Source organism: Sarcophilus harrisii, chromosome 2 (genome assembly GCF_902635505.1).
Source record: "Sarcophilus harrisii chromosome 2, mSarHar1.11, whole genome shotgun sequence".
Lineage (NCBI taxonomy): Eukaryota > Metazoa > Chordata > Mammalia > Dasyuromorphia > Dasyuridae > Sarcophilus > Sarcophilus harrisii.
This window is the reverse complement of record NC_045427.1, coordinates 214380109-214524287: the sequence shown is the minus strand read 5'-3', so window position 1 is coordinate 214524287 and position 144179 is coordinate 214380109. Positions and strand designations below refer to the sequence as shown.

The window sequence follows — 144179 nt, the reverse complement described above, 5'->3', positions numbered from 1 at the left end:
AAGACAAAATTGAAACACCTTGATTATCATATGACATTGAACTGTGTTTTCTTTTTTGCATTGATGATTGGGATGCTGTGACCCTGGCTAGACATCCTCATCTCCCTGCAAGGACTCTACATAATCACTCCCATGAAAGTTCTCAAGGTTTCTCAGAATAGCTTCCTTGATTTAAATGTCCCCTATGGAATGAAGGATCCAAGGGTAGGTTTGAAGGGCATAGAAAGGACAATACCATAGACTAGCCACCCAGAGGAGTTTAAAGACAATGCAAGGAGAAAGTCCTTCGCTTTTTCACTTCAAATAGGACCCACCCCCACAATTCTTGTATCAAAGGCAAGAAGATTCCAAACAAGTCAAATGCAGGCATTCCTCCACAGTTTTAGCTACCACTTAAGAAATAAATCCTGCTGTTGCTCCCAAACCCCAAAGGAATTATTCCTGGTGTTGGCTTAAACTGTTTTTTCTCTTACCCATTGTCTTACCTATGTTCCTCAAAATTCAGTGAATATTTATCAGTCACTCAAAGAGTATATGACAGTATAGTAGCCCTGTTGTGGAAGTGAAGAACATGAGACATGGTTATGAGGTATAGAATTTGTAGTTTTGTTAAGTAAAGAACACAACTATGATAATTATATAAATTCAAAGTCTTATAATATATTTTCACACAACTTCTCTAAGAAAGTTGGGAGGGGTGGGGCAGGAGCAGCGTCTAGCTAGACAGGGGGAAAGGGAAGAGAGCAATGGTAGAAAGGCAGGAGGAGCATGGGGTGGGGGAAAGGAGAGTAGATCCTAAAGCTAGCTCAGGTTGGGGTCAGCAAGGAACCCTGGTGAGCTCTAGGTGGCTTGGGATAGATATGGGGGCTGTTAATCATATTTGGATGTGATTAGATGGCACAGATTTTCCCATCTGTCTCTTTTCTACCATTCTATCCCATGCATCTGAATCTCTTATTTGCAGGTCCACTGCCCCTCTTGCTAAGTTCTATTGTAATATTGAAGAAATTGAGCAAGACAGAGATTAGAGACCAATTCAACAGTTTAATTCAACATCTCTCTATTTTCCTCCAGACTCCTGTGGATCCCTGCTATTTCATAGTGTCTACTAAACCATGAGTATCATCAGTTATTTTGGAAACCCTAACCCTAGACACAGGAAGACTGAATGAATAAATACATTAGTGAAAATATATATATATATATATATATATATATATATATACACAAGTACATTATATATAAATACATATATATGTGTATGTATGTGTATCATGTGCTTTGCTCATTATGTGATTTTCTTTGTAAGTGGGAGGTTGGGAGAAGTGAAGTCCTAATCCTCACTCTGATCTCTTTTCTGATTTCTCCATTCATTGGCCATTTCTCCTACTCACTATGACCTAACTCTGTTAAAGACTAAAGTAAGCACTATTATCCATCTTACTCTTTCCTATATTCCCTAAAGTTCCTTATTTTGCAGCCATAAGGGTTCTTTTTGGGAAAAAGAGGAGGCAATATCTTGATAAGTTTTTAATGGGAGATAAAGCAGACAGTAAAATGGGGGGGGGGGAGGGGAAACAGTTCATTCCAGAAGGATATCTATTAATTTCCCAACCCCTGGTCTGCACCTATTACCATATCCTACTTAAATGAACTTCATCCATGACCTTTTTCTTTACATTAACATTAAAAAACTCAATACCTCTACCAGACCAGCAGCGCCAGCTCCAGAGAGCTAGCATCCTCAACACTGCCCTGGACTATAATAGGCAGCAGCCAGATTAGCACAGTTTCTTTTAATTGCTGATGTCCTACTGCTGCTTTTATCATAAAGCAAATATTTAAGATCTACTTTCTGAGGCTTGAGTAAGGCTCTCTTTTGTCCATCATGTTTGCCCACACACTTCAGCACAAACTAAGATGTGGTAATACCACAGACTGGCAAGGTGAATATATAAGCTACATAGAACATGACTTTTCACCACATGTGTGGATGAGTGTCCCAGGGCACTCTGCCCCTTTAGGTGGCTAACTTGAGTTATGGTTAGTGATCAGACTAAATTAAATATTGGTTTTTTTATTTCCAACTTGGTTTTGATTCATCCAATATACTCTTGCCATCACCATGGAAACAGGTCATAAGAACCATTTCTGGTAATATCCATAAAATATGAGGTTCTGGAATTTCTTATTTTAGTTTAATGTTCTCAAAACACATTGCAACCATTCCCTCTTTATTACTACACGAGTAATGTGGAACAGACAGGAATAAATGAATAAGAAAACACAAAGGACAAAACATTAATAACATAAAAATATAAGTATTTAATATTTAAAAGAAATAGAACATTATTAATTTTTCAATGCCCATCAAAAATTAAGATGAAAATATGTGTTAATAGGAAAGTGAGTCATAAAAATTTACAAGCCACAGTAGACCTCTATTACACAATTACAAACACAAAAAGCTTCTAATTAAAAAAAAAAAATCATAATTGTTGAACTTGTAAGCCAATGTCCATTAGCTTAGAGGAAAAAAAAAAGATTTTAGGTTACATTATCTTTATTTCCAAGAAAGGCCCTGAGAATTGCAAAAGAAAACAATTCAATTCTTTTACTAATAAGCATGGCATATGCTATTTGAATGACTATAAATTGTGACTTAGGATGGCCACATATTATTGGTATGAACCAGTGAAATTTTAGTCTATTTTAGAAAACTGAAACCAATATGTAGCTTTCTTGAGTTACATGACAAAGCCAATCTGTGTCCTACCTAAGAATGGAACTTTAACACTAGAGTTCGACTCTAGATTATATTATCTCTCTCACTAAAGCTCATTTGTAACAGAACTTTTCACAACCTTTCAGAGATGATCAAGAAAACATAGCACTCTCTGTATCTCTGCTCATTTAGTTCTCAGTTTGTCTAATTCCACTGAACATTAATGGAAATTCTAGGTCCTAACACACACACACACACACACACACACACACACACACACACACACTTAACTATTTCTTGTAGTTTTTATTCCTGAAATAAAAGAAATAAAGTGCATCACTCATTCAAAACATACAACATAGGTGGGAAGCCAGGAAGAACAGATCAGGGAAATATATATCAGGTATTTTCAACCTGCTTCTTAGTAGCAAAAGATGCTTCTAATTTCAAAAAGGTATGTTCTTACTAGTAAAGCTAGAACAGAATGAAACAGGAGAGCTCAAAGTGAAAGAAAGGATAGAGAAATGTTTGAAAGGTACAATAATTTTTTTTAACTTATAAATGTGAGATGCCAGAGATTGATTCATAGCATATGCAAAGTCATGGCAATATTCATGTATCCAGTCACTTGGCAATGGCAGAAGTGCCCCTAACTTATCTTTGTCAAGAGAAAACTTAATTATTACTGATTGACATTAAATCTCAAAATAACCATGGTATATTTAATCTCTCCCTATCCCCCCTCTGCTGGACACCTTTACATCTGCAAGATATCCTGCTATTGTAATTCTTTCCTCCTGAAAGAATTCCTAAGAATGCTCTTGACTATGGAGATCCAAGTAAGTCCAGGAGGAAAAGAAGATTAAAAAAAAAAAAAAAAATCCAGACCATAGGTGCCAAATTCAAATAGAAATGGGAACCACTAAACATTACATAACAATTCCTGTAGGTCACATGTTGACTTTATTTTTTTAATTTTTAAAATTTTAATAGCATTTTATTTACAGTTTATATGCATGGGTAACTTTACAGCATTGACAATTGCCAAACCTCTTGTTCCAATTTTTCCCCTCCTTCCCCCCACCCTCTCTCCCAGATGGCAGGATGACCAGTAGATGTTAAATATATTAAAATATAAATTAGATACACAATAAGTATACATGACCAAACCGTTATTTTGCTGTACAAAAAGAATCAGACTCTGAAATATTGTACAATTAACCTGTGAAGGAAATCAAAAATGCAGGTGGGCATAAATATAGGGATTGGTAATTCAATGTAATGGTTCTTAGTCATCTCCCAGAGTTCTTTTGCTGGGTGTAGCTGGTTCAGTTCATTACTGCTCCACTGGAAATGATTTGGTTCATCTCATTGCTGAGAATGGCACATACTGACTTTAAAACTACATATTCACATTATATTTTATTGTATTCTTATTTTTGTTAAATATTTTCCAGTTATACTTTAATCTGGTTCATCCCTCACCACGGAGATTCCCAGCCATGTGTTTGACACCTCATCCAAAGAGTAGGAAAGAAAATTTTCTGTGATATTAAAAGTCAATTCCTTTGTTATGCCTATAAAATATATTTTTGGGTTTGTTTCTATCATTTTGAATCATCTTGCTGCACACACCTGCAAAGGCAAACAGGAACTACCTTTTTTCATATCTGAAAAATTGAAAGAACTCTAATATAAATCATCTAATCCTCCCCGCCCAAAGCAGTTGGTTGTTCAGTTGTTTTTTAGTTGTTCTTTGTGACCACATTTGGGATTTTCTTGGCAGAAATACTAGAGTGGTTTGACATTTTTTTCTCTGGCTCATTTTACAAATAAGGAAACTTTGGCAAGTGGGGTTAAGTGACACGCCCAGGGTCACACAGTTAATAAGTGTCTCATGCTAGCTTTGAATGCAGTTAAATATCTCAGCAAGTAGTCCTTCAGGATCTCCAGCAATGCTTTTCATGATGGGGAGCTCCCTCCCCATACCCAGCAACCAATTATATTTTAAAAATTCAATTTGTTAGAAATCTCTTCTGCAAATTGAGCTAAAATCTAACCCAATTCTATTCCACCCCATTAATCCTAGCTTTATTCACTGAAGTTATTCAGAATATATATATAATAGAATCCTAAACCTGCTTCTACCCAAAAGCCTTTTAAATATGTGATGCTAGATTTCAGGTTCTTAAATCTCTTTTACAGACTAATTAGCCCCAATATGGACACTGTATGTTTTTGGTAAATATTAAAGGGATAAGCAACAGTTTCTGACCTTTTAAACCTATCTATATTCCTTTGGATGCCTCCATATTTGTAACTATCCCTAAACTGCGAACCAGAGGACACAGGACTGTCATCTTTATTTCACTTAAACTGTTTAGTATGAGACTAAAAGTCTGTGATTGAATTTATTAACTACAAGATCACAACATAGCATGTTTTTTTTTAAATCAAGACATTATATATTTAGCCCCCATCTTTTCCACCTCCAGAAATAAGATGGATCTCTTCTGTAGCCACTACCTTTTTTTTAATTAATGAGTTCAATAAATAAAATTATTGAGAGGGAGGAGAAAGAGAAGAGGGAAGGAGAAAGACAGAGGGTAGGAGGGAGAAGGAATATAAAGGGATGGAGGGAGAGAGAAGAAGGGAAACAAAGAGAAAAACAGAGACAAAGAGAACAGAGAGAGACAGAGGGACAGAGAGAGAGGAACAGAAAAAGTGGCCGGGAGAGATAGAAAAAGAGACAGAGAAAGAGAGAGAGAGAGAACGAGAGAGAGAGAGAGAGAGAGAGAGAGAGCACTGTTAGAAGTAGAAAGCAAAAATGGAATTGTTCCCCCCTCTCCCCACCTCATGAATATTGAATATTACATTTGATCTAGGGGATCACCTAGCTCTATTGCTCTTTTAAATTAATTTTATTACTTTTGTTTAGCTCTCTGAAATATTCACTTGGTAGATTAATTGCCATAGCACTAAATCTGTAAATTAATATGCATTTTTTTGTTCAGTTGTTTTCAATCATGTTTTTGTAATCCCATTTGGGATTTTCTTGGAAAGAGATGGGAGTGATTTGCCATTTCTTCTCCAACTTATTTTACTGATGAGGAAATTGAGGCAAACAAGATTTGCCCAGGGTCACAAAGCTAGTAAGTGTCTGAGTTTGAATTTGAACTCCTGTTGCTAACTCCTGGCATGGGACTCTTATTTATTTACTTTGCCAGCTAACTGCCCTAAATTAATATGCCATGTCTCCCTTCAAGTGGTGGTAAGCCATTCTTTGTCAGGCAGTTCACAGTTCAAAAAGAGCCTCTAAATTGGTCATATGTCCCCACTAAGTCACTTCTTATGTTGTGCCATAGGCTCCTTGGGGTCGCCCTACCTCAGCTGCTCTGCCTTATTTCCCTCCCAGCCGATGTCCGCAGGCCCCTTTCTTTGTAAAGCGAGGCGTGGACATGGGCTGTCAGCGTAAATATTGGCTGACTTTCCTTCTGCGATAGGCAGTGCCTGAGTCAATGCTACAATCTCCGCTTTCTGGGCAGAAGATCCAGGGGGGAGAGAAGAAGACCACAGGGTAGAGAGAGAGGGATAGTCCACCACTGCTGCCCGGAAACACGGGTGTCCCCCACAACAACACTGCTCCTGTCTGTAAAAAGAATCAGGCCAGGGTTTTTCAGCGGGATGTCAGAAAGGTCAGGCCTTGCTGACTGAGACTCCCCAAGGAGCTGAAAGCAGTCCTGTACGGGGGCCGGGTCAGAATGAGGATCTGGGAGCAAGGTGGCAGGGTTCAGAGCGGACAATTTGGAGAAAGTGAGGCGGGGATGGTGGAGAAGCAGGGCCTGAGAGTGGGTAATGCGAGCATTAGAGTGCCACCTATCAGGGGCAGACCTGAGCAGAGCCTCAACCGAGTGAGGGGCAGAGCAGCTGAGGTAGGATGACCCCAAGGAGACTATGGCCCAGTCCAGCGAGCATCCCACCAGAAATGGGAGAAGTCCCAAAGGTTCACCTTTGTTCCAAGGCAGGTAGCAGTTTTCAATTCAGCCACTATCTCCTAGTCCAAAGAATAGATCCACCCCCCTCCAAAGGCCCTGTGGGACCTTTGACCCCCCCAACTAGTTCCTCCTCGAATACCAACCCTGGCTGATCCTGTTGGACCAGTGCCATCCCTGGCACCACAAGACCTTCCTGACCTATTAGTTCCAGCTGACAGCCTCCCTAGATCCTTTGGTCCTCACTCCATACTTAAATTACTTCCGATAGTGCCCTCTTATTTGAACCCCACAAACCCCCAGCTGGGCCGTGATTGTTGGCTCTGTTTTAACTTTGAACCCCCTTATTTTGTGGCAGACCCAGTTCCTGGGACCTCTTCTCAGTCTACCTGTTCCTGGGAGCAGCCTAAAATCACCCTGGGAAGTATTCAACGTATAGGGACTCGTCTGGTGACTGCTTCCACAAGTCTTTCTGACCCTCCCTTCCACTTCCTTGATCAATCTCTCAGCATCCTCAACTGATGTTGCATTTGGCGCCAGGCCCCTGAAGGTGCATGGTTTGCCGTAGGGATGGACTGACCAGGATTGCCCACTCTGGTGCCCTCCTCAGAAGGCCAGATTCGTTCTGTGCCCCGGTAGCAGCGTTTCCCAGCCTGTCCGTTCTTCCAGGAGGGGACGGGCGGAGCCACTTCCGGCCCCATCTCTCCCCTTGGAGATTACCAGACAAAAACGGCGCTGCCGTTCCTTGCCCGCACGGCAGGGCTCGGGCTGGCAGCGCCGCAGCGCTTCTGACCGGTAATTCTGGGTACGCTGAGTTAAGCGTGCAAATGACCACGGACGTGACTCAGACCGAGTCGTCCATCTCCAAGCTGCAAAGCCAGGTTGCTCCCTGGCGGAGATGGTGCTCCGAAACCCAGGGGGACTTGACCTACTACTGCTGCCACGGGGACGCCTGTGTGCCGTTTTTATGCTAATAACTCTGGGGTCATCGGAGTTCCTAAGAATCTTGAGTCTAGACGCCTGGAGCAGAGTCAAAGAAAGAACGGGTACCAGTCTGTTTAATTCCTCCCCGTGGCTAACCAGCCTTATTACACCCCTTATAGGACCCTTGCTCCTCCTTCCCCGCGCCCTTACTGTAGGCCCTAGCATCGTCTCTGAGCTTGTTCGCCTCATCCGTTGTGTGAGTGTGTGTAAAGATCTTTGCGAACCTTAAAGTATTAAATGACTGATTTTTTTTTTTAACCTAAAATGGCTTCTTCAAATGTGAACTACTTTTAACCAATGAAAGTGCAAACCCAGGAAAAAAACTGTCACTTTTAATTACGTTGGCTCAGTCAGACCACAGACAATGAATATACGTGCAATTATGGGCCTTTCTGTAAAAGCAATTGTTTTTCTTTAAAAAACGTTTTGTTATTGCATTTGTTTTTTTTTTTTTTTTGCATTTATGTTCTTAAGTCTCGCGAGAGTGACCTGTACATACAAGCGTTTTCAGATCACTTTCTCCTTCCGCCACCGCCTGATTTTTACGGAGTTAGCGCAAGGAGGGAAAGGGACTTTACAAGCATCCTCTCTCCCCCGAAAACAAGAAGAAGGCGGCCTTCGTTGTGCCGGTGTGGGGGAGTGAGACGATGACGCGAGAGCTGGGGGCGGAGAAACTCGCCTCGCGCAGAGCCACGAGGAATCGCGGAGGGGAAGAGCGGGCAGTGAACGCCAGACGAGCAGAAGCCCGGATCTCCGCCAGGGGGCGTACCCATTCTGGCCCAGCTACGCCCCCTAACTCGTACTGATGTCAATAAAGTCTATTCTACTGCCTCAGGCTCTAATTTGTCAGCTGGCGCGGAAGTTCACGGACTGCCCACTGGCGGACCTAGATTATGCATCTCTATTGGTTATTTTGGCCTTCAAACAAGAACTAACGCTGCCCCCTCTTCCTCCTCCGCCTCCTGCCTGCTTTTTCTGTCACATTTATTGGTCGTCAGGCGTAGGCTCCGCCCTAATTCCCGCCCCCCAACTAGTGTACACTTTATTCTGAACCGAGTAAGGGAAAAGGCCGGAAGTGATGTATCCGCTGCGCGAAGTTTGAATTTTAAGCCCTGGACAGCGGTTAAGGGGCGCCTGCCTAGAGGCAGCCGGTGGCTGCGGGTGCGAAGGATTGAGTCCGCTTCCTGCTCTCCAGCTTTCCCCGGCTCTGCCCCCTCCTCCGATCTCCTCTCCTTCCCCGGGCTGGCCCGCGCCTTCCGGACCGCAAGCCAGTCGGTCAGAGCGGCCTCCCTCAGCGCGAGGCGCCCGGAGAAGGGAGGGGAGGAAGGAAGGAAAAAGGGAGCTTCGATGCCTGCGCGCTGCCCCCACCTGCCAGGACCATGAGACCGGACCGTCGCAAATCCACCCCTCGGAAGCGCCTCTCGACCTCGTCTCAGCCGCGCGCCTCCACCTCCACGGCCGCCCCCGCAGGTAAGCGGGAGGGCGCGCGACTCCAGCCCGCTCCCCGCCCGCGTTGGCTTTCCCCTGATGATCCTTGTTTGTCGTAGGCCCTTCTCGCCGCCGCCGCTTTCCCGGTAGAAGGGGCCATCGAGTGCTCAGGGAGATCCGAAAGCTACAGAAAAGCACAAACCTGCTGATCAGGAAGGCACCCTTTGGCCGACTAGTGAGCATCAGGGAGAGCCCCGTCCTAACCCTGCGGTTCCTGTTCGTGAGCTTGCCCAGGATTTTTAACTCTCTCTGAGATTCGGGGACGTCCTCCCACCCCGGCACCTCCTCCGGCGGTGCCTTCCGCCTCTCTCACCACCCCCGCTAGCGTTTAACGTGATTGATGCTTTGCTCCAGATAACGCCTAACACACGCTTTTTCTGTCCGATCGCTGCTGTTCCGTCTCCTGGTTGGGATTGAAGCCATCCCCAAGAGTGAAGTCCAGAAAGGGGGGCGGGGCGGGGAGAAGAGTCTCTTTCCTGTGTTTTAGCCTTGATCTTTTCCTCTTTGTTTTTTTGCCGTCTTCAAACGACAGGTTAGAGAAATATGCCTCCGATACACTCGAGGAGTGGACTTTTACTGGCAAGCTCAGGCCTTACTGGCCCTACAGGAGGTGAGAAGAGGGTCAGGGGAGGTTCTGTTTCATTTTAAGAGGGGTGGTTGGTTGTTGGGGGAAAGGGATGTCATAAAATAGTATCAGCTTCCCAAATAACTGATTGGAATAGGGACTGTCACAAAGAAGCATGAATGAAGCATGAGGCAGAATGCCTTCACAAAGTGAATACAAAAAAATAAATGAGGGCTTGAGGGGACCTCAAAGATCTAGATCCTGCCACTGTAATGCAATAACAAGTGTTAGTAGGTTCCATCTCTTACATAGCATTGAGTCCCTCTCCAAGATTGAGGTTCAGGAATGAAAAATTGTATTGCATCAGCACCACTTACCCCATTCATTCTTTTTGAATTTTTTATTATATATTTTGAATATAATGGGACTTACTTTGGCAAGGTCAGCTGCCTCTGAATTTGATATGCGAAGAATAGTAAATGGTAAGAAAAATTTCCCCAGTTTTTCTAGACAACTTCAATTCTTCTATTTCTTTCCCTGTACCCAGGCAGCAGAAGCATTTATAACTCATTTATTTGAAGATGCCTACCTCCTCTCCATACATGCCCGGAGAGTAACCCTGTATCCCAAAGATATTCAACTGGCCAGAAGGATCCGAGGTTTACAGGAAGGACTAGGCTAAATATTTGAGTACCAATGGACTCTTAAACCCAGGAATTAAAAATATGATTCTTTTCTATTTGTTCGACCACTTGAGTTCCCAATCTGGACTTGTTACTACTCATCTTCAACACCTTGTCATCGTACCCTTCTCTTGGGCACAGATCTCCGGAGAATCTTGAATTGTTCCTTTATACAAAATATAAATAAACTTTTTTAAATTAAAAATTGGCCAGAATCGCCCTCTCTTTGGTGGGGAGAAGAGGTGTGTGTGTGTAGGAGGAGATGAGTGCCGGGAGTATCTAGCAAAATGTCCTCTGGAGTATGTTACCAGGTTCCTTAATGCAGAGTTCATTAAAAATAGATAGGAATTAGATCTGTGATTTTATTGGTATAGGTGAGGAAACCCCCTCTTCTGAAGCAGTGATACCTCATAGCTTTAAGAGTCAGGTGGTGACTTGTCTGGTATCACAAAGATCATATGTGATGATTAGAAATAAAACTTGAACCCAACTTTTCCAGGTTTTGCAGCTGGCTCTCTGCACTATAATACTCTGCTTATCAAATTCACCCCAGGTGTGGAAATGGGAATAGGAACAATGGGAAGAAATAGAGAAGTGACCTTCAAGGTAGTACAGAATTTTTCTCACATTCTATTTTATTTTTCTCTCTCACAAGTGGCAATACCTGCCTGTTTGACCATAGGCCATCTCCCGCCTTGGGTAATAATTGGTAGGGTAGGGTAGGACTTAACTTTTCTGAAGGTACTTTGACTATAAGTTGCTGTGCTGTTCTTCTTTTGTATAATATAATGGTTCTCTGGGAGCAGGTTTCTTGGGGAGGTTTTCTGGAGGCAGCCTTAGTTTCATTTCAAAGTAATCATCACTTCAAATTCAGCCAGCTGATAAAATGAAATCCAAAAATTTATTTTCTGCTTCCAAGTCTTGTCTCTTTCCTTGGGCCCAATTAGCTTTCTTAGAGGCCCATCTCCCTCCTTGGTTCCAAGAGCTCTTGCAGCTTGTCCTTTGTCGCCTCCAGCTCCCTCTGAATCTTGGTTCTGAATCTTCACAACTGTCGCCTCCATCACTCCTGGCTCTCAATCTCCCAGAGTGCTCTTTGCCCCTGAGAGCTTCTTGCTTATATGCTGTACACCGAGTACACCACAATCATTATATTACTGGGAAATCATTATTTGTTGTAGGATTAAATCAGTGCTAAACTAAATTTAACCATTGTCTCCTCAATTCCACTTAGTACTTTGTTTCAAGTTCTGGCCCATAACATCTTGTAGGATCAGATCAATCATACTGAACCATGCTAAACTAGATAATTATTGGCTCTATCAATTCTAATGACTTAACACTTTGTAAGGATTCCAACAAGTTGCATCCTCCACTGCTTCAATACCCAGTAGTGGAGACATATATGTCTTCCCTCTCATAAATGTAATGCCAGTGCCTGACAGTTGGCTTATTGTTCAAGATTAACAAGGCTAAGTGAAGTGGCTAATGAAAAGTAGAGACATCTGTAAGCTTTAAAACTCCAAGAGACATGGTGGTATAGTTGTCATTTGAAATCAGGAAAGTCAGGGTTCAAATCCTACCCCTGACATGACAACAGAGTGAATCTGTATTAGTAATTAATTTCTCAGTACCCTAAGCAAATCTTATAAGACACGTTACAGAGTGCAGAGGAAGTCTATTCAGAATTTTTTTTTTGCACCAATGAAATCAAGATTATGATGCCCTCAAAAGCCTCAAATACAAATGGAAATTGTCATGTTTGAGCTGATCTTCATCTTAATGAATAATGTTTAGCATATTTGTCTTTGAGTTAAAATTTTCCCAGTGTGCCCAATTATTTTAAAGATGTATGTGTATATTTACAATCTTAAAATAATTAAGAATGAGTACAACCTGCCAACATGGACTAAAGATCCTAAATTCAACTAAATGTAAAAGAAATCTGTCCATGAGAAGAGAATCACAAAGTTTTCCCCTAATGCAGAGAGATCTGAATCAAAGATACTTTGGTCTTTAAAACAAAATGAAAAAAGATTAAGTCTTAAGCAGCCAATAAAATTGATAAAATGTCACTCAACAAGCATTGGCTAAGCACCTACTATATACCAGGTACAATAATGAGTAATTAAATGAAAAATATTAAAAGGGTGAATACTGGGTATTTAGAAAAAAATCTATATTGATGATAAACATAATGAAACATGCCTGTTTCTTCAGCTAAGAGGTGTTATATATATCATTAGATTTTTTTACTAGTTATTTTTAATTTTTTATTACAAAGAAAAGTTCAGTTCTAAGAAGTAGGAAGGGCATGGGATATATTTAAAAGTGCAAATTAAAAACAAAAGGCATCAATATTCATAATCACTTTAATCTGTTATCTAGAACATGAAATACATATTAGAACAAAGAATCATGGACACTTGAATATTTTGCCTGTAAAATACATTCCAAAAATAACCACATGAACAGTTGTATTTATAGCAACTCCTTTTGTAGTGGCAAAGGACTAGAAACTTGCAGGGCATCCATCAATTAGGGAATGACTAAAAGAATTACGGCAGTTGAATGTAATCGAATATTATTAGACCTAAGATACAAAAGGGAAAGTTTCAGAAAAATCTAGATGACCTGAGAACTTATACTGAGCAGAACCAGGAAAACAGTTTATATAATAACACTAAAAATGAATAACTTTAAAAGATTTTAGAACTTTGACCAATGAAGGAACATGATACTCATCTTTTGAGACCTATCATAAGATAGAAAATGAGAATAAATTAATATAGTTAATGTAGAAATGTATTTTTTTTTAATTTTTAGAAGTGCCATGTGTTCTTGTTTGTTTTTCCCCCGTTTATACATTTTTTAAAATATATGTTCATGAAACATGTTGGAAGAGAAAAATCAGAGCGAAAAGGAAAAACACAAAAAAAGAAAAAAAAGTGAACATAGCATGTGTTGATTTACATTCAGTCTCATAGTTCTCTCTGGATGCAGATGGCATTTTCTATCCAAAGTTTATTGGGATTACCTTGGATCACTGAACCATAGAGAAGAGTAAAGTCTTTCATAGTTGATCATCGAACTATCTTGCTGTTACTGTGTACAATGTATTACTGGTTCTACTTGTTTTGTTCAGTATCAGTTCATGTAAATCTTTGCAAACCTTTCCAAAATCAGCTTTTTCATAATTTTTTTATAGAACAATAATATTGCATTACCTTTGTATACCATAACTTATTCCATCATTCCCCAGTTGATGGGTATTTTACTCATTTTTCAATTGTTTGCCACCACTAAAAGAGCACTACTGGATCAAAGGGTATGCACAGTTTTATAGCCTTTTAAGCATACAAAATTGTTCTATACAATGGTTGGATCATTTCACAATCCCATCAACAATGCATTAGCATCCTACTTTTGCCTGTCTCTCCAGCATTTATCATTATCTTTTCCTGTCATTTTAGCAAACCTGAGAGGTGTGAGGTGATAATCTTAGAGTTTTAATTTGCATTTCTCTAGTGATTTAAAGCATTTTTCATATATTATAAATGGCTTTAATTTCATCATCTGAAAATTTTTCCTTCATATCCTTTGAACATTTATCAATGGGGGAATGACTTGTATTCTTATAAATATATAAATTCTTTATATATTTTAGAAATGAGGCCTTTATCAGAAATACTAGCTGTAAAAAATTCCCAGCTTTCTACTTCCCTTTTAATTTTGTTTGTGCAGAAACTTTTAAATTTGATATAATTAAAGTTGTCTATTTTATGTTTCATGATGTTCTCTAGTTCTTTGGTCATAAAGTCCTTTCTTCTCCAAAGATCTGATAGGTAGACTATCTGTTGCTCTCCTAATTTGCTTATAGTGTCACTCTTTAAACCCAAATCATGTACCCATTTTTACCTTATTTTGGCATAGGATGTGAGTTGTAGGTCTATGCCAAGTATCTGACATATCATTTTCTAGTTTTCTCAGCAATTTTTGTGAAATAGTAAGTTCTTATTCCAGAAGCTGGAGTTTTGGAGTTTATCCAATACTAGATTACTATAGTCATTGATTATTGTGTCATGTGTATCTAACCTTTTCCACTGATCCACCATTTTATTTCTTAGCCAATATCAAATGGTTTTGATGATTGCTGCTTTATAATATAGTTTTAGGTCTGGTACTGCTAGATCACCATCCTTTGTATTTTTTAAAATTAATTTCTTTGATATTCTTGCCCTTTTGTTCTTCCAGATGAATTTTGTTATTTTTTCTAGCTCTTATTTTTTGGCAGTTTGATATGGCACTGAACAAGTAAACCAATTTTGTAGAATTGTCATTAGTTCAGCCTATTTATGAATATTTGGCATTTTTAAGAATGTATTTAAAACCTTGCCAATATCTATTTGTAATCAAGTTAGTTGTATTATTTTTCCACGGGGAAGGGAAGAAGAGAGGAGAAGGGTTAAAAAAAATTACTTTATAGTTGAAAATGTTTTTAAAAATAAAACTGTTCAAGGATATTTTAATGTTTAGATAAAGTAAGAGAGGGAAGAATCAAGACTAACTCAAAGGTTCTGAACCTAATAAATGGGAAGATAGTGATCTCCTAACAAACAGTAAAATTTTAAGGAGCAGGTTTAAGGAAGAAGATGTGATAATTTTTCTGTATTACTAAGATATCTAGTCACATAACTAGTTGGAACTTGCAAAATTTAGCTCCAAATAATCAATTGATTAGTGAAGAGAATTTCTAGCTCAGTTTTACTACCTTTATTCACTTAAGATGAGCATTTCAAGTAATCAAATATAGCTCCTGTGTTGATTAATCTGTATATTCCAGGTTGATCCCTGGACTATGCTGACTAATTTGTTATTTTATCTGTAGCTCTTTCCCTTCCATCTTCTACCCTTCATCCTTTACAAATATTCTTCTGTATCCCTCCTGCCTTGTCATTTAAACCTATGTAAGATTGCTGAAACAGCTTCTCAGGAACTATTGGTGGTTGTATGTCATAGATCTATGTTCAGCATACAATATAAACTGGTTACTAAAATGTTTCTGCATGTTGATAAATATGATTGGACAATTTTTATATCAAAGATCGAGTTCCATTTTGGGATATGAATAAATGCACGAAACTATGTATTAAACCTTTACCATGTGCCACAGACTGTTATGTGCTTAAGATATCAATACAAAATCAAAATGTTCCTTTAGGAGCCTATATTCCAATAGGGGAAGAACAATGCATAAGAGTAAATGGTGGCAAGGGAAGAAGTTTTTATCTGGAAAGTTAAAGAGAAGGTGATAGAGCCACAGGGCAGTTGATTAACTTGTTCTTTTCCAGCATTAAGAAGACTGAGAATAGCATGGCACCAGGAAAGCCAGAGAGACCCTGTTTTGTCTGGTCTGAATTGGCTATATAGAACTCTCAGCCAGAAGAGGAGTTGAAGTGCCAGGTGGGATATATCAAATGTAAGATTCCTTTAGGATGTCCAGGAGGAGATAGCCAACAGGCAACTGATAATGTGGAACTTGAGTTAAAGGGAGCCAACTTAGAGATTTGGTTATTATTGGAGTAGAGATGGTACTTGAACCTACAGAACTGAACTGGGTCATCAAGATGGGCAGTGTAGAGAAAGAAAGAAAGGGTCCAGGACTTTCCTGGGTTTGGGACAGCTGTGAAGGGACCATATTCCAGACATGGAAGGTAGAGGGGATCTAGAGGTAAGCAGAATGGTGATCTGGAGGCACAGCAGGCTGACCTAGATAAAAATCTTTCATGGCTTTTACTTTCTTGCTGCTCTTTAACCTCAGCATTCTGGTTTCTGACCCCATACTGAACTGAAACTGCTTTCAACCACACAGCAGTGATTCCACCTGCTCAAAATAATTCCATTTTCTCAGTCTTTATCCTCCTCAGCCTCTTTGCAGCTTTTGACATCACTGACCATGTCTTTCTCCTGAATTCTTTTTCCTTCTTTAGCTTCCTAACTAGGAGGGAGGAGAGCTACTATGGAGCAGTAGAAGATATAGCAGACAGTGGCATTGATGGGCGGTAGTGACAGGTGACACCTGGATGTCTGCAGGATTGCTGCAGAAGATAAGCATTGTGACAAAGCAGCCATGAAAGGTAGCACTGATGGAAGTCCTATGCAGGGTAATAATGGATGTCACAGAGACTCTGCAAGTCCCTGTGGGGAGGGAAGGGTCACTGGAGGGTATTATTTTTTAGTGGCTCAGATGCAAATCTCATTTTTTTCTATTAATTTTAAAAATAAAACCATTCTGTTTTGAACCTTTTGAGCCTGTGTGCTTGTAAGAAGTAATTGATTACCTTTGGATAGTGACAGATACTAAAATGACAGACCAGGGAAGTAAAAGAGCCCCAAAATATACCCATGCTCATAACATCACAAGTGAGCCTCTGACACGAGTTAATATAAAGAAAAACTACTTAACAATTCCAAAAGTGATAGTTTGTCTCAATATATAGGGAGTTCTCATCACTGGAAATTTTTAAGCAGAAGTCAGAATCACTAGGTTCAGGTATTGTAAAAGGAATTGCTGTTCAGATAGAGGTTATTCTATATCATATCTGAGACCTCTCCAACTCAAATTCTGCATCTGATTTCTCTTGCCTCATCCCTAGCTTTTCTCAATAGATTGTAAAGATAAATTCCAGTTTTCCTCCATGTAACAAAAAATAACCCCCTTCTCAAAAAAAGAGGATATGTTTTGAGGGAGGTAACTTGTAAATGTTAATATCTAGCCCTCCATCCTCATCCTTAGGCTCCAAATTGTTTATTGTTCCCTCCTTTTTCAAGAGGATCAATGGTTTCAGGAGGGTGATATCTTGACTTACAATTGAATTGGACTTAAAGAGGCAGGACTGTGCAGAATCATCAGCCTCATTCTCTCCACAGTTACCTAACTGACAACAAGACATAAGTAAAAACAACCAACTGTGACCCAGCTCTAGACAGCTACTTAAAGACTCAAGGCACTCTGAACATTGTCAGCCACCCAGAACCACCTAATTCAAGATCTATCAATGTCTAATTTTAACTAAGTCAGAAAGTCTATAATAGCTCAGAGCAAAAAGCATTTTTTTTTAACAGAACAGAGATAGTAACTTAAAAAAAAAAGATATTCCCCCAAACATCCAAGATTATGTTCTCTCAAAGTTTTCCAAAGAATTAGTGGAAGAATGCCCATATGGAGAGGAACACAAGAGGTCTGCGCAATTCACATCTATTGCTGCAAAACAAAAACCACAGATGTTTTCTAGTGACATCATCATGTCTGTGTTGTGTGGATGTGAACTGCTTTCTGTTAGCATCTGTTGATCTCTAAAGAGTGAGCCATTGGAGGCCAGCAGGAATGTAACTAGAAAGCCTCTCCTTCCAAGGGAGGCATAAAGTTCTTAGTATGAAGCTAACCGAGCAGCCAGCAGAAGCTGTACACGACTTCCATTAATCCCTCTCGAAGTCCGTGGTACCTGCTAACTACCTAACTTGGGGAAAGAGAATATCTTTTAACTCTTGTTATGTCCCCTCAAACCTTTGTGACAGGTATACCTAATAGAAGCCATCTGGTTGGTGTGCCAATAAACCTGGAGCAATAACAGAGCAAGGTGATGTCTGAGCACTGGAAACCGAACTTTACCCATGAGGAAACAGCCCCGAAGAGTTACCCACAAATAACAAATGATAGGACTGGCATTCAGAATCATATTGCTGAAGTCCAAATCCAGGACTAGTTACAAAGTACTTTCACCTCCTACTTCTTTCACAGGATTAAGATCAACCCAGGTAATGGGAAAAGAAATTCATAACAATTACAAAAGTGCACTACAAAAGTAAGGCGGTGGTGGGAGTTGTCTTCATTGTAGTACAGTAGTTGTCTGTGAAAATGCAAATAATTTACAGAGACAGCACCAACCCATCATTATGCATGTAAGAGAGACTAGTAAGACCAGACCTAGTCAGGATACATGTCTGAGCTGTGGCTAGCCGACGGTTTCCAGGGACTAAGCTTTATATCTTGATGGTAGTTTTCAGTGTATGAATTATAAGCAAAAGGCACCAGAAAAACAAGAAATCCAAAACAGCTGACAAACAAATGAAAATCTTCCCCACTTTGCTCCCTATCCTCCCCCAGTGAGCATACCTGCTAACAGTTACCTAAGCAGGGTATCATGTGCTGGACATCAAAAGGGAATAGCACTTTTCTTCATACAGTAGTAATTACCTCACCCAGTCTTTATTATATATTCTGGCTGTACAAAATCACTGATCTTTGTTTAGAATTCTTTCAGTGCCTATATTTATATCTATAAATTCATAGTTACCATACCTATATATAAAACAAACAGAATAAAACATTTAGGCTACAGAGTCAACAATAATGTACTCTTCCCCAGAAAGCAGGAGTAACTGTGTCAATAGAAACTTCCTGCCTCTGGAAGTGCTTTGTTTTGGACCGTGGTTGAATCTTCCCTGGAGAGCTTGGTATTGGTTATCAGTTCATGTCTTTGGTTTTACAAATTCAACTTCTAAACAAGCTCTGAATTACCCAAACGCATAGGGTGACTTAGGAGAAATGATATTGCCACAGCAGGAAAAAAAAAAGGGTTAAGGGGGGCTTAAGTGGATTGGATAAGGGGATGAGACTCTCCATGTCCAGCAACAGTGGAAAAAGAAGTTGGGGTTGTAGAACAGCCATTGTGGACCTGGGGGATTGGAGGGATTCTAAGTGGTAAAGTATATTGTCGCTAGGTGGCACTATTATGCCATGGCCTATATTCTACCATGACAGATGATATTAAGATAAAAACAAAAACGATACACTTTGCCAGTCAATGAATTCATCGGGTAACATAGCACCTACCAGGTACTCTTTTCCTTTGGATCTACAGTTCCCTCCCTTCTCTGTGGTTGGAAGGGTCACACTGCTAGAAGCTGCTTCCTGACCTTAATCTCCCTCGAACTCCTAAATGGACTGATAGAGGTGCAGGGGACACATTTTGCAAAGCTGCTTCCTTCCTTGAGTGCCTAGGCTGCCCTTTCAATTCCTCCAGGGCTACAATTACTAAAGGGATAAGACGTCATAAACATACCTTTACACTTTGTTTAATATATTAGCACTTCCAGACCCACATTGAGAAAAGATATCATTTCTAATAGTAACAGACCACCCTGGCCCCCAATACTTAAAGGTCAGAAAGGTTAGATTCTATCTCCTCCCAAGGTCCTCTAATATTTCTAAGGGGAATTGCTTTCTGCAAATGACTTCAGCCTCCATCTATGGTGTCCTTCACCCTTACCCCACTTTGTTGAGGGTGAGTCTGGGCACTCCAGTTTCATCTAGTACTAACAGATTAGCTGGTACCAAAAAAGTTTACTTCCAAAGGTATATTAACAATTATACAAACATATCCCCCCAACATGTGGGAGGTTCAATCCTGCTTTCCTCCTTCACCACCTCAGTTTCTAGAGAAAGGAAGGGCATTAGGTTCATAATTTAACTCATTCCCATAGAATCTAGTCCCAATCAAAAAGTTATCAAACTGTGCACACCCCTTGATCCAGCAGTGTTACTACTGGGCTTATATCCCAAAGAGATCATAAAGGAGGGAAAGGGACCCACATGTGCAAGAATGTTTGTGGCAGCCCTTTTTGTAATGGCTAAAAACTGGAAACTTAGTGGATACCTATCAATTGGAGAATGGCTGAATAAATTACTATATATGAATATTATGGAATATTATTGTTCTGTAAGAAATGACCAGCAAGATGATTTCAGAGAGGCCTGGAGAGACTTACATGAACTGATGCTAAGTGAATTGAACAGAACCAGGAGATCATTATACAAAGCAACAAGAATGTATGATGATCAATTCTTCAACAATGAGATGATTCAAACCAGTTCCCATAGTTTAGTGATGAAGAGAGCCACCTACACCCAGAGAGAGGACTGTGGGAACTGAGTGTGGACAACATAGTATTTTCATTCTTTTTGTTGTTTGTTGGTATTTTGTTTTCTTCCTCAGTTTTTTTTTCCTTCTTGATCCGATTTTTCTTGTGCAGCAAGATAACTATATAAATATATATACTTATATTGGATTTAACATATATTTTAACATATTTAACATGTATTACCTGCCATCTAGGGGAGGGGATGGGGGGAAAATTTGAAACAGAAGGTTTTACAAGGGTCAATATTGAAAAATTACCCATGCATATGTTTTTTTAAATAAAAAGCTTTAATTAAAAAAAAAAAGAAGAAGAAGAATCTAGTCCCAATTTCAAATCCAAAACCCCTCCTCTGGTTCAAACTCCAGGGACCCTGGCTTCTCAAAGCATGTCACCCTACCTGAATCCTGATTCAAAGATCTCCACAATTCAAACTCCTTGCCCCCTGAGGATCACCTGCACCTAAAACTGAGGACAAATAAACCAGAACAGAAACAAACCCCACCATATCCACTTCTCAGAACTGGGGTAAAGGAAAGGAAGCAGGAAGAAGCTGAGTTCTGCTCTCACCCATTCAGTACATTGTGTCCACATTGGGTAAAATGGATAGGAGTCATAGAAAAAGAGCCCAGCCTAAAAGTAAAGACACAGGCAACCAAAGGAGGGTGTCCCCGCTGTGTGGAAGGGGACACATCAGAACTAGGATTCCCTAAGAAACAATTATGAATTTTCTCTTTTTCCCTATCCTACCCCCAACATTCCATCATCTCCAGCATTCTACTCTCTGCTGAAGATACGGCTCCTCTCCATACCAAGAACGATTTTTATTGCTACCCTTGATCCTCAACCCCTTCTCTCTCCCCTAGAAACTGACCATAATTTGCCTAGTCACACAGCTTGTAATATCTTAGGCCAGATTTGAATTCAAGTTAAGGGGAAATCCAGGTTTTCTATCCACTCACCCACTATATAACTGCCCTTGACGACTCTACCACCTACAGACATTATCACCATCACCACCACCACTAGCATTTATATAGCACCATAAGGTTTGCAAAGCACTTTATAAATATTACTCCATCTTATTCTCACAAGAGTGGGAGATAGGTGCTACTGTTATCTCCATTTAACAGCTGAGAAAATTGAGAATTGGAGAATGGCTGAGGCAGAATTAAAACAAATCTGAATTTGTTCAAGAACAAATTTCTGAATCCAAGTTTAGTACTCTTATTTACTATTCCACCTAGCTGTCAATATTTCTTTAGCCTTTCAAGTCACCATCCTATATATTGCTTCAATTCCATAGCTAAATCCAACCCCCAGCCCAAAAGCCATCCACATTTGTTGCTTCCATTTCCTCTTCTCTCATTCCTCAACCCTTTGCAATCTTAGTTTCCAAAACCCACTATCTATATGGCATAGCTCTCTTCAAAGTTGTCACTATCCTTTCAACATTATTGCTATATTTTATTTTTATTTTACCATCATTTTCAAATATATTCCTTACCTTTCTCTACCTAAAATAATAATAATAATAATGATCCTTTGTAACAAAGAATAAAAAGTTTGGCAAAATTAACCAACACTTCAACTGAATGTTACAGTAAATGAAATGTTCCACATCAATAGCTCCTCTCCCCATCTTTTCCAAAGAAGGGAAGAAAGCAGTTTATTTTCTCATCTCTTACCAATTATCTCTTAATTGCCGACTGTAATGCTCTTTTTCAGTCATGGTGTTCCTGACCTCTGCAGTAAAATCGCTGATCACACCTTCTTTTTAAAAATCCTTTCCCTTAGCTTTTTTGTGACTCAGCTGTATCCTGGTTCTCTTCTTATCAGTCTGACCATACCCTTTCAATCTGCCTGAATGGATCTTTACCTGTCTTCCACCACTTCTGGGGGTTCTGGGTATTTAGGGGATTGGAGCAGCAAATGATAGTGGGAATGGGGTAAATCACACTGACTCCCTCTTGTGATTCAGTTCTGAAGCTAGCTCAGTTCTCTTTCAGTCCAATTATAGGGTCTTGTTCAATTTCTGTCCCATGAGAAAACTATTCAATTATAAGAATTGTGAGCAGATTTTGTTGCATTATTTGAACCTAAGCCTATGTGGGTGGGAAGCTAGACCACTTCTAGCAGAGACACTTAACTAAGGACCTAGGTTCTGCTGACCAGAAACCTAACCAAATCCAAAGATTGATGGAGTTTTCTCGCTGTTAAATGTCTCAAGCAACATGTCTTATCTGAAAATTAGCCCTATGCTGATCAATTATTTATGAATTCAGGGAACTGTGCCTGTTCATTCCCCACCTCTTACTTTGGGAAGTCCCTAATCTTTCTTTCAATTAGAAATCAGCTTACCTAATGTGGTATCCTGGTTAATTGTTTCCTTTTAATTAATTGATCTTATTTGATTAATTTTTTGTAATGTATAAAAATCTCTCCCCCTTTATTTGGGGCCTGGTACCAATGCTGAGGAAGATAACTGGTCCCAATTTGTTGAGCAATTGGCATGCGTTGCTTAATAAATCCATATGCTCAAAAATTCAAACCTTTGTTTCCTCAATCATTTTATCTTTCTCTACTCACAGTGTTCCTCAAAGTCCATCCTGGTTCCTTTTCCATTTTTTCACTAGGTCCCCATTATTTTGTAATCTCCTTGAGGGCAGGGAATATCTTTTGTCTCTTTTTTTTAATCTCCAGAACCTATTACAGTACCTTGCACATAGAAGGAGCTTAATTATATGTTTATTGAACTAGTGACTGACTGATCTCACTAATTTTCAGGAGCTCAATTATTATTTCTCTCTACGTGACTCCCCACATTTGAACATCCAGCCAAATCTCTCTCCAAAGTTCTAATACTAACTACATCACCAACTGCATATTAGATATGTCCTACCAGATATTCCATTCTCCATTTTAAATTCAATATGAATTTAAAAACTCATTATCTTCCCCCAAAACTGATTCTCCTCCAACATTTTTCTTTTCTTTTTGATGACACCGCCATTCTTTTGTTATACAAGTCTGCAACCTTTATGTTATTCCAATCTTTCCTCTCCCTCACCCTATATATCTAATCAATTCTAAGATTTGTTAAGTCTACCTTCACAAAAGATCTTACAGTCCCTTTTTTTTACTCACATGCCTAACATCTTAGTTGAGGTCTCACCTAATCTAGTGAATAACATCTTGGCTTCTAGTCTTTCCTCTCACTAATTCATCCTCCATACAACTACCAAAATAGTCTTTTAAAAACATTGTTCTAAGGCAGAAATATAAAAATTCTCAAAAAAAACCCCCAAAATCCATATCATAATGACTCCCCAAGAAATATCCCAACTTGTAATTGGTGATGGAGGTACTGGAAAAGCCACAAACTGCATTTGCAAAACTGTACTTGACTAGTGAATTTGAAAAGTAGATGGCATAACTATAGTATATAGAGTATATAGGAGTATATGGCACACGGGATAGAGTAGCAAGTCTGGAGCCAGGAAGACTCATCTTCAGTTCATTTCTGACTTCAGACACTTACTATGTGATGTGGACAAGTCACTTCAGCTTCCTTATTTGTCAAATGATCTGGAGAAGGAAATGCTAAATCACTTCAGTATCTTTGCCAAGAAAACTCCAGATGGGGTCATGAAGAGTCAAACACTATTAAAACAACTGAACAATATAGGCACCTTGGGTTTTGAGGCCCATCCCCTTGTGTTCTATGTTAGCAAAGGTTTATTAAATTCAAAATATGGGATACAGCTGACCAAGAGAAATTTGGCGATCTGAGAGGTGTGCCCAAATCCAGCACATCATTACAATATTTGATGCAACATTACAAGTTATTAAAAACACTGGAGGCAGAGCCAAGATGGTGGAGTAAAGATAGGAATTCACCAGAGCTTTCCTCCAAACAGCTCCAAATTCTTTTAATAATGACTCTATGCAAATTTTAGAGCAGCAGAACACACAAAAAGATGGAGCAGAGCATTTTCCATCCAAAGACAACTTGGAAGGTCAGCAGGAAAGCAAAGTGGAAGTGCAGGGTGCTGTCTTGGTGTAGGCCCATAACCTTGGTCCCAGCCCCAGCTCCAGCTGGGCCTAGGGACCTCTGAATCAGCAGCAGTACTGGTGGCTTCCAGACCTCTCAGCCCAAAGACACCAAAAATGGCTTGGAAGGTCAGCAGAAATTGTTTGTGGAACCAGCCATCAGCCCCATCACAGGGAACGCCAGAACAGCCCTGGCCCCAGTGTCATTAAAGGAACGGGCCTGTGGACTAGCTGTTTCTAGACCTTTCAGCCCACATCAAAGATGACTTGGAAGGTTGGCAGGAAAGGTTTATCAGTAAGATGAGAGGGCCTTAGGAAAGCAGGTCATGTCCCTAGAAGGAGCTCTGAAAACAGCTGCCAAAAATTCCTAAAGCTTAGAACAGTGCACCCCTTCTGGAAATAGCCCTACTTTAACAAAGAACTGAAAGCCGAGTAATAGGCTTGGAAAACGAGCAGGCAACAGAAAAAGATTCTGATCATAGAAAGTTAGTATGGTGCCTAGGAAGATCAAAATACACACTCGGAAGAAGATAGCAAAGTCAAAGTTCCTATACCCAGAGCCTCCAAGAAAAACAAGAATTGGTCTCAGGCCATGTTCGAGATCAAAAGGGATTTTGAAAGTCAAGTAATAAAAATAGAGGAAAAATTAAGAAGAGAACTAAGAACAGTACAAAAGGAAATACCAAAGCTAATGAGCAAAAGAATGCCTTTAAAAAACAAAATTGGCTGAATGGGAAAGGAGATACAAAAACTCATTGAGAAAAATAATTCCTTAAAAATTAGAATTGAGCAAATGGAAGCTAATAAATTTATTTTTTTTAGTATTTTTTTATTTATTATAATAACTTTTTATTGACAGAACTCCTGCCAGGGTAATTTTTTTTACAACATTATCCCTTGCACTCACTTCTGTTCCGATTTTTCCCTTCTCTCCCTCCACCCCCTTCCCTATATGGCAGGCAGTCCTATATATGAATAACTTTATTTTAAAAAAAAAATCAAAATACAATACAATAAAACTTTAAAAATGGGGGGTGGGGAGGGGGAAGCAGAAAACAATGTGAAACATCTCATTGGAAAACAAGTGACCTGGAAAATATATCCAGAAGAGATAATTTTAAAATTATTGGTCTACCTAAAAGTCATGATTAAGAAAATCCTGGAGATAATCTTTCAAAAATTATCACGAAAAGCTCTCCTGATATTTTACAACCAGAGGGTAAAATAGAAATTGAAAGAATCCACTAATCACCCCCTGAATGAGATCCCCAGACTCCCAGAAATCTTATAGCCAATACCAGAACTCCCAGGTCACGAAAAAAATAATGCAAGCATCCAGAAAGAAACAGTTCAAGTATAGTGAAACCATAGTCAGGATAACATGAGATATAGCAGCTTCTACATTAAAGAATTGAAAGACTTGGAATATGATATTCTGGAGAATAATGGAGCTAAGATTACAACCAGATACATCTGGTATAACAAACTGAATATAACCCTTTAGGAGAAAAGGTAGAAATTTAATGAAATAGAGAATTTTCAGGCATTTGTGATGAAAAGATCAGAGCTGAATAGAAAATGTGATTTTCAAATACAGGGCTGGAGAAGCATAAGGAAGTAATCAAGAAAATGATACCATAAGGGATTTAATAAGATTTATCTGTTTATATTCGTACATGGGAGGATGATACTTGTAACTTATTAGAACTTTCTCATTATTATGACAGGAGTATATATAGACAGAGAACAATAAATGTGAATCGAATATGAATGGATAATAACTTTAAAAAATGAAATTAAGGGTTGAGAGAGCAATGTCCTGGGAGAAAAGGAAAAGGAATGATATAAATTATCTGCCTTAAAAAGAGGCAAGAAAAAAACTTACAGGAGAGTGGAAGAAGGGAATGAAAGGGTGATTGAGTTAACCTTACTCTCATCAGAATTAAAGAAGAAATAACATACATACTCAATACAGATATAAAGATCTATCTTACCCCACAGGAAAGTGGAGGAGAATGGGATATGGGAAGGAGAGAGGGTGATAAAAGAGAAGGCATATTGTGGAAGAGAGTGGTCAGTAGCAAAATACTTTTGGGGAGAGACAAGGTGAAAAGAGAGAGATTAGAATAAATGGGTAGGAGGAATACAGTTAGCAATAGTAATTGTAAAAAGAATTTTGAAGCAAATTTCTCTGACCTCATTTCACAAACATAAGGGAAGTGACTCAAATTTATAAAAAAAAAAAAAAATAAATAAGAAGAAGAACCATACCCCAATTGATAAATGATCAAAAGGTATGAAGTATGCCCAAAGGGCTCTAAAATCATGCATATTCTTTGACCTAACAGTACCAGTACTAAACAAGAATCTCAAAAGATGTTATGGGCCAGAACTTGAAACAAGGTGCTAAGTCACTAGAAATGATAGACAATGCTTATGTACTCAGTTCACAACGTTAGGGTTCATACCTTTAAGAGAGTTTATATAAGGAAGAGCCCATTAAAGGATAAGCCCACTAGAGACTCTGGGAGATTCACAAGTCAGAAGCCCACAAGCCCACTAGAGACTCTGGGAGATTCGCAAGTCAGAAGCCCACAAGCCCACTAGAGACTCTGGGAGATTCGCAAGTCAGAAGCCCACAAGCCCACTCTCTGGAAGGAGGAATCAGATTCATTACATTTTCCACCTTTGTGATGGCTGGAGGCTTTGGATTCAGAGGGAGCTAGAGGCTGAAGCTGGAAGAGACAAAGGACTAGCAGCAAGAGCTCTCAGAACCAAGGAGAGAAATAGGCCTCTAAGAAAGCTAACTGGGCTATTTTGAAGGAAACAATAAAAGATCTGAATTTTTAACAGCTGGCTGCATTTGGGGTGATTATTACACGGAACTGAAACGAAGGCTGCCTCCAGAACTCCCCAAGAAACCTGCTCCCAGAAAACGATTATATTTTAGAGAAGAGAGCACTAGAAACGAGATTTAATTTTTTTAAAAAAAGGAAAAGGTCCTAAATGTATAAAAATATTTAAAATTGCTCTTTCTCAGGGCAAAATATTAGAAACTGAAGGGATGCCCATAAGTTGGAGAATGGTTGAATAAATTATGGTATGTGATTATGATGGAATAGTATTCTATGGGAAATTTTGAGCAGGATGCTCTAAGAAAAACATGAAAAAGTCCTTTAGGAACTCAAGTAAAGTAAAATGTGCTGTCTACAATGTAATAGCAATGTTCTGGTATGATCAGCTGTGAATAATTTTGCAATATAATGATCCGTGACTACTCTGAAGGATTTAGGATGAAAAATTCTATCCATACCCAGAAAAAAGAACTGATTGTGTCTGAATACACACTGAAACATTTGTATTTTCTCTCTTTCTCTGCCTTTGTCTCTGTCCATCTGTCTGTCTGTCTGTCTTTCTCACTCACTCTGTCTCTTTATTCTTTTTTCTTGAGGGTTTTTGTAGAGGGAATAATCTGTGTTTTCTTTCACAATATGACTTTTATGGAAATGTTTTGTATAATTTCACATGCACTTTCTTAATGGGGGCTGGAAGTAGGAATACAGGGAAAGAATCTAGACCTCAAAAGTTTTTTAAATATGTAAAAAAATGTTTTAAATGTAACTGGGGAAAAATAAAAAAATTTAAGAAGAATGTATCTTACTGGCATAGAAGTTTAGTATAAATATGTGAAAATAACCAAAAGCATTGTATAGCAATAAAATGAATATTAAGGAGAGAGAAATCAAGATGAAATCCATTATCTGCCATGGAAGAAGCATCTCCAGTACTGTGACATTTCAACCAAAAGTAACTCTAATGTTGAAAAGATTTTCCTCAGACTTGCTAGAAAATTTGTTGAAGACCTTAATTCAGAGTCGTTGTCATGTCTGTTCTTGCCCCCCCCCCCCAATAGTTGTCATGGATCTAGCCCTGGCAGTGCAGAATGAGAAGGACTTACAGATTGCTCAGACAACTGTGCTCCTGATGAAGGAAGGTGGTGGCCCATAATGGAATGCAGCCAGAGCCCAGAGCCAGAGATCTTCTTTCATAGGCAACTGTTCTGTGAAGTCAGTGACAGTAGGTTTACCACTTAATTAAATAAGTTGCACAACCTATCCTGAATCTTTGGGATTCTGAAAGAGTTAAATGGACTTCAGAATGAATGTGGCAATTTATAATATACATATGTACATCTACACATACATGTATACGTACACTTACGTGAATGTATACATACATGTGTTCATGTGTGTGCATGTGTGATGCATGTGTATATTTTGGGTGCCATGTATTACTATTTGGGACTATAATTCCATCCCTCTTGTGTTTCAAATACAAGTCTGCTGCAATTTCATCACAATATTCAGTGATGGATTTTGTTTCATACTATCATTCCCATTCCATTTTCATATACATCATAGTAAAATTGCTTTTCAAATATCTAAAAAAACAAAAAACTTTTCATATAGTTCTGACCATTTCACAAATTATATAAGAATTTTCAATGGTTCCCTGTTGTCTCTTTGATCAAATAAAAGCTCCTCAACTTGAGATTCCAAGCCTTTTCTATTAGTATATCTCTAACCTACCTTTTCAGTAATATTTCATATACTCTATATCTCCACAAAACTATTATTTTTCTCTTTACTAAGTTCTATAAAGTTATCAGTCTTCTATCACCCATGTTTTTGTATAGGTAATCTACCTAGAATTTATTTCTATTAGAATCTTTTTAAAATTTTACATTAAATTTTATTTTATTTTTAGATTCACATTTTTTCCCCTCTCAAATAGAGAAATCAAGATGTATGTTTGTGTGGGGGAACAACCCTTTTCTCTCATGTTATCCTCTTAAATCTTAAAACAGTTGCAAGGAAATCAAACTGAGGGACCATAATTCCCTGCAGCTCTCAGTTCTCAACTCACATGAGATGAATGAAAATCCTGAGAGACAGTTTCTGGGTAATTAATGATTGATTTATTAATTAGGCTAGATGGGAATTGTGGAGATTAAAATCATCTATCCCACTTTCAGTAAGAGCGATTGTCAGAGATCTGAGTCAATGGCACTTTATTAAAAGGTCCTTGTTCTTTCTAATGAAGTGGACGTCAGATCTTCCTCACAATCTGAGATGCCACTTCCTTCCAGGGCCCTATTTTTATAGGACTAGATGTCCAGTCATTCTAGAATGGCTTTAACCAAATATACTAATTCCATTAAAGAAGCAAAATAACATGTCAGCAAGGTCACAAGTTGGGTGAAATAAAAAAAATATCTCCACATAAAATAGATAGGCTTTTTCTTAATTTGGGCAAGAGGAAATGGTGCAATAGTCAAGTGGTCATGAGATGGTCATCTCATGTCCTATTGGACAAGTGATTGGTCCAAAAGTATAAAAATGTTTGACTTTCCATGTAGTTGTGATCTCTGCCATGCTGGGTTTGGTCACAATGATAAGGCAAAACAAGGGTAGAGGGCCTTTAGCTAATTTTCTATAGTTAAGTGAACTTAGAATCTGCAGCTTACAGCTCTGGGATCTTATATACAGAACTTTCATATAATTCTATCAAATTGATTAATACTGATTGGAATAGAGTAAAAATTGAAATAATATGAATTATTTCTCTCAGAATCAATAAATTGATGGTCAGTGGTTTGTCTTGATAAGCAAGAAGAAAAGGGAAAAGGGGGATAAATCCCTTCTGAAAGAGAACTTCCTTGACAAGGGAATATCAATCCAGAGTGGTGGACAATTAATGAGGCAGGCTAACAGTCTCCTGTTCTTCCTGCGGAGAAGGTGGCTTGATCATGAGACCCAGCAGCCTCCAGCAATCTGGTTAGGGGAAACCATTTCCATCTGGACCTCTTTAGGTAGAGAGCTGGATTGCTCTGAATTCTAATAAAAGGTATCAAGGACAAGGGGTTCTTCCCCCAAGCAAAGGCTCACCCAGACTGGATTCTGTTTATACTATAGATAGAAATTAGGTCTCCCAATTGGGTGAGGACTCCCATATGCCCTGTGGGTTAGAGGAAAATCTCATCACACAGCCATGACCTTTAGAGATTTACTGACCTTTTCTGGAGTTGGGTTTTAACGGAAATTAAAAGAAAAGAAATCACAGATTAAAACTTGGTTATTAATATAATAATTAATTATTCATCTATGAGAGAAGTACTACTTCAGATCATTTACCAATTGATTTACTTCTTTTCATGCAAAAGAATTCTTGTGGCCCTTTCAGCATCAAATTTGGTTTGAAAGAATAGCAACTTACAAGTTCCTGAAAAAAAGAAAAAAAAAAGCACTCTTTCTTCCTTCTATCAGTTCCCACCTTTTCCCTAAGACCTGTACATACAAGAACTCCATAATGAAAGGATCATACCTTAAGGACTACCTGTACCATAAGATTGAGGAATGCCCTCTCCCATACTATAGTAAAGTACTCTTGGTCTCTGGAGAGACCAAAAATCTTTCCCTAAAACCCTGCAGTTTAGAGCCACATATCTCACAATACTGTTAAAATTGAAGGTCTGGATTTGCACATTCACATCAAGGATGTCTTTACTACTTGCTGCTATATACATCTAACTCCAGAGTAATTCAGGATCTTGCCTGTTTCTCTACTACTGCCATGCCACTGTGGCCATTTTTGCTTTGTAATTCCTTGTATGGCCCAGGCACTCCTTGTCATTTTGCTTCTATGTCCATCCACTGTCATCTGTAGGTGCTTATGGCTCCCTGGAACAATCGTTCTTTTGTAGGGGTCATGTTGGACCGTAACTTTGGGCCCTAGGCCAGCCTATGAAAATTTGTAAAATCATTGATATAAGCATATTCAGACATGCTAAGGCCACAGGAGGGATTCTTCCCAAGTAATTATTCCTTGAATCCCAAAATCACATTGATGTCCTAACTATTTCTGTTTTCAGTAGATCCTGTGGCTAGACTACTTTCTAAAATGATACTGTTTCTAACAACCTCTGCATTTTTATAGTAATCATAACACTCCTAATATGGCTTAGAACCAGAATTATGGCTTTTAAACTTTCTTCCTCTTTACCCTAATAGCCAACTAGTTACCCTTGCTTCTTGGCCCTCCTGCTTTGGTGAAATAAAGTTTTGATTCAAAGAGAATCCTGTGTAAGTGTTCTCATTTTGACTCTGAACTAAATGCTCTCTGGAATCTTTAAAACTCATGGTCCTTATCCCCAAATCTAGGTATTACTCTGGAAACCTGAGAATTCTCCACAGGATCAGGTGGCTTATTCAACACAGTAGTCATACTGTTTTCTTTCCTAAATACTTTCCCTAGGACTAGACATGATTTTTTGATATATCAAATCTGAGGTGCTCGTGGTCATATACTCTAAAATGGAGATGTGGATCTAAAGTTTGGCAGGAAGGTCAGGGTTGAAGATAAAAATTTGAGAATCATCTGCATAAATGTGATGGTTAAAGCCATGAGAATTAATGAGATGACCAAGGCAAGGAACAGAGAAAAAGAAAAAAGAGAAGAGGAGCAGGGACAAAGCTTTGCAAAATTGTCATTTTAAGAGACCAAAAATAAAGAACTCGTGGAAGAATTAGAGAAGGAGGCATTAGAGATTCAAGAGAAAAAAAAAACTAGGACCATATCTTATCTCTGATGCTAAGAAAAGCCAGAATATTTAGTGTCAGCAATGTCCAGTGCTACAGGGAGGTCAAGGAAGAGTCATAAAAATGCAACTGGATTTATAAATCAGGTAGTCATTGGTGATATTTAGAAGATTTGTCTGTTTTCTTTAAATACAAGTAATAATTCTGAGAGAAGTTTCCTAATATTGTGGATAGAGATCTGACCTTAGAACCAGGAACACAAGGGTTCAAATCTTTGATGTATCTTTGATACAGGTTAACTGTGTAACTAAGCAAATCATTTCTTCTTGGTGCCTGGGGAAATTTTCTAAGGACTATAAATTACAGAGGTTTGAATATATACTAATAGAGAGCTCATGGCTTCTTATACCATTAAAATCACGAGCTACAGACCTACAACCTGGGAATAATAACTTTGCTGGAGAGCAATCTACAAACCTATGAATACCGAGTTAAGGACTTGAGAAAGCAAAGGTACAAACTGCAAAGATGGAGGCTAAAAGTTATCTGACCCCTAACTCTTCAGACATGTTAAAGAGAAGAACAGTGTCTGGCATATAGTAGGTACTTAATAAATGTTGATTGATGGACCTAAGGTAATGAAACTTTACCGACAATTCAGGCCAGAGTCATGGGAGTTGTAAAGCATTTTCTCATTTCAACTCAAATAGTAGGCCTTGGAAAGTGATTACTGAGGCAGAAGTGAAGCAATTCAAAAGGAAGCCTTGACCTAAAAATGCCTTTGGCACACGGATGGCTGGTTGTTTGGCTGGCTGGTGGAGTTCATTAAGGTATACAAATAGGGACTTTAAACTTGTTTTTTCAGGCAAATATATATTGAATGCTAAATAATAAATGACTTTTTATTCATAAAATAAAAGAAATTAAAGCCAAAATTTGTTTTTAAAATGAAAGGAAAAAAAAGTGAAAGATGCAATTTACAGAAGAACCAGAAGGTGGCAATACAACAGAGACCACGGCTCCGGATGACTGAAGAAGCTCACAAATGGTTTAGTAGAAAGCCAGTAGATCTTCATCTTCAGAACAGCAGAAGACAATACCAAACCAGATGGTTTCATGGCAGCTTCAGAGTTAGAAGAGCTAGCTAGCTTATCCTAAGTGTGCAGTCAATGCCTCAAACACTTACTAGCTATGTAACCTTGGACAGATCAACCACTTTTTGCCTTAGTTTCCTCAATTGTAAAATACTGTCTTCTTCCCAGGATGGCTGTGAAGATTAAATGAGATATTTGTAAAGTGTTTGGCACAGTGTCTAGCACATAAAGAGTTACTATTTAAATGCTATTTGCTTATAATTATTATTTTTCTTGCTATTCTAATTAAATATTCTTTTTACTTTGAATTAATGTTTTCTCTGGGTTGGTCTAGTCAAAGTCAGCCTTATGAGCTATATTTTCTATGGATGCTGACCCATATCTTGAAAGCTTTCATGTTTGAAGAGGTATGTGATACTCCTAGAAGGTCTGAGGACTCTTGGATTAAATGTCTCAGTCTCACATACAATACCCTCTAGATGCAGGGTCTGCTAGTCATCTCTTGCACTAAATAGATGTAAATATCAGTTTTAAATAATGGACCTAGACAGAAAACAAACAAGAAACTTAAAATGTGGAAACACAAGTTATTAAAAAGATACTGCTTGTGCCTACAAGCAGCTGCTGAACATGTTTTCTGCCCCCAGAAGCTACCTGTGCTTTTCCAGGATGCTCCTCAGCTTTAAAGAGTCAACTAAAGCTGGCAATGTTGATTCATTTTAATGAATTCTCCAGCTTGGTTCAGCATTGGGTCTGTGCCAAACTAAATTAGGGATTTCCCTGTGATGTGTTGTCCTTGTAGCATACCCAAAAGTGTGAGTACCCACCTTCTTAACATGCACTTTGTAACCACACTCTATATTACATTCTTGAGTACTGAGGCTTCATAATGCTGTTGCATGGTTGCAGGGAGTACTACAGGCACTCAATATCAGCTGGAGCTCATAAAAGACATAGAATAGACACCATCTCCTTAGAGTTGAATGACTCTGAGCAGATAACACAGAACTGTTACAGTTGTCCCAGTCACTGTTACTTGCTAGCTATGTAACCTTGGACAAATCAACCACTTTTTGCCTTAATTTCTTTGGTTGTAAAATGAAGAAAATAATAGTCTTCTTCCCAGGATGGTTGTGAAGAGTAAATGAGATATTTGTAAAGTGTTGTTTAGAGCTGGAAGGAAATTTAGAATTCACCTTGCCCAATCCTTCAATTTACTGGGGAGGAATCTTGGTAGAGTTGATAAGCAACTTGTTCAAGATCACATAGGGGATACTCCAGCAAGCATTTAAGTGTCTGGAATGGGCCAGGGACTATGCCCTAGGGATACAAAGAAAGGCAAAAATAAAGCAAAAACCCCTGAGTCTCTGCATTTTAATAAGGGACATAATATGTAAATAACTAAGTATACACAAAATATGTACATAGTTGTTGAATCTAGTCTGACTATGATTCCATTTGAGGTTTTCTTTGGCAGAGATGCTGGAGTGGTTTGCCATTTCCTTCTTCAGCTCATCTTATAGTTAAGGAAACTGAGGCAAATTGGTTAAATGACTTGCAGAGAGGGGGTCACACAGCTAGTAAGTGTCTGAGCTAGATTTGAACTCAAGAAACTGATGAGTTTTCTGATTCCAGGCCAGACACTCCTATCTGCTTTGCCAACTAGCTATTCATATAAATAATAGGTGACAGTAATGAAAAGGGGGAAGTTTGGGGTAGGAACTGGGAAAAGCTATTTGAGCTGAGTCTTGAAGTCAGGGAAATGAAGAAGCAGAGATGAGTAGCTAGGGCAAGTATAACGGTCAGGGCAAAGAGACAGTGTTCAAATAATTCCAAATTGAACAATGTAGCTTAATCCTAAAAAGTAGCAAAGCTGGGATTGGAACCCAATGTTCTCTGCCTTTAAAATCATTGCTTTTTCCACACTCTACTAAGGAAGCCCAAACCCAAGCAGATATTGACCCAGAAATGCAAAGCACAGGACGTCACGAAGTATCAAAGAGGTGGGGGTGGGAGGAGGAGGGAAAAGAGAGAAGGGAAGCGGGACCGTTTTGCTTAGCTTTGATTAGCCCTCTTTCCCCGCAGTCTCAGATGCAATACTGCTTTTCTTTGTATTTTTTTTTCTTTTTTTGCAATAGAGGGGAGGGGTCCCTCTAGTGACAGTCTCAGGGTTGAAGTAATGAATAGCATCTTTGCTTGGAAATATCCCCGGAGGCATTCTTCACGTAACTATTCTAGTGTTACAGCGTTGCCCTGAGGATCCACCTGGGGAGATTAGGTTTTTAAGGAGGGGAATGTCTTTTGCATCCCTTGCTGTACTTCCTGAGGTCCACTGGAAGGGAACGAACGGGACATATTCCTCAGAAATTTACTCATTTTTCTGGAGCCTAAAGCCATTTTCTTCCTTAAAGTGTTTAGATTTTGGAAGTGATAGAATAGGCTACTTGACTATGGAGAGTGGCCGCACAAGGATTTTAACATAAGAGATCCCAGAAAACGAATAAGCAACTTTGTCCCAAAGGTTTAGGTTCAAAATAGCAAAATAAACAACAACAAAAAAAGGAAACTCGAAGAGTACATTTATAATGACCTAGTGTGACCCAAAAGAAGACATGAGAACATTTGAAATCCCGCTTGCAGGAACTTTGGGTGTGGGACTTGCTCCCCACCCCCACCTCCCAACCCCGCGCTTCTTTGTTTTTGTTGTTTTAAATTCTTTGTTACAAAAAAATAACTCTCTGGACCAGGAAGGGATATGTTTAAAAAGGAAAGTGATGTGCAAGCAAAAAGCTACCACTTTTTGAATTTTTAGGAAGAAAAGCTCTGGATTCGGAGAATTGTGTTTTAATGCAAGAGAAGCCATTCAGTAATAACAGACATAGATAACAAATTTAAGATCGGCACCCTCAGTAATATATACTGTGAAATGTTAAGGAAAACTCCGAGGCTGGAGCGTGATTGAGCCGCGCCCCTGCCGCTCCCCCACAGCCAAGAATCGATTTTTTTTTCCTTTTCTGTCAGTTAAAGAAAAATAAACGCACACATGTTTAACACACCCAAGGCTTTATTTTGTGCTGTTAATTCCCCATTCTGGTGGACAGCAACCCAGGGGGCGCCATTTCCAAACTTAAACTGCCCAGAAAGCGTAGCCAAACTACTGTTTCTTGGCGATCAGAGGAGCGCGTCCGATGTCTACTTTGTGCGAACGGACAGATTGTATGTGCGCGCCACCTGATCTACTCAAATGCTGAAAACTGCCCTCCAGAAAGAGGAAAGGCCCTGGAAACGGGGGGAACTAGCCTGGAGGGAGCTCAGCCTCGCCAGGCTCTGGGACTGAGCGGCCAGGAGAGCCCCCACGCCCCGTGACCCCCGTTCGTTGGCGCTATTGTTTCGCCTCCCCCGGGGGCTCTCTGCGGACTCCGGAGCGGGAGCAGCGCTGGGAGGGTACGCCGTGGGCCTCCTTTGGGGCCCCCGCCCCTCTTCTCTTCCCGAAGTTCTCTCGGGAGATCCGCCTTCCCAGGGCTTTGTGAAGTGTCTTCGGTCACTATGGAAACCAAAAGGGAGCTAGGGAAGAGGGGCGTGGGCTGTGCCGTCGGTTCCTTCTGCGGCTCTCGCTTGTCTCCTTTCCCGGCTCTGTAGCCAGGCCTGACGGGAGTCGTAGTCCGCAGCCTGGCAGCTCGAGGACTATAAGATTGGAAGAGCCCCTAAAAGCCTTCTACTCTAGAGCGAGGATCCTCGTCGGCGGGGTACAGAGGGGGAGGGGGGCGGAGCCAAGCGCTTAGTGATTGGCTAAAGCTGATCCCTCTGTGCCCTCGTCCCCGCCCCCATTCGCGGCTCCCCGCTCGCATTACTCTTCCCCCCGCCCCAGCGGCTCCTCCCTCCCCCCGCCCCCGCCCCACTCGATTGCCCTCCCAGAGCTCTCGGTTAGTGTGCTGGGGTTACCGAGCGCAGCGCGCGGCCACGGCGGAGCCGGATCGCGGCGACAGCGGCAGCAGCAGCGGCAGCAGCAGCGGCAGCAGCCGCCTTTCCCGCTCAGAGCATCCGCGGCCCCAGCCCGGCCACGGCCCTGAAGGAGGTCACAGCTCCAGGAGGACGGAGGAGGACGCGGGAGTTTGCGGCGGCAGCAGCCAGGCAAAGTGGGTGATGGCATAGTGGGCAGTGGGCTTCTCCCCAAATGACAGCAGCGGCGTCATCTGCCCCCTTGTTACCTCGGCGAAGCCTTACAAAAGGGCGTGGGAGGGATGGGGAGGAAACAATCCCCGAACGCACCAGGAGGGAGGTAACTTCCCCCACCCCGATTCCTAAAGGGGGCAGAGGAGATAGGGTGGGAGTGGGCATTCCATCCCCCTCCCCCACTCCCAGCACTGCCGCCACCCTCTCTCACACGCACTAGAGGCGGGAGACCCGAGGTCAGAGGGCCTGGTCTGGGTGACCTCTGGTCTGGGTGACCTCTGGTCTGGGCTCCCGAGGAGAGGAGGGGGCTGGTGCAGGCGGAGACTGGCTGCAGCGGGAGCTGTGGTGGAGATGGGTTTCGGGGAGGGGGCTTGGCGTGGGAGGAAGAGGGGCAGTTTGTGTTGAGATATGCTGAGGGCGGGTTGCTGCAGGCAGAGGGGCTCAGGCCTGGGGCGGGGGGAATCGGGCCTGGAGATGCATGAATCCCACTTTGGTCCCTTCCAGCCTCTTGGAGGTCTCCGGTTGCACGCTCCCTCCACCCCCGCAGCCTCTGTGTCCCTCGGCCCGATTGTGGCCCCGAGACTCGGGATTTCAGCGGCGGACTGAGGGCTATTCTTTTCCAACCTAGTCCCCGCGCTGCGTCGGGGAGAGGGCGCGGCAGTACCGCATGCCTCCGCCACCTGCCCAGAGCCACAAAGAGACCGCTCGCCACCGCGAGCTCTAAGCTGCCTGGACGTATTATTCAGCTCCCCGAGGCTTTCGGGCAGTGTATTCTGGAAAGGGAGAACGCTCCACCTTGCAAGCTTTGGGGAGCGAGGTGGCGTGGATCCTTTGGGGCTGGGCTCTTGAAGAAGCTGAGGGTGGAAGGGCGGGGTGGGGGGAATAGAGGAGGGGGTTGTTGTTCAGAGAGACGGGAGCTTGGATTTCAGGAGAGAGAAGGGTGGAGGCAGGATACTGGGTGGGGTGGGTAGTGCTTTTGGTGTGTGGGGAAGAAAAAGATCTCTGAAAGTGGGAGTTCCGATGAACAGCATTTCATCTGTGTGGGTATGCGTAATCTGGGAAGAAGTCTGAGCAGGGCATGATTGTAGGTTGGTTGGGTGTAAGGGAGATAGATGCCGGGGACTAGAGAAAGGTAAGATTAAAATCTGAGCCAGATGGAGCATTGTTTCAAAGCTTAAGCCCGGGGGAGGGAGATCCCCACACATTTAGGGAAAACCCAACGGATCCCCAGTCCACCCACCTTTTCCTCGTGGAAGCTCGGAGGCTGTCACAACAGCAGACCTGCCTGAGAATGGCCTGAGATTGTTTTTGATTTTCCAATTTGTAAAATGGGGAAACAAGTACTGCAGTCTTTCAGATAATCAAGGGTAGGAGAGGGTACCCCCTTTTCCAAAGCCCATCTCACGCCCTGGGGGAAAAGGTTCTAATTCTTCCTTCTTGTTGAAATGAAAATTTTACTTAAGCTATCTGGTGAATATTTTGCTAGTGTCCTCCTGCCGGTGTCATCGAAAACAAGGTCTCCCATCGGACACATTGTTGAATCCTGTCTGGTGTGGTGAATTATGCGCTGCTCCAGCCTGCCTGAATTTACAGACCTCGGCTACTTGCGCTGTCCCCACCCCCGTAGTGCTTCTGTCTGTGGACAATCTATCTTGCTCTGTGGCGAGGTCGACATCAGGCGTTCTAGTCGTAGCCGCGTCTGTCTTCTTCGGGAGCCCCTTCTGTGCCAACCCCTAGTGCAAGAATGAAATATTCTTGCGGTGGCTTTCGCTCAAAAGACGGGGCTTTGTCTCCCGAGCGGTCTGGCACGACTGGTTACATGTGCATGTGTAAAAGGGAAGTCGTCATGGTCGGGGATGCTTCTGGTGAAATTTGGAGCTAAGCTGCTGTAAAAATCATGTCGGGGGGTAGAGCTGACTCTCATTTCTTAGTGGTATAACGGGGAAGAGGGATGGGCTCGGGTCGGTTGCCAAATGACCACACCCAGTCTGTCGGTTCCGATCTCACGTATTGTCTCCCGACCTAAATTAGGACATCGATGGCCAGGATCGGGGAAAAGATTTTTTTTTTTCCCCCGATGGAAGCATAAAATAATCAGGAATTTGGCAGAGTTCTCTATTCTTTCCTATTAGTTCGATCCATAGATATCGATGTTGTCAGAGCTGCAATTGAAATTCATGTCTCGGTTATAACTTGATACATAGAATCATGGAGATAAGGGCCTTAGAGAGACACTTTAGTCCAAGCTGCTCATTTTATTAATGAAGCAGCAGTTGAGGCCCAGAGAGTTACACAAGTAGCGAGTGACAAAGCTAGGTTTTGAACCCGTGTCTTTTGACTGTGAATCCCCCTGAACACCACATGTGCCTCATCTGACAACCAGTGTTTTTGCCTTGTTTGTTTAAGATGTTTAGCTAATTAATAACAAAGTTAGAGATGATGCTTATTTAAAATTAACAAACAAGCCTCCATTAAGCATCTATTATGTGCCAAGCACTGTGGAGGGATTGGCATTTTTAAAATTAAGTGAAAAGCAGTTTGGTTCCAAGATATCTTTAAGAGAATAACAGCTGAACCGGAGCTGTGATAGAGATAAATAATGTGATTTGATCATGCTCCAAAAGAAAACACTAATTAGTTTTAAGTTTGGCCTTCCATTAACTAATGAAATTTTCCTCTCCTCTCCCAAGCATTCACACGGAGTATGAATTTTCCTTTTAATTTTTAAAATACCGAATTTAACAAATAACAAATTTTCTCACATGAGATTTCCTCATACAGTAGAACAGAAATAAGATTGTGCATGAAGTGCAGGTTTCTGTTGTGCACAGCTACCTTTTGTTTAAAAAAAAAAAAGTGTATATTAAATACAACCTGTAGCTTTTAATGCTGTTTTATTTGGGCTGTTTTCTGTCCTTCCTTCTGTTCTCTTGTCTTCATTTTGAAAGATGATGTCTCACTGATCTTCTTTTGAGTACAAATTCCCTAAGATTCTGATATGTTTTACCATATTATAATTAAGAAACACCTATTTTTTTTTTTTACAGAAAATACTTAGTGGGTGTATTACCCCATAAAGCAGCAAGGAATTTTTTTGAGTTTGTGGATATGAATCATTTTTAAGTAATTAAAATATTCTATTTAACTTTTAATCTCCCAATTTCAGAATCCTGTTTTAGGACTCACTATGAATATTGTTAGCCATCTGATTTTTTTTTTAAAACCCAATAAAATTTGTAAGAAGGGGATGGCCAGAATAACATTTTAAATACATAGTAAACCATAGGGCAAAATTTGTGGGAAGATAATAGGAGAATCCAATAAAAGCAGCAAACCCAAACTCTTGACCATTGAAATTTCTTTATCTTATTATATAAATGGATAAGTTTTTCGGCTCTTACGTGGAGAATTGTTACAAAGAATTTGTGTTTTAGAATAGAATCATTTTTGTAATCTACATGACTTTGTAGGGATTTTTTTAACTGCTTTTAATTCTTCCACTATTTTGGTATACTTCACAAACATCTCCCTGATTCTCAAGTTTGATGCACCTTGAGAGGTGGTTGAAGGAATTAAATGAAAGATATTTAGTCTGGAGGAAAGGAGACCTGGGGGAGGGAGGAGAAAGAGAGGAGGAAACATGGGGAGGATATCATAACTGCCTGCAAGTATTTGAATAACTGTTATGTGGAACGACTTTGAATTGGTTTTCTTGACACCAGAGAGCTGAAGATAGGAGTCATAGGTAGAAATTTCAAAGAGCTATATTTAGGCTTATTATAAGGAGAAAAACTTCTTAATAATTATTGATGCCCAAAGTATAGTGAACAACCTTGGAAATTGGAGATCTTTAAGATCTGTTTTTTTGCCCATTTGCCAGATCATTTCTCATGATGAGATTATTGATTCTTCCCTCTGTGGTAGCAGTGTTAATGGTGGTAAGGTAGATGAAATCTACCAGCTTATCCAGACCACACTAGCATGTAGGCAGAGTATAGGGAGTAGCAATTGCCTCCCAGCCAGTCCCCATTATACATAAATGTAACTATTTTGGTCTGCTGCATCTCTATCCAAACTTGGATGTTCATGACCCAAAAAAATGAGGAATAAAGATAACAGAGCAGAGCAATTATGTTCCATTGGTGGTATTCTTAGCTTTTCCTGCACATGTACACACCTTGTCAGGGAGCAATGGGTAGAAGAATCCTTATGCCACCGATTGGCATAAGTCTTGGAAACAGCTACCTCACATTCTCCATTGCTGGATTCCAGTTTCTTAACTCTTGTTTAGATTTTTCTAAAAGGAAAGAGATTGAGTCTATATTCTATAAGTATTTATTAGGAAATCAAGAAAATAAATTCATGTTAATATTTATTGAATTAATTGGAAAAGCAGCATTCTACATTAGAAAGAACAATGGATTTAGAGTTGGAACCTCAAATTCTACTTCTGTTATTTAGTACCTTGTGAACTTGGGCAAATCTCTTCATTGGTTTGGTTATGTTTTCTTATCTATAAAATGGGGTGGGTTGGATTGGTGTCCAAGATCCTTTCTAGCTCTAAATCCATGATGTTATATGTATATTTGTATGGAAGAGGCAACAAGGTATTATGAGAGAGTGTTCAATGTGGCTGAGGAAAGACTTGGGCTTTGTGATTCTGAGCAAGAAATATAATCTTGATTCAGGCAATTCCCTTGAATTTAGTTTCTAAGTCATAAATGGGTTGCAATTTGTGTTGAGAGTTCTCACACCATGAAGTTGTATAATGATAAAATAACCGATGTATAGAATGGACTATCCAAATAAAACTATGTATGAAGTACAATGTTAGCTGCATCAGTGTTTAGGAACCAGTCCATATCGGTGCTCAAAAGCCTGATTTATTAAATTTTTAGTAGGAGCATCTCAGAAATTTGTCAATAATGCTACAAACCAGGATTTAATCTATTGTTTTGTCTAATAAAGTAATGGAGTAAGGTTGAAAATATGCCCACCCCAACAAATCATTAAACATTTACAAGCATTCTCTGGCTAGATTTCTTTCTTGCTGCTTGTGCATTCTATTAGAAATGGAATATCTGGAAAGTGCTTTATAAAAGCTAGCTGCTATTATTATTAATAAAGCTGTTCATGCTATGTTGAAAGTTCACTTAATATTTAAAAAGTATTTTGATCAGGTTACATTTGTGAGTTGGGCTTATGGTACCTCTAAGAGTCTTCAACTGGGATTCTTATGCAAACTCTGGATTTCAGTCTGCCAGGTTATGGGTTTCAAAACCATATCCACCTAGGCCCAGGAACAAAACAGTACAAATAGATAGGGGAACAGTTTAACTGGCTATTTTGGAGCTAAGTACTTCCAAGCCTTCCTGAGGCTGAGGTATACCACCTGGCTATACTTGCAAATGTGGTGGTGTGCTAGAGACCCATCCATTAGCCTTATTGGATGGAGTACTATAGCGTCTATAAAGAGGGGAGCCTCCAGAAGGGCGTTTATGTTTTTGTCTCTGGCATATAATAGGTGTGGACTCATTTGATTGGTGAGGAGCCTGGGTAGGGATCCTCCCCCTATTGAATTGCATATTTAAATGTTGAGTGTGATGAACTAATATTAAGAATGAGTTACGTTTTTGGACTTGGTCAATAAGGGGATTTGTTTGGCCTGAACAGTACTTATCTATTAAAAAGGTGGGTTTGGGGATTTTTTGAGGGAATTTTGGTCTTTAGTTTTTTTGGAGGGTGTGAGTGGGAAGAGGAGGAACAGGAGATGTGGGGAGAGAAAAAAAAATTCTTGATAACTGAAAAAAAAAACTTTTAATATTTGAGAGAAGTAAAAAAAAAAATTAATCTTTATCAACCCAGGAGTAGCAGGATGTATGTGATAAGCGTTCTGATTTGCAAATCTATTTGTTTTATAACTTGGTATATTAGTAAGTTGAGATAAAGAGGAGAGAATGTAAGTAGGGGCTTGGTGTGAAGTTTTAGCAAAAATTCATAGATTCTGAGAACTGCAAACTCAAGAGATTTCAGAAGTCTGTCTTCCAGCCTAGCCTTTGCTTGTGCAAAAACACCTCTCATAAAACATCTTGGTAGACAAAGATCCTAGAGAACTCCAAAAAAAGAGACTTGCCACCAGTCTCCCAAGGCAAAGAGCTAGTACCTGATAGTTAAACGTGGTTATATAGGGCCCTCCCGACCTGGAATTCTGAGGCCTCGGACTGTTTAGATGCATGTATCTGATCGGGGGAATGGGCTAAAAAAGGAAACAAAGGAAAATCAAAATTTGGAAACAAAAGAAATTAAAAAGAGACTGTCATCATAAATAATTGCTGAAAATGTTTTCTTGGCTCCAGAAGGTACCTTTTCCTTCCCAGAAGCCCTTCCACAAAAACCTTAAAGAGCCAACTAAAACTGGCACAGTTGGTTTGGCTTAGGGCATTTTTCAGGTGAGTTCATGCTATGCTTGTTTAGGGATTTCCCCCAAGTCTATTGCACCTGTAGCAAACCCACGAGTGTGCATACGCAACTTTTAACACACACTTAAAATTACATTCCATCCACAATTCCTGAGTACCTCATGAGGCAGACCTATTACCTAACAGCTACAATGGTTAAGAAAATGCTCATGTAGTTGTGGAACTATGTAAAGAATAATTGTACTCGTTTAACATAGATTAGATTACTTGCTGTCTAGGGGAGGGGGAGAGGGGAAGGGAGGGAGAAAAAAATTTTTGGAACACAAGGTTTTGCAAAGCTGAATGTTGAAAACTATGCATGTGTTTTGAAAATTAAAAGCTTTAACAAAAAAAAGAAATTGCTTATGATTGTTTCTTGGTAATTTCCTTATAGGGCTTCTGACCCTCCAAAGCCAAGGAAAATAAGCTTAATATGCATGATATTAAAATGCATTGATGCATATTTGCTATCATGAAGAATATAGATTCACTTTGGAATTTGCTTTCAACTTGCCTCCTGGGTATTATTTTGGTGCTATTCAAGCACACTGGGGGCGGGGCTTATTTCCTCCCTTTGGGCATCTATCCATGTTTTATTCCCCCCAGGAAATTCTGGGTTCATCATATCTCACAGTGGATTTTTATTCAAGACAGGTTTTGCATCCTCTTTCTTGTTGCTTGCTTTTTGATGATTTCTCTTATGAGCACATCAACCAGATTTGGAAAGGAAAAAGACAATAAAATTAAATATTACCGGCCATTTTGCTATGTCATACTCTTTGACAAATAGTTTTAGTGTCAAAGGTTAAACTTATCATTCCAGAATAAATTTTGGGAATGTGTCACCCTTATTGTCTTGATTTAGGAAGCATTGTTCCTGGAGGAAAGAACACTGTCTCTGAAAACAAAAGCTGCAAGTTTCAAATCCCCTCTCTGATATTTATGACTCTGGGCAAATTATTTAACCTCCTTGTACCTCAGTTTCCTCAAATGTAAAATGAGAAGGTTGGTTAGGTGGCCTCTAAAATCTTTCCTAGATCTAGATCTCTGATTCTGTGAATCCATAATCTATAGTTCTCCTGTACTCTCTAAAACTAATTATTAAATGAATTAAAATCAAAAATTACTAAAATTAAATTAAAAATTAAAAATACCTAATAGTTTTTGTTGTTTAGTTGTCTCCAATTCTTTGTAACCCATTGGGCTTTTCTTGGCAAAGATACTGAAGGAGTTTGCCACTTCCTTCTCTAGCTCATTTTAAACATGAGGAAAGTGGTTTAAGTGACTTACCCAGGATCACACAGCTAGTAAGTGTCTGAAGTTGGATTTGAACTTCAGATTCCAGGACCAGTGCTCAATCTGCTTTGCCACCTAGCTGTGCCCCTTTTTTTTGTTGTGTTTTGTTTTTGTTTATATGGAGGAATATGGAAGCACTGGCAAATATCATAAATCTCTCAGTAACCCCAGCCAGTTCTGTAAATTACTGAGTTGTTGTACATCTGTGTAGGAAGTTCCCATACATGGAAGTATGGAGGTTCCCATACATACCTACAGTGAATAAATCAATATTTTGGACACCACCTCCCTCCAAATTTCTTTGATAATTTTAAGAAAATTGCCCCCTTTCATCTAATTCCAGATAGAATGGGCTCTTTCCTCTTTTTTTCCTGTAATTAATTTTTGAGATTTTTTTTTCCAACTTTACACCTGAAGCCTTGAGAGGGAGGGAGAGATCTGTGTTATAATTAGCATCCTCACAAATATAGGTAGACCAGAACATAAGGAGAAGTTTCTAGTTGTGAACATCATCACTGGATACTCTTTATGTAAACCAGCAATACAAGGAACATTAACTGATTCTGGGGTCAGAGGACCTAGATTCAAATCCTGTCTTTGACATTTTATACTTTTGTGACTCTGAACAGTTCACTTAACCTCACAGGACCTCATTTTCCTCATCTGTAAAGAAAGAATGTTCAACTAGCTGGCCTATGATGCCATTTCCAGCTCTAATCTATGGATCAGCTAATAGGAAATAATATACATATAGATTTCTTTTTTTTTTCTTTTTAAATTTAGGACATAATTGAATAGATGTCATAGGTCAGAGAAAAAAATAATGAATTTTCCAAGATTTGGAAAGCAATTTTTTCTGATTGAATCTGTCCATATTTATGTTTTTGTGTGTATGTTCTGGGACACATCAAACTTGTTTTTGTCATTTGAGATTTAGTAACTAGGTATCTACAAGAGATTGGCAACAGAAGAATAATTAGTTTAAACGTGTAATTCAGTAGGGATAAAAGTCTCCAACATAGAGTCCCATGGAACCAAACTTGATTGTTTAGAATTTTTTTCAAGTAAAAAAAAAGTTGAAGCCTTGGTATTATTATGAGGAAAAAATTGATAATTATGTAGTAAATAAGACAAATATAAAGAGGGATACTTTGCTCTAAAAAATAAATTTCTTGTGGAGATAGTAGTTTCAAATTCTCTGGTATAGTAGATAGAACATTGGACCTGAGTCAGAAAGACTGGGATTCATGTCTTGCCTTAGAGCTAGGTGATTCTAAGCAGGTCACTTAACTCCTGTAATCTCAATTTCTTCATCCTTAAAATGAAGGGTTGAACAAGACTCTGAGGTCATCCTTAGCTCTAAATCAGTGATCTTATGACCTGGATTCAAAACTTGCTTCTTGACATTTACTAGTTATGTGATCCCATGGCAAATCAACCTTGCTGAGTGAGACGCACTCAGTTTTCTCATCTGCAAAAGTGGAGGTAGAAAACTAGCACCTGACTTACCAGATTGTTGTAAAAAAGAGATGAAGTCATATGGAATGTGCTGAGCAAGATTTAGGTGCTATATAAATGTAAATTATTATTACTATCAGAGTAATAGTATTTTAGTAGGAAATTCATTAGAACTCCCATTTATAGCATAAAATTAGCTGGATTTCATTCCTAGCCTTTTTTTTAAAAGTTGACTGACTCAGCCACAAAATACTTTGTCTCTCATAATTCCCTGTCCCATGTTACTCAATTTTTTATGTCTCATCTCAATTCCTCAATCTAAACATCCATATAACATGAACTCTCTCATCAAATATAGGTGAATTTCATTCCAGCCTCCAACATAAGAGTACAAAAATAGTTTTTCCATTCCTCAGTTAACCCTTATTAGAAGGTGGCAGCAATGAGGAAGACCCCATGAAGCAAAAGCAATAATAATGATGGTAATAACTTGATATGTATATAGAATTTTTGAGGTAACAAAGCACTTTGTACTTTTTATTGTTGCATTAGATACAGATAATTGCCCATCTTGCTTTTTCTAAGTAGAAAGCTTATGGTGATGTAGTAGAAAGAACATTGTATTTGGATTCATATATAAATAGTAGCTCTACAATTTGCAGCCTGTGTGACTTTGGGGCAAGTCTCATCAATTTATGAAATTTATTTTCTTCAACTTTATAGTAGGAGTTTAGAGGTGATGGAATCTCTAAGATGTAGTGATGATTATGTAAGTAGCTTTTGGCGGCTGGGGGGGGAGGGGGGAGGTGAACGTGTGCTTGGTGCTTTTTAAGTTTAATATAGATGTTAACATTTTCTCCATCACTTAAGTTAGGACAATCAAAAAAAATCAATAAATTAAATGCCAATTTGTATGTTTATATATTTCCAAGATGTAGATGCTTAAATAGAAAATTTAACTAATGGCTTTCATGAGCTCATTTGAGCTTACTCTGGTATGCCCTTCCCACTATGAGTCTCCGGGAGTCTGAGGTGATTTATATAACATTATACAACTTCTAAGTGAGAGAGCTCAGACTCAAACCTAGGACTTCTGACAATGAGGGCAACATTCTTTTCATTCTACTTAAGCTTCCCTATTCCCTTAAGCACTTATTCTTTTCCCCTCCTTTTTTCTTTTTAACTTGACTTGCCCAGATCACACAGGTAGTAAGTGTCTTAGACCACATTTAAACTCAAGTGCTCCTGACTTCAGGATTGGTTCTCTATCCACCATATCCCTTAACTGCTCCCTCAGTTACCCATTCTTGAAAGACTTTGGAAGAACATCAGAAAGTAATATTTCCTATTCTTTATTCACTACTATTAGAATGACATACTGTGATAATTGTAGAAATATGCATAGAAGAATTGCACATGTTTAACATATATTGGATTACTTGGCATCTAGGGGAGGGGATGGGAAAAAAGAGGAAAAAAATTTGGAACACAAGGTTTTGTAAAGGTGAATACTGAAAATTACCTATGTGTATGTTTTGAAAATAAAAAGCTTTAATTAAAAAAAAAGATTTACCAAAAAAAAAATGACTTATGCTGGTCACCATTCAAAGTATCTTTTGCCTCTGAGAACTTGGCTATACTGACTTAATAAGGGATCATCTAGGCCCTTTGGACCTAGAATGGCACTCCTCATTCTCCAAGTCATTAGTTATCCTTGGGTCATTCATGGTGATAATTTTATTATTATTGTTATCTTAGGGTGACTGTAACTATGATTTCATTGATACACACACACACACACACACATACATATACATAATTTATATTCTTGTGGAGCCTGGGTCACATAGCCAATTTTTATCAGAAACAAGACTGAAATCTAGGTTTTCCAGACACTGAGGCTTGCCTTTCTTTTTACCACATCACACTACCTCTACTAAATGTTGTTTCCAAGATTCTTTCTCCAGTATCAAACAGAAAAAAAGAATATTTGTATTTGTGTTCAATAATGGTAAAATATAATGAATAAAAATGTTCTGACTTTCTCCAGTTAAATATATAGTTTCTTAAATGCGCTTCTCAGGTTTGACCCTAATGTATATTCAAGGTTTTTAGATGATGTTTTCTGGCTCTTTCTTGGGTGGCATGCTGGATAGAATTCTGGATAGAAGACAACCTGAATTCAAATCCTTCTTCAGAGCTGGTTAGGTTTGTGACTTTGGGCAAACAAACTATTTGATCTTTCTCAGCTTCAGTTTCCTCAAATTTAAAATGAGGAGAATAAATAGTAACTAACTCACAAGGATGTGATTAACGCAAATGAGTTAAAAGGTTAAAGTGCTTTGCAAATCTTAAAATGCTATAAAAATATTAGCTATTACAAAGATGAGGGACCTTAATCATGTAAAATATAGCATGGAATCCTCCCCATCCTAGCTTGTAGCACATATAGTATCTTGCATTGTAGTAGCTACTCAGTAAATACTCGTTGAATTAATAATTGGGGAATGTTTTTAGATTTGTATATACTATCATTTTCCTGTTGTTCAGACTTTTGATTCTCTTTTTAAAATTAAAACTAATTAAGTCCAACTTTGGTTTAAGAAAGACTGAATGTTACTGGGGGAGGGCAAGGAGGAGAATGTCTGTGTTTTCAATTGAGCATTGTGACTAGTTTTTTTTTTCTTCCATCCACCCTTTTTCACCAGAAAGTTTCCTGTGACTGTCACTGCCTTGACTTCTCATGAATGTTTGTTTCATAAACATTCTCTGTGCACCAAGAGACAGTCCCACTATCTTTGTGTTCACCTCAGTTTCCATTTCCAAACAGCCTCTTTGTTTAACTTCAGACCCTCTATGGGCTTGCTCCAGCCTTTTAAATCTTGACTCTCTGTACTCCCTCCCATTGTCTGCTACAGGCCTTTTCTTTGTCTCTCTGCATGGTGAAAGGCACACTGTTGATGCTGAAGCCTCCTCCCTTATTGCTCCATTTGTAGCTGTATTCTTCCATCATTGATCTGAGCTAGGTCTTTCAGATTTAAAATCCCTTTGGAAGCTTGAAATTTTCCATCCTATTTCCTTTTCTCTCTTATTTCAGTGCCTCTTTAAAGTCTCTTCCGATTTATTCAAATTAGTTTGCTGTTTTTGACATGTAGATCTAAAAGGCTGTTAAAAACATGGATGTAAAAGTATGCAATATGGTGCTTACATGACTATTTTCTAGGTCCCTAAAGACTAAATTATACTTGCTAGGGATTGATCAGATTGCTTTCAACCCATTTAATGCCTTAACAAAAAAGTGTTCATTTAAGCTGTTTCTATATGAGCCCACATAGCCTATCAGTTCAGTGAAAACAATTGTCAAGTTAGTTATTGAGTACTGGAGTTAACAAAACAACCGATTGGTTGACTGAAAATGTCCAGTTGTCAATGGATTGTTATGCCTTCTGCCTCTTGCTGGAGCTCTTTGTTTTGAGAGAAAAGAAAATAGGAGGCATTGTAACTCCTGGTACATGAAGCAGAAGATCATTCTGTCGACCTCCTGGTAGCCTTAGGAAAGATTGGCAAGTGATTTTCATTCTGTAAACTATTTTGCATGTTTCCTTTTGACAGGCAGAATGGCAGTTTTGAGTTTTAATTATATTTTTTGGCTTACACATTTCCCAATTTTAAAAAGTGTCAATTTAGAATGACAAAATCCAACTTCTTTATCTTGGAGATATGATTACAAAATGAGAATCAACATGATGTGTGACCACCAGTAGGCCACTAACCTCTCAGTGGCCCAAGTGACTCTAGATAAGATTATAAATTATATATAACTATGGCTTATAAAATAGCTGCCAAGATTGAAAATTTTATCTTTGCATTCCTGGTGCTGGAAATAATGAATTCTTGGTTCATTGGTTGAGAGAACTTCTCTAGTTTGAATTCCCACACTAGTGAAATCATAGATGTGGACCCCCAAAAATGTATATCATTTTGTAGTCAGTTAACATTTAGTAAGTATGTATTATTTACCAGACAGTCTGCTAAATTCTTTTGTACTTTTGACATAGGCTTACAAGTTTACAGTTGCTTTGGAACTATTAATAACATTTCTTCCATTTATGATTTTGTTTTCAGAGAAAGGAATAATGCCTTTTTCTGAGTTTGTAGGCATTGTTTCTTCTTTCACTAATTGTTATTTTTGTTCAGATTTCAAAAAAAGTATGAAACTTTAGGAAAATGGAAAGAACTGACTGTGCAATCTAATATTACCCTCCCAACTCCAATGTAGAAAGTCAGTAATGAATCTCTGCCAGTGTTTGGCTCATCTGTTCAAAAGCATGATGGCATTTTTAATCACTTCCTTTCCAATACTATTTCTAGTCTAATAAATATAAAAGTAATGACACTTTCTTCAGGACTTAGTTCAGATTTTCTTTTGTCCATCTTCCTCCTATTAATCACTGATCTTCTGAGTGACTGAGAGCTGGCACCCTATGGATACAGGGTATGGAGGGGAGGGGAGAAAGGGGGAAAGAGAATCCTCCTTTGTCCTTCCTTCCACATTCTCTTCTTCTCTGGGTTTTTGCTTGGCCGGGGCCAGGATTAGCTGATTTACTCTTTAAGAGCATTGTCCCTGGCTCTACATAGCAGTTTAGATTAAAGGCTCCTGTAGTCAGCCTTTTGTTCATTTTTTGTTTGTTTGTTTGTTTGTTTTTATCAATTTTCTGAAAAGCCAGAGATGCAAGGAGGAAAACCAGGAAGGGAGATGTACTAAGGGATTTACTGCAAGTACTTAGTGAACTCGGAACTAGCCAGTGTAACTCACATGGATTGCTTCTGGTATATTGTACATAGCCGTGGCTCTGTGTTCCTCCTGCACCCCACAATCAGGTCTTTGTATTTCTCTGACCAGGTTGTAGGCTGAAACAGTGTCATCCTGTGGGAGTTTTATCTCTGATAGAGAGAACAAGGGGCCATAGAATCATAGGGTTAGAGTTGAAAAAGACTTTAGAGATCATCTCATGTAGTACCATTTCCTTATTTTATAGATGAGGAAACCAAAGGCCAGAAGTTAAGTGATTTGATCAATCTTGATTCTCCCACTTATTATCTGTGTGGTCTTGGACAACAAGTCCCTTACAAGTCACTTAGTTTCTGCTGGTCCTAGTGTCCTCATCTACATAATGAGAAGACTCATTGGATGACCTGTAGGGTCCTTTCCAACAATAAATCGACTCTCCAGCCCTGTACTTTGTGCCCATCCTGGTCCAGATACAAATATTACTGGCATTTCCTGCTTTAAGGGTTATTGGGGGGAAAGTGCTTTGAAAACTTTAAAGTTAGATAGAAATATGAGCCCTGATAAGATGAAGATGATGATTGAGGATGGTACAATCCTTTGCCTTCATCTCTAAGCTTCCACCTTCTATATCTAACATCAGCTTTTGTCAGTTACTTTGTCAGTAAGGCAAAGAAACAACTTTGGAATTAAGTCCTTACTGTATCCAATTTGATTTTGTAGATTGCATTAAGTGCCTTCAATGTGCAAAATATTATAGTAGACCCATTAGATGACATAGAAATGAGTAAGAAACCCTTCCTCATTTTTTAGGGCATCCTTATGTACAATGAGAAAGCTTATAATGTACCAAAGGAGATAAGTTTATACCACACCCATGTTTAGCAAGCTCCAGTGGCTAAGGGAGGATAATGCAAACTCTTCTTCTGGCCACTAAAACCTCGTCAGAATCCAGTTCCAGTTTATCTTTCCTTTTCTTCTTTAAAAAAATTCAGAAACCATCTTAAAATCTTAACTGAAACCTAAAATAAAAATCCTTTCGGCAGTGTTTCTGACAAGCAGTCAATCCAGCCTCTTTGAAGAACTACAGTGATGGAGTACCTGCTTCCTCCTCAAGCAGAACATTCTATTTTCAGATAACTCTAATCGTGAGAAATGTTTTTCTTTTATCCAGGCAAACCCTATCTTAAGCTTCCATCTATTGCTTCTAGTTTTGCCCGATAGGTACTAAGCAGAAAAAGTTTAATTAATCAGGAAAGACTGTGGGGAAAATGTTAGATTTATAATCAGAGGACAAAACAGATTAAATTCTGGTTGTGCTACTTATTATCTTTTTGGTTTTAAGAAGATCACTTAATTTCTGAGCCCTAATTTCCTCATAAAATAAAAGAAATTATTTAAATGACCTCTCAAGTCTCTTCCAGTCCTTAAATCTATGATCATAGAATCTCTTTTCTGTAAGCTATCATGTCTTCCTAAGTCACTTTGGGACTGAGTATCCCCTGTTGGATCTTGAATCCCTTAAACATCATGGTGACCCTCTTCTGAACATCATCTAGTTTGTTAGTTGAAGATTAAAGTTATACATTAATATAATAATGGAGAATGTGATGTGAGATACTGAGAGCACAAGTGGAGGACTTAAGCTATTCTAAGAGAGATACTTCTTCCCTTGTGAGAGGAAATAAAGAGGAGAAAATGTAAGTGAAGTTACAAAAATTAGTTGTGAAGTAGGATGAGATTTCACAGTAGAGAGCTTCTTCTCTCGTTGACATAAATCCCCTCATTAAATATGTAGGCTACTGAATACTGCCTTGTGGCTTTAGAAGGGGACAACTGAGTATATCCTGAAAGACAGGCTACAATTAGGTTGTTGGTTTTTTTTTTAACTTTCACTCTTTTTCAATTAATAAGTATTTATTTTTTCGCTCTCCCAACTTTGTTTCCCTATATCTCAGAGATCTATCTTTTCCTCATTCAAACATAGAATAATGCTACTTTTATTTTATTATTTAAAGCATTCATATGTCTTCTTTAAAAAGTGGTATGAATCAAGTCGAATTATAACAGACTTCTAGGAATAAAAATTCTCCCTATAAGTTTTATTATCAGGAATGTGGATTTAGGCAAAAGGAGGGTTAGAACACTCACTTGGTGAGAAGAGGAAAAGAAGAGTTAGATGTGCTTTTCCTTCCTTTATTCCCTTCCCAGTACAGTATCTGAAGTGAATCAGAAATGTGCTATGGGTGAGGACACTGAGTTTGGTTCTTTGAGAAATGCAAAGCAATGTTACACAATGTAACAAAAGATAGCCAACATTATTTTTATTGCTTGAATGAATCCATTTTTACTGCTATATTCTTCACTAAGTACAGATATTAATACATCCATCCCTTCTTATATAATTCTTGTCTATATCTTTCTATAAATCTCTTCCACCCCAATCCAGAAAACCAACCATATATGCTGATGTCCCTCTTCTGGCTCTGGATGTCAGATAATCCTTGATCTGTGTATCTCCCTGCTGTCCATTGCTTTGCTAACTTATTGGACCAGCTCTTTTTTCTGATTATATACTTTCTGGATGATATCCCTTATGCCACTTCTCATATTTCAAGCCCCCTTTGGTGTAATATGCTGCCGTATATTTAAATACTCCATTATCTTAAAATGTCCTTTGAGACCCATGTAATTTTGTTTCTTCAGAAAGCATGGTGGTTGATTGTTCATAATCACATAGAATCACTTGGAAACATATTCATGTTTTTAAAAAGATGGATTTTGGTCATAGAAAGAAATGAGATAATTGGAAGAACTATTCAATTGCCCAAATATGATTCAGCCCTTCCTCCTCCTAACCCCATTTCCATCTTTGCTCCAGCTTCTTATCGTTCTACAGTGCCCTTAGAAGATATATTTACTGATGTACTAATTCAGTGGACTGCCAATCCAATTGCCTGTCACAATTTAAGTAATATTAATTTTTCATCCGCTTGGTTTTTCCTGTATGGATGACTAAGAGATAACTCTTTAGAGTAATCATGGATTAAATTGAGGAGGCTTGATAATATTATAGGGCTTGAAGAAATTAATGAAATGACATCTATTTATGGGAATAATATCTGGTAAACTTTACCTTATAGAGAGTACTCTTCCATTTGAACTTTAAGACATCTTTCATTACACCTTCCATATGCATAATTCTGTTAAAAATATTTACATAGGACTTCAAGGTTATAGCAAACTTTTGAGTGCTATATAAATACTATCATTATCATTATTATTGCTAATTGAGAAAAATTATCTCTGCATATGTAAAGGAATATTATATAATCTAAATTTATGAATATGGAAGGAAGTATGTTAAAGCTCTGTAACAGATTGAATGGCTAAGCCTAAAAAACAATTGAGTTAACAAAATGAGTTTTCTTCTTTGGAATCACATCTCTAGTTTAATGTCCTCCTCTTCACATCATCTATATTATGCTCTCACAACAACATCCCTTCTTTTTATCCCTTGATTAATCTTTTATTCTCCAATGTATTTCCTACTCTCCCCCACTGCTTCCCCTCTCCCCAACTTTTCTAGAGCCGTATTCTCATCATAGGTCTCTTCTGATTTCAGAAGAGTCTTTTAGTTCTTGTGCATATAACATTTGGCTCAAGGGGTGAATTAACAACCAGAACATCAGAACATCTTGGGTATCAGAGGACAGGGGATTAAAAATTAAAAATTCCTCAAGTGTGAGGGTTGGATTGGACTACAAACGTCTACAAAACAATCCAGAGAAAATCTACAGGCTGGTCATTACATTCATTTCTTGTTTCCCCAGAAAAGTGTAGCTTTGCCCTTTTTTTTTCACAGGTGGCACTTTTAGGTCAGTTCCTTCCTGAAGAAGGTAACGTGTTGCCACTAGTGAGACCTATTGGGGTTCATAGTATTAGGTGATAAGATCTAGCTGGTAAAAGTTGCATATGAATGAATAGCTTAATGTCTAAGTAAGTAATGAATGACCTTTCCTTCTTCAGAACTCATCTAGTTCTTTTCTTGTACTTTTTGGATGACTGTTTATAATGGATTATATTGTATTGTAGTTATTTGTATATGTACCACATCCCCTTATTATCCTTTACAACAGGGGTTCTAAAACATTTTCCATTCACAATCCCTTTTCATCCAAGAAATTTTTACATGACTCCAGGCATATAAGTGTATCAAATAAGTATACAAACCAAACATTTACTGATGATAAATCATAACTTTGCCATCCCCACATTCAATTTTGAAACCCCCGATGGGGGGGTTGTGAACCACAGTTTAAGAAGTTAGACCAGAATATGTCTGGAAATGATACCTACTCTAGAGACCAGGAGTTATTAACTGGGATCTGTAATTTTTAAAAGTAATTTTGGCAACTAATTCAATATAATTAGTTTTCTTTGTAATCCTGGGTGTTTTATGTTATGACTTGCATCACCCCTAAAATTATTAAGCTAGTGTGGGGAGGTGGAATTGAAATGAACGACAAGAGGATAAGGTAGCAGAAGGCTGTTCTATGGATTCACTGTAGGCTACTCTGTCCAATCCAGACATATCAGTATTCCAAATAGCATCTTCACCATTAAAATTAAAAATTTGCATCAATAAAAAAGAAAAGATAATAACTAGGGATTAATCAGAATTTCCCCCCAAATCCCCCTTTTCTTTCACAAAACTTTAAGAGAAATTACCTACTTAATTCTAATGATAGAACATAGACATATGTTGTTTCCAATTTTTATTTCCATGCTTATATCATGTATTACACTTCATTTCCACTCCACATTCCAGCCATATCATCGACCCCTTGCTGTTCTTCATATCTAACGTTGTCTTTCATTTCTGTGCATTTACACTGTCCCTTCTCACTTCATCCTCTTGCAAACTCTGGCTCCATTCGAGACTCATCTCAGGCCTCCCATATGAAGCCTTCTCAATTGCTTTTTCCTCCATCTTCATGAACTACTTAATATTTGTTATTTTTTTTACATTTATGTAAACATTGCTTCCTTCCTTAAAGGGAGGAATCATTTTTGAGAGCTTTATTTGTCCTTTTATCCCCATTGTCTAGCACATTCCTGACACAGAGTAAGTGTTCCGTAAATGCTTGGCATTTGGGGGGAAATAGTGTAGCAATATTTATAACAAGTGATTGTAAATGCAATACATCAGCTGAGCCAAGGAAGCCAGCATTAATTAAACTTGGAACCAACATTTCTTTTCACATTTCAGTTCAATTTAACACTGCCCACTATGTATACTGCTGCTAGGCTGTGACAAAAGATAAAGGCTACCCTCAAGAAGCTTACACTCTTGCTATGAGGATAAGATATATGCACAAATAAGGACAGTACAAGGCAGAAAGTGATAAATCTATAAGGAGCTCCATTTGGACAGGGAGAGGACTCTAGGGCTCTGGTCACAAAAATGGGAGTGGAGGTGAATTAATCTAGTGGTTCAAATAAAACTTAGTGCATCATCCTTTTTGGTATAAATCCCAATATGTTTGTGCCTAGTAACCTCAGCCTGACTTAAAGAGGCAGAGGCAATTTGTGAATAACCAAAGGATAAATGATTAAATTTTTCATGTACTATAGTTGACATTGCTGAACTTGATAAGCTTATAGCCAAGAAATCTCTGCTTTCAGGACCCCAACTTTATCCTTGCCTTTGTTAAAGCAGTTTGTTTTACTCTATGCTATGACCTTCAGTCTTGCAGGAATTGAAAGGACAGGGTCTCATTTTAGTGACTGGATACATCTCCCCTTTTTCAGCTCTGATTCAGCTGCCAAGCAAAGACATTTTAAATCCATAATACTTGATTTTTTCTCACCCAATACTGATAGAATGTTGAACTAGGCAAAGTTGTTTGGAGGGCAAACTTGGACCTTGTATCAATCAGTCAATCGGTTAACATAACATTTATTAAATATCTAATATATTTCAGGCACTGTGATACAAATAGAGAGGATGAAACAATCTGTACTCATAGGTACTTATGATCTAATAGGTAATGGTGGTAGACAATAGGAGCATAAGTACATACAGATAAATATAAAATAAATTACAAATAAGAAATGTTAATGATAAATTAGAGGGATTAAATAAATGCAAATTTAAATTTAAAGAAGGAAAGACAATAACAATTTGAGACAGTCAGACTAAAAAATGATACCACATAGCTCCAGCATGGGATGAGGAATAGGCAGCTGGTTACAAATCTAGGCTAGGGAATCTGAGTGGTTTTCTAGACTAAAGAATCTGAATGGTTTTCAAGCCAGTTGAGCTGTTAGGCCTTATGTTAAAAATTTATTGTTTTGAGACACTAGGGTCTTAGAACTTAAACATGTCTAATAGAGTAATACAACAAAGTAGATTCCAGAGTTTTTGATAATATATTACTTCCTAGTAAGGTTTGCCCATTCTACCCCATTCCTTCTGTCCTAGTAGATGATTGAGTTGATAGTATTATTTTTCTCACTCATTTAAATAATTAATTATTAACAGAGCTGACAGTATTTTTTGATGTTGTTTCTAGGTTTTGAGCATTTGTCAAGCTAATGGAGCCCTAAAATATCAGAGGATGATGCTGTCTTTTCACCCAGTCAAACTAGTCTCAATTTTCCCATCACTGCCAATGACCCCATAGTCTCCTAGACTCAAAACTTTGGCACCATTTTCAATTTTTCTCTCTCTTTTGCCAAACCTTTTACCTCCTGTCACATCTCATATCCAGTAAACCATTATGTCCTGCCAATTCATGGTCTATAGTGTCCTGTAGCTCTTTTTTTCTACTTCTACAGCCAAATGTTGTTGTAGTTCCTTATCACATTATACCTGGATTACAGTAGCTGGCTACCAGTTGGTCTCCTTGCCTCCAGTTAAACAACTAATAAGCACTTATCAAGCACCTACTACTGGTCAGACACCAGGGATATATATACAAAAATGTAGTAATCCTTTATCTTGTCTTTTACATATAGAATCTCTAATCATCTTCAGGTAATATAATCAAGTTTTAACCCTACTTTAGAAACTAAAATAGGTACCAAGCATCTCTCTATATAAAATACAAATTCCTTAATTTGACCCTTAAAGCCTGTTTACCATTCAATCTATTCCATCTTATCAAACTTTTTTTCAACTCAGCTCAGTAACCTTTTATTATTAAGTATCTACTATACACAAAACAATGATACAATGGGGATACAATGATGATAAAATAGCCCCTGCCCTCAAAAAGATTGTATTTTACTGGCCAAGTCAGGTAGCAATAATATTTATGCAATGAGGTTGGATCTCAACATAGTATTTTCACTCTTTTCATCATTGTTTGCTTGCATTTTGTTTTCTTTCTCTTTTTTTCCCTTTTTGATCTGATTTTTCTTGTGCAGCAAGATAATTGTGGAAATATGTACAGAAGAATTGTACATGTTTAATATATATATATATATATACATATATATATATATATATATATATATATATATATATATATATATGTGATTACCTGGTGTCTAGAGGTGGGGGAGGAGGGAAAGGGAGGGGAAAAATTTGGCACACAAGATTTTGCAAGGGTGAAAGTTGAAAATTATCCATGCATATGTTTTGAAAATAAAAGGCCTTAATTAATAAAGAAATAAGGAGAAAATATATTTTAGAGAAAATAGCTTATTTTTCTCTTTCTTGATCTTACTTGCTGCTTTATCTTTACTCAAACCAATCTGTTTGCCATCGTCAACACCAGCTTGCTCATTGCATATGCCAATCTCCCTATCAAGAATGATTTTCCTATGCCTATCCATCAATCTGTGCTTTTGACACTTTCAAAATCCAGCTTGAAATATATTTCCTTTGGGAAGTCTTAGCTAAATAATACCAACCATCTACTTCTAATACCACCAACTCTTGTAGTATATTAACTTGCACTTGTTAATATATTGTGGCAAGTTTTCTTGAGTTGTTCCATCTTTGTACATCTTGCTTCTCCATATCTCCTCTCCTCAACAAAAGTCTACTTCTGATGGGTGCCTCGTCATGATGTGGAGGTCGGAAGCCTAGCTGAGAGGATTGCAAGATCTAGCAGGTTTGACCAAACCGAGAAGACTCCAAGCATGGACCCAGCAGTGGACAGGAAGTCAGCCAGCTGAGTCTGCTTAAGTTTGGCGAAGGCAGCCACAAAGGCATAAATCTCAAGCTTGACCTCAACTGATGAATTTTTTTCAGCCATAGCAACTCTGGAAGTAGTGTATCAAATTACAGAGGGATATGATCATTGGTAGAAGGAATGACCATCTGAAAACTTTTGTATCCTTGTATCTCAGGAAGAAAGACCACCTGTCAATCAACAAGTTTGAATTGCTAGATGCTAGTACCAGACTTGTTCCTTTTGTGCATTTTTCTGTGCCTGGTAGTGTTCGGTTCACAAAAGAACTCCCAAAAGTCTATTGTCTAGTATATAAGGGCAACCTAGGTGGCACAGTGGATAAAGTAGTGAGCCTAGAGTAAGGAAAACTCCTCTTTCTGAGTTCAAATCTGCCCTCAGATACTTCCTAACTGTGCAACCCAGAGTAAATCGTTTAATCCTGTTTACCTTTAGTTCTCTTCTCTAAAATGAGCTAGAGAGGGAAATGGCAAATCTTGCCATTATCTTTGTCAAGAAAACTCCAAACGAATCATGAAGTCAGTCACAACTGAAAAATGACTGAATGTCATAATTTGGGGGGTAATTGAGGGGGGGGGGAAAGAGCTCTGTGATTTCATTGGTAGGTAATTTCCAGTGAGAAAACTCCCCATACCATTGCAGGTAGCCGTTGCATTGTGATTTACAATCTTGATTTCTTAAGACACTGAGAAGTCAAATATAGTTCAGGGCCACAGCCAATCATGTGTCATATGTCCCATAACACATATATAATGAATGAAAAGGAAAGTTATGGAAGCTGAAAGTTTTGTGAATCAATCCCCTTAAAAACCAAGCTCATGGAGATATTATGGAAAATGAAGTGAAGAGGGATCAATAAGTACTTCTAGTTAATGCTGACTATCTCAAGGAGTTCTGTTTTTTATCTGTTGCCCAAGAACCTTAAATACCAAAAAAAGATATGAACTCAAGGAAGTTTCCATTTGCATTGTTGGTCTTTGCCATTCAGATTCCAGTATTTCCAAATAAAGGTAAGTAAAGGTAAAGTAGAAATATCAGATTGATTTTTCAGGAATAAAAATTTCAACTCAGGAGCCTATTAAGAACACCCAAGAATAAATTGTCTAAGCTGGTCTGGACACCTCTTAGCAAAATGTAATATTATTTAGAAATCTAAGTCTTATGTAAGCAGTCTTTTTTGGAAGGGAGAGAAGCAGGTTTTTAAGTGAGATATCAAGAACCTGAAAGTCATTTAAGTGGTAGATTCATGAGCTACTCTAAGTCTGAGTTCAAGGCTTTCATTCTGAGTCCTTGGCAATTTTTTATGATATAAGAGAAAAAGAAACTAGGATAACTCACAGATTATTACTGTGCATAAAATAAGGAATTGGGACAGTATGCCCAAAGGCACAATCTTAATTTTTTTTATAAAGTAGATTTTTGTTTGTATATTATCTGAATTTCTGTGCCTATAATTCCCCCTCCCATTCCAGAGAACCATTCTTTATAATAAAAAAAGGAAAAAAATTCAGAAAACTGATGAATTTGCTGAAAAAAATTTAATGTATGCAGTGTTTCATACCCATGGACCTCCATTTCTGCAAAGGAGTTGGAAGAAATATTACTTCATATCTGTTTTTTGGGACCAAGCTTATTATTTGTGATTTGTGGTTCATTTTTGATTGCTTTGTGGTGATTGGTCTTTCTATTTAGAGTATGGTAGTAATTGTGTATATTGTGTGATTGACTTTATTTACCTAACTTTGCATCATTTTGTTTTTTCCATGCTTATTAAAATTCATCATTTCATATGACCTGATAATCCATGTACAACTACACTTAGCCATTTTCTCAGTCCATGGACATCTATTCTGGTTCCAGTTCTTTGCTGCCACAAAATATGCTGCTATAAATTATGTTATGTATAGGAACTTTCTTTGTGTTAGATCAATTTTTTGAAGACAGAAAAAACATTTCATGGCCTCCTAAAAAGAAATGCGATTTCATTTCACCCCTTTCTAAGAAATGAACATAAGCTTTAACATTTTAAAAGTAGAAAAAAATTCTCCCTTTTCCTTACTGCCTGTCTGATGTTAGAAAGTTGCTTTACTTCTTCAGAACTCAGTTTTCTTATCTGCAAAATGAGGGAGATCAGAGGAAATGATCTCTAAGCTCCTTTCTAGGACTAGCCCTCAGATCTTCTCACTCAGTTTTTTTCCTCAAAAAAAAAAAAATAACTTAAACTGACTTAATGGGAGATCTGAGATCATTGATGCTTTCTCATCGGGGCCCTTTTTCTTATACCCCCTTTTTTTAAACTAATAGGCAAAACTGTGCACTGACTCAAGAAGAATGTTCCTCACTCTTTTTACCTTTTGTTGAGAGGTAAATTCTACTTCATTTTTTGGCTCTTCCTAGTGCTTGGGTCCAATCTGTTGGCCTGATGGAATCAGGTTGTTGGGGAGCAGCTGTAATCTCTTTTAAAGATCTAAGGAATTACTTATAAGGGTCAAAGACAGCTGGTATGACGTAGACCAAAAAGGGCAGGGCAAAGGAATATGCCTGAGGTCCAGCTGTTGTGGAAGGATTTGGGGATGGTATACACGTCATCGAGAGCCCTGGAATTCTCTAGGGAAATTCTCACTGAAGATGTATGAGAGATTCTTGCTTCTTAATATGTACACATCCTATTTTTTGCCTTTCTTCAAAGACTCTTGAGAATCAGTATAGCAGAGCTAATACATAATTTTGAAAAATGCATTTTTTAAAGAAAAGACATGACTTAATTCCTCTTTCTCACACAAGCTGGAAAGTACAGGGGCTACTTGTGGACCTAGTTTCACCACTAATTAATGGGAGCTTTGACCAAGATCTGATCCACTTTTGACCCTGACCCCCAACCAGTTTTCTTCTCCACAGAGCACTCAGTGGTTTTTTGCCTTAGCCAACCCCAGGGCCAACCACATTTAAGTTAAATTTGATCAACATAGCCCACTGCAACCTCGGAGCTCAAAAAAGCCTCTAGTCTTGAATTCCACAATTAGCTGGAATCATAGATATATACCACTATGTCTGGCTATGTATATTTTGTTTTTTTTTTTATTAAAGCTTTTTATTCACAAAACATATGCATGGGTAATTTTTCCAACATTGACCCCAGCATAACCCCCTGCTGCAAATTTTCCCCTTTTTTTCTCCATCCTCTCACCCACCCGACAGACAGTCATATACATGCTAAATATGCCAAAATTGGATTTGTATACTTCAAATAATTATTTTAAATGTTTTTTGTTTTAAAAATATCAAAATAAATATTTACCCAAAAAAATGACTTCCCAATTTCTAAGCTATAAAGCAAGGAAATAGAAATCTTAAGTCTAAGCAATTTTTCTTTGACTTATTTATATCATAATTACTTTACTTTGATATTCTGTTACCTGTGGTCTCTTTTCTCCCTTTGTTGCCTTTTTAAAATATCAATCTATTCACCTACTACCTCCTTTCCAGCTTGGGAATTTTTTTAATTCTTTTTTTTCCTAGTAAATTTATTCATTTTAAATACATATTGCTTTATGAATTGTGCTGGGAGAAAAAAATCAGAGCAAAAAGGAAAAACCATGGGAGAGAGAAAAAAACAAAAATGAAGTGAACATAGCATGTGATTTACATTCAATCTCCTTAGTTCTTTTTCTGGATGCAGATTGTATTTTCTATCCAAAGTCTATTGGGATTGCTGTGGATCACTGAACCACTGAGAAGAACCAAGTCTTTCATAGTTCATCACTGCACATTTTTGCTGTTATTGTGTACAATGTATTCCTGGTTCTGCTTGTTTTGCTCAGCATCAGTTCATGTAAATCTTTCCAGGCCTTTTTAAAATAATTTTTTCTCATTTTTATAAAGCAATAATATTCCATTACCTTCATATACCACAACTTGTTCAACCATTCCCCAGTTGATGGGCATCTACTCATTTTCCAATTCTTTACTACCACAAAAAGAGCTGCTACAAACATTTTCGTATATAAAGGTCCTCGTCATTTTTTTAATTCAAAAAATAAAGCCCTCAAATACATAGCAGCAAGTCTGCAAAACAAATTCCCACATTTGCCATATCTAAAATGTATGTTTCTTTCTGGATTTTAATATCAGTACCTCATCTATTGGGGGAAAGGGGCTATTCTCTTATGTCAGTCTTGCACTTCTCATCACCATTATGAATTCCTCTCAAAGAGCTTACAATTAATTAGTAATCTTCCAAAATACCAAAGCAACAGCATTGACTGGCTTTGATCATCAACATGATCATCAACCATTTGGTCCTCTTATACATTTAGGACTCCCCAATCCTAAAGCACCTGTCCTTCATTTGACCCCACCTACACTTCTACTTTCTCAGTGCTTGATACCCATATACCCATTGTCTACATTGTGAAGCTTGATCTTTGCCCTCACAGAGAGAAGAGACTCTCGGTTTCCTCTGTCTGAGACAATGTTCCCTCTGAATTACAACCGTGGGGATGCAGTGACAGGTAGACCTATAAAGAAATATTTTTCAGGGAAAATATGATGTTTGTACTTTTTGGTGCCATCAGAGGTAGCGGGCTAGAAGATAAATCAATCTGACTTAGTATGACAATTTTTTTATATTCTTAAAGATGTCATTGGTGCCTTGAAGGCAGTTCCAGCAGGAAGTGTAGAGGGGAATTCTACATTATAGTAATGAAGATGGGTAGCAAATGTAGCAGTGGGAATAAAAAGGTTGGGGGAATTTTTGAGTTGCTGTGCAGGTAAAGTTGAGTTTGGAACAATTGAAAATATAAAGTTAAATGAGAGGGAAACTTCAAAAGCTAATCCCCAGGTTAAGAAAATAGAGGAGTTAAGTCAGTGGTAGTTCCACTGATAGAACAAGTACTTCCCCTTGGAGAAGCATCTGGCTCAGGAAAGTAGTAGTAAAAGTGGAAAAGGCATATTTGGAAGAAGTATTTCAAAGGACTAATCAATAGGACTTAGGGACTGATATGTAGATGGTAGAAGAGAAAGAAGAGTCTTTAAGCTTGAATAATTTGAAAAAATGGTGGTACAAATAATAGAAATCAACAAATTGAGATAAAGAACCCTTTTGGGGGGGGGGGGGAAAGAAGTTGATTCTGCTTCTTCATTCATGGTTATCAATCAACAATCACAGCAGTCAATTATAATTAGCATTTATTAAGCTCCTGCTAGGCACTAAATTATGGATGTTCAGTTGTGTATACTCTTTCATGACCCCATTTGGGATTTTCTTGGCAAAGATACTGGGGTGATTTGCCTTTTCCTTCTCCAGCTCACTTGTCAGAGGAGAAAACTGAAGCAAACAGGGTTTGCCTAGGCTCATACATCTTATATAAATATCTGAGGCCAGATTTAAACTTAGGAAGAGGAGTCTTTCCAATTCCAGATTCCAGTACACAATCCACTGGGCTATTTACTACCTAGGCACTAAAGTATACAGATACAAGATCCTTGAGGGCATTTTTGATCTTGCATTTTTCTATTATGGGGAATGCTGCCTGATGGGGCAGCTCTATCAATTCTATCACAAAGAAGCTGTATCAACTGGGGAATCAGAAAAGAGTTCTGGAGGAATCCTATGAATTGATCCTTGAACAGAATAATGGGTTCTAAAAGATAGAGAAGGAAAAAGAATTCCAGGAGTGCAAGAAAACCTGCACAAAGACATGAAGATGGGACGTCATGTCATTTGCAAGAAACCGCAGTTTGGCAGGAGCATGGAACCAATATATAACCAGCCTGGGAAGATGAGCTGGAGCCAAACTCTGAAGCACTTTAAGTGGAAAAAGAGTAGTTTTTATTTTATCTGAAAGAACTAAAATTTGTTGAGCATGGGGGTGAAGTGATCTAATCTGTCTTTTGGGAATGTCATTGGAAAGACCACCATTTACCACATGTTGATGGCGTCCTTCCTACAAAATAAGATAATCCAAACCTTCCAAAAATGTAGGCCTTCTGGTACTGAAATTTGAGTCTAGTGTTTGAGTTCACTTTGGCTGAATGACCTAAGAGTGGTCAATTAGCATGTGTTCCATTTCTTTGTATATTTGGGATTGGACGTAGAGCATCCATTTATTCATTCATTCATCCATTCATCTGCACTTAATTGTGCCTGTACTATATAAGACTTTTTATGTTAGGGGCTGTGTGAGGCAGTTTTATAGTTACAAATTGGCTACCTAATGTGGCTTCTTTTGTATATAGCATCTATATGAACTGCAGATTTAAAATTTTGTCTGGTAGAAGGAAAGGATAGAAGCTAGAAAATACATACTCAGATTACACAGGAAATCCAGCAATTTCCTGTTTGCTAGATTATAAACTAATCTCTCATGCAAAATACCTGTTCAGATGTCTCAGCCAAGTGATCTATTTCTCCCCCATCTCTGGATAGTGTTCTGTCACTATTACTTGTAGAGGGCTGAAACTCCAAAAAGGTGTGCTTGAATCAGACAATTGAGCACTTAAGGCTAATTACTTATTTGATGTGAGACAATGACTCTATTAGCATATATTTAGATAAATGGCTCTTCTCACAGTTGGTGATTGCTGAATGTTTGATGTTAAGATAATGATAGGTAAGGGAGGGTGGAGGGAGGGAGGCAGGCCAGAGTCACTTGGCAGCAGGACTAGGAGGAGAGAGATTGGTGACTCTGGACTCCAGAATCGATGATTCTGCTTGCCTGCCTCCTTCACTTCTCCTTCTAAAGACCAGGACTTTAATTCATCCTGACTCTGGCTGACCCCGGGGTCTCCAGGGAGCTAGCCTGTACTTTAAAAAGGGAAGAGAGATTATTTTTTCCTAGGCCAAATCCCAGGATTTAGTCTTTTTTTTTTTTTTTTAACTCTTCTTTCTGTTTTGGTGGTAAATCCTTTCCCAGCCCAGCCCTTCTACTGCAGAGAATCAGACTGTTAGAGATAGAAAAGGAGGACAAAAAGGATCCCTGGGAGGGATGGGAATTAGCAGTAGTTCCAAAAGCATATTTTATGAGTTTACCATTTTATCTAGCTCTCTGGAGTGTTAAATAAACAACAGTAGCATCTTACCTTTATTGTTCTAAGGTTTACAAAGCACTTTCCTTGCCACAAACTAGTGAGGCAGATGGTGTGAATTTGATTATCTGTATCTTATAGATGAAGAAACAGGCTCAGATGGTAAATTACTTCTCCATTGTTACACAGTAAATTATAGCCAAGGCTCATTCCCAGATTCTCTGATTTAAGACCATATTGGTAAACACTGGAAAATTTTTTTTCTAATGAACAAAAATTTATTTCTCTTCCTCTCCTTCCCATTAGAAAAAGAAAAACAAACTCTTGTAACATACACATAGTCAAGAAAAATTAATTCCCATATTGAAAATTTCAAGGAAAAAAATTATCTCATTCTGTGTCCTGAGACCCCATTACCTCTCTGTCAGGAAGTATTTTATTATCCTCAGTCCTCTGGACTGATCATTGAATTTCCTAAATATTTCAAAGTTTTTTGTCTAGTAAAACACTTTTGGCAGAATTATTCATATATTTCAGGAAGAAAGTGCTTTTGAGGCCTTCAATAACTGTCTTTTATTTTCCATTTTGGAGTGTCATATTTGGGGGAAAGTCAATCTAGTTTAGCTGGAATGTCATATTTGGGGATGTCAGTCTGGTTTAACTGGAATATCAAATGCATGACGGGATAGAAATGTAACCTCAGAGCAGCTCAGTGGTTTAGTGGATACAACACCTGGCCTGGAGTCCAGAAGATGAGTTTAAATCTGGCCTTAGATACTTGCTGTGTAGGTGTGACTTGGAGTAAGATTATTTTGACTGCTGTGTGGAGGATGAGTTGGAGAGAGGAAAAGATTAGAACTGGGGATGTCAATCTACTGCAATACATTCTAGCTGAAAAGTGATACAGGCTTGAACTAGGTTGATGGGTAGTATGAAAAAAGGGGCCAGATGTGAAAGATGTGGAAGTAGAATCAACAAAGACTTAACAGCTCATTGGATATTTGTGGGGAAGGGATAAAGAGGAGAGAAGAAGCAAGGATTTTTCCTGAGGTTATCAATCTGGATGCCTGGGAAGATAATAGTACCTCTTCTAAAAAGAAGGATGTTTTGGAGGCATAGATGAGTCCTATTTTGTGCATGCTGAGTTTAAGATGCCTGTGGAGCTGTCCAAATTGGCAACTGACAAAATGGGGTTGTTAGAGCACAGGAGAAGAGATTAAGGCTGGATAGATAGATCTGAGAGTCATCTGCATAGAGAGGATAATTGAATCCACTGGAATTGATGAGGTTACCAAAATATAAAGGGAAGAGAATCAAAGGGCCAACCTCAGGAGACACAGTCAGTCAGGGAGCTGGGTATATTCATATTCTTCTATCTATCAACAGAATGGAGTTAATATTCCAACATTCTCTGGCACTGTAATAAATTTAGTTCTAAATGGCGATCTATCGTGTCTCACTGGAGTGATAACTGAAAAGGCTACTTCCAGTAAAGAGAAAATAGGGGAAAAGCAGTAAAACTAAAGGTCAGAGCCTTTGACAGACTCCATTCCTTGGTATTGGAAGCAAAAAGTTAATTGGAGGGAATAGGATGCGGATGATAATCCAGTAGTAAAGCAGAATAGGGAATGGTTATGTGTTTAGACTCATGTTAATAGAATCTGTATGTGTTGTTAATGACAGAAGTTGGTTTCTTTCACTCCTTGGCAATTGTCCTGCATGACAGAACAACTGGTATCCCAGACACTTCATTCTTTGACAGATTCTTGACTTCAGTGGGATAGATATGCCTTTACCTTTCTTCGTTCTATATGATTCTTGTTCATGTCTTTCCATAAAGGCAACACAGAGGATGTTCTCAGTGCATCAGAGGCCTTCCTCTGGTTATTTTAATATCTTGAGACAACCGGTGTAGAGACCTTCACTTCACCCCAAAACCATCACATCACATCAAAAGGGTTTTAATTTTTCTCTTGATTCTACATGTGTCCATATGGGTATTTGAAAAGTGCATACATCCTTTTCTTTGCATGTGGCAAAAATATTGACTACATTAGCACCATTCATGACACAGTGTCCATCAACGCCTTTTGCCAAGCCAAAGTCTGTCAGCTAAGCTGATGTCAGCTAGCAACCATATGGAATTGTGTGGCTTTTCTAATTGTGCCCTCCTGGAAGAGGCATGTGCAGAGAGTATTTAAGAGAGGCAGACAAAACACATTGTGCTGTTGTTGCTTCCCTGATAGACTGCCTGGAAACGTGTGTGTGTGTGTGTGTGTGTGTGTGTGTGTGTGAGAGAGAGAGAGAGAGAGAGAGAGAGAGAGAGAAAGAGATTTATTTTTTAATTTATTTTTAACATTCATTTTTTTGAAAAATTCTTTTACTCTCTTATCCATTGAGAAGGCAAGACATGTGATATCAATTAGACATGTGAAATAATGCTTAAGATATTACTTTATTAGCCATATTGCAAAAAATAAATAAAAATAGTGAAATATTATGCACCAATCTTTACTCGTATTCTTTAGTATTCTCCCTGAAGGTTGATAGCATTTTTTTTTATCATAAGTCCTTCAGAATTGTCTTAGATCATTGGCCTAAATCATTCATATTTGATCCCTGTACATTATTGCACAATATTGCTGTTACTGTGTACTGTGTTTTCCTACTTCTGCCCACTTTACTTTGCATCATATAAGTATTCCCAGGTTTTTCTGAAACCATTCTGTTCATCATTTCTTATAGTATATTAATATTTCATCACAATCATATACCACAATTTGTTCAGCCATTCCCCAACTGATTAGCATACCCTCAATTTCCATTTCTTTGCCACCACAAAAAGACCTGTTATGAATATATATATATGTACATATATATATATATATATATATATATATCCTTTCCCTTTTTAAGATAATCTCTTGGAGATAGATTAACAATGGTATTTTTGAGTTGAAGGTTATACACAGTTTTATAGGCTTTTTGGCCTAGTTCCAGAGAGATTGTTCTTCAGAATGATTGGACCAAGTTTATAACTCCACCACATTAGTGTCCTAGTTTTTGCATATCTTCTTCAATATTTATCATTTTGCCTGGAAACTTCTTTTTTAAAAAAAATTATTTATTTGTTTTTAATACACATTACTTTATGAATCATGTTGGGAGAGAAAAATCAGAACAAAAGGGAAAATACCCATGGAAGAGAAAAAAACACAGAAAAAAGAAGTGAACATGGTATGTCTTGATTTACATTCAGTCTCCTTGTAGTTTTTCTGGATGCAGATGGCATTTTCTATCCAAAGTCTATTGGGATTGCTTTAGATGACTGACCACTTAAGAAGAACCAAGCCTTTCATAGTTGATCATCGCACATTATTGCTGTTATTGTGCACACTGTATTCCTGGTTCCGCTTGTTTTACTCAGCATCAGTTCATGTAAATCTTTCCAGATTTTTCTAAAATCAGCTGGTTCATCATTTTTATAGAACAATAATATCCCATTACCTTCACATACGACAACTTGTTCAGCCATTCCCCAATTGACGGACATCCATTCATTTTCCAATTCTTTGCTACCACAAAAGAGCTGCTACAAACATTTTTGCACATGTGGGTCCTTTTCCCTTTGCCTGGAAACTTCTAAGAGTTTCATAGGAATCTCCTGAAATAATAGAAGTGACTACTACGTTTCCTGTGAAATTTCTATATAAGAATAGTCCAGTGAAACAATAAAGTCAACAGATACTTATTAGGTGCTCACTATGACCCAGACATAGGAGCTACAAAAACACAGTTTGTGTAGTTAGGAAGAGAAGAGTTTCAGTTGATGAAGTTTTTGTTTTGTTTTGTTAACAAAGAGTTTTCAATCAGCAGACATTAGACACCTACTAATGTCATTTCTAAAGACTTCTAAGACTTTAATATTAGTGTCCAAGGTAATAGTCCCACTGAACTTGATGTAAAAAAATGTTTATTAAAAGTTTTTGAAATTGTCAGTTTTCCTCCTGTCTGTAGTTTTCCTTCCATTTTCATTCTCAAATGACGTAGGGATAACTTAGCTTAAGCTAGATAACTTAGCATATTTTCTTTGAATTGTTTTTTTTTTACCTTTACTATTTCTTTTTGTTTTATGTGACAGTCTGAGAGTTATGAGTTTAATTACCTTTTTTGAGCATCTGACTCACAGACATTTATATATTCAGTTATAGGCTCCTTCCCAAGCTTCAGTTCTGCATCACCAATTGCCTTCTAAACATTTTGTACTGAATGTTGTGCAAGAATCTCAAACTTGACATGTTTAAAACAGAGCTTGTTATCTTTGCCCTGAACATATTCCTCTTCTATACTTTGCTAATTCTGTTGAAGGCACTACAACACTTCCAGTCACCCAGATTCCTAATTTTGTTGGCATCCATGACTCCTCACTATCACTTCCATAACTCATCCATTTATCTTATAGTTTCAGCCTTGTGGCATCTCTCACAGGCATCCCCTTCTCTCTACTCAAATAACTATACCCTTATTCAAGCCTACTTCACTTCTTTTGTGGGAGATAGGTAGGTAGACGTAATTGGTCTTCCTAACCCAAGTTTTTCCACTCAACTTTTCTAAAGCACATCTGTGACCACTTCAGCCCCCTTATTTGTGGTTTCCTATTAATCCTAATTAATCCTGAATATAAATTTCTCTGTGTAGCATTTAAAGTTCTTTATAACCTTGTCCCACCCTACCTTTCGAGCCTTACATTACATATTTCTCCTCTCCATACACACTTTGGTCCAGCCAAACTGGTGGTCTTGATTTTTTTTTCACACTCAACCTTCTATCTTCCATTTCCATGCCTTTGTCCTGACTCTTCTCCATACTTGAAGTATACTCTTCCCCCATGTTCATCTGTTGGAATCCTGGGTTTCCTTCAATACTTAGCTCAAGCACCACCTTCAGCAGGAGGCCTTTCCTGTTTTTCTCACATACACGTGTGTGTGTGTGTGTGTGTATCCATGTGAATGTTATCTCTCCTATTAGAATGGAAGTTCCTTGATAGTATGGATTGTTTTACTTTTTGTCTCTGTATTCCCAGTACCTACAGCACAGTGCTTGACTCTTACTAGGAATCCAATAAAAGCTTATAGGTTGATTGATTTTCAGATGAACGGAAGGAATCTTGATTTCAATGATTACCAAGTTCTTTGATGTCAGATCACTTCTCTAACATTGAAATTCCTCATGCCAGTATGTAGCAGGACTACAAGAAGAACTTAAAGCTTTGTATCAAATTACTGTTAGTCTAAATCAGTCTGTTGCTGTCTGAATTGTATAGATACAGATAACCATATCAGTTCTACTAAGAATGAGCTTAGATGAACTGTACCATTTTATAAAGTCCCTTGGTTTTTTCTGAACTTTCCTTTCCAGAATTCTAATGAGTAATTCTGTTTTGGAATCTCTTCAAGGGCATAGCCTGCCTGGGAAAGACCCCCAGGAACAAATGAATGACTCAGTTCTCCATGTTAGAAGCAGGATTACTCTAGGTTCTTGGAAAAACTTGTAACTTACCCTGTCTCCCTTCATGATTCTAGACTTAGAATGTTGATAGGGAGGAAGGCAGTGCAGCCTTTTTGGATACCATAATGTGAAGCAAAAGTACCCTTTGGATCTGCTCTGGTCAGAATCAGTCTTTATTGAAATCCAAAGTACTTGGTAAGAACTGAACCAGCCTTGGGCACAGAGTCAAATGTTCATGACTCTTATTAATCAATTGCCAAATCTTGAAATTAATAATATATACAATAAATCTTTGAGATGATTTGAAACCAAAGGGCTATTTTTGGAAGATAATGGAAATGAATTTTTAAAATCTCATTTTGTGTAATATATAATTGATATACAAATTAATTTTCTTTTTAGCATTGAACAGTTCACTGCTCTGTTCCTAAGTTTGTGATTTCCATTCTTACAAGATCATAGATTTAGAGTTGGGAGGTGCCTTAGAAATGATCGAGTCTTAAGTCTTCTCATTTTACAGATGAGGATGTGAGACTTAGAGAGGTTAATTAACATGCCCAAGATTACATAGTGACTGAAATAGAAGTTAAACCCAGGTAATCAGATTCCAAGTACAGCACTCTTTTCATTTTCTGGTCTTTCAAGAGTCTCTAAAATGGTTCTTTTCACCCATTGTATGCTTTAGGATAAAAGAATCATGTTGGAACCAGAGAAGTAACTACTAGAAACCCTACCCCTATAAAATTTAGAGAAAGCCTGGATCCTGTTTCTTACATCAAAAGGAAAAATAAATATGTTCTTATCCACACTTCTGGGAGAGAAGATTTCAGGATTTGTGTGCCTTCATCATTCATGGCACAGAAACCAATAAATTGAAAGTTATCATCAAAATGAGACAGATGGTTGGGCTGAGATCTAAGAAAGGGATTTATTGCTGTGAAGGACCCATATGTTTCTGGATCCCTTCCAACTTATTCATAACCCTCTCCTAAAATCATCACAAAAGTTCTGATTTGGGAAGAGGATAGAGAGACGCTACAAAGCTCAAGAGTTAAGGAAGGAAAGATGTGAAGTTAGAGAGTTGCTTGTATTACAAATTCTGGCATTTGCCACTTAGTGCTTCTCATTCTCTAGTTTCTTTCTCTTCCTATACTTTTTGCATTTCCCCTATGAATAAGATTGGAGACTTAGAGCTGGAAGGGACCATGAAAATCCTCTTATTTTACAAATAAGGACACTGAAGAAATAACTTCTCCAAGATCACACAAATATTAAAGATTATGAGTAGAATTTGAACTTCAGTCCTCTTAACTATAGGGATAATGTTTTTAGGGTTTTTTCCCCCATTGTATCCCACCATCTCTGGTGCTGTCCTCTTCCCCTCTACTGCTTCTAGCAGTCTATTGGCTTTCTTTTCTAGGTCCTCTCTTTTTTTAAATAGTATTTTATTTTTTCCCCAATTATATGTCAAGACAATTTTTAGCATTCATTTTTACAATACTTTTGAGTTCCAAATTTTCCTCCTCCTTTCTCTTCCCCTTCTCCCTTCCTAAATAGTAGGCATTTTGATATAAGTTGTAAATGTGCCATCACATAAAACATTTTTGTATTAGTCACCTTGTGAAAAAAAGACATAGAGCAAAAGAAAAAAAAGAGAATAAAGTGAAAAAAGTATGCTTCTGTCTGCATTCAGAGTCCATCAGTTCTTTATCTGGATGTAGATAGCATTTTTCATCCTGAGTCCTTTGTTAACTTGTCTTGGATGATTTTATGGCTGAGGAAAACTTGATTCATTCATCGTTGATCATCACACAATGTCGCCCAGACTGTATACAGTGTTTTTCAGGTTCTGCTCATTTCACTTTGTATCAATTTGTACAAATCTTTTCAGGTTTTTCTGAGATCTTTCTACTCATCATTTCTTATTGCACAGTAGTATTCCATGATATTCAAATATTACCTAGGTCCTCTTTTAAATGTATTTTGATAACTCCCTCCAAATCTAAGGATGTATTAAATAATACTCTGTCCAAGGTAACCCTGGATGAAAAAAAAGACCCTAAGTATTTTCTCTTTCAAAGGCTTATAAGTTCATAGATCTTGAACTGGAAGGGACTTTTGATTAAAAAAAAAACATTTGAAAGGACTTTATAATAAATGCTTATGGATTATCAATTGATTGGTTTATTAGAAGGTAGCAGGCTTCATAGTTTAGTGGAAGGAGCACTGCAATTGGAAGTCACAGGACCTGAATTTGAATCTCTGCTCTAGTACTAAGGGCTATTGGGTAGATCAGTGGATAGAGTATTGGGCCTGACATCAGAAAGGCTCATCTTCCTGAGTTCAAGTAAGTCACATACTTACTAGCTGTGTGACTTAACCCCGTTTGCTGCAGTTTCCTCATCTATAAAATGAACTGAAGAAGGAATTGGAAAGCCACTCCAGTATCTTTGCTAAGAAAAAGTGGGATTTTTAAAAATTATGGGTTGATGGTTTTACCCTTCACATATGCTAAAATATCAGTAACCCATGTCTTCTCCCTGTTCTTCTTACCTGACACTCTCAATTCCTGACTCATCCCCTTTTCTCTGACTGTCCCCCATGCTTGCAATGTTCTCTCCCTTCACTTCCACCCTCTGGTTTTCCTATTTACTTCAGGACTAAGGTCAAATCCCATATTCTGCAGAAAGTTTTTCCTAATGCATTTCCAATTGCACTGTATATTTTACATATACTTTCTATAAATTGTTATCCACTTTAGAATGTGATTCTCAGTCAGGAATCATGTTTTTTGCTTTTCTTTGTATTGCCAGAGTTTTGCACAGTGTCTGATGATATAGCAAGACTTTAATAAACACTTATGTTATGAGCAGACTGGATAGCCACTAAGATCCCTTCTTTTCTCTGTGATTTGGGGAAAATTTTTTGCAATTGAGTTGAGCAACAAGATTCACATATTATTGTTTAAGGTTTTTATTTTGGGGCAGTGTTTCTCTTGAGAGATTTTGTCAACTCTGAGAGATCTCAAGATCCTGTTGAATAAAATATTGCTACACACAATCATCCCATATATACTAGGAGCATTTTTTTCCTTGGTAGAATTCAGGAAAACCTAAGGATAAGCACTGAGATAATTCATTGTTAATGAACTCCAAAATGAAGGGAAGGCAAGATCATCTTTTTTTAAACTTTTATTTTCAATTAACAAGCATTTACCTTTTCTCCCTCCCATTTTCCCATATTGCAAAAAAGAAAAGCCTTTATAACATAGGCAAGGAAAACAAATTCTCAAAATTGGCAATGCACAAAAATTTGTATTTATTTCTGCATATTGAGTTTATCACTTCTCATTAGGTGCTTAACATCATTCATCATTTCTCAGTAGGTGCTTAACTTCATTTATCATCCATCCCCAGGAATCATAATGGGTCATTGCATTAACCAAAGTTCTTAAGTCTTAAAATCGTTTGGCTTTACAATGTTATATATAGTTGTCCTGGTTCTGCTAACTTCATCATGCATCAGTTCATACAAATCTTCTAAAACAAGATCATTTTCAACAATCACCCACAAGAGAGACTAGTAAAGCTATACATCTTGGTATAGAGAAGGGAATTGCTGAGAGCCGTGTATTATTATCACAGGCATATAATTTAGCTCTTTATTCATCTTTCAGAACTTTCTTGTGAAGATTGTTGGTAATTTTTAAATGTCATGTTTTATAAAATTTTCTGCAAAAGTACTAAACTAGGCAAAAGCATATCCTCAAAAGAAATAGTGGTGAATAGTACATTAGAAAACATTATTCTTTTTCTACAATGATCTGAAATAAGGTTCAGGATATGTGGGGTCTTACAGCTTTTGTTTATCTCCAAGGATTCCTGATATTTTGAAATTTTGTTGCTCATTATTATGAGGACAGGATAATGATAAAAGAGTTCTCTTATTCCAGTTTGGTAATTTGACTTTGGATTTGAAAGGTTATGGTATGGTTCCAGAATAATATAATAAATCATAGAATTTCTAGAATCAGAAAATTGGAGGGAAGCTTCACAAGCCAGCTAGGTCAAGCATCCCCCATGTAACCTAATGAACAAACTATATATCCAATTTTTTTTCTCTAAGACTCCACTGAAAAAGAATATACTACCTCCTAAGGGAGCTTATTCCATTTTTGGAGAATTCCAGTTGCTAAAAAGTTTTTCCATCATCAAGCTGAGACCAGCTTCTCCACTGCTTTCTACTCATTGCTTTCCTAGTTTTGCCCTCTGGACCAATCACAAGAAGTCTCATTCCTGTTCCACACCATAGCCTCTCTTCCCGTCTCCCCCTCTCTCCCAATCCGAAGTCTTGTCTTCTCAAAGATGTTTCCAAAATTGTTGGGTTCTGCCAACTTGGCAATCTTCAAGCAAAGGCTGGATGGCCCCTTTCTGAGTATGTAAGCATGAGAATTCCTTTCTGATAATGGTTGGAATAGAAGGCCACTGAGGTGCCACCCTGCTCACAAATTTTTTGACTCTACAACTTATAGAAAAAATCTGGGAGATATGCAATCATAGGGATCTTTTGTTATTTCTTCCTTCCTCCAAGTCACTGCTTCAATGGGATACATTAATAATATAAATTAATAATGGTGATTTAGGCAGCTAAATTTAGGCAGCTAAAAGCTGAAGAGCTTTGTGGAGGACCAGTCATGTAGCTCAGTATTCTAGATTGACCTGAGCAGTCTCTCTTCTCTTTGCCCCCCAGAGTGATTACAATTGGTAGTCTTAGTATATTTTAATTCCAGTAATCTACTTTCTTAAATTTCTATTCACATTTTATTCTTTTAAATCTTCTTTGGATTAAGATCACAGCATCAAATATAATGGTAGAAGCCAGGTTTTGTGATCTCCAGTCTATTAATTAGGTTCTAGGTTCATAAACAAAACAATAGTATCTTTAATAATGTTGGCTATCCAGTTTTGAGCTATCCAGCACCCATCCACCATTAACCATTTTCCTTCTTTTTCCATGTCTATCCTTTCATCCAGGTTACTATGGGGCATTATTTCTGCTACATGATAGGAGTCAAGATTGCTTCTAAAAACTCCTAAGATCTTTGGTTTGGGGCTGACCTCTACTGTCCTAGATCACTATCACAACTTACTTAGTGAACTGAAATTTGAAACACAAATTAATTTACTGACCTTTATATATTTTTAAAAGTACAGTAAAATTACACTCCTTTTTATTTTATCACAAATTTAACAAATAATTTGGTTCATCTGATGTTTTGCATCAGGTGTTTTGGTTCATTAGGTGTTTTGCATTCTTCTGTGGAAATTTCCATTGCTTTGGCTGCTAATCTCCTTTCTTTTGCCTCCCCTCTACTGTCTTCCTTCCCAAGTCTTTTGAGGTTGGGATCCCTTTCTTTGCCAGTCCCCAAACCCAAACTGACATATACTGTAGGCCAGCTCCCTTTTCTCTTGGGGGTAAAAATGATACTGAGGAGCAGAAGTCCATAGGATCATATTATCTAAGTGTAAAGAGAGCTGGGTTTGCTATCAGCTGTTTCATTGGAGTTGTCAGCCCGCTAGGGAATAGATGGCTTTTCGTAATGTTGCTAATTGGAAAGCACTCTATGTGAGTTGTTCTTCATAGCCTCATCATTAGCCCCAGTTGAGAAGCTTGAAGAATTGAGACTACATAAGAATTATCTAATCCAGTGTCTAAATACAATGGCTGCCAGCCTGAGTGATGACCTAGAAATCAAGACTTTTCTACAGTGTTCAGGGGGAAAAGATTTTTTAATTATTATTAAATTCCATAAAGAGAGGGACTGCTTTGAATTTGTCTTGAAAACCAACCCCAGTGATTGGCATTGGCCCAGTGCCTAGGACATAATAGACACTTAATAAATGCTTGTTGATTGACCTCAGATATCAAAGATGGAATTCAATTTTAACATTTATTAAGCACCTACTTGTGCTGAATACTATGCTAGTTTTTAGGGCTAGGAAGACAAAAAAACAAACCAATCCCTACTGTTCAGGTACTTAAATATTGCTGAAATAATAATATCTGACTTTTTTAAAAATGACAATTGCTTTTTTTTAATCTATTGTCTCCTTTGAGCTTCCCAACAATTCTGTGAGGTTGTTATTTCAGGTATTATTGTCTTCAGTTTGAAGATAAAGAAACTGAGGTTCAAGAGTTTAGTGCCAGAAATAAAATTTAAAGCCAGGTATTCCAGAGCTTTGTCTACACACTATCCATTATAACATGTTCTGCTCCACAGAAAACTAAAAAACCTAAACATACCCATACCCACGATACCACACTGAACAGGTGGTGGTACAGAGTCTGCTTGGTGATTTCCATAGAAATCCACCTCTGGGGACAGCCCATTTTATTTTTGGAAAGCTCATATTGTTAGGTCATTCTTCTTGGTTGATATTAAGCCTTCAGGAAGAAAGCCTTACAAAGATAACTGCCATCTTTGGGGAAAGAACCAGCCTTCATTCCTTAAAAGTCTAAAATGAAAATAATTAGTGTCAATACCCTCTATGATCTTAATGGCCAGGAACTGCATATAGTAGAAGACGGTTTTTATGAACTTTCTGTCTCTGGCTTACACATTAAGTCTCACTCTAGACATTAAAATTATAACACAGACATCTTGAAATATTTCTTCAAAAGAGCTCATTTTGCATGAGAATAGGGAAGTAGAGTAATCTTGTTGAATTCCTCTATGGTCAAACCACATCTGGAGTATTACATCCCATTACGGACATCACACTATAACGGAAATATTGAAAAACTAGATTTTAGGTAGCAGAGGTTGAACAAGGATTAGATTGTAAGTTCCTTGAGGGACAGGCACTGTGTTTCATACATTTATTGGTGGTTCCCCATTTAGTACAGTTCCAGGCATCTAATAGGCTTCATTGCTGGTAAAGAGCCTGGAAATGTATTTATGATGAGGATAATTAGGGACAGAAGAAGAGATGGTTAAGGGAAGATGAGGTAGTTATCTTCAAATTCTTGAAGGGAGTACGGGAGAATAAGACTTACTTTGCCTTGTTTCAGAAGAGAATATTAGAGTAAAATCAACAAATCCCTAATATGTGTCAGACACTGTGACCTGATGGGCAGATAGTAGAGGGAGGCAGGTTTCAGACCAGTATAAGGAAGAGACACAGAGTAACAGTAGATAAGAGAGCTTACTTTGGAATCAGGGAAATCTGGGTTCAGATCTTGTCTTAAATATATACTCTGTAATATTAAGCAAATTGCTTAAATTCTCAGTGCCTCCAGGTCACACTGTATCCAACTGCATTAATTTCCCTGCCTCGATGAAATCATAGGTCAAAGACAAAAATATTTTAAATTAAAATACGAAATTTCTAACAACTAAAACTATTCAACAATGGAGTGAAGGCAACTTTAGGAGATGCCTCTTAACCCGAGAGTGTTAAATCAGAGGCTAGATGAATGACCATTTGTCAGGGATATTGTTGACTAAATGACCACTTAAGATTCCATAACCTTGGATTCTATGGAAACAACATTTCAAATTTATTTCTTGAGTAGAGAAAAACCAGTGTGGAGTCCATGAAACTGCAGTGGTTTGCTACTTATGTATAAGGATGAGTCTTTTTATCCCCTGAAGAGCCATTGACCTACATACAGCAAAAATAGCAATCTAATCTATCCTTTTAGAGAGAAAAGGTTCGGCTTAACTGCTTTTAAAATTAAGAACAGAAAATAAAATTTAATTCCATAGTTACAATAAACATCTTAAAAACTTAAGTCCTTTTCATATTATAGTCAATTAAGAGGGTACCTGAGAATGGACTATAGAAAAGGAGGAAGGAGAAGGATGAAGAGGGAAGAGCAAGTAGGTAAGGAGGAAGAGAGAGAAAGGAGGGTGGGGTAAAAAGGGGGAAAAGAGAGAAGGGAAAGAGCAACATAGCTTGAGAAGCAAGGGAGAGAAAGGGATTGGATGTAGTAGATTCTAAAGTGAATACTTAGTAGAAAACAAACTGTTTTTTGATGGTATTTTAGGTGATAGGCTTCAGAGCAAACTGCAACAATACAATAATCTGTTTTAATTCTGATTGATCTGTTTTTATCTTAGTTGATAAGTCAGAGGTTTGCCTGAATCTCAGAAAGGGATGGCTTGCCTAGGATCAGTTAGCAAATGTCGATGATGGGATTTGAGTTCAAGTTTCCTTCACTACAAGTGTACCACTCTATCTACTGTGTCACACTGACTCTCAGAATAATTCACATTGGATTTATAAATTCTTGGGTTCAAATCCTGCCTCTGATATTTACTAGATATGTGATCACAGACAAATCAGAGCCTAAATTAAATCAGCATCCTATAAGTTATCTACTAAGTTAACAGAAGGACTGTGATTCACATTGAAGGAGTAAATTTACAACTGGGAATGCTTCACATGGATGTATTTGCATAGTTATTCCACTAGAGACTCTGTTCTGAATATATATCATAGCAGTCCACACTAAGAGGGAAATCATTTTGGTGAATAAGATTTAACTCTACAACACACACTGGGCCAAAGTCAAGTTAAAGGTTCAGTCTGGCCCACAGACCCCAAAGGTTCCCACACTTGTCCTGAATGTTTAAGCTGCCACACAGTGAAACAACTAAAATGCCATCTGGAGGAACCTCTCATGTAAAGCATTTTAATAGTATAGTTATATAATACAGATTCATTGTGATAAACATATAGGACAAATATCTCATTTATTGTTAGACAACACACCAATCTTGCTTTAAGTCTAAGAGAATGCAGATTAAAGCAACGATAACTTTTAATTTCATCCTTCAAGTTGGAAATATTTCAAATGATAAAAATAATCCATTTTGGGAGAGACTACAGGAAGATAGGTACAGTGTTAGTAAAATTATGAATTGTTCTAATCATCTTGGAAAACATTTTGAAAAAGAAAGAAAGAAAGAAATAATTCCTGTTTTTGACCTAGGTATCACATTTCCAAGTCAAGGGTATGAGAAACAAAAAGAAAAATCCCATGCATGTATGTCAGTATTCGTAGCAATACTTTCTGCAATAGTAAAGAACTAGAAACAGAATAGGAAGAAAGGCTGTGCAAATTGTGGTATGCAAATGCAATAGAAAAGTAGCATACTTATTAAAAAGAATAACAAGGGAACAGTTAAGTGCTAAAGTGGAAAGAGTACCAGCCCTGAAGTCAGGAGGATCTGAGTTCAAATCTGCCCTCAGACACTTAACACTTCTTAGCTGTGTGACCCTGGGCAAGTCACTTAACCCCAATTGCCTCAGCCAAAAAAAAAAAAGGAATATAAGAAATTCAAAGATACATAGGAATACATAGTAACTGGTATAGAACCAAGGAAACAACATAAACAATGACTACAAAAATATAATAGAAAGAATAATAAAATGCAACCATATATTGTGGAATTTAAAAATTCCATCTTGGTCGTAGAAAAGCCAGTAAAGGCTCTTTTTTGTTGGAAAGGTATTCTATCTAGCTCATCTTCTAAGATTCACTATATATGAAAAGAGGAGGAGAATAGCTGAAAAGGCATCATTATAATTGTTTGTGTCCACCTCTTCATGACCACGTTTGGGGTTTTCTTGACAAAGGTATCGGAGTGGTTTTGCCCTTTCCTTCTCCAGTTCATTTTACAGATGAGGAAATTATGGTAACAGAGTTAAGTGACTTGCCTAGAGTCCAACAGCTAGTAAGTGTCTGAAGCAATTTGAACTCAGGTCCTCTAAGTCATATAGTTTCACTGATCTAAGGAGCACTTGATGAGTAAATCCTCATGTCAGTGCAGGTTAGCTCCACATCTGCAGCTGTTTTTTTAGAGAGTTAAACAAAGACCTTCAGAATCATACAATCTGTGTATGTCAAAGGCCATCTCTGAGCTCAGGGTCCTCCTGGCTCTGAGGTACAGTACTTCCTAACTTCCTCTCCATCTTGAATTATAAAATGATTTACATTCAGTAGGTGTTAAATGTTGTCAGCATCACAATCCATATAAACTAAAAATAGAATTTAACAGCATTATTGTTTTATATAAAGGATAGTTATGTGATAGTGATCATGATCAATGACCAATGTGATAGTGATCAGTGACAATGAGAAACGATCAAGAAAAAACAAAAGACATCAATAAAGTCTTTAAAAAGGAAAAGATCAGTGGACTTCTCCGCCCAGGACTCCAGGACTGGAACAATATTTTGGCCATGATGGGGACCAAAATGATCTGAGCTTTAACATGTGTTGTGTTCTCTCCTTAGGAAAATGCTTGCCAATTCAGCCAGTGTGAGAATTCTCATCAAGGGAGGCAAGGTGGTAAATGACGACTGCACTATTGAGGCTGACGTTTATATCGAAAATGGCATCATTCAGCAAGTGGGAAGAGAACTCATGATCCCAGGAGGAGCCAAAGTGATTGATGCAACTGGAAAGTTGGTGATCCCTGGGGGCATAGATACCAGCACTCATTTCCACCAGACCTTCATGAACGCCACCTGTGTGGATGATTTTTATCATGGAACAAAGGTAATGTCGGCATGGCTTGTGGGTCACTCTCTTGGTTCATTCTGCCTGTGAAGTAAACAGCTTGTTGGGACCAAGGCACTCCCCAATGGTTTTAGTAAATCTGGGAAGACACTTGGCATTTGAGCACTTCATTGACTGTGCCTTGGGGGGGGAGGGAGGGAAATAGTAATGTCAATTTTGAGGAATTTACTTTTCAGCATGACCTTGGAGTTAGTAGTCTTTTAATCTTGGAAGAAATTGTGGAAAGGGAGCAATGTAAACTACTTGCAACTAGATAAAAGTGGTGGTTGGCTATGTCCCCAAACTAATTTTCATGTGTGACGGAGATCTGGAAGACAATGCTAGCCAAAAGGGTTGGGTTGGTGAGGGGGACGGGTGCTTTGTTTTTTAAGGTATAGACCAGTACATTTTTTGTATTCTTGGAAGGCTACATTAATTCTCCTTTTTAGAAAATGAATTTGCATCTCATTTGGAGACTAGAAATTAGAATTTTGGATCATTGTCATTCATCATTATTACTATCACATAACTATTCTTTATATAAAACAATAATGCTGTTAAGTTCTATTTTTAATTTATATGGATTGTGGTTCTGTAATTGTGTTGCAGTCTTAATTCTGGAATAAAGATGCATTCTCACTTGTAATATGTGGGGGCGTGCATGTACTTTTTAAAAAATTGGAGTGCACATGTGATTTACTGGTATAGGGAGCTAAAACATCATGGTCATCAGGAAAAATGAATCCTGGGGCAGATATCTCTCACCTGTTCCATATACCTTCTCACCTTCCTCTCAGATCAAAAGATGAGAGACAGACAAGAGACACAGACAGATGGATACAGTGACAGGTAGATAGATAGGTACAGATAGAAACAAAGATAGAGAGATAGATACAAATAGATTATAGCCTGATCTTCGATATTAATTCTAATCCTTAAAATGATAATACTAATAGAACCACTCAAGAAAATGGATGTACTTAATTTGCAAGTCAAGATATTAAGCAACAAGTACTTAAGAATGCTATGTGCTGTAATCTTGGCACTTCAATGGCCTTTGATTTCATTGGGGTGGGGGCTCTCTGTCCTGCCCCAGATTGAAACTCCTTCTTTATTCATGTTCTTGCAGATGATCAAACAAAATATTGAGAGCCTGTCTTTTAGGTCTTTTAATATTAGGTGATATCAGTGGCAATACTCAGACTGTATCCCTATCATCTTGATCTCTTGCTGAATAATGGTGATGATGATGATGTTCATAGAGCACTTTTAAGATGTGTAAAGCAATATATTTAAATATGTGTGTATATGTACATATTTACATATATGGTCATGTATATATTCTCATTTGACCCACAAAACTAGTCCATCTCCTTTTCACATCTCGCATATAAGCCATCATTAGTAACATGCTTTAATCTACTTAAACTCATGATATTTCTCTCCATGACACTTTTGGTAACTCACAATTTAGATTCTCTGACCACATGAAGATCAATAATTTGGAGCTCTATAACAACCTCAGGATGTTGTGTATGTTGAAAAGTGATGTTGAAAAGATGGGCTTTTGTGTCAAACAACTTGGGATTGAATGAATGAATGGAAAAGTATTCACTAAGTGGTTACTGTATACAAAGCACTGTGTTGAGCCCTGTAGATACAAAAAGAAAAAAACAGTCTTTGCTCTCTCAAGGATTACTGAAAATGCTTGCAGTTTCCCAATTGCAATTGATTCAGCCTTCTTTCTCTGCAGTTTTTGGCCCAGCTTATTGCCCATATCTACAATACATATCATGTATACATGTACATTTGTAGATATATGTCCTTGTGAACATTTAGTTTGGTCTAGAGCTTGATGTCACACCAATATTATAGTATCTGATGTTTTCTTTATTCCCGGACTAATCCATTGTGGGTTTTCCCTGAGATGCTGGTGAGATACTTGCCAAATGAAATATTTACAAAGCCATTGGCAACCTGATATTTCTCCTAGTGACCCATTTTGTACCTGTCTCAAAGCTAAGGTGTTGGCTCATTTTTAAGCATCTGTTTAGAAGAGAATTATAATCCCAAGGAAAGCCCACTTAGGTGATTAGCTGAGAAAGAGAGATCAAGTTCCATTATGTGTTGTTTGGGGGAGTTTTTGTCCTTAACAAAAGAATCAGTGGAGTTTTGGACTCTATGGTTCCTAAATTGTTGTCTATTTATCAATCTGGCATCAACAACCAGAACTGTAAGAAAACTAGCTGAAAGTCCTGCTTTTCAGAATCTGCAGGAATCTTTAAATCTATCTACTTTTAAGATTTCTCTTAAACATGTTTTCTTTCTTAAAGTATTCACTATCCTGTACTTCACTGTATCCTAGTCTGACACCAGCCTGAAAGCAGCTAAGTGGCTCAGTGGATAGAACTCTAGGTCTGTTGTCAGAAATATTCAAATTCAAACATTTATTAGCTGTGTAGTCCTGGACAAGGCATGTAATCTGTCTGTTTCTTCATCTATAAAATAAGATTAATAATAGGATTTATCTTTCAAGGTGAATGAGATATGTGTAAAACATTTACAAATCTTAAAGTACCATATAGATTTTTCACTTAATATTCTCCTTAAATATATATATATATAATATTCATATGTGTTACACATACATATATAAACATATATGTGTGTATAATTCCTCATTAGAAGAGTTGACATAAATAGAAAATAATAAATTTTATCATTTTACTTTATTGTAACATAAAAAGGCACTGTAGGCAGCAGACAACAGCATGGTGTAGATAATACTTGACCTTTGAAAGTTCTTTCCAGCTCTAAATCTCTGATTGAATGATTATATGATTGTGGGGAGAGTACTGGTCTTAAAAGCAGCATATTAGACCTCGTGTTGTAGTCCCACTACTTATTAGCTGTGACTTCAGACTCATCCTTAGATTATTTGAACATCAATTTTCTCATCTTGGGCATAACAGTGTATATTCTCATTGTATATGGGTTATCATAGAGAAGTGAAGAAAGCACTTGAATCAGTCTCATAATCAACAAGCATTTATTAAGCACTTATATGCAAAGCTCTGTGATTATTAATTCACTATAAAAAAATGATAAAAATGTGAGCTGTTACTCCTCAATTGACACAGATTACTTCTTTTATAACAATAGCAGCAAAAACTTCATCCTACTTTAATTAGCTTAACCAGGTAAATATCAAATTCTACATTTAGGTTAAAAAAAATCAATCCTTCAAACACTTACATGACTTAGGGCAAGTTATTTAACCTAACTGATCTTCATTTTATTTCCTCATCTGTAAAAAAGAGATTGACATGGATGAGACCCCTAAAGTGCTTTCCAGCTTTGGATCTCTGATTTCATTGGGGGGTTTTTTGTATCAGTTATGCATAACATCTTCATTAGGAACTTCACTCATCCTTAGAACAGGCTGTTTCCACTATTTCATGCGTCAGTTGATTAGTCATTAAATATTTTATTAAGTACCTACTTAACAAAGTACTAGGAACTGTATTAATTGCTGGGAATACACAGAGAGGCGCAAGACAGCGTCAGTCCTCAAGGAGCTTACAATCTCATAGAGGGAACAACAAATAATAAATTTGTATAGATAAGCTCTATACAGAGTAAATAGGAAATAAAGAAAACAGAGTTGACACATGAATTAAGAGGGTTTACAAAAAGTTTCATATAGAAGAGGGTCTTTCCAAAGACAGTTTGTCCTTTTAAAATTCCTTTTCATTATTTCATTGTGTCCTGCCTTCCTTTTCTTGGCTTTTCAAATTCCCTTGCCAAGGTTTCCCCCATTTAAAAAAAAAAAAAATTTCCACCTAACTTTTTCATTTCTTCTCTGAGGAAGGAATGAAGGGTCCTGCCCATTTTGTTTCCCATTTGGCTTTTTCTTCACTCCCATAAATAACTCTTCTCCCCCTTTAAGTCACAAGGCCGCACAGAGTGGGCTTGTTACCCTTTCAATCTATCTACATCTTTCAGTTGAATAGGCTCTTGTAACTTTATGTGCTAACAGCTGCACATCCCTGAGAGACCAATAGCAAGGGTGAAAAGAGAGGCTAAGTAATTGGGACAGTTAGATAACCAAAGGAATTCTCGGCTGAATGAGCCCAGCCCTCTCCAGCTTTGGACCCCTAGTTCATAACTACTGTATTTATCATTCGTTACTTCTTGCCTAATAAAGGCCACCCTTAACATTGCACAAATCACACCAGTTTATCACCTCTGTGATGGCCATTATAATAATTAGTGGATGCTTTATCTGTGTATTAAACTTTATTGGGAGCTTTTTTTCATTTGCTAAGGACAGAATCAGAGGAAATGGGATTCATCTGCCTCTGCTAATTAAGGATTTAGATTACTGTGGCACTGAGTCAGAGTTAGATGGGACCTTAGGGACCTTTAAATTCAATCCTTTTGTTTTGCAAATGAGGAGACAGAGGCCAGAATAGTGAAGGTCACACAGGTAGGAAAAGGCAGAGCCCGAATTTGAACCCAAATCTCTAACTCCAGACCCAACACTCTTTCTAGTATTTCACACTGCCCCTAGAAGGGTACCTGGAAGAGCTTCTTGGGAGTGAGACATGATAGGCAGGGAGGCCATAAAATTGGAACCTATAGAAGTGATGGAAGGCAAAGACTTCAGTGGATTGGTGCCTAAAACCCAGTAGTTTTTCTTTAGTGAATACTGAAAACAGTTGTAAAGAACAGGAAACAAATATCTTTTTGACAATTTTAAGTCTTTGAGGGTTGTCTAGTGAGCTGAGAAACTGTCAGAAAGCAAGCATTTATTAAGCACTTACTAATGTCTCAAACATTATTAAGGGATTTACTTAGTGTCAAAAAGCCAATATGAGAAAATGGAATTATAGGTTAGGTCTTGGCTTTGAGATTGATTTTCTTAGCTTCTAAAATATAGCAATCCCTCATATTGTTTAGCATTTTAAGATTTTCTTCTTTAAAAAAAATTTTACATTAAATTTTAAATATTTTATTACCTCCAACTACATGTAAAATTTTTAAACATTATTTTTAAAATTTTTGAGTTCTTGATTCTTTTTCTCTTTCCTTCCTTTCCCTTGAAAGGAGCAATTTGACATAAGTTTATATATGTGCAGTCACACAAAACATATTTCCATATTAACCATGTTGTGAAAAATAAAAGACAACAAAAACGAAGATAAAGTAAAAAAAAGTATGCTTGTCTTCATTCATATATATACCATCAGTTCTTTCTCTGAAAGCAGATAGCATTATTCATCATAAATCCTTTGGTTTTCTCTTGGATCTTTTTATTGCTGAGAATAGCTAAGTCATTCATAGATGATCATCATATGATATTATTACTGTGTACAATGTTCTTCTGATTCTACTCACTTCACTTTTTATCAGTTCATGTAAGTCCAGGCTTTTCTGAAAGCATGCTGCTCTTCATTTCTTATAGCACAATAATATTCCATCACAATCATCACAACTTGTTCAGCCATCTCCCAAATAATGGTTGTGCCCTCAATCTCCAATTCTTTTCCACCACAAAAAGAGCTGTATAAATATTTTTATACATTATAGAAAAAAATCTTTTGAGAAAAAAATCTTTTTGAGATGCCAACCTAATAGTGATATTGCTGGATCAAGAGTATGCAGCCTTTGGGCATAGTTCCAAATTCTTCAGAATGGTTGGATAATTCACAATTCCACCAACATTGCATTAGTGTCCCAATATACCCATATTTCTTCCAAAATTTGTCATTTTCCCTTTTCTGCATATTAGTTGATCTGATAAGTATGAGTTGGTACCTCAGGAGTTTTAATTTACATTTCTCTAATCAACAGAGATTTAGAGCATTTTTCATATGACTATAGTTTTGATTTTTTCATCTAAAAACTGCCTGTTGTTGTCTTTTGACCATTTATCAATTGAAGAATGACTCATATTTTTATAAATTTGACTCAGTTCTCTATATAATTGAGAAATGAGCCCTTTATCACAGAATACAAAGCCCTCATGAAGCTGATAGGAGAGACATTAGTATCTCAATTTATAAATGAGGTAGGTAGGGCTCAGAAGTTACACAGCTAGTAAATGTCAGAGGTAAAACTCAAACCAGGTTTCCTGGCTCAAGACTCAATACTTTTTGAACTATGTCATTATCTCATGGCTAATACCACTAAAGTGAACCCCACCCTTCAAAATAAAACAAATGTCAAGAGATTTAGAACCAGAAGAACCTTAGATTTTATCTAGTCCAGTGGTATAAAGAAAGAACGTGGTACTGGGAATTAAGATCATAGATATAGAGCTGGAAGGAATTTTAGAGGCCATCTAGTCCAACCCCCTCATTTTATAGATAAGGAAATTGAGACCCAGCAAGAAAAGTTATTTGTCCAGAATCACAAGGGTAATAAGCCTCAGAGGTGGGATTTGAACACAGATCCTCCAATTACAGAGCCAGGACCCTTTTCTTGTATAACATTTTCTAGTACAGACAATGCCATTGGGCTAGCTCTGTAATCTTGGACTGGTCATTTATCTGGGCTTCAATTTCCTTATCCATAAAGCAGTGAATTTGTGCTAGTTCACCCTAAAGGATCCTTCTAGCAATTTTTTGTGATTCTGTATGTATGAAAAAATATTTCATTGAGTTTAAGAAGTTCTATGCAGATCATGAGATATGTGCCTGCTTAGAAGCATGATGCTTATGAACTAGTAGGAAGTCCCACAACTTCCTAGAGATTGTACATCCTCAGGCCTAGATTTCACTTTGAGACTAATTCTACTTGAACAACACACTTTTTAAACTGCTGGTAATCATCAAGAGGAGACATCATTGTATAGTAAGTTAACAGAATGGGTAGATTTGTCATCAGGAAGGACCTGCATTCAGATTCTACCTAGATTACTATCTGTCTGATCCTGGCCAATTCAAGTTTTTTCTTCTGAAAAAAAAAAAGAATAATATTTGTAGTACTTATCTTATAGGATTATTGTGAAGATCAGTTGAGATAAAGTATGTCAAACCTGCAAGTTTGGATATGCCATATGAATTATTTTATCATTTTTCAGACTTACCTACAGGTATTGGTAAAGTTTAATAGGAAGGGAGAGAGAAAGAAACAAGGATTTATTAAGCATTTACTGTGTTTGGACATTGTGCTAAGAGCTTTATAAATATCTTATTTGAAGAACACTGAACTCGAAAGTTGAATGCTTGTTTATTGATTAACTGATTGCTCTAGCAGACTAACCAGCTATATGACCTTGGACACATTATTTAATTTCCCTGAGTCTTATTTAACTCATCTGCAAAATAAAAGGATTGGACTAAGTATATGCTATGTTTCCCCCGAAGAATATAAACTACTTGAGGGCACAAATTATTTTGCATCTTCCTTGTTTCACTTGCACCTAGCATCATGCTGGGCACATAGTCAGCTTATAATGAATGATGAAGAAGAAAAAAAATTAAGCTTTTTATTTTCAAAATATATACAGTAGTTTTTATCATTCACTCTTGTAAAACCTTGTGATTTTAAAATAAATTTTACTGAGCTTCTATGTAACAATTACTTAAAACACCACACAAAATGTTTGGGGAAAAAGAAGTACTACCAAATCCTTCCCACCACACCAACCTAGTTTTGATACGCAAACCAAAGACACCAAAACAGAGAAATAATGAATATCAATGGAAAAAAACAACAAATCAAATAATAAGTATTAAAAATAAATTTAATATTAAGTATTTAAATAAAACATTAGCAAGGACATCACAGCAATACATCATAAGTTTTATACACTATGACCAGGTAGGATTCACAACAGGAATACAGAACAGATTCCATATTATGAAAATTATAAGCATGATTGATCATAGTAACAACAAAAACATATATGAATATTAAAAGAAAATATTTTAAATGATTCTATAATAAAATGATAGGGACTTTATATTATATATTATATTATGTTATACATAATAAAGGGGAGGGATGTAGGCAAAAAGCCATAATTTGAGGAAATGATGACCAAGAAGTGAAAGGAAAACCTGGTTTGGGGCAAGATAGAATAAGAAGCTTATCTTTTGAAGCCCAAGTAGTTCCATGGACAAAAGTTCAAGGTATCAGGGAACAGGAATGAAGAGGATGATGGCCAGGCCAGGATGCAGGCTCAGTTCAGAAATGGTGGAAGTCAACCAAGAATGTTTCTAGGGGCAGAGTTTAAGGTTTTCATGGGAAAGAATGGGACAAGATGAAAATGATGGCCAGAGTACAAAGGCATGGTTTGGAAATCATGGCTGGAAAGTGGTACAATTAATATTTTTTGTATTAGATAATCTCTGAGGTCATTTTCAACTCCAAAAAATTCTATTACTTGGGTAATTTCAATGTCTAATAGGTAATCAATTTAGGGCTAGAGCTCAGTTTTTCTGTCTTATTAGTTCAGCATCCTTTCTACAATACCACATTGTCAGGAGAAAGTGTGCCCCTTTTTTTCTTTCATGCTCAGGCCCTATCTACAATGATGAGTAATGTATGGGAGGCCGAAACACAATACAAACAATGAATTATGAAAAAGAAGTAGAGAAATATTATTAAAGAAATGTTTAAGTGTAGTATAGACTCTGGGCTTACTCTCCCAATCCTCTCTCAGACTGGAAAATTGGATATCCAGAGAGGCTATTTTCTCCCTCTAGCTTCCAGGGATAATCCAGAAGTTTGGGGTATCATTTTCTAATTCTATATCTCAAAAGCTACTAACAGTGTACTTTCCCCAGTTATTATCAGTTAAAATAAATTAGCCATCCAAATTTAATTAATTTTTGGAAATGGATATTTACTAAAATGGTATGATAAAAGAACAAAATATTACCTCCAAAGGATATATTCTTGGATAAGTGAGTCCAGGGGTAAATGGCTTCAAACTCAGAACTTTTACGGCAAAGGGGATAATTCATTGCTCCACAGAAAAATTTAAAGGGTGAGAGGCAGGATAAATAGAGATAATGATAGCAGACAATATTAAGACTTTGGTTTTTTTATGTAGAGATAATGATAGCAGACAATATTAAGACTTTGGTTTTTTTATGCCCCCTTGGAAAAAGAGCTTAACACCTTCCAGGGAAGAAAGTAAGCATAGTGAAGGAAAAGAGGGGTTTGAATGGATAATATGGTAAAATATACTGGAGCAAAACCGAGGAACTCTCAACCAATTGTTAAATTTTTCAGCATAAGATTTAGATCCCAGAAAACTATAATTTAGGCCTTCATTTATTGTTTTGTTGGTTGTCTAGACTTAAATAATGCAAATTAAATTTTAAAATGTGTACATACATCACACCCACCCCCATATCCTTTTTATTAAACATTTATCAGCAGGGCCGCTTATTGTTTTATAAATCTTGTTTGAGCTCACCAGGAATTCGGTACAAGGCTCAAGAAATAATCTGACTAGAAGCCTGGTGACTGTCAATTAATAAGAAGAACTGGCATTTATATAGCATTTTAAGGTTTGTTAAATGCTTTATATCCATTATCTCTTTTGAGCCTCACAACTCCCCTGATAGCATGAGACAGGAAAAGAAAAAATAACTTTTTTCTTGACCTCTTTTCTATGTTTGATACTATTGATCACTCTCCTCTTGGATTCCCTCTCTTCTCTGGGTTTTTGTAATGTTGCTCTCCTCTGCTTATTCTCCCACCGTCCCAAAAAGAAATCTTTTCAATATCTCTTGCTGATTCATCTTCCATCCTCTCACTTGGTGACCTTGTTGGCTCCTGTGTGTTCAGTTATCATCTCTAAGCAAGTGACTCTCACATCTGTATACCTGTTTTCTGAGCTCCAGTTGCTTTCATTCAAAGTGTGAATCCTCAAGTCCCATCTGGCAGCTTTCCTCTTTCTAGGAATATCAATTAGCTTGGGACTTCGTTAGACATCCTCCTACAGGTACTTATTTGGTTTTAGATTTTTTCTTCCTTTCTTATGAAAAGGACTTGGCTAGGGGAGGCATTGTAACAAAGGGCCTTTCTTCGAGTCTTTATTTTTAAACAATTTCCACTGAGCCATTTGTTTCTCAGACGGTCAGCCATTTTTTTCCTGGCTGCATGGCTACCTTTGAGGTTCATATCCTGTTTCCATAGTAACTGCATGTCAAGAGCCCGCTTCTTCTATACTCTGGCTTTGTACTAAACACAATGAATTTAAATTGGATTCTCTGCAGCAGAGATAATCATTCTGGATTGGAGAAAAGGCCCAGAACACTCTATACCAAGATTTTACAAATCTCAGCCAAATTCTCGATCTTAGCTTTGTGATGAAAAAATTCATCTTATACCCACCCCTCTGTTCCTGAGCTGTGGGTACTTCAGTATCCTTCTGTCTTTGAACTCTCTCCTTGCTTTGGATAGAAATAGCATTGTAATAGCACAGGCCCCATGCAAGGCCCAGATGGAAGGGATGCTGAAAGTAAATGAAGCATAGTAATTTTCTTTCTTTCTTTTTTTGGGGGGTGTGTGTGGCAGATACAAGTGCCAGGGAGGCCTAATGACTTCAAACAAGATGTCATTTTTACAAACCATCTGGTTCTGTATGTCTGGGAAAGACGCTGTCCTTCCATCTCTTAAATACTAAGAATGCTATTTTCAGAATATAGGGTAAATGTTTTATAGTCACAGAAATGTGAATAGTCTGGAAAATATTATTTATATTTATTTCAACATTTTCTCCAGTGAATGTTGTATGGGGACTCTAGAGCTGCATTTCTAGTAGTTTTTCTTTTATCTTTTTAAAAATTATTTTAATAGTATTTTATTTTTCCAAATATATGTAAAGATAGTTTTTAACATTCACTTTTCCAAAACCGTGTGTTCCAAATTTTTCTCCCTCCTCAAGAGAGCAAGTAATCTGATATAGGTTAAATGTGCAATTCTTCTAAACATATTTCAATATTCATCATGCTATGCAAAGAAAAATCAGATCAAAAGGGGGAAAATCACAAAGAAAAAAAACAAGCAAAAAAGGTCAAAATACTGTGTTCTGTATACATATTCAGTCTCCATAATTCTCTCTCTGAGTGCAGATGGCACTTTCCATCTCAGATCTATTGGAATTGCCTCCAGTCACCTCTTTATTGAAAAGAGCCAAGTCTATCACAAGTGATCATCATATATTCTTGTTGGTGCTGTGTACAATGTTCTCTTAGTTTCTCCTCACTTCATTTAGCATCAGTTCATGTAAGTCTTTCCAGGCTTTTATGAAATCAGCCTGCTCATCTCTCATGGAACATGATAATCCATTACATTCATGTACCATAATTTATTCAGCCATTCCCCAGCTGATGGGCATCCACTCAATTTTCAGTTCCTTGCCACTTTTTACAAAAAGGGAAAAAAAAAGCTGCTACAAAATTTTTACATATGTGGGTCCTTTTCCCTCTTTTATGATCTCTTTGGTATATAGAACCAGTAGAGACACTGCTGGATCAAAAGGTATGCACAGTTTGATAACTTTTTGAGCATAGTTCCAAATTGCTGTCCAGAATGGTTGGATCAGTTCACAACTCCACCAACAATGTATCCGTGTCCCAGTTTTCCCACATCCCCTCCAACATTCATCATCATCTTTTCCATAGATCATCTTAGCCAATCTGAGAAGTATAAAGTGATTCTGGGTTGTCTTAATTTGCATTTCTTTAATCAGTAGTGATTTAGAATATTTTCTAATATGACAAGGAATAGCTTTAATTTCATCATTTGAAAATTGTTCATATCCTTTAATCATTTATCAATTGGGGAATAGCTTGTATTCTTATAAATTTCAGTCAATTCTCTATATATTTTAGAAATGAGGTCTTTATTAGAAACATTGGTTGTAAAAAAAATTTTCCCCAACTTTTTGCTTCCCTTCTTATCTTGGTGCATTAGTTGTTTTTTTTTTTGTTTGTTTGTTTTTTGCAACAGCTTTTAATTGAATATAATCAAAAGTATCCATTTTGCATTTTATAATATTCTCTAATTCTTTGGCCATAAATTCCTTCCTTCTCCACATATCTGAGAGGTAAAATATCCCTTGTTCTTCTGATTTGTTTATATTATCACCCCTTATGTCTAAATCATTAATCCATTTTGACCTTATCTTGTTATAATACAGTGTTAGGTGTTGGTCAAAAGCTAGTTTCTGCTATACTATTTTCTGGTTTTCTTAGCAATTTTTGTCAGATAGTGAGTTCTTATCCCAAAAACTAGAATCTAGATTAATGTAGTCATTAACTACTGTGTCTTATGAACTTAACCTATTCCACTGATCCATTACTCCTACTTCTTAGTCAGTACCAAATGTTAACTACTGTTTTATAATATAGTTTTAGGTCTGGTATGACTGGACCCACCTGCCTTTCCAGGAGTTTTTGGATACGGGTTCCTGTAGCCTACACTGCAGAGCAGCTTAAAGAATGCCATCTTGGTTCCATGGCACTTGGTCTAGTTAGGGGGCACCTCTTAAGGAGTCTCTTTGTGTCTGTAATCTTCCTCAAAGTTCAGAGGATTCCTGGGAAAACCGGGATTGGGGGGCTCAGATACCTACTTTCCTTCTTCTTTGCTCTCTGGCAGAGCATATAGATTATTGAGGGCAAAGAGGGAATGGTAGCTTTCTTCCCTTTCCCCCTTTTTTAAGTATCTTCTAAAACATTTTCACCTCTACCCAAAGAAGATTTGCTAGGGTTTTAGGTACAGAAGAACCCACTACCAGCCTCCCTAGAATAGAAATTTAGAAATAACTGATGCCCCCTAATCTTTAGAAATAATGCTGCAAAAGAGAAAATGTGTCTGAGGAGAAGAAAGTATTAAAATGACTTTCTTGTTATTTTCTTCTGTGCATAATATTGCTGCTCTTGTCCCCAAGCCTTTGGGCTTGATATATACTTTTTTCTCACCTTTTTAGCATCCTGGCTCTCTTCAAAGCTAAGCTTCATTGCCACTACACGAGGTTTTTCAAGATTTTTCTCCAAATATTAGGGCCCCATCCCTCCCTATAATAATGTGATTTTACAATAGATTTTCATTGATATCTTTTGCTGTTGCATGGTCTACTTTCCTCATTTCCCTCTCTCCTTCCACCTCCCAGAGAAGCATTCCTTATAACAGAATTCAAGAAAGAAAAAAAGAGGAGATGTATCTACCTTTATGGCTTTTGTATTTATATGGCAGTGTTCTTATTGTTTCCCTCAGTGGAATATATATATGCTCCTTGAGGGCAGAGACTCTTTCATTTGTGACCTTTTATTTACACATCACAATGTGTGAATACTGTGTGCTTAATAAATACTTATTAAATTGAATTTAATGTGTTCCCTGTCTTTGTCCCCACCCAATAGTCTCTCAGGCCAATCTAGGTCATCATCATGATTTGGAGGTCATTGGGGGAGAGGAGAGATGAAAGAATAGATGAGGAGCTCCATTCATTGTGGAGGTTCATGGATTCCTTCTGCTCTTTTTCATTTCCAACATAGACTACTTTGTGTGTACTTGGATTTTACTAGTTCACATAAAGAGGCCATACTTAGGAGTTACTCTAATTATATTGCTCTTAAATCGGTAAACTTTCTAAAAGCCTCCTGACACCATGTATAGGAGCTTGGATAATGGATGCTGTCTTTCACCAATGGGTACCTGAGGCGATAGCTCTACTGGCTGCCATGGGCAGACTTAAATAACAGCTTTCTGACCTCTTCTGGGGGACTTCAATTAAACAGTTTATTTGAACAGTAAATTGCCTCTTATCAGTAACTCTGCATATCTTAATGGGGTTGGGGAGAGAGAAAAGAATTTTGCCTCTTATTAGCACCTCTTTGTTTGAAATGGAAAGCTTTACTGTAAAAAATGGTTCACTTTCCTTGACAAAAACCAACCCAAGTTTATTGCCATGATAAAGTAACAAGATGTATCCTTGGCGCCATTCTGTATTACTTTATCACTGTATCACTTTAAACAAACAAGAGGAGTTTGTTTATTGCCAGCTGTAGGCAAAATTGTCCTGTCCTCCCCCTACTACATTGTACAGGAGGGACCCTGGCTCTCCAAGGCTGTGTCTGTGGAATGCTGGCTTTTATAGTGCCTACTGAGTTTACAGAGGTGTTGTCTGTAACCATGGCAATGGACTTGCATGTGTCATTCAAGGACCAGGCAACCTAAGTTAGTGAGGTTCAGCAGACAGATGACTAGTTCTAAATACATTTTTTTGGCCCTGGCAATTCATGGAATTACCTGCTAAAGTGAAGATGAGTCTATGGTTTGTTCTAGTGCTATCTTTTGATCTCATGGAGGGATGGCATAGTGTAATGGATAGAGCCTTGACTAGCATCAAATGCATCGAAAGAGATTGAATCTGAGATAAATACTGGTTCTACTCTTTACTACAGAGTACTTCAGCACTCCCCAAAGTCTGTCAGAGACAATTCATTAATATACACAGATCCCTACTTGGAGCAGAGCCCAAACAGGCCATGTTTCCCTTGCTAATTGGAATTCTCTCTCTCTCCCCTTAACAATTCCCAGTAACATTTTAGAGCAATCCTAAAATCAAAGACAAAATTTCTTGCAAAATGAAAACAAAAGCATAAAATTTAGAATGTTTGGATTTACTTAGAGAAAGTAATGTTAATATTTTAATCCCAAAACAGGTTGTAACCATTCCTGCATGAATCTTTAACTTCAGAACTTCAGGCACCCACTAAATGGCCTTGAAAAATTTACTGGTTCCCCTGAAATCTATTACTTTGCCCACTGAGTAATCTGTCCTATTTCTTCTCCTTCTGACAGCTAGGTGTACGCCTCTCTGAGCTCCTCTTCAAGCCTTGGCCCATGAGCATGTAATACATACAAATAGATTCTGGAAAATGTAAATTTTAAATTTCCCATTGACTCCATACTTGGCTCTTCCTTTGGTGCTCAGTGATTTTGTGAGCTTTGTTTACAGATAAGAGACATCAGTATACCCAAATAGTTAATACTTAAAAAGGAAGCCTTGATAAATGTCAGAGTGAAAAATCTTCACATTAGAATTTTCATATATGGAACACAATAATTACAAAATGACAGTAAAATTCATGGCCGGGTAATTGTGGTATTTGTAGTAATCTTGTACTGATGAACTTTGATAGCTGCTTTTCTAAAAAATTGCTATAATTTAAGTACAATGACACTGACCTCTGGAATGATGTTTAACCTTTTTTGCAAGGATTTCCTAATTTGATTGGTTATTGAGATAAATGTAAGGAAAAGAAATTAAACTTCTTAAGTAGGTTCTGTTCTGCTATGACTGTTTCAAGATCTGTCAAATCTCCAGTTCCATAGAACTAGGACTTTGGTTCAGGTTAATTCATCTGTCAGTCAGAGAATCCTTGGACAATTCTGTCTTTTGGGTTTATAAAGAGGTATTGTGACAGAGAATAGAATGCTACCGTATTGGAGTCAGAAAAAGACAGGTTTATTCATCTGGCTGTGTGATCTCAACCACTATTTCTGAAATTCAGTGTCCCTTTTTATAAAATAGGGATAATATTGCCCTTTATAGGGTTGTGGTAAGGATCAGATGAAGTACATAATAAGTAGAAAGAGTTTTTCAAACTTTAATACTTTAAAATGCCAATTATTATTCTGTCTCACTGAAACTTCCATAAAATGACAGTGTTCCCTAGTACATGTTTTTTATCCTAATTATCATCATCTGTAGTCTCTGGATTCTGACAAGTGGTTCATAATCACCCATATATCACACACTTTAGAAAGACAGGTTATCAGCTCTTCATTAATTCCTGATTGAATACCTCAAATGCTTAATATGACATGTGTGGGCTTTTGAATTAAAAGAGTTTTCTAGGTAATCAGAAAAGCATTTTAATATCAGAATAAAATTCCATTGCTGTTTCCTTGAACTCCAGAAAGGGGAAAAATGGAATAAGTTTGCATTCTTGAACAACTCTTATTTCATTTCATTTCATTTCATTTCATTGCTGATAGGAAATGTTTATACTATATTACTTATAATAAGGCATCATTAATCCTGAAACTGTCAAATGTACCATCATAAAATAGATGGTCTTGGCTCTTGAGTAAACTTCTTAGGAACTCCTTTTCCCTCATAAGTTCAAGTCCAGATCTCTAAACTCTTGAACTTTTGAGGGCTTCCCTGAACATGGGATTTGGGGTTTTAGGAATTTTATCTAGGGAAGACTGACATGTGGGTGAGCTCCTTGCTTCTTCTTAAGGAAGCCATTTATGGCTTAATAGAGAATGAGAAGGAAAATATTTCCTTCCTTCTGCAGGCTCAATCTGTTGTCCTCAAGAGGAAAAGGCACAAAGGGAAAAATGAGAAAAGAAAAAAAGAGCCAGCAGCAGTCTGTCTGCTCTTTTTTACAGGATAGTAAAAGGGTAAGAGTCTTAGCTAACCAGAGTACCTTGGGGGCAACTTCCAGGCACTGAAACCCACCTCCTAGGAGACACTAAGCTGATGCTTCAAACCAAGCATTTTGTCTTGGGGCAGTCTTAGTTTACGAGACTTAATCAAGAGTTGTTTTTGGCCCCTTAAAGGTGCCAGTGGACATATTCATACCCTCTGAGAGGTGTTGTTGTTTAATAGTTTGTCATTTTCTTGGCAAAAATAATGGAGAGATTTGCCATTACAGATGAGGAAACTGAGGCAAGCAGGGTTAAGTGATTTTGCCAGGATCACTCAGTAAATATCTGAACCCAGATTTGAACTCATCTGAACTCAGTCTTCCCAACTTCTTGACTCCAGGTCTAGTACCCAGTCCATCCAACCATGTAAGACCCAAACCAAGAGTTTAGGTAATAAGTTCATCAAATTGATCTCATCATAGGAACTGCACCAGAAATTAAAATATGTTAAGTGCATATAAGAGGGAAGACAGTATCATGAGATATTGGAAGAGGTTGGGAATTGCTTCTAGGGGATGGGAAGGGGGAATCAGGGAAAGCTTTATGAGAAAGATCACATCTGAGAAGATTTAAGAATTTTAGCAAGTGAAGGTTACAGGTGACCAAATGTGTGCAAATGCCCCAAAATGGAGGTGGCAAAAAAGGAATAGGAAACAAGTCTACCTCTTTAAGCCTAAATTTTCTTATCTGCAAAATAGGGATAGTGTAGTCTACTACACTAGCCAGTAAGTCTACTGGCCAAAAAATGAGTAAGTTGATTTTGAGGGATTACTGCTGGACCCATAGGATCTGGGAAGCTATGTCCATTCACTTTTGTATGCCCACTTGATAATTAAGAGCACTTCCGGGGGTCTCCTTCCTTGCTGCTATTTAGCTCATACTTTAAGGGACTTTAGGACCTCAATGAGCCTCTTAAATTTCTAAGTTCATCTCCAAGTATGAACATATCCATAGGCAGATCATCATTAACCAAATATTAAGGAAGGACAAAAATAGAAGACTAGGCAGAGACCCAGGTGCAAGTGCCCCAGTTGAGTCCTCCTGGACAAACTGCCACAAAGTTTCTATCATTCTGGGATAGAAAAAAGGTCAACCTTTTCCCATCCCTTAAAAGAAATCTTAGTTACATAATATCTCTTAGAGAGTTGAACAAAGAACTGGAGCCAGATGCTGTCAGCATTTCACACCCTTGCAAATGCCATAGTGGATCAAGAGAATAGAGGGCTACTTGGGTTTGCTGTGTCATAACAAAACACCAAAGCCTTTCCAATGCTGGATCCCCACAAGGCTGGAAGCAGGCTCCCAAACTCCCTCCCACATGGTAGGCCAGAACCAGCAAAGGCATCTCTGAGTATGCTCCATGCTATGTCCCTTGTTACTGGTGAAAGGGAGTAATAGAGCTTAGACTATGTAGGATCTTCAAGACCAAAAAGAGCATGTCTTTAGTATGGCAGTTATGCAATAATCGTTCACTGAAATTCTTTAACTGCTCACATGTCTTGGACAGATTTGTGCATTAGAAATTATATGCCATTTATATGGCACTTTTTAAGACTTACAAAAATGTTATTATATATCATTGTATTTGTGCTTCATAATAATTCTACTATGGAATAGTGGGTATTTTTAATTTTTGCATAGACCTGTGATTTTATTTGTGTAGGGAAATCCCCAGATACACACCTTCTCTGAAACTTAGTCGTAAAGCAACACCACAGACACTGAAAGTTGCCCAGGATTACACTGGCTCTATATTTTTTTGTGATTCCAAGGCCAGCTCTTTGGTCACTAACCAAGCTACCTCTTGAAATATGTATTATTGCTACACTATCCCTATTTTGCAGATAAGAAAATTTAGGCTTAAGGAGGTTAAATAATTTCCCCAAAGTCATACAATTAGAAGAAAATAGTACTTTAATGGATTTTGAGCTTTAAAGAATAGATATCCTAATTCTAAAGAATAGTTGACTCCTATTAGAGTAAGTGAATTTAAGAAATGCAAGAATGTGCAGACAAAACTCAAACGGTTCTGGAATTCATGCAATTGGATTTCTAAAAAAAAATTTCAGAGAATTTCTCTACATATCTAACCACAGATGACCCTCAAAGATAAATTGCGAGCTGAAAGGGACCGTAGAGATTATCTAATCATAACTTTAATTTTATGAAAAGTTCCTCAACTCTTATAAAGAATGGAATAAAAATTTTAAAATGTAACTGCTAAGAATTTGAAAGAACCCATGGGGATAGCAAGGTCCCCTAAAATCTGGGCTCCCATTGTCCAGGTTTATTAGTCTTGGAGATTATCCAAAATTATCATTCTTTCTTAGTTTACTGCCCCTGTGAAAAGTTTACTCTTAGAAGATTTCCATAAATAATAAAAGGATTCTCACAAATGTGGATTAGTTAGTCTTAAGCTTCCTTATAAATATTGAAGGTAGTAAATGCATATCAAATAGAACAATCTTATTTCATCTCATCCTACATAAAACATAAAAGTTGTAACAGATTCACAAAATCCCATAAATAGAGAAAACAAATACAATACTCAACAACAGCACAGGAACTCCCTTTGAAGGGAATTGAATTTGGGTTTGCCATTGAGAGATAACATTTTGGCATTCCAGTAAATCCTCTCTCAGAGGTTTCTATGCAGTCCCTCCCAGACTCATAGTGCCAGTCTGTTGTTTGGATTCCCTTAGAAGGCAAATACATTTTAGGGATACCAGATAGACAACCACCAGCTTCCCATCAGACCTGCACTGTTCAAATAACTCATGGTAATATTAGAAAGCAAAATACAGGCAGCATTCTCCATCTGGTGACTTTAAAATCCCTTTCTGTTCCTCCTCCTGCAGGGGACACAGTGGATGCTCCTTTTTCTTTAAGAAATCTTTAGCTTCCAATTAGGAAGCCACCATAGTAATCCGGAGGTCACACAGAATTTGTTTTTTTTTTTTAAAAAGGATGATCTGAATGAGTCAGTGTTTTTGAAAAACTGTGCAGAGGGGCATGTGTCTGTACACACACAAATAGATATATAGCACAAAGATTACTAGATTTTAAATTAAGGGAGCTTTAGAGAAGACCTTGGAGGGAGCCCATTGCCTGAAACCAGAAGCTAGAGATTCTTAAAAGACTTGAGGGGGAGAAAAAGTATGAGAGATAGATAACCTGTGCAAAAGAACAGGTCAGAAGGTAGAATCACCTGTGCAGGGAATATCAAAAAGGCCATTTTGACTAGAACTAAAATAAGAAGAATAATAGGAAATTGATGTGGAAAAAATTAGGTTGGAGGCAGTCTAGGCTGGTGAATAGAGTTGGCTTCATTACCAGGCAACCTGGGCTTTCAAGCCTCATACACGACATACACTGGCTATGTGATCTTTGGCAAGTCATTTAAACTTTGAGTTATCAAGACCAGGGATGTCAACTCAGATACAAACAGGAGTACCCATTGACTTAGAAAACAACATAGGAATATTACCTATGCTTATTGTATTTTTATTTATTTTATTAAATATGCCCCAATTATACTTTAATGTGGTTCAGCCCTGATGACATCGCTGATCTAAGATACACTCTAAGATTATAAATTGCAGACATTGTCTGGGTAAAGAAAAATTCTCCATCCTGGAGTTCTCTATATCAATTAAATCACATCCTGTTTGAGTGGTAGAAGGTCCCAGTAGCTTTCTGTTTGGGATATTTGTCATGGACCTTCATAATCCACTCATAATAATATCCTCATAATCATCAACCCCGTCAGATAAATGTAAATGCAAATTAATTTCAGGAGCAAGAGAACCTTAATAATTGGGGATTTAGGAAATGCTCCATGAAGGAGATGGTACCTAAGCTGCTGCTTGAAGGAGATCTTGAAGGAAGGATGATGATGATGTTTAATGGTTTTAGTTGGGTTCAACTCTTTGTTGACCCTGTTGGGATTTTCTTAGCAAAGATACAGGAGTTGTTTCCCATGTCCTTCTCCAAGTCATTTTACAAATGAAGAAATAGCTAAGCAGGGTTAAGTGACTTGCCCAGGGTCACATAGCTGATAAGTGTCTGAAAATAAATTTGAACTCAGGTTTTCCTGATTCTGGGCATAGTACTCTACCACTAACTGTCCCAAAGAAAGCTAGCAGTTCTAAGAGACAGAAGTGAAAAAGAAGTGTCTTCTAGTCATAGTAGCTGCACCCTGTACAAAGGTAGGAAGATAGGAGATGGAATGTAGAGTTTGGAAAATAATCTATATGGCCAGAACATAGAATTCACAAAGGAGAGTAATATGAAATAAGGGTGAAGAAGGTAGGTTAGAGGACTTTACTGTAGGAGTCCTGAGGAGTTTGTCAGGTTGAGGAGTTTGTATTTAATCTTAGAAGCAACAGTAAATCACTGATTTTTTTTTTTGAGTAGGGATATGAAGTTGGCATCTTTTTTGATAGATTGCTTGTCAGAATGAAGCACTGGAAGCATGGAAAGCAATCAAGAAGTTATTGAAATAGTTCATGTGAGAAGCAACAAAAGCCTAGATGGAAAAAATGGAAATAGAATTAAGATTTGACAGCTGATTCAATATTATATGGGGGAGAAGGGAGAGAGGCAAGAATCAAATATAATTCCAAGGGTAGATGTGCCCTTTGACAGCAACAGGAATGTTTAGAGGAAGTATTAGGATAGAAAGTCAATGAATTCACTTTTGGATATGTTGAATTTAAGATGATAATGGTGCATTCAGGTGGAGATATTCCAACAGGTAGGTACTCACATAGGACTAAAGTTCATATTAGAGATTAGACCTGATATATTTATTTAGATTCATCTAAATAAAAAATTTTTTTCTGATAAAGGTCTGATTTCTAAGGTATATATATATATTACATTTGGAACAGCCAAATTTATAAGAATAAGAGCCATTCCCCAATCAATAAATAGTAAAAGGATATGAATAGATATCTTTTAAAGGAAGATATCCTAGCTTGCTAATAGCCACATAAATTTTAAAACAACATGTACTTTATATCCATCAGATTGTCTAAAGTGACAAAAAGAAAAATAACAAATGCTAAAAAGGGCTATGGGAACTTCAGTTTACAGGTGGTGGAGTTGTGAATTGATCCAATAATTCTGGTAAGCAATTTGGAATCATGTGGAAAAGACTACTTTGACACAATAATACCACTACTATAGCAGGTCTATTCTCCGAAGGGAACAAAGGATCCATATGAACAAAAATATTTATAACAGCTTTTTGTGGTAGCAGAGAATTAGAAACTGAAGGGGCTATCCAACAATTGAAGAATAGTTGAACAAGTTATAGCATATGAATGTGATAGAATACTTCTGTGCGGTAAGAAATGATGAAGGGGGTATATAGTTTCAGAAAAATCTGAGAAGACTTGTATCAACTGATGCAAAATAAAGTGAGCAGAATTAGAAGAACAATTTATATGATAACAATAATAATATTAATATTGTAAGATTAATCCTTTGAATTTCAAAGGATTCATATTGAAACACTCCATTCACCTCCAATTAATGGACTCAGTGTGGAATGATGCATTCTTTTCTTTTTTTTTGTTTTTTGTTTTGTTTTATTTTGTACATGGCTAATGCAAGATTTTGGTTTCATGACTATATTTCTAATAAAATTTGTTTTAAGCCTTCTGAATAGGTGGGGGAGGAGAAAGGGAGGGAATTCAGAGATAAAAATAAAACTGAATTGGAGTCATCTGCATAGAAATCATTGAATCCATGAGAAATGATGAGATAATTAAGGGAGAGGGTATAGAGAAAGAAAAGAGGGCTTATGAAAGAGCATTGAGGAGCTCCCATGAATAGTCAGGAGGTAGAAAATATTCCAGGAAATGTAACTCAGATAGGTAGTAAAAGAACCAAGAAACCAGCAGAAGAAAGTGAATGACCTTGTCATAAGCTGCCATAAGGTCAAGTATAATAAAGATTGAGAAAAAGGCTAATAGATTTAGCAGTTAAAAGACTCTGTTGGTAACCTTGGAAAGAATAGTTGTGCTCGAGGGACATGATCAGATGCCAGATCACAAGTAATTGAGAACAGGCCAGTTTGGCTGGAGTTCAGAGTATGGGAGATGCCAGATTGCAGAGAGTTTTGAATGCCAGGCCTTTAAGGTGTTTGGGATTTATTAGTAGGTGACAGAGAGCCCTTGAAATTTTTTTAATACTGAATTGATATTATCAGATCATGGCATAACAATTAATCCTGAATTGTAAGGAGCTGGTTAAGTTGTTCTGGGTCAGGCCTGACTCAGGCTGGTGCAGTGGCTCAGTTTTAAGATTGTAATGAAATGAGTCACTTATAAATCACTTATAAGTAAGTCTTGCATGAAAAAAATTGTTCAGACGAATACAACTACCCTAGTCTTTGTAAGGAGATAGATCCTCAACAAGAAGGATGTCTTAATTCCTACAGCAACATGGAGTTAGTTCTTGAAGCCCTAAGTACCTTTGCAATTGATCCCGAAGAAGCTACATCAATGGTTTGAGCCTTAGTCTCTAGGACCAACTAAGTCTCAAATAGAGTTTCAAAAACCTAGCTCTAGACTTCATGGGATATATGTTGTTCATACCACAGAAAGTATTTCAGTGATCCAAGGAGTAAGTGAGGGCCTGGCTTGAGGTGGTAGCAATGGGAAAGGATTAAATGGATAAGTAAAATTTCCCAAAGAAAATTGACAGGACTTAGCAACTTCTTAGAGCAGGTAAAAGTAAGGAAAGCATCAAAGATGGCATTAAGGTTTTGATCTAAATTGACTGAAGAATCATCCAGGTATTTTGCTAAGCAATTAGAAATGTGGGTCAAGAGGTTAAAAGACATATTTGTCAGGACTAGAGATACAGATTTGGGGTTCTTCCACACTGAGATGGCATGGAGATCTCCAAAAGGAAGAGTCCAGAGATGAAAGGAGGGACAAGATGGAATATTTAAAGAAGGCTTACATGATGGGGGCAGGTGGTATTTGAGTTCTTTTACTTTGTGAGCATTCTTTATGCCAGCTCCACAGTAATTTTTTAAAAAAATTCTTAGCAATTTTTGCGATGAAAAGGAAAATGCATCTTCTATTTCTCTCTGGACTAATCTCATAGGCACCTCATGTTCAAAAGCCCCAGGAGTAGCAATCATGGTTAGTCACTGCCAATCAGAATGTCCTTCCTTTTGAAAGCATATTTAGTTCCTTCAGCTCTTATCCTGATAAAATGCTTCCCAGAAATTTTAAAACACAGACAGAACTACACAGATTTGAAATGCCCCCTCCCCAAAATTTCTTCTCTTGAAGGAGGTATTCTGTGTCTCAAGGTCATGCCTTGGAGAAGACACGCCTGTAAGTTTCCATCATTTTATCCTTGTCTTTATATCTGGCTCTAAATGCTATTCAGTAGATCAACAAATTGCTTAATTGATAAACTGAACATAGCATGGTGCCTGGAATAATAGTATATGTTTAATAAATATTGATTGATTGAAAGTTGTGAAGTATTCTCAATATTAACTTCAGTAATTTTCTATTGACTAAGTTGATGTTTCTATACAGGACTTTTTAAACCTTCAAATGCTATATAAATGTGAGGAATTATTATTGTTACTGATTCTCTTCGCTTGTCCTTTGTATCCATAATGCTTAACAAATTTGTAGTAAACAGTAAGTGCTTAATAAATGCCACCATCTCCATAAATAGATTCTCCCTTCCCTACTCCTCAACTTCTAGTGTTTATCACCCCAAAAAAACTTTTTATCTATTTTGTATACACATGTGTATGTACATTTATTTCTCTCTATAGAATGTTAGCTCCTTAAGGGGGAGGGACTGTTTTCCTTGTGTTTATGTATTAATTGTGCATAGGTGCTTAATAAATGCTAGACACTTATTAATGATTCCATCTCTTCAATTGCCCCCAAACTACCACTGGGTGGCAGTGGTGCTATAATCTATGAGGTTTTATAGACCAAACAACTTTGAATTTTGTGTTGGGTATCTTATACTCAAATACTGCAATGCGTGTGGGACTTCATCAGATGGGGGCATTCCTTCCAGTGATGTAAACCACATACTATCCTGTGCTTGCCTTTTCTGCATAGTTCTCATCTATCTCCCCATAAATTCACCTTGCAGGATTAATCCATGTCCTGGAAGGTTTCCAGGTTGTTTTTCAACATATGTGCTGGGCACCTGGCTATCCATGGGTTATTCTTGACTCAACAATGTGAAAAAAGTATTTTAGAACAACTGATATTTAATTAAGCATGAATTATTAAATTCTATCATTTTAATTACCTGCATTGACATTGAAAGAATTTTTAGGCAGCTTCATGTAAACTGGAAAGAATACTAGTCTTCTGCCACTTACTAGCTGTGTGAGTTTGGGCAAACCACTTTCTGAGCCTGTCTTCTCATCTGTAGAACAGGATTAATAATACTTATATTGCCTGTCTGATGGGGTTACAAAAGCCCTCAACTATAAAACACTCTAAAAAAAAAAAGTGAACTCTTGCTATCTTCAACTACCATCATTAAGAGCAATCTACTCATCTTGAGATAAATGTAAAATTCTACATTTAGGCTCAGAAAACTCAGTTACTTGACCACTTTCATTAACTTCTATTGTTCTCAGTTTCCTCATCCAGAAAGAGGAAGCAGTATGAAAGAAGGATAAGGAACAGTGGTCTTAGAGTCAGGAGCATCTGACTTTGACTCCTCCTACAGACATTTGATTTACTGTGTGACTCTGGGCAAGTGCCTTAGCCTGTCTGGGCTTTCAGCTTGCTTATCTGTAAAATAGGGATAATAATATCCATCTTACAGTATTGTTGTGAGGATCAAGTGGCAAGCATTTTGTAAACCTTAAAATATTCCATACAATGATGGGATTAGACTAAATAAAACCCCTAAGGTCTCTTCCATTTCTAAATTCATGATCTTATTATCCTAATAATTATATATATATATATATATATATATATACACATACATACATACATACATACACACACATTTGCCATATGCCATATTGAAGACCATTGGATGAAAGTAACAGAGATAAATTTCAGTGCAGTGTAAGGAAGAACTTAATAACCATTAGAGCTGTCCATCACTGGAAAAGGTGAGATCTCAAAATAGTCTGTCACTGGAAAGCATTCAATAAGGAACTGACAAATTATCTGTTAGGAATATGTAGGAAAGGCTCTTGCATCAGGTAGGAGGTGGACCTTTATATATCCCTTCCAATTGCAATATTCTATGAATTTTAAAATAGAATTTCATAACTCCTCTTGAAATAATTAAAACTGACCTAGAACTGAGAAGTACTCTTCTAGATAGAGATTTGGAGGCTCTGCCAAGGTCAGCAGCAGAGCTGGAGCAAATATAGATCTATTTCATACCTGACTACTCTGACTGCCTATAATGCTTCAAAGTAATTCTTCAATCAAAGGCAAAATCCCCTTTAGCACAAGGAAGATTGCTTTCTAAGACAGGTGCCATATAAAAGCAGGTGACATTCCAGTTATTTCTGAGAGTCCTTTTCTGACCTAGCAGTGATATGACAGCCAAAAAAAAGAATTCTTTTAATTTAAAAATGTTCCAAATAAAATAATCCTTTCAGAACCTCTCTCTCTCTCTACCATTCAATGGGAAAAGGACATGCTATGATAGAATGCTACCTGTGCAGATCAGGTAAAGAAAGAGGAGGATGGTAAAGTACCAAGGAAAAATGAGGGTGACCCAATCCTTCCTAAGAGATGTAGGATAGCTTAAGATGCCCAGAAGGGCAAGGACAAGATCATAATGTTCTAGAATTTTAGGTTTAGGGTTAGAAAAGGGACCCTTGGGCTATAGAATTCAGCTCCCTCATGCTGATAAAGAAACTCGGGCTGAAAAAAGTAAAGTGATCTGTCCAGCAGATGTTTGAGGCTGTATTCAAGTCTGGGTCTCCCTGACTTCATCTACCCATCTTCTGCTCTATCTTGCTGCCTCAGTTAAGAAAAATCCTTCTCTGACTTAACATGAACTGATGCTGAGTGAAATGAGCAGGACCAAGAGATCATTATATACTTCAACAACAATACTATATGATGATCAATTCTGACAGATGGGGCCATCTTCAGCAATGAGATGAACCAAATCAGTTCCAATAGAGCAGTAATGAACTGAACCAGCTACACCCAGTGAAAGAACTCTGGGAGATGACTATGAACCACTACATAGAATTCCCAATCCCTCCATTTTTGTCCCCCTGCATTTTTTATTTCCTTCACAGGCTAATTGTACAGCAAAATAACTGTATGGACATGTCTACATATATTGTATTTAACTTATACTTTAACATATTTAACGTGTATTGGTCAACCTGCCATCTGGGGGAGGGGGTAGAGGGAAGGAGAGAAAAAGTTGGAACAAAAGGATTTGCAACTGTCAATGCTGAAAAATTACCCATGCATATATCTTGTAAATAAAAAGCGAAAATAATAAAAACAATAATAATAATAATTTTATTATGTCCCATAATAATATTATGTCCCAGGCATTGTGCTAAGTGCTAGGGATAGAAAGACGAAAATGAAATCATTTTTGACCTAAAAAAAAATCCTTCTCTGGGTCTTGACAGCACGGGAATGCAAATTTCCTCTTGGGTTTTAATAGATTCAGTTACTTCTGGGGCCATGCCACATTGTTAGCCAGCCTTGTGACAGTCCACAGATAGAGCCAGCCTTCTTCAGGATTGCAAATGATCCGAGTACAAGTGAGAGATCATGATGTATTGGAAAAATCCTGTGTCATGACATCATCATGGTAGGTTCTTAATAAATGCTTATTGAATATAACTTTAAGTGTATCATTTAACATTTCTGGGCCTGTAAAATCAGGGGCTTGAACTAAAGGAGCTCAAAGATTTCTTCCAGTTCTAAGATTATGAGATTACAGGTGATTTTATGACTTAGTTTTCTCCATAACACATTTATTAAGATCTTGAAATGGCAAGTTTTTCTTTGTATTCCTACCTCAACCCCTTATTATTGGAACACTGGTATCTACTTATTAGAATGAAGAATTTTGAGAGACTCTGCTAGGCTGTGAATTGAGGGTCCAAACCTTCTAAGATGAGATTTTTTATTCCTTGTGATTCTGAAGACGTATAGAGTCTCCCTCAATTTATCCAAAATCCACCTACTTTTCTTGACTTTTTTCTTAGCTTCTTGATACCAGGGAATATGTCTGAGTTTTAAATGTTTATAAATAAATATGTCTAGTCTTGCATGTAAACATATATTCACTCTGTCTTGTTTATTTTCGGTTGCCAAATTGTCATCAAATTATTTTTAAAAGAAATTAGAGCATATACTGATTTCTAGAATATTAGAGCTATAAGGCACCTTGGACATCATTAGACATAAAGAATTAATTTCATAGATGAGAGAGATGGTAAGGCTAAGAAAAGTTAAATGAAAAGGCCAAGATCACATAATTATAGCAACAAAGCCAGTCAAGCAACTAAACCCTTATTATGTTTGTGCCAAACACACTGATAAGCACTGGGATAAGATGATTTTTAAAAATTAAAACAATTCCAGCCCTCAGTGATCTTACGTCCTCTCCAGGAGACAGTTTATCCGTATGTCAGAATACAGAGAACAAATACAAAATAAACACAAGGCAGTGTAGACAACTGTGATGGTCAAGAAAGGCTTTTTAGGTAAGAGGTGATGCTTAGTTTCACCTTGAAGGAAGTCAAGAATCCCATGAAGCTTTGATGAAAAGAATATTACTGGATATAGAAATAAAAGTGAATTTATTTTAAAACTTTTCCCTTTTAGACATTCCTTCCTTACATATTTTACTTCAGTCTCTAAGAAAAGTAGGGTTCTTTTTTTCAACTTTGTATTTTTATTAATTGAGTCTATTCTTAAAATAGACTATTCAACTGAAATACTACTTGTTCTATCAAATTGAAATGAAATTTAAAATAACTAGAAACAGACATGGTCAGTATAATATGGAGACAATTTTTTTTTTGCTTCACCATATCCAAATAAGACTTTTATTTCTATATCCAGTAATATTCTTTCCATTGTACTACATAGCCTCGCTGCAAAAACAAAACAAAACGGGATAGCTAGATGGTGCAGTGGATAGATCACCAGCCCTGGAGTCAGGAGGAGACCTGAGTTTAAATCTCGTCTCAGGCACTTAACACTTCCTGGCTGTGTGACCCTGGGCAAGTCACTTAACCCTAATTGCCTCAGCAATAAATTAAATTAAATTAAATTTTAAAAGGCCTCCTTTTGAACAGGAAGCTGCTTACATAGACCGAATTTTTACTCTGCTAATATGAATGTTACCTCCACTTTGTTATTGTGCAATGAGGGCATGACTAAAACTTCTCATCTCTTTTCTTTCTTCCCACAGGCTGCACTGGTAGGAGGAACAACTATGATCATAGGCCATGTTCTACCTGACAAAGAAACATCCCTCCTGGATGCCTATGAGAAGTGCAGGAACTTGGCTGATCCCAAAGTGTGCTGTGACTACTCACTTCACATGGGAATCACCTGGTGGTCTCCAAAGGTAACAGTCTCTCTAATTAGATTATGGCTGTCTCCTGGTGTATATTTCCATCAACATTTTAGCCTGTTGCTCTCCGGGGTATTTAATATCTTTGTATACCCGATCTTAGAAGCCATCTACACAAAACAAAAGAAAAATTAGCTCTCAGAAGTGGTTATGGGAGAAAGAAAAGGGAAAAGGAGACAGCTTTTTCCCTAAAATTGGTCTAAATTCCCACAGGATGGTTTTCCATTACATCATACACTCTTGATATATTTTATATTCTTGAGACAACTTATGGATATGAATTTGGATATGGACTGTAACAAGGTCTGAAAGTTATTAATGTAGCACCTCCTCTGGTATACTTTTCCCAAATACCCTTAAAGTCACAGATTGGGACCTAATCTAACTTGTATGAACTCCTGCTGGAGGGTTTCCCCATTAGCAGTCAGCCAGCAAACACAATTAGCCCTTAGCAAAGCACTGACTGAGATAATGTAGTAAGAATAGTAGCATTATTCTCTCACATAAATCTGGGGCATACTCTGCCACAGATACATACATTGTGCTTTGGAATCATGGCATGTATTTTAAGTATGACAATACTAAGGCACACATATAGGGGTTACCAGTGGCTGAGCTCACAACTCCAGAACCAAGTGCTCATGGTTGTAATCTTCACAAATCTCCAGTCTGGGCTTAGCATCTCAGCTGGGTGTGTGACTCAGCTAGGCTTCCAGTGTATCTTCCTCTGTGTCAAGACTCTTAATTAGAGAAGTCCCCATCCCCTAATAGTATTAATAATTGATATCAGTAATAATGAGGATGAAGAGGACAATAATACTTGACAGTTTTCAGAGTTCTCCTACAGCAGCTTGATAATCATTTCCCTATTTCCGATAACTTCTCTGTGTCTCAGGCACCTTAAGGGACTTCTCAAAATTCACATAGTTGGCTCATACTACAGGTCATCTAGGGCCCCATCCTTCAAATTCTTGAATATGTAATGTTGATCCTTTCCTTCCATCAGGTGAAAGCAGAAATGGAGACTTTGGTGAGAGAGAAAGGTGTCAACTCATTCCAGATGTTTATGACCTACAAAGACTTATATATGCTTCGAGATAGTGAATTATATCAAGTGTTCTGTGCTTGCAAGGATATTGGTGCGATAGCCCGAGTCCATGCTGAAAATGGAGAGCTTGTGGCCGAGGCAAGTATAGAGACAAAATTCAGAAAGGAGTGGGCAGTGAAGGTAGATCTGGTGGTTGGACTCATCAGCGAGGCATCTGAATGAAGAGTTTTCTGGGTCTAGGTGCCGCCAACTAGGTTGTAAGCTCTTCAAGGATAAAGAACCTCTCTTCTAATTCTTAATTATCTCCTGTGATACCTGTTTAAATCACTGTGTGATATTTAACTCCCCTTATTTATTTTTTCTTAGTCTAAAGTCCTACCCCCAGTACCTCATTGTATCCTTAAAATGACACTGTATTCACTCTGGGCTATACCTCCAAGCTCTAGTATAGGTCCTAGTCAATTGAAAAGACTTCAAATATAAGTCTAGTGTGGACTACATAATGTTCTTGTTCCATAACCAGCCTTGCTCTAGGTTCAGAAAGACTGTGTACACTGGATTGGTCACAGGATGTTTAATTTTTCAGTGATAATCATTCTCCAAGATCATGTATCAATCTTGAGAGAGGTTGTATCAAAGTAGAAAGGAAGATTCATATTGATGAAATCTCCAAACACTGATTTATTATTTCGCCTGATTACTTAGAATACATTTAGAAAAATAAAAGACATGTTCAATCATTTAAAAATGTGAATTGAACAACCTTATTGCAAGAGCCCAAACCTAAGCCTTAAGGTGCTTTTTTTTTCTTTTTAAAGAAAAAATAATGATGAAAAAAAGGAAAAGTGCTGACTTTTTGTATAGTTCTGCCAGCTGAGGTTCATTATTTTCTTCTCATATTTATCTTAGAAACAATTTCCAACTTTTTCTTTACTATTATTTAGGGTGCCAGAGAGGCATTAGATTTGGGCATTACAGGTCCTGAAGGAATAGAGATCAGTCGTCCAGAGGAGGTAAGAAAAGTTTGTTGTGCCTTTTTTTCCTATCAGCCTTCACACAGGGATTTAGGCTGTTATGGGGGTTAAAAGACACCTACAAATATGAATTAGATTTTACGTATTTTCCTCTTTATGGGAGAGAAAATACCAATTGACTGCTTCACAGAGATCACCTTTTTATATTCTCAAAGTAGCTTAGTGTCCTAAATGATAATTTAGGACAAGTACACCCTATAGCTTTCCTGAAATTTTCTGAGCAGTGCCATAACTAGGAATTTTAGTGCTTAGCCAAATAATTTGGGCTCACGTTCCCTCAATCAACTTTATATATCATAATGTAAAAATAATGCAAGTAGTGACTGAGACATTTGACCTGGAAGTTAGAACTAATGATTATTATAGTAGCTCATAGATGAATACTACTGAGCTAGGTGCTAAACTCTGTTGTTTCTAAAGTCTGCGTTACATTTTTGCTCTCTTTAATTTTGGTGCCTTGGAGTAAAGTCTCAGTCACTGTATTCTAAGGACAGCTCTGACTCAGAGGAAAGTGGAACAGCTTTGGGTTGTCCCTTCATTAAGAAACCATTGCCATGGACTAGGGGATAGTCTGGGCAAAACTGAATTTTAAGAAGGAAGAAAGAATGAAAAATATGAGCCTTTCTCTCCTCCCTTTGAGCTATTATTGAAAAATCATATGGCTAGTAAGTATTGGAAGAAATCAAGCCCATATCTCCTGACTCAATGTCCAAAGCTCTGTCTTTGTACATATATGCAAGGGATCCCAGACAACATATGGAACTATAAAAGGGATGATCTCTGTAAATATATATGGCACAGGCAGACCTACAGCACTACATGACACTATATCTAACACAATGCTTTACTTTCAAAAAATGCTAGCTTTGAGCAGTAATGAATCTTGTTTCCTTCTTGTGTTCTGTTTCTCTAAACAGTTGGAAGCTGAAGCGACCCACCGTGTAATCACAATTGCTAACAGGGTAAGCTGCATTTCCTCCTCCCTCTTGGGATCAGAATCCAACCACCTCAGCTTGCAGAAGTTATAAGAGCTGCCTTTTATAATTTATTCTTCATTGTTCTCAGATACTTTGTTTTGTGTCCCTCTGCTGCCACTTCTCTTCAAATACAGCCCCCTTCTATAGTCTACTACTAAAAGTTTAAATAGCTCCCAGTCAGTACTTCCATTATAAGGAGCTGGTTAAAGGTGGTAAAGAGAAGGAGAGGGACAATAGAAAGCATAGGGGAAAGAATTCCAAGCTTGGAGATTCCTTTCTGGTACAGGCAATTTTCATGATCCCTGACTCTTCCTATTACTAGAATCCCTCTTTTTAAAACTCATTCCACTTTTACTTTACTTACTCCCCAACTGAAAGTTATAATTCCTCCATAAAATTTTCCATAACTCTTTGGACCTCTCCTTTGGAATTAATTGCATTTATAGAATGAAAATTGAACAGATAGAGAGATAGAAGTGTCTTTAGAGATCATTGAGGGTCATCTAGTCCAACCCCCTCATTTACAGATAAGGAAGTTTAGTTAAGTGACTTGCCAAGATCATACAGGTAGTAAGTGGCAGAGGCAGGATTTAGAAGCAAACTCCTCAGATTCCGGATCCAGCATTAGACCACACTGCTTTTATCCCTATTATAAGGATGTAAGCTGCTTGAGAATGGAGTCTGTAGCTTTTATGTCCCTGGTACCGTGGATATGTTGGAACTTCATGTTTGTTGTGTGGACTGGAAAATAAAGGCTGCATCAATAAAAGCAGTATTTTGAAGAGCCAAGCTATCTGTCCACTTAGTTTTTTCCTCTTTTAATAACTATAGTTTTAATCATGAGGTTCCTCCCAATGATAACTTATTCCTTGTTGAAAGGAACCTCTGGAAAGCCAAGAGAAGACCCTTAATTTTACAGATAAGAAAACTGACGAAAGTTGATTTGTCCAAGGTAATAGAACAGTTTGGTAAAGTAGAAAAAAGTTCTGGATCCAGGGTCATAGTACCTGGGGTTCACTTGGTCCTTCTAATTTTTAACTATGTGACTTTGCAGACCTTAATTTCATCTTTTGTAATATGAGGAGAATAGGAGACTAAATTACCTCTGTGGTCCTAGCACCAACTCTAAGAGCTAGTTAGTGGCAGAGCTGTTCCTAGAATCCAAATCCAAAAGCAGGCTTATTTGGGCCAAACCTTGTGTGTTGGAGTTTGATTTAGGATGTATTTTGCCTAATTAAAATGTCATCTGTAAGAGATTCTCCTTTATAGTTTCTAATGTTCTATATGTTATCCACTGTGTTTAATCACAAAGCTTTATTAGTAAATTTTAAGTCACATTCAGATACTCTTTTATGATAAATTATGTCTATTTTTTCATATTAATTTTCTTAAAGTCCATTTCTGACAAGGATAGAAAATGGACAACTTAAATACTTAACAATGACAATAGAAAGTCAGTCTTTCCCACACAGAATGAGCTCTATGGCATGGAACAGAGAATGGAGTTTAAGTAGGCTTGATTGGTGGTTATCAGCCTCCTTGTTTATAGACAAATGATTCAACCATAATTTGAGTTCTTTCTATCTCAACTGTATGGGCAGGGCACAAAATTATTGGGTCTGCCATGACCACTATGGGGAGAAAGGAGATTGGATATCCCCACAGTCCTTTTGGCAGTAAAGTTACTTTATCAACATTATTTTGCCCATGAAAATGCTACCTACCTCCTATGCCTGGTTGATTGAAAGATTTATTGTGTGAGAACTGTTTCTCTTGTGTTTAGACTCATTGTCCAGTTTACCTGGTCAACGTTTCCAGTATCTCTGCCGGAGATGTCATTGCTGCTGCTAAGATGCAAGGTAAGTCTGAAGGCAGGGATGGAAGGTAAGGCTGATGAAACATGCTTAGGTCATAGGATTTAAAAAATGTTTGGAATCAAGGTTGGCTGGCTTCTTTAACTTTTACTTCACAGGGGCCAACTTGGATCTGCTAGCTATTTCATAGCACGTTGAGCTCTCCTCTCCTGTTTTTCTAATGACCCTTTTCTTCCAGTCATCTTACATTGTCCTGGATTCGGTCAATTGGGGCTAGCATTCCCAATTTCCATGTGTTTAAAGAATTGTATACTCATACATAAAGAATCTGTAATTTCACCAGTATGAGATCTATCTCCTTCCACCAATTTTACCTGTGACTCACAGGCTCATAAAATCATCATTCTAAAGCTGGAAGCCCATTGCCCATCCATTCCAGTCCCTTCCTTTGACAGATGAAGAAAATGAGGCTTTAAGAATTTCAGTGAGTTGTCTAAGATCAGAAAAGCAACAAGTAAAATTGGAATGCTTTTTACACTGAAGCAAAATCTGAAGTTTTGAGGTACACAGAAGTTAAACAACTCCCCCGAGGTTCTGTAGCTAATAAATGTCAAAAGTAGAATTGGAACTTAGGTCTTCCTGACAGTTCAGCCCTCTTTCCCCTACAACTATCATGGTTCTAGAATCAGAGTGATTCACGGCTAATGTTCTTCAGTTGTTTATGACTCTTTGCCACCTCTTTGGAATTTTCTTAGCAGAAATATTGGAACATTTTGCTATTTCCTTCTCTAGCTCATTTTACAGATTAGGAAACTGAGGTAATCAGGATGAAGTGATTTTTCCAGGGTCACACAGCTTGGAAGTATCTGAGGCCAGATTTGAATTCTAGTATTCTTGTCTCCAGGCACAGTGCTCTATCCACTGAACCATCTGTCTGCCTCTAAGGGTTACTTAGAGTCATACAGACAGTACTTGTAAGTGGCAGGACCTGAACTGTTGTCTTAGAAAGCATAATTTATTTGGATATGCATGTTCTGAGAGCAGTTACAAATTATAATAACATTAATAATCCCCTTTATGTTCAGATAAAGAATCCCTTCTATTTTATACACAAATTATGAGGGAATTTTTGCTACTCTTAGGGCAAATAAGTCTTAAGAACATTATCATGGCTGAGTGAGCAGACTTATCTTTTAGTAAAAATAGTATAACTAACTAGATCAGAGAATTTAGGCAAATTCTAATTTGAAAATGAATTTTATTTCTTCCCATCTGACCCAAAACCAAGTTCCTCAAAGTTCATTTGTGACTTTGAACACCCCTCCCACCAGAAACAATGCTATAAATGAGGTAGGGTGAGGGGATATGTTAGAAAGAGGCTTCCAGCAGCTATTTGGGGAAACAAAACAATAAAAAGTTTATTACTTCCCCAAATAATGTATTTTTGAATGCCTACTAGACACAAGGCATTGGGGGAGAAGGGGGTTCAATTCGTCCTCTGTTTTCCAGAGTTAAGATTTGTCATTCTTATCCAGCATTTTGTTCAGTTTCCTATTTTCTCTTCATTCACATTATTAACTAGCTAATTAATCCAAGTATAGAAAAAAGTCCAGACTTCAAGGCTAAAATAAACATTCAGCTTCTCATTAGATACTTCCTAGATCATCAAGCTTACTTGCACCCAAAGTGAAGTGTTTTTGAGCTGAAAACAGGAGTAAAAGGTAGTCTTTTTTGCTTATTACCAAAGATGTTCAGTTTCAACAATGACGCTGAATGAATCCAAGATTATGAACTTAATCACCATTTGATTATCTGTACTGTTATTGCCAGCTTCCATTGCTATCCTTCTCCAAGCTTGTCTATTTATGTCAAAGGTAAGAGCATCTTCTAATTCTTAAGTCATCCATTCTCAATTCTTTTCCTTTCCTCTCCTCTACATCCAATTATTTGCCAAATCCAATTGATTCTACCACCACAGTGTCTCTCAACCTTTTCCTAGCTAGCTAGCATTGTCCTCTCCCTCCTGTGAGCTATGGTAGTATTTGTTTAAACCCTTAATACATCCTAGAGAAGCAATATAGTTCACTGAAAAGAATATTGGACTGAGGAGAGCTGGCTTTAAGTCTAGATTCTTTTACTTGCTTTTTGGACACCAATAAGTCATTCATTTCTACTATGTATCTGTAAAAGGAAGATTATTTGAACTACTACTTTTAGCTAGTGTTGTCAGGATGGTGCTTTTTTTTCCTTTTTCTTTAACTTTTTTTCCTCCTTAACTTCTTTTTATCATTTTTTCTTCTTCCCCTCCTTCATTACTTTTTTCCTTCCTTGCTCCCCTTTTTCCTTCCATCCTTCCTTCTTTCTTTCAGTCTTTCCTTGGTTTTCCTTCCTTTTCTACCTTTCTCTCTCCTTCTCTCCCTGTCTTCAGATCATAGTACTAGAAAGGACTTCAAAGGCCATTTTGTTCATAATCTCCTCACATTTAAGTGAAGAAACTGAGGCCCAAGTAGGTTAAGTGGCTTCTACATAATTATATGTTATAGGCATTAGGAACTGTGTTTCCAGTATAACTTGGTATGGTCATAAAATTATTGTGTTAGTCCTAAAAAATTTTAAAGTATCATTAATTCATGTAATAAAAATTTTGCTAACTAAATTTTCTTTTAAATGTTTGTTGATTATAAATGGAACCACAATAATAGCAGGCAGTTATATGGCACTTTTAAACTTACAGAATACTTTACAAATATTATCTCATTTGATTCTCACAACAACCTTGAGAGATAGGTACTATAATTATCCTCATTTTACAACTGAGAAAACTGAGACAGAAATAATATGATTTGCCAGTGTTACACAGATAAGTATCTGAATGAAGATTTGAATGAGGCCTTCCTGACTGGAAGCATATAGTAATCCATCCACACTACACTATGCCCTGCTGAACTGACCACTGTTTTGCCAATTTATTGGAGACAAGCCAAACCAGGAGAAGAAACCATTAACAATATAATAAGACAAATAAAAATGTTTCCTGAACGTAAGCTTAAGTTATAAAAATTATATTATTGTATAATTTATATGTTTACATTTATATGTAATTTATATGTAACATTGTTACTATCACCACTCTTTTTTTCCTTTAATCATACTGATAAAAGAAATACGAGCTGTTTCAAAATGATGAGCTCTCATCTTCAAATACTTCTAAAAACTGAAAGCTTAATTGAATTGAATCAACTTTAATGATTTTGCAGTTTTAATTTATTTCTTGATTTGGTTAATTGCTAAACCCCATTTTGTTCATTCCACATGTTGCAGAATATGATAGAATTTGAATCAGGCAAAATAGGGAATATCCTTGGATTACAAAGGCCTTGCCATATGACAAGATAATCCCAGACTGGATTCCTGGACCAAACACTTTAATATACTCTTTATTTTCCATATGAAAGCATCTAATCCACATAAAGCCCTCAATGCTTTATTTATATTATAGACCTATGAAATGCAAGTTCAGACCTATCATCATTTATGCCTTGAATATTAAATGCAGGAAATTTATAGCAGCATGTATATGGAATCCTTCCATTTCTTAGTAAAGTGTTTTTTTTTTTTACTTTATTTCTATAATTAAAGGCAAGGATACATCTGAATTCTCTAAAATAGTTTGGCAAAGAATAGTTAGCAAAAATTTGATTCAATGAAATGTTTGCTTTTTTAAAAAATGGATTTACAAAGCCCAATAATGTGCTCTTATCTTTTTCTCAGGTAAAGTTGTCTATGCAGAGACCACCACTGCACATGCCACATTGACAGGCTTACACTATTACCACCAGGACTGGTCCCATGCAGCTGCTTATGTCACAGTGCCCCCTCTGAGGCTGGACACCAATACTTCCACCTACCTCATGAGTCTGCTAGCCAAGTAAGGAATTTCTCTGCTGTCTTCACGTCATCATGACTAGTACGAATTACTCTGTGTGTGTGTGTGTGTGTGTGTGTGTGTGTGTGTGTGTGTGTGTCGGGGTGGGAATTTATAGATTCTATAGATACAAAACAGAAATCTCTGTTCTAAGGAAGAAGAATCTACCCTCCACAGATCACACTGCATATCAGTTTAATTACTCCTAGCTCATGGCATAAGATGACTCTATCAGATATAGAACCCCCAAAATAAGTTCAGACTAATCTGTTGAGTAGCTAGCTTATCCAGGGTAAAAGTATCTGAAGGTTTAAGAATAAAAAAAATCCAATTGTCGAATTGGGACTAAGGATTGATTAGAATTTTAGAGGACATCAGTAAGTGTGAAACCTGTATTCAAAGGAATACTTAGTACATACTTAAGCACATCTACTTTTGTATTCTTTCTCTCCTCCTTTTTTGTGTCTCTCTTATCTTTATCCCTTTCCTTATCCCTTCATCTCTGTCCTGCTACCCATCCCTCTCTCTGTCCATCCATCCATCCATCTGTCACTAACCCTGTGCACATGTTATAAGGGCTGCAGTCTGTCCCTGAGTGATAATTATATTGGAAGGCTGGTTGTAAGTGGCAAAGAAATTGCATTACAGGTATGTGTTTTAGCTGGTAGATGTGCCTTGGAGACACTGTCCCATCTGTCTTACTACTACTGTCCCCTTCTTTCTAAACATCGATTGTCACTTTCACATTAGAGAGTTTCTTTCCACAGGCCTGAAGTCAAGTAAGTGAAATCTCTTAGCCCTATGAAGTGGGACTAAAACAATGCTAAGAGAGTTCAGAGAGGCAGTTTTCATGTTAGAGAAAAAAACTCCCTAATAGCCAGAGCTGCCTAAAAGTGGAGTGGGAGACCTCCGAAGGTAGTGCGCTCCTAATGAGCTCCTAATTACTGGCTCTCATGAGACAAAGATAATATGATCATTTGTTGGGGAAATGGTAAAGGAAATTCTTCATTTGCAGTTGGGCAAGATGCCGTCCCTTCCAAATGAGTTTCTTTGTGTCGCTTTGTTTTCTTTTTGTCTCTTTTCCCTTTTCTTTTCCAATAACCCATTCTCTAATCTGTTCCTAGTCTCTCACTGAGCATAAAATGGAATTGAAGGAGATAGATGTACACACATACACATACATGTACATATATGATATACACATATATATGTGAATACATGAGTATAAGGTCTAAAATATATATTGTGCGCATATGTACATGCATATCTGTACACACATATTTAGTGTTCCCCATTTGTCAGAGTTTTATGTTCTTTTTTATAAGGAAAAGTTCAGCATTTTAAATTGCTTTCTCTTACAAATTGCTTTTCCCTTTAATAAGCCCCTTAATATAAATGATAAAAATGCAGCTATCCTTAAAAGTTAGAGAAAATGAATAGAATGTATATTCCTCTTTTCTCTACTTTTAAGCAAAAACAGTTGTTAACTGAGAAAATGGCACATCCATTGATTAGCATCTCCTTTTGTAAGCAGTTAGACAAAAGGTTAAAAGAAATACAGACTCTTTATTATAAATTAAGTACCGTTCTTACTCTTTCACCACTAAAAACTCTATCTAAAATATCTAAATATATCGATTGATTGTGGTGGTATAAACCCATAATCCCTGCTATAGGGGAGTCTGAAGATGGTGGGTCTCTTGAGCTCTCAGGAGTTCTGAACTTCAGTAAAACTAATATCAAGCAGATGTCTGTACTAAGTCTGACACTAATATGGTGAACCCCAGGCAGCACGAGGCCATGAGGCTGCCTAAGGAAGACAGACTGACTCTGGTCAGTGATGGAGGTGGTCAAAGCTTGGGTGCTAGTCAGTAGTGGGATCAGGCCCACTGATGACGACTGCACTTCTAGACTAAGCGAGCTAGGAAGAGACCATCTCAAAACAAAACACTAACAAATTTTGCTTTACTTTTTAAAACCTAGAGGAAGTCTATGAGTTTTCCCTTTTAAAAAAAATCTTATGGGGTGCACTGAGAATCAAAGCAGAGCTTGGTTGAAAAGAAGCCAAAGATTTTAGAACTAATGAATACTCTTAGTGGAGCTTATGGGACCAGTGCCGGTTCTTTTGAACCCCCTGGAACCTAGGACTCTTTATGTATCAAGAGATTCAAGATGAGCTTTATCAGTGGAGGCTTGTCCCAAGTAGAAAGCCAATAGACTAATGCCAAAGGATGCCATTTCTGATCTATTGCCACTCCTTTTTATAAAGAAGGGACAAAATGAGACCACTCAAACTGGATCCCAAGTACCTTCTCTCTTCTCCTGCTCTCCCTTTTGGTACATGCAGTGCCTGTTTTTTATTCATGATACCCACATTTGTCCCTCCCTAATTAATTTTGAAAGGTAATGTGACATAGTCAATAGAAAGCTGTTCTGAGTTAGGAAGAATTTAATTCAAAATCCACTTCCAACACATATTTGCTGTGTGACATTGGCCAAGTCACCTTCCCCAGTATCCTTGGCAAATCTCTTAAGTTTTCAAGCTAACATCTATTTGCCTTGGTAGATGGAGTTTCCACACTAGGAGTGACCAGTGAAATCACAAGCCTAATTCAAAAAAATAAATAAAAGCAAACTTCATTTCTTACCATCTTTAATGATTCATTCTGAGCTTTTCTATCAGTGTTCATAACAGAAGCAACAATAAAGGTAACAGCTGTGTGCATTCAGGCCCCTGTCTTAGAAATTCTCAGAGAGCTGTTTTGAAGCATCTTTTGAAGTCTACCAATGAGCTGCTAATTGCTTTTTATGGTGAAATATAAAGTCCTTGTGGCACATTATCATGAAAGTGTCAAGTAGGGCCTATGTACTGAAAACTGAGAAAGACAGACTCCAATGACATGCATTTCTACTAGCATTGCTTTGGTCCAATGCTGAATAACTGTACTTTGTAGTTTTGAATAAACTGAGGAGATGGGGAAGGAAAAATGTCAAGTCAACCTTTTCTTCTAAAAACTGCTTTTCAACTTTAAAAAGAAGAAAAAGAAAAACAACCATCAATCATCAATATGCATTTTGGAACATCAACTATAGTGCTTTGACTGTAGCTTTAATATCACTGGAATATTTTGAATGTCCCACTTGTTTCAGGGAAACTTAACTAAAAAGTAAAAAGAAAAAAATACTGAGGAATACAGCTTTTTAAAGAAATCTGGGTCATTCAAGTTGTCCCCAATCCACCTGAAAAACCCTTTTCAATTCTAAGATAAGGGAAATTGAACTTATGTTTGAATTAGTTTATGATAGTTTACCATTTTTGGGTTAAATTTGTAAAACTGTGAATGTCAGGATTGGCATGGGGAAGCTTCAGTGTAAAAATTTTTTTAAAAAGTAAAATATTTCTAATGATTTCTTAAATTATACCTGTGATTTATTGGTATAGAGAGTTCCCAGTGAGGAAATTTCCTCTACCAATGCAAATTGATAACTGCACTACAATTTATAGTCCTAGAGAGTTGCCTGTTGTTGGCTTGTTCATAGTCTTATAACCAATATGTATCAGAGGCAGGCCTTAAATCCAGGTTTTTCTGATTCCAAATTAACCCTCCTATACACTATGCTATTATATAGTGCCTCACTATTTTTAAAAAATGTATTTTAAAAGAGAGAAAAATGTTTACAGGATAGAATTATAATTTTTGTGTGTTGTATATATAGATAGATATGTTCATTGAGATCCTTTGGATTAGCAAAGTAATTTTTGTTATTTTAAATTAATTTGCAGATTAGTTGCTATATCTTTACTTTATTATTGGTCAAATATGTATTATGATTGTTGCTCAGTCGTTGTTTGGAAATATACCCCCCAGTTATATCATCATTCCTGTGAGAAAAACGATATAATCCAATTTTTTTTTTATGCAGGAAAGATAGGTTGATTATAAAGACTCTGTGGCTTTTCCAATATCTCTTCCATTATGCCAATGGTACCCCAGGGGGGTATTTTCTATATTATGTAATTTTCCATCATACAGATTACTTCTCCCTGTCCTTAAGCTTATTTTTTAAAAATTGGTTATTGATGCTCTGAGATTTCTAACCATTTCAGATTAATTTCTTGACAGGAAATGAGATGTTTTTTGGCATTTTGGCCAACCATAAGTAGTAGCTAATTGGTGCTCATTATGTCTTTCTGTCCCTTCAGTGACACTCTGAACATTGTAGCTTCTGACCATCGGCCCTTCACCACAAAACAGAAGGCAATGGGCAAGGAGGATTTCACTAAAATCCCTCATGGAGTGAGTGGTGTACAAGACCGGATGAGTATCATCTGGGAGAGAGGCGTGGTAGGTTTTCTGTGTCCCTGATTTTTTTTTCTAAATTTCTCTTATCTCCTGCCTCACATTGTTTTCGTACTGGATGTGTGGCCTAAGCAGGTTTTTAGGAAAGCTCCATAAGCTTATTGCAACAGCTTCTTATCAGAAGAATTCTACCATTTTGCTTCAGGTTCAAGTCACTTTTGCTCCACAACAGTAATCTGGAGCACAATGTCAGGGGAAGAAGTATTGATCTATATCCTATAATAAAAAATGATTACAAACATCTATATCCTTTCCCATCCTTCAGTCATTAAGAATCTGGTGGGAGAGGGGAAAGTTGAAGCACAAAGGCATGCCAAAGAAGTTTTCTCCATTGGAAAAGGTTTCATGGATGAAAATAGGACTTAATTTTGATCTGCCACAGACAAAAATATCACTTAGAATATGAGGGCCAAAATTCAGTGATATGTTACTTAGACTATAAGCTGACCAAAGAAAGTAAAGTATAAGTTAACAAAGATAAAAATATCTGCCAAAACAAAGGATAAAAATCTTTAATGTAAAAATCAAAAATCTTTCTCATTTCTTAGAGGGCAAGAAAAATTGAAGTTAATTAAACATTTCATTTAAATTTATGATAACTAGCCATATTAGCTTTAGGTAAAATTCAAATTAGCATAAATTTTAACTTTTATGTTCTGTATCCATGCAGCTATGTTCATTGATATTCTTTGAATAATACAAATTTTATAACTATTTCACAGGATTTGGAGCAGAAATTTTGCCATTTTACATAATTATAAATATTACCTACATCTATGTCTTAATGGCATATGATCAGTCAAGTTTTTGATATATTTAAATCTGTGTTTTTGACTAAAAATGTAACATGTGAAGGAATGATAAGGCTATCCCCCTACCTACCTTAGTGCCCTGAAAATGTTCAGGAAATATTGGGAATTGAAAGTTGAAATTACCAAAAAAAAAAAAAGTGGGATAACTGTACTATTAGCTACACAAAATATACATATAATTATAGACATTATTAGTGGTTTGTCATCAATAGATTTTACTTTTCTTTTAGTTAGGAGGGATATATATTATCATGCTTTTATATTCATTACAATGGATTTATACTTCACAGTCCTTTGCAGCACTGAGGTTAAAAAAAAATGTAAATGACTGGATAGACTTAGCTGTACTCGGTGATGCTCATGAAAATAAGACAAAATCTCATCAAGACCATGTTCTCTCCAGCCAAGCTAATAGGCCTCTGGAAGGAATAAAGGGAAATAATGGAGACTGCATGGTTTTATGAAGGAATCTCATGGCACTGTGATTGTATGTCTTCTACATGTCTTTTTTTTTTCCAGGTAGGAGGAAAGATGGACGAAAATCGTTTTGTGGCTGTGACTAGTTCAAATGCAGCCAAGCTTCACAACCTGTATCCCCGAAAGGGTCGCATCATCCCTGGAGCTGACGCTGATGTGGTTGTGTGGGACCCAGAGGCTACAAAGTAAAACCAGACCCCAAACTAGTCTGAAGAACTTAAGAGAGGATAGTATTCTAGAATAAGGGCAGACAAAATGAGACTTTCACCCATTTTTGTAAACTCAGAGCCAAATGTGGTTTTTACATTTTTAAATAAAGTTTTATTATATTTTAAAATGTAAAACTTGATTTGGACCTCAGATCTAGTTTGTTTACAATGTTCTAGATCTTTTACAATGATAAAGAGGCTTAAAGCATTGATTGCATTCAATTCCATAAAAATTTTTAAGAACTCATCATGTTGGAGGCAATGTTCTAGATACCAGGGATTCAGAGAGAGATGATATAGTTCCTACTTTCCAGGATCCCACTATATAAAGAAATGCATGTGAATACCTATAAAACAAAAGAGAGTAGGATAAATGTAAAAAAAAAAAAAAAAAAAGTTAATCCGGGCAAGTTGTTTTAAACCTTTTCTTTAACTAACTAAAACTAATCAGTCTTTTCCAGGTGGATTATTTGGGGAGGGATGGAGGGCAGGGTTGGACTGGCCTCTGATTTCATAGTATAGGGAACTTTCTCTGTGGAGGTAGACCAATATCTTTTTTGTAGTCTTGGTGAATTGCCTACGACACTAAAAAAGTAAATGACTTGGCCAGCATCACAAAGCCAAGATATGTCATAGCTGATAATCTGTTATTCCCTGCTGCTTTCTGAGTGGCTGATTAGCTAAAATTCATCACTTGTTAATGGTTCTTTTATTGTATTCTTAGATCAGTGTGGCAATCCACAGTAACTTTTCTAGAATTTAATAATCCATATTAGCTCTGTCTGTAAAGTGTGTTATATTTTACCTGTGACATGCGCATCTCCCTCCCCACCCAGGACCATTTCAGCTAGCACTCAGGTGCAAGGAGGAGACATAAATTTATATGAAAATATGCGCTGCCACGGGGTACCTTTGGTCACTATCAGTCGAGGACGAGTCGTGTATGAGAATGGAGTCTTCATGTGTGCTGAGGGCACTGGCAAGTTCTGCCCGCTTCGATCCTTCCCAGATACTGTGTACAAGAAGCTGGTCCAGAGAGAGAAGGTAAGAGTTGGAGAGGGGAACAGGAATACAGGCTTGCACTATTTAGAGATGTCTGAGGAAAGCTCTCTGGTTTCTCATAAGTGCTGGTACTTTTATGCCAAATCCTTGCACAGTCTGCCTGAGGCTTTGATTGGCTTAAAGCCTTTTCTCTTTCATTCCTCCCTTTGCCAAAAAACAGAAAGAGTAGAAAATGTCAGTGGAGCAAAATGAAATTCAGAAGGAAAAGCTTTCCTGATTCTTCCAGCAGGAAAGCAAATGGAAATATTTTTAGCATCTATCCTTAGATGTCAGAATGGTGGGAAATTGCTGGTCCAGCCTCCAAGTAGGATTGGATTGATCTGAAACTCTATTATGAATTGTGGATATATCAGCATTAGATGGAGTTCTACTAAAAACCCGTGCTTCTACAGCATCTGAATTTATCACAGGAAATCTGAAACATAGATCAGCCCTGACTGTTACTCATACTCTTGACATCCAAGCTTTTCCCCTAAGGAATCCTGGCAGGCAATTAGATAGGCAGTGATCCAGAGAAGACTATGATCTCCTATATTGTTTAGGAATATAGAAGTGCAGTGGACAGAGTGCCAGATGTAGAATCAGGAAGACCTGAGTTCAAATCCAACCTTAGATACTAATTGTGCAACTCTGGCCAAATCACTTAGCATCCATCTGCTTCAGTTTCTTCATCTCTAACGTGTAGATAATAAAGCTAATAATAAACAGGATTGTTAGGAGATAAAAATGAGCAATTTTTGAAAAGCACTTTGCAAACTTTAAAGGGTTAGTAAATGCTAGCTGTTATTTAGGAAGAGGTTTAACATCGTTTTGAGTCTAGCCTTAAGTATCCTTATATTAATATAAATGGACAACTTTGAGTCCCAGGTACTTCGTGTCTTTCGGACATTCCAGGCTTGTCACATGGATGAGGGCCCTAAGGGACTGGAAGAAATTCAGTGAAAAAAAAATATTACTGAAGGCACTTTGCTTCCCTAAATAATCTGTCGTAAAATATAGATAGTAAAATATAAATTCAACCTAATGTTACTTTAAAATGCATCTAGTCTGATATATTCCTGGTACTTCCTTGTCTATTCTGCTAAGTGTCCCCCTGTGAGGCATTTGGGATCACTTATTCTTTTCTCTAACTTCTGTCCTCAAGCCCCAATGCCCATAACCCCTATCCATCAGAGTATAAGAGAGCTCCTCTCCCCACCCACATATTGAGAAGTCCCTTGTTTCAGGGGGCATGAAATCCTTAAAAACAATTCATCCTCTCCTCTCCCCCAACTTCTTTATCTGCTTCTTTATTTTACTCAGAGTTGGAAAGGACTTCAGTGTTCATTTATTCTATGCTTCACCTTTCAATTAGTCTTAGTTCTTGTTTTCCCCCATTATTCTCTCACTAGTTCAGTGCTTAGAGCATACTAGATTCTCTGGGTTTGGGAGGGGTATGGGTTTGGTCCTCTGGTTTCTGGATATATGATACCCAGAGACAATTCCCAGATAAGAGTCAGGAAAATTGACCCAGCTCAAGAGTCTGATACTAAGGATCTGCAGTTCTTAAATATAGGTTTCCATTTAAGTAGGACTAGGCAAGAAAAAGATATTTGCTATTCAAAACAAACTCAGGGAAGATATTTTCTTGGGCATTTCTTTTTGAGTATCTACATAATTATAAGTCCTAGTTGTCCCCAGACAAAATTTTTCCTCCATCCCCAGCTCTAGAGTCAACTCTGGGTTACAGATTCTATCCAGGGGCTTGAGTTGGAAGGAGATTCCCACCCCAATCCTCCTAAGCATCTGGTATTAATCCCTACTTCTACTTATTCATGATCATAAGAATCTCTTTACCAGGAAGCTGGTTGATATTATAAATTAAAAGATATGGATTTTTTTTTCTCATTTCAGGGGATGAGGCATTTTGACCACATTCTGTCTGATTTTTACTCTAAATTCTCTTTTTTTGTTTTTTCAAAACTTTAATAACTAGTTAACAGGCCAGTAGCAGTACTTCTTTACTGATTAAGTCAACCATTAGAGGCTGATCATCCTTAATTCTACCCAAAAGATTGCCTGAATGGCTGTTTGAATCCTACCTCAAAATCAGTCATCTTTTCTTCCTTATTTATATAAGTTTTTCCACTGAAAACTTAATTTTCACAGAATTGCAGAATTGCAAACTTAGATAAAATTTCAGTGGCCATACTAGCCAACCCAAACTCAAAAGAAATCCCCCATTATAAAACACCCCAGTTATCCAGCCTCTGCTTGAAGACCTGTAAGAAGGAGGAATGCATCACATCCTGGGGAAACCTATTCCAATTTTGGATAGCTCTAATTGTTAGAAAATTTCTCCTGATATAAAGCCTAAATCTGTCTCCTTGTGCTTCTGGCTCTAGCTCTGGAGCCAAATCTTGTATTACTTTGGCCAAGAACATTCTGATTTGATGCATAGACCAAGGAGAGAAGAAAAGGTTTCCTATGTTCTCTTTGGGATGAAATGGATGGCCTGTCTGCATGATCCCTCTGACCAAATGTCTGAGGACTTTTATTCTTGCCCCCACGTTCAGTCTTTTAGTTTTTTTCTGCAAAAAGCTTTTCATAGAAATGATAAATTTATTGTTTTAATCTATACCTAGCTTTCTTATGCTGAGGGGTTAGTATGTTAGTGACAATAGTATACTTGATTGATAATAGAAAATAGTATCTTTTTATTCAACAAGCATTTACAACATGCCTACTACGTATCAAGCATTCTATTAGACATTGAAGATACAAAAATGAAAAATTACTGGCTCTCAAGCTCTTATATACTTTTACCACCAACTGGATTTCTAAACTCCCCATCAGACAGGCTTGAGCTCTAGGGTACTTTGGATTGTCTATTGTATAGCAGAATTCTCCCTCCTGTTACCGGAAAATTCTCTTGGTCTACAAATTTATTGTACTCTCTGAGTACCCACTATTGTATGATGCTTAGATAGTTCATATTATTAATGAGGTAGGAACATTATTTAATTTCAGTGGATGAATTTCCTATCTCGTTTATGCAGATCTTCAATAAGGCAAAAGAGAAAAGTGAGACTAATTCTTTGTACCAAAAGATCAAAGCTCTCAATAATCCTATATCCTGAAAGTTCAGAATGTTCTCAAACACTCTTTTAAGAGCCAACAAAGATGAAAAGAAGAAAATTAATACCATATCATCTATACAAAAGAAGTTTTTGGTTGCTAGGAAGTGCACATTTGAAAATTGAGGATATTAAATCCGAGAGCAAACAGGTAGTCCCCATCTATGATACAGTGCTGAGTCAAAGACAAAATATAATAGGCCACAACACAGGATCTAAGAGGTATTTCATATTGAGCCAGAAGAGTAATGCAGGATATTAACATTTGTGATATTCTAGATAACCTCATCAACATTTGACAATGATTCTATGAATTCCTGTACTAGGTCTTCTCTCTCTCCCACTCCCATATTAGCCAGGTAGTGTGATCAAAAAAAATTGGGAAAAATATTTCTAAAATATTCAAGTTCACATCTAAGAATGCTTCATAGGATTTCTAATGAAAACTCAGTCCCTAACATTACCTCAATAGATGATGATTCCATGAATAAAAACTCATAAAATAATATTTGGTAAAAAACATGGTCGAAAGACTATGAAAGCCATGGGAGACAATGAGTTGAGGGAGAACCAATATAGCATGAGTTGGATCTCCAAACCCAGCTTTCATCCATCTAGCTAGAAAATATACAAAAGTCTGCCTGACTTATTTGGTTGATTAGTCATCCATTATTTCATAAGTAGGATAAAGCAAATGCTTAATTACCTTATACCTCAGGGCTAACATAGGACCAAGGCCATTATGTACCCTAGACAAGGTCTGAAAATTGCACTTGTGTTGTTATTCCTCATGCTCAGAAGACCAAAATGGTATCACCCATTGGAGACAAGGTACAGTGTATCCAAATGTGGTTGATCAGAACTATTCAAGCTCAGAAGAGTCTATCACAAATGGGATTCAGATAGTCCATATGAGACATTTAGAGTGGAGATGTGCAAATTTGCCAGCTCACAGGCCTTTTGAACTACTGCAATACTGCCTTTGGCAGCTAAGCATCTCAGTGCACAGAGCACTGAACCTGGAGTCAGGAAGACTCATCTTCCTGAGTTCAACACTGGACTCAGAACCCTGGGCAAGACCCTTGACGCTGTTTGCTTCACTTTTGTCACTGTAAAATGAGCTGGAGAAGGAAATGGCAAACCACTGAAGTATCTCTGCACAGACTTTGAAAGATTGTGGAAAATTAGAAGGGTCTGGAATGTTTGTGTCCATGGAGTCACGAAGAGTCAGACATGACTTAACAATTTTGCTTTGTTGTTTTTTTCTCACATAAAGCCTAAATGTTCCCTTTGAAAATACCATCTATTGCTCCTGGTTTGAGTTTTCCTATAGCTAAAGTGAACAAAACAAACTACTACTACTTGCATGTGACGGTCCTTCAAATTTTTTTATTCTTTTGTCTCCTGATAATCTTTTCTTCTCCGTACTAAACATCTACCCTTCATTTTATCTATTTGTGCCTTCAAAGCCTTTCACCATCCTATCAATAATTATTGATCCAGCTGCTGTCTTCCCCATTTTTATGAGCTTAATCTGCAGAGGTGTTGAGGTCTGTAATCACTCAGAAAATTTCAGCCTAACTATTCACGCAGAAAAAACTGAATGTCCATTGTCCAGACTTATCATGTGAGCCATATCAATCTGTGTCTCTGTGTGTATAAAATCTTAGACAGGCACTATGGCTTGACTCTGAATTGAACCAAGAATTCTATTGCTTTTGGAAAATCATGCAATGCCTTTCATGATTGCAAGCTTCTCCTTGAAAGAAGACCCATCTTTTTATATTAATAATTTAATAATCTTCTCATGATTTGGTATAACCACAAATCTTCAATATATCACAGTCTCCAGAAAATTAAAGTCAGAAGCCACCCAAAGAGCAGTGAAGAGGGTCAATGTGACTAGGCTGCAACATATTGCCAATGAAGACCTGCATAGGAGAAGCTGTATATAGAGAGTTAGCAGAATGATGGATGTTTGTAAAAGAGAGAGAGCTGGTTATGTACCCATAGGGAAAGATAGCCAGTGGATAGCGAGTATGTTCCATTTTTATCTATATGATGTCATGATACCTAGAGGAAAGGCAACAGAAAGCTAAGTGGACATATCTGGAGCATTTTAGGAGAAGATACAAACAAGAATCAAACAGAATGAGAAGACATAGATAGGTTGCAATCTGTACTGTTAGAAAAACCACCCACTGACGTCAAAAATTCTTCAAAGTGTTTGTCAATTTCCAAAGTTTCTGTTCACCAAAGTCTTTGAGCTTTATTTAGTTTGGTAAATAATCAGTGGAAAAAATTTTCTCAAAAGGATGGAATGAGAATGTTCAGTGAAAACTGCTAATACAGCTCATTTGAAATATGGAATGTATCAAGGGGAGAAGAATAGAATTAGGTGAGGAGAAAGTCCATGAGATATAGAAGTGTCAAGAAGACAGTGTATGGCAATCAAAATGAGACGCAACACTTCCTGTCTCCCAGAGCAAGAATAAACAAAGAAAAAGGATAAACACATGAATGTCTTATTCTTGTGAACTCTGAGGAATGAGATAATAAGTTGAAGCTGATGGATTTGAAGTGGTTACTGATACTTAAACAATAGAGTGTATTTTGAAGGCTGTTAAAAAGTAAAAATCACTAAATTCAAGGACCTGTGTTCAGCTGGGTATGCCCTGTGTGCTGACCTAGCACCTCTTTTGTGTCCAAGTAAGTAGTTCCACAAGTTTCTGTGACCAAAAGTATTAGTAACTTGCTGGACAATGAGTTTCGCAGAAGTGAGTGTAGGATGGTATTCAGATGATAAACATATTGCCAATGACCTTGAATTTTTCCCAGTTTGGTAGAGCTAGCCATATGTGTATTCCATTAGCATTGACTTTCAGAGCCCAGCTCACCTCCATACCATGGTCAAGCATCAGAGAAAGGCTGTTAGATGAATTAAGGATACTGAAAAAAGACTAAAAATTGGGGGGTGGTAATTGTAATCTAGAAACAATTTGGGGGAAAAGGATGAATATTATTAGGCATAAATTTTATTTTTCAAAGTTGCTATTTTATAATCTCCAAATTAGTCATCAGGCTCTACATAAACACCACTTCTCTTAAGAACAAGGCAAATGACAAGAAAGCAACTTGATACATGGAGTTGATTCAGGAAAACAAAAGTGAATATTTCTATTACTATGGATTTAACCAAATTCCCTATTATAGATGAGGCATGACAAAAATATTATAATGATAATAACTTTGAGGTCTTGAAAAAAAGTTTAAATTATATATTCAATATACTCTTGTTAATAGGGCTGGGAAATTTGAAATAAATAGATGTAAACTTACACCTAAAGCATTAATCAATTATTCCCCAAAAGCATGATATATCATAACTGATTTATATGACTGAGGGACTATTAAGGAGTATAATATTAATTATGAGTGATTTTAGAGAGAGAGAGAGAGAGAAGGAGAGAAAGGGGGCACTTCTTAATGTGTGCACATGCATAAGAATTATTGGCTGAATTCCAATTTTAGAAATTACAGCTAGCTAGGTGTTCTAAAGAATTTTTGAACAGGCATATATTATACAAGATTAATCTTTGAAAGTGTTAATAATAACAGAAGCTTGCATTTTTAATTACAAAATACCTTCATAAACATTAAGAAAGCTCTCGGGGGGGCAGAAGTCTGACTTTCTTCCAAAGAAAACTTGCTTTTCTTCTCCTTCTCTCCCCTGACACCTCTTATCTCAAGCTTTGACTTTGGAGTCAGCATTCTAGAAGTCAATAGAGAGCACATAAGAGGGTGTGATAGCTTGTCAAGTTCCATATCTGCTTCCAGCATCTGGCAGAGCCTTGTTTTTATGTAACAGTATTCAAAGGAGACAAGTTAGTTATTACTGATATTTATAGCTACAAGAGTCTCATCCAGCATCAGCACCTAATATGATACCATAGAAAAGTCTTAGATTCAGAGCTAAAAGTCCCAAATTCAAATCCCAGCACAGTACACAGGGATGTTGTACCCTGATGCATCCTTCTTTCCTTTCCGCCCCCTTTCTCTCATTTGTGAGTTCCTCCTTTGGTCTCTGTCTTAGGGAGGGCCTTAGGCCAACCTGCTTCTGACTTCAAAGATTTTGCTACCATGTTTCCTCTACTCCTCAGCAGATACTTTCTCCATTCCCTACCCTCAGCTTTCTAGATCCTTTTTATGTGTTTTCTTCTCTCATTAGGATGTAAGCTTCATGAGGGCAGGGAACTGTCTTTTTTCTTAAATGTGTATCCCCAACGTTTAACAAAATGCCTGGCACTTAATAAGCTCTTAATGAAATGCTTATTGCCTCTTTTCCCTGGCTGACTCTGTGTGACCTACTTTGTATGACTTTAGGCATCCCTTTTTTGGACCTCAATTTCCTCATCTGTAAAATGAATGGGTTGGACTAGGTGACCTTTGATGTCTATTCCAGTCTAAATTTGTGTTTGTGTGTATGAGAGAGGGTGACTGGATTTCAGTGATTCCTGGGGACCAAGAATCATATCCCTAAATTTGAGGGCAAAAAAGAAAAAAAGCCTTAACTCTGCATCCCTAAGTTATGTAAAACATAAATACAGTACCTCTCCTGCCATATCCTTAGAACACAAAGTAGTATGGACCCTGTACAAAATATGTGCCTAATTTCACCCCCACCCTAGGAACCTGTTTCACTGAGAGCACAGGAAAGGATGGTAGACTTTTTGGCTACGTAGTATAAGAGAAAGTCAGCTTCACCTGTCTATGATATTGGATGCTTCTAAGACTTACAGGAAAATATGATACATTAATATTTTTAAAAACTGTAGTTTATAATATATATTTTTAATGAGGCCATTAATTTTTCTCTTCTCTACTTTGTAGCAATTTTGTAAGTGTGTTTTCTCTTGAGGTCTCTTACATAATGCTTCTCTGTACTCCTCTGGCTAAGATGGTCATCCCTTTTTACAATTGCAAAGAAAAGAACCAACCAAATCATTCTAATTAATCATTAATAAGTTAGTTAATCTAATTAATTAGTAAATAAGATACAAGCTTGGCTTATTATTTTCACAATCTAAATTTTAAATGCTGAGTGAATAAATTTTTCTTACTATTTGTGCTTCTATAGTGGGAAAATAGGTATTCACCTATATAAATCGTATCTCCCCACCTCTGCAGCATGGCAAATTTTCTGAAAAAATTGTTTATCTCTTTGGGACAATACTTAAAATCAGTGTTGTAACACAATTCAATTTGGTAAGCATTTATAAAGTGCCTTTTGTGTTTGAGGCCTAGTGTTGGTTGCCAAAAATAAAGTAGCCTCTATCTTGGAGAAATTTAAATTCTGCCAGAGCAAGCTGGTGGGGCATGATGTGGAAAAAGTCTGAAGAAAAACAATAAGTAGACAGATAAGTAAATACAAAATAATAGGGTGGAGAATGGTCACTAACAACTAATGGAAGTATCAGGATCAGAAAAGGCCTATGGTAAGAGACAGCCCCAGAGCTAAGCCTTGAAGGAAGCAAGAGATTTCAAAAGGGGAAAGCAAGAAGGGATAGTAATTCAGACATGAGGGATGCCTCACTCTAAGGCACAGTGGGGGGAGATGTAATATTTATGTAAGCACTATTTCCATAATGAAATTACAGTGACAATAAGCATTTTGGATATTAGGCAAAAGGAATGTGTCTGAACTACCATTCATTTTATTTGGTTTTAATTATTCTGTATTATCAGTGTTCCTTAATGTCTCCAGAATCTATATTCCAGTAACCAGGGGTGCCTCCCCTGTTTCCTTGGCTATCTCCAGTGTTGGAGATGAGCCTGAGGCTTTCTTTACACACACACACACACAATTCAGGGGCACAAAAAATAATTCTTCCTTAGAAATCAGAATGTATCCTTTGGTCTCGAGGTGAGTGTAGCTACATCCAGTATTCTGTGGGCCACCAAGAATCTCCCTGGAAGAAGCCCTGAGTCAAACCACTTGGCTCTGATGGTGTTGTCTTTTTTTTTTCCTCCCCTCCCCCCTTTATTAGAGCTTAAAGGTTAAGGGAGTGGACCGCACTCCCTACCTGGGGGATGTAGCTGTGGTTGTGCATGCTGGGAAAAAAGAGATGGGAACTCCACTTGCAGACACTCCCACCCGGCCAGTCACCCGACATGGGGGCATGAGGGACCTTCACGAGTCCAGCTTCAGCCTATCTGGTAAGAGCAGGGGCAGCACAGTGTGGGGATCTTCGCTTGGGCCCCAGGGGGGTGGGGGGCAGGGAGTAGGGAGGGCAGAGGGAAGAGGCCAAACTGATGCAGTTACGTCAGGTAGTAGGACACTGCCTGAGGTACCTGTTCATCCCTCCCCCACTCTCTGGAAGCAAGTGTTAGAGTAGGAGAGCAGGCTAGGATACTATCCGATTTGTGCCTAAAGAGTTCCCGGGAGCTAATTCCTTTAATCAGTGTGGCCACTGCCTTCTCTGCAATTTACAATCTTAAAATTACTTGGGACCCTAAGAGATTAAGTGATTTGCCCTCCATCATGCCATTGTGGATCCAAAACTGTACCAGAACCCAGGTCTTGTTGCCTGTGAAGCCAGCTCTCTAACTATCATACCACTTTGCTTCTCATAACTCTGAAGGAGCTAGGTGTTAACATTAGAGGAACGCTGAGATGAGAGAAAGACAGGGAGGGACCTTTTGGACACATCCAAGATCACCTCTCCTGAGACTATCAAGTTTGAACCAGGATTTAGCATTTCCCACCCATCAAGTCTCCACCTCTTTCAATCTACTTGAGGCTTCAATATATAGCAAGTTCTACTCTAGTAATGAATTAGCACCTCAATGTGGATTTATCCCTGTGGATTCTGGGAGCCCACCTCTAATTCCTCCAATACACTTTGTGGCTCTTACCTATTCTGTAGGATTTTTTATTTCTGATTTCCCCCCCCCTTTCCCTAATATCTTATTTCTGATTTTTCCCCCTTTCCCTAACACCCATTCTCTCTCACTCCCCTCTTCTCTCTCCCCTCACTCCCCCCACCTCTCTCTTTCCCCCCTCTCCTTCCCTTCTCTCTCTCTTTCCTTCCCTTTCTACCCCCTTCTCTCCCCTTCTCTTTTTCTATTTTCCCCACATACATCATTTTTCAGTTTTCTGTCCTCCTTTAATCTTTTAAACTTTTTCCCCTGAGGCAATTGGGGTTAAGTAACTTGCCCAGGGTCACACAGATAGGAAGTGTGTTAAGTGTCTGGAGGCAGATTTGAATTCAGGTCCTTCTGACTTCAGGGCTGGTGCTCTATCCACTGCACCACCTAGCTGCCCCTAAACATATTTCCTAGATCTCTGTTGAAAAGATGCATTATTTTTTCCTTTTCTTTTTCTTTCCTTATGAGTTCCAGTTTCTTTTTTTATCTTTCCTCATAGTCTCTCCCTAGCAGCCTGTAAAATCTTGGGGATCCTTGGAGTAGCTAGGTTCAATTCCAGCATCTTTCATTTCTTCAAAAAGTGGGATTACAATTTGATCCCTGAGCCATGGGCTGCTTCTTGGCAAAGATAGTGTCCTCATATGCTCTGACATTTAATAGCAACATATGGATAAACTGCTTCTTGCTGGCAAGTACAGAGATTTTGGAGTTTATAAAATGTGCTAAGACTTCCAAATTACTCTCTGTTAAGAGGAACTATATCATCTCTCCCCTAAAAAGGACAGTGAGCCCCAATCTCCCAATGTTCTACAGTTAAATACTTGATTCATTTGTAGAATCTCACCAGCTATAACACCATGGCAATTGGATTGAAAAAAGATCTGATACACCAACTCATGAGTAGGAAGGGCCATTTATTTTTCCTTTTAAAAAAATATTTCTGTTGATGTTTGTTGTCTTAATTTAATATATTTTGAGCTAAAAAAGGGACCTCAGAGGTCATGTAGTACAACCCCTATCTCAACGGATGAGGAACCTGACTCTATTTGCATCCTAGTCATTTGCCTTTTAAAGAAATTTTTACTTTTCTTTTAGCCAGAATTTTTTTTCTCCCAACCATCTCTGATCAAAGGGTATACACAGCTTAGTGACTGATCATTTTGTGATGAATCATAGTTATTTCCCAACCACCTACAATCTATACTGAACCCTTTCTTGTGACAAAAAACAATTTAAATAAAAACACCAAAAGTAGAGAAACCTTGTCTGACAGTGTATATAATATTCTTTCTTAGTAATCCCTCTCCCACTCTTCTGAGAAGGAAAAGGACTGTTTTAAATTCTCTCCACTAGAACCTCTTCAATGAGTTTTCCTATTACTCAGAATTCACCTTTCTCGTGTAATCATTGTGTATTTTGCTCTCAGAAGTAGGAGTCTTTAACTTCTACTTTCTATGAATTTCCTTATTCTCTTAGTGCCTGCATACGGTCATGGAATTATCATGTCAAAAGTATGCAAAAGAATGCAGACATTCTTGCAGGGCAGAAATTTTCCATTGCTATCATTGTTCCCACCAGTTATGAGGAGTGGAATACAACATAGAAAAAGGAAGCCCACCCCTTCAGTAGTCTCTGGTGGGAGAGAGTGGGAAAGGGTACTTCGAGACTCAGAATGCTTGCACATTTGATAAGTTTCTTCTTACTATCATGCAGCCTAACTCAGGGTCTTTGGTATGTTGATTACCCATCTCCTCCTGACCTACCAGAACCACCAACTACTCCATTAATTTACATTAAATTAATTAATCTGGAATTGTAAAAAGCAAACCCTTCCCCATGCTGAACCACATATAGTCATATCTATTCTATCCCCAGAAGTAAATAGAACCTCTATCCTCACCTTAGCTTTCTGAGCAACCAATTCTCTTCTTTCTATGCAGAACTCAAGAAAAAAATAGTATTGCCCGTATATATCTAAAGAGTTCTCAGGGTTGGGGGTGGGGGGTGGAGATCATAGACAACTAGGAGAAGAGATCCATGAGGATGGTGAGAGGTCTAGAAAAAGATGCCCTACAGGAATTAATTGGAAAAACTGGGGATGCTTAGTTGAGTTTAAAACTCAAGAAAGGCATGAGAGTTGTTCTTAAGTATCTATAGGGCCATCATTGGAAGAGGGATTATCCTTGGCCACAGATGGTGGAGCTAGGAACAGGAAGTTGGTCAGAGGCAGATATAAGTTAGATTTCAGGAAAAGCTTCTTGACAATTGAAGCCATCTGGAAGTAGAATGGGCTGTTCATTATACCAAGGCTGGATTACCATTTATCAGAAAAAAACTGTAGACAGGATTATTTGAATATAGATTTTCTAAGAATCTCTTTAGCTCTTCGATGTTTATGTTTCTTCCCACCTTAAACTACCCTTTCCTGGCCTTCTCAATGATTTGGACATCAGTCCTGTGCTGGCCCCTTAAAAGTAGAACTCAGCTGGTTCCATTGGATTTCATTAATCTCTTGTCGTAACTAAGTCTTGTTATGTCTTTAGCCAGGGTCTTTGAGGTCCGACTCTTTCATTTCTCAGTACAATGAAAGATTTTTGAAATGAAAAGAAGTTTGGTAAGAAGCAGACGCTTTCCAAGAGAGCAGTCCCTGCCTGCTTTTAGACTTTTTGTATAAATCACCAGAATCCTTGGGTGCCAAATTCATACTAATATGCCCCCAGCCCAGGACAGATCTATAGAATATAGAATGGACTGTGCAAATGAATCAATAAGCAATTAGTACCTGCTCTGTGCTAGGCATTTTGCTATATTCTGGGAATATAAAAAAAGGCACTAAAAACAGAACAAAAAAAAACAGGCCTTGCCCTGAGGAGCTTATGGTCTAAAGACAGCAATCTGAGGGAAAGCATGGCGGTCTTGGACAAGGTTAGCAGAATCTCACTCTGTCCTTCTGTCCCTTACAGGTTCTCAAATCGATGACCATGTTCCAAAGCGAGCCTCGGCTCGGATTCTCGCTCCCCCCGGAGGCAGGTCGAGCGGCATTTGGTAAAGACGCTGACCAGCCTCCCATCTAAGGATGCAGCAGCAGCTAGCCAGCCCACCTTCTGGCCACCACTGCGGGTTGCACGGGGAGGCTGGGCCAGACAGTCCAACACCCTAGACGGCGGGAGGGGGGAGGGGAAGGGCACACAGGACACTTGGGAGCACTTCACATGTCTGAAACGTCATTCACTATGCTTTGAGCCAATCCTAACAAGCACTTTGGGACGATGCTCCTCTTGCTGTAGTCCTTTCCTTTCCTGGCCTCAGCAGGCTGCATCTGTGGGCCAGGGGGACCCGGCACTATGCACTGACTGCATTGCATAGGCAGCAGCCTCGCCCCAACTCTCACACTGGCCTCCGGCTGTTTGCTTGGCGAGGAAGCATCAGCTTGAACGGCCTTCTTCCTAGCCCGGCCAGCCGCTGTCCAGGGCACTCTGGCAGAAGTGTTTCAAAAGCAGTCGTCTCCCTCCCCCGTCCCAGGCTCCTCCCATCCCCCGGCCCCCCTCGAGAACCACATTTCCCAGTTCTGCTAGTCTGTGTATCCAGCCCTGTCCGAGACTCCCTCCCCTCCGTAGTTACTGAGCTCATCAGCGGTCCCGTTCCAAGTCAAGGCGTTTATACAGATGAAGCAAACGGCCCCTTTGCCCGCTCCCCCGCCCTCCCCTCTTCTCCCAGTCCCTCCCGCACTTACACAAAGAACAAGCAGCCGAAGACCGAGCTGGGAGCCGGTGCGAGGCCTTGTGCCATGCGCGTGTAAATGATTTTGTTTTGCACGTTTGGTTTGAGCAGTGGTTTGGTTTGGTTTGTTAGTGCATCATGTGAAAAAAACAGTGCTTTGTGTCACTTAGCGTTAGGATAGAAATGGGGATAGACATGATCCTCCAGAGATGCTGCAGTCAGCGCCAGCCCAAGCGGCAGGGCAGGAGAGAACAAGCCCCCATCCTCCTGAACTGGTCCTCCACTTGGTTAAAGGGCAAAAACAAGTCCTGCATCCACCCTCCCCCAAGTCTGATAGACACAGCTCCCAGCTCCTCACGGCACCAAAATCTAGAATCTGATCCTATAAGAATAGCCTGGGCATCTATTATTTTAAAAATTCAGACTTGTATGGTCTTAACCCTCCCGTTGCTGATCTCCCTGAGCCAATTGAGAGCTCTCGGACAGAAGCCGGAGTGGTCCTCCTCTGTGACTGGCAAGAAACCTCCCATCTTCCAAGAGAGGAGGAAAAGGAGGGGAGAAGAGCCTGGAGAAGAAGAGGGATGGGGAATTTAGGCAGGAAGGCCTCAGCGACAGGGGTCTGGAAGGCTGTCCTTAGGACATGGGGACCAAGCCTTCAGCCAGCCCCACCCCCATATCCCACGTCTCTGACCAGCCCCACCCCCACAGCCCATGTCTCTGGCCAATCTCACCTCTACCCACAGTGTCTCAGCCTTAGCCTCTACCCCTGCCTGCTGCCACCATCTTCCCAAGGTTCCTTCTGCCTGAACCCAGACCTTCCCTGATACTGAGGCGATTCTTTACTTGAAAGGAAATGTAATTTTAGGAAGGGTTTACCTTCCAATAGTGAAGACCACTGGGCTTTTCAGTTGGGATACTCAGATTTTGAGACCTCAGCCACATGGGGTGGGGTGTCTCCATCTACTACTGAGTGACATTCTCTCTTGACAGAAGGATGGGAGGACTTACTCAGGCCAGGAGACGCCCTCCTTTCCTTGAGCTCTATTTTAGTTCCTTAGTTTTAGCCCTGCCCTTGTTTAGACTGGTCTCCCATCTCCTGGGAAGCCAATCCCCCACAGCTCCTAAGCTTCGATGGGACTTCCGCTGTGCCCCTTGCTAGTCTCGCCAGAAGTTGCCAGAATTGCCCCAGCAGCTTTGATCAGGCATCCTTGCTGTGGAGAGAAGGCGTGAGACAACTTCTGGTTGCCATCCTCACCAAATAATTGCAAAATCACTTGCAGAATTTGCTTCCCAAGTGAATCGTTAACAGGCCATATATGTGCTTGCTTGTTTTCTCCGATGGCCATTTAGTCTAAAGCAAAAATCCTTAAACCTAAGTCCTTGGTGTCTGTGCTAGGACTAGAGAACATCAGAAGCTTGCTCTGTGTTTTGAACTCTAGTCCACTATGGTAGTTTTACACCCAGCCTCAAATCCCAACCCAATCTCAGTCTCAGGAGCACACTGGAGAGAGAAGGTCATTGATGGACAGAAAAAAAGGCAAAAAGAAGGTGGGGACAAAGTGTATTATAGGCAGTTATAAAAATGGTAGCCAAGTGGTTAGAACAGAGCACCTAAGGACAGAAACTGGGGTCTGGGGAATGGAGTCCAGCTTGGCCCCATGAGGATGTAGATGCCAACAACGGCTGCTCTGGTTGTGGTTTTGAATAAAACGATTAACTTTCTCCCTACTTTCCATGTACTGGGACTTGGGCAGATGCCAAAGAGCATAGGAGAGAGCTGGCCAGCAGAGTAGGCCAGAACTACCCCATATTTTTGCTGGGAGAGCTTTTTTCCATACAGGTCCCAATATTGCAATTTTAGAATTAAAGTGCCCAGTGCAGGGAGGAGGGAGAAAGGGGAGTTGTGGAACCACATTTCTTCTCTTATAATGGCAGATCTAAAAGGTCATTTCTCCCACCCCCCTCCCTACTTCTGACCTCTCTCCATGACTCACCCACACCCAAAAGCTTCTAGCTAGAAAATCAGTTGTTCCAAAATGTCATAAAAAATAGCCAGCCTCTCCTCTTCCCCTCAACCCTGATTCTCCTTGCCCCTTTACAGAGCCCAGAGCCACCTGGAAGACATACTTGTGTCTCATGGTTGGAATGAAAAAGGGTCTCTGGTTGCATTGAATGCAGCTCTCAAACTGGTCTTGTACTTTCTGGAATAAATGCTGTTTTTCTTGCCTTAGCTGCTCTCTAGGTTTGTGGGGTTGTGTTATGGGAACATTGTGCTACTACTGTGTGTGTGTGTGTGCGTGTGTAGTGCTAGGAATCCACAGTAGGTCTCTGTCAAGTCTGTACCGTGATGAGGGCTTTTTGAACTCTGACCCAGAAACCAACAGAACCAAACTGAAACCAAAACCACCTCCAGCAGCAACAGAGGCGGCAGGCATGGTCTGGGGTCAGCATGGAACCACCCCAGAGCCCAGGCACCCAAGTGACTTTCCTTATGCCTCCGTAATGTTATGGTGCTAAGAACGTGTCAGTCCCCAAAAGGACACACTTTTCCTGTGCTTTAGCCACCTGTTTCAGACAAAACAACACACACACAAACACCCCAACACATTGTGTTCTGGTGCAGGTTTGTATTAAACTGTAGCTACTTCTCACTTTGTCTCAGTTGTGTTTTTTTAAGGGAAAAATGTGCGTGGAATCCCTTTTATTCAATTTGGGGTGCTTAATATGTAAAAGTCCTAAATACAGGAGAGAGAAAAAATGTTCTCTTCTGATTTATTCCCGCTTCTCCAGAATCAGCCTCATTTTTTTTTTAGCCATTTGGAAATCCTTGGCCCAAACTTATACTCATTCTTAGTCTGAGCTTTCAAAAGTTGGTTCTCCAAACGCTAATTCTCTACCATCCTTTTATTTATATAACTGTTCCTATGAAGAAGCTGGATCACAGAAGTGACCAGAAGCAGGACTGATTCTAGTCAAAAAT

At 37.9% G+C, this 144179-nt stretch overlaps 2 protein-coding genes across 7 annotated transcripts; both read left to right on the top strand.

The window, feature by feature from the left end:
* Window positions 1-7449: 7449 nt before the first annotated feature.
* CENPA (centromere protein A) lies at window positions 7450-16730 on the top strand. Of its 5 annotated transcripts, none has more exons than XR_002770037.2 (5): window positions 7450-9171; window positions 9249-9405; window positions 9722-9799; window positions 10937-11043; window positions 16425-16730. XR_002770037.2 is itself a non-coding variant. In XM_012547424.3 (5 exons), exons 1-4 carry the CDS (start codon window positions 9081-9083, stop codon window positions 11006-11008), a joined length of 357 nt encoding a protein of 118 aa, XP_012402878.1. In that variant the 5' UTR covers window positions 7465-9080; the 3' UTR covers window positions 11009-11043; window positions 16425-16730. The 5 variants fall into 5 exon arrangements, 4 of the variants coding, with proteins under 4 accessions (XP_023357298.1, XP_012402878.1, XP_012402879.1 ...); XM_012547424.3 differs by having other exon boundaries at window positions 7465-9171; window positions 9249-9364; XM_023501530.2 differs by lacking the exon at window positions 10937-11043 and having other exon boundaries at window positions 7451-9171.
* Window positions 16731-37224: 20494 nt separating this feature from the next.
* DPYSL5 (dihydropyrimidinase like 5) lies at window positions 37225-140751 on the top strand. Of its 2 annotated transcripts, none has more exons than XM_031951407.1 (13): window positions 37225-37296; window positions 82377-82641; window positions 111553-111711; window positions 112724-112903; window positions 113710-113778; window positions 114717-114761; window positions 116560-116635; window positions 120362-120518; window positions 124720-124861; window positions 126208-126350; window positions 127211-127418; window positions 136600-136768; window positions 140443-140751. In XM_031951407.1, the coding sequence occupies exons 2-13, from the start codon at window positions 82381-82383 to the stop codon at window positions 140526-140528; spliced, it is 1695 nt and encodes a 564-aa protein (XP_031807267.1). In that variant the 5' UTR covers window positions 37225-37296; window positions 82377-82380; the 3' UTR covers window positions 140529-140751. The 2 variants fall into 2 exon arrangements, with proteins under 2 accessions (XP_031807267.1, XP_031807266.1); XM_031951406.1 differs by lacking the exon at window positions 37225-37296 and adding an exon at window positions 37368-37439.
* Window positions 140752-144179: the final 3428 nt, after the last annotated feature.

Coding starts and splice junctions, on each gene's coding strand:
- CENPA (XM_003767106.4), top strand. CDS start 9,081: ATGAGACCGGACCGTCGCAAATCCACCCCTCGGAAGCGCCTCTCGACC. Junction 9,172..9,248: donor CTCCACGGCCGCCCCCGCAG/GTAAGCGGGAGG, acceptor TGTTTGTCGTAG/GCCCTTCTCGCCGCCGCCGC. Junction 9,365..9,721: donor AGGCACCCTTTGGCCGACTA/GTGAGCATCAGG, acceptor TTCAAACGACAG/GTTAGAGAAATATGCCTCCG.
- DPYSL5 (XM_031951406.1), top strand. CDS start 37,402: ATGGGGAGGAAACAATCCCCGAACGCACCAGGAGGGAG. Junction 37,440..82,376: donor CCGAACGCACCAGGAGGGAG/GTAACTTCCCCC, acceptor TTCTCTCCTTAG/GAAAATGCTTGCCAATTCAG. Junction 124,862..126,207: donor TCATCTGGGAGAGAGGCGTG/GTAGGTTTTCTG, acceptor TTTTTTTTCCAG/GTAGGAGGAAAGATGGACGA.